This window comes from Dicentrarchus labrax, unplaced genomic scaffold, assembly GCF_905237075.1.
Source record: "Dicentrarchus labrax unplaced genomic scaffold, dlabrax2021, whole genome shotgun sequence".
Lineage (NCBI taxonomy): Eukaryota > Metazoa > Chordata > Actinopteri > Moronidae > Dicentrarchus > Dicentrarchus labrax.
Window position 1 is genome coordinate 18,735,032 of NW_026136701.1, and position 144,179 is coordinate 18,879,210.

The 144,179-nt window shown below is 38.5% G+C and overlaps 8 protein-coding genes and 2 long non-coding RNA genes across 18 annotated transcripts in view; 4 read left to right on the forward strand and 6 right to left on the reverse strand.

The window, feature by feature from the left end:
• The first annotated feature begins 2,307 nt into the window (after positions 1-2,307).
• Positions 2,308-3,290, forward strand: LOC127363104 (uncharacterized). Its single transcript, XR_007884663.1, has 2 exons — positions 2,308-2,609; positions 2,989-3,290. It is a non-coding gene; the product is annotated as an uncharacterized LOC127363104 (long non-coding RNA).
• A 2,287-nt stretch (positions 3,291-5,577) lies between these two features.
• Positions 5,578-13,452, forward strand: ackr4a (atypical chemokine receptor 4a). Of its 4 annotated transcripts, none has more exons than XM_051399419.1 (2): positions 5,578-5,730; positions 10,862-13,452. In XM_051399419.1, the coding sequence occupies exon 2, from the start codon at positions 10,877-10,879 to the stop codon at positions 11,975-11,977; it is 1,101 nt and encodes a 366-aa protein (XP_051255379.1). In that variant the 5' UTR covers positions 5,578-5,730; positions 10,862-10,876; the 3' UTR covers positions 11,978-13,452. The 4 variants fall into 4 exon arrangements, with proteins under 4 accessions (XP_051255379.1, XP_051255392.1, XP_051255386.1 ...); XM_051399432.1 differs by lacking the exon at positions 5,578-5,730 and adding an exon at positions 5,769-5,910; XM_051399426.1 differs by lacking the exon at positions 5,578-5,730 and adding an exon at positions 7,610-7,707.
• Positions 13,453-15,139: 1,687 nt separating this feature from the next.
• Positions 15,140-26,299, reverse strand: LOC127363021 (transcription factor E2F5-like). The gene is made up of 8 exons (XM_051399439.1): positions 25,963-26,299; positions 23,464-23,573; positions 23,137-23,298; positions 22,496-22,604; positions 21,421-21,745; positions 17,595-17,732; positions 17,272-17,310; positions 15,140-16,697 (listed from the first exon to the last, which is right to left on the reverse strand). Exons 1-8 carry the CDS (start codon positions 26,089-26,091, stop codon positions 16,621-16,623), a joined length of 1,089 nt encoding a protein of 362 aa, XP_051255399.1. The 5' UTR covers positions 26,092-26,299; the 3' UTR covers positions 15,140-16,620.
• On the forward strand, positions 23,586-29,419 carry LOC127363112 (uncharacterized). Its single transcript, XR_007884664.1, has 5 exons — positions 23,586-23,952; positions 27,111-27,155; positions 27,501-27,599; positions 28,129-28,252; positions 29,341-29,419. It is a non-coding gene; the product is annotated as an uncharacterized LOC127363112 (long non-coding RNA).
• On the reverse strand, positions 27,286-41,190 carry lrrcc1 (leucine rich repeat and coiled-coil centrosomal protein 1). The gene is made up of 19 exons (XM_051399156.1): positions 40,909-41,190; positions 39,663-39,868; positions 39,436-39,501; positions 39,180-39,347; positions 37,974-38,140; positions 36,736-36,951; positions 36,313-36,512; positions 35,330-35,504; positions 34,451-34,599; positions 33,116-33,320; positions 32,642-32,781; positions 31,470-31,671; positions 30,678-30,863; positions 30,233-30,407; positions 29,678-29,841; positions 29,294-29,502; positions 28,984-29,121; positions 28,084-28,219; positions 27,286-27,549 (listed from the first exon to the last, which is right to left on the reverse strand). Exons 1-19 carry the CDS (start codon positions 40,980-40,982, stop codon positions 27,439-27,441), a joined length of 3,087 nt encoding a protein of 1,028 aa, XP_051255116.1. The 5' UTR covers positions 40,983-41,190; the 3' UTR covers positions 27,286-27,438.
• A 3,703-nt stretch (positions 41,191-44,893) lies between these two features.
• LOC127363045 (RNA-binding Raly-like protein) lies at positions 44,894-87,583 on the reverse strand. 6 transcript variants are annotated; one of them, XM_051399510.1, is made up of 10 exons: positions 87,311-87,583; positions 86,839-86,929; positions 73,065-73,339; positions 52,483-52,564; positions 51,708-51,755; positions 50,752-50,942; positions 49,499-49,612; positions 49,082-49,239; positions 46,463-46,500; positions 44,894-45,693 (listed from the first exon to the last, which is right to left on the reverse strand). In XM_051399510.1, exons 3-9 carry the CDS (start codon positions 73,318-73,320, stop codon positions 46,468-46,470), a joined length of 882 nt encoding a protein of 293 aa, XP_051255470.1. In that variant the 5' UTR covers positions 73,321-73,339; positions 86,839-86,929; positions 87,311-87,583; the 3' UTR covers positions 44,894-45,693; positions 46,463-46,467. The 6 variants fall into 6 exon arrangements, with proteins under 6 accessions (XP_051255470.1, XP_051255462.1, XP_051255444.1 ...); XM_051399502.1 differs by having other exon boundaries at positions 73,065-73,342; positions 87,311-87,582; XM_051399484.1 differs by lacking the exon at positions 86,839-86,929 and having other exon boundaries at positions 87,311-87,582.
• Positions 87,584-111,760: 24,177 nt separating this feature from the next.
• On the reverse strand, positions 111,761-118,061 carry and2 (actinodin2). Its single transcript, XM_051399371.1, has 7 exons — positions 118,048-118,061; positions 117,467-117,593; positions 116,820-116,911; positions 115,200-115,244; positions 114,501-114,664; positions 113,125-114,021; positions 111,761-112,916 (listed from the first exon to the last, which is right to left on the reverse strand). The coding sequence occupies exons 3-7, from the start codon at positions 116,890-116,892 to the stop codon at positions 112,506-112,508; spliced, it is 1,590 nt and encodes a 529-aa protein (XP_051255331.1). The 5' UTR covers positions 116,893-116,911; positions 117,467-117,593; positions 118,048-118,061; the 3' UTR covers positions 111,761-112,505.
• Positions 118,062-122,389: 4,328 nt separating this feature from the next.
• LOC127363096 (COP9 signalosome complex subunit 9) lies at positions 122,390-129,121 on the reverse strand. The gene is made up of 3 exons (XM_051399573.1): positions 128,911-129,121; positions 127,559-127,631; positions 122,390-123,014 (listed from the first exon to the last, which is right to left on the reverse strand). Exons 1-3 carry the CDS (start codon positions 129,004-129,006, stop codon positions 122,977-122,979), a joined length of 207 nt encoding a protein of 68 aa, XP_051255533.1. The 5' UTR covers positions 129,007-129,121; the 3' UTR covers positions 122,390-122,976.
• Positions 129,122-129,665: 544 nt separating this feature from the next.
• Positions 129,666-131,998, reverse strand: apoda.1 (apolipoprotein Da, duplicate 1). The gene is made up of 5 exons (XM_051399534.1): positions 131,863-131,998; positions 131,514-131,653; positions 130,719-130,840; positions 130,519-130,604; positions 129,666-130,377 (listed from the first exon to the last, which is right to left on the reverse strand). Exons 1-5 carry the CDS (start codon positions 131,972-131,974, stop codon positions 130,142-130,144), a joined length of 696 nt encoding a protein of 231 aa, XP_051255494.1. The 5' UTR covers positions 131,975-131,998; the 3' UTR covers positions 129,666-130,141.
• Positions 131,999-143,084: 11,086 nt separating this feature from the next.
• Positions 143,085-144,179, forward strand: part of LOC127363089 (apolipoprotein D-like) — a 1,938-nt gene continuing 843 nt past the window's right edge. The window contains exons 1-3 of the mRNA XM_051399560.1: positions 143,085-143,103; positions 143,235-143,368; positions 143,482-143,603. Coding sequence (XP_051255520.1) covers positions 143,249-143,368; positions 143,482-143,603 — 242 coding nt within the window. The 5' untranslated portion in view covers positions 143,085-143,103; positions 143,235-143,248. The remainder of the gene's footprint in view (positions 143,104-143,234; positions 143,369-143,481; positions 143,604-144,179) is intronic.

A 144,179-nucleotide genomic window follows, 5' to 3' on the forward strand; every position in this document is an offset into this window, starting at 1 on the left:
TGATTTTGTTCTGTTTGTATTTGCAGTTTGGAGTCATTGCACATATTAATACATGTGATTTTGAATACAACTGTAGAATGAGGTGGTTTTCTGCACAGAAAGGCTAATTTCTCCCGATGTTGTTACAGGTGGAGAGAATGAGTGAGCTCAGAGAAAATAAAAGACAAAAACAAAGATTTTTCAATTGTTCTTTGAGACCAGGTGGATGTTCGGTTATGGCCCTGGTGAGACTGAATGTAAATAAGTGAATTTGTTACAATCTATATCATGAAACAGTTGCTGAAGATACTCATCATTAAAAAAGACTGATACCAGTTTGTTTGTGTTAATCGCAGTGCTGATACCAAGTAATAGTAATCATTTGCATTTTTTCTGTCACAGGGACACCCTGTTGAGAAGAATACTGGAGACACAAAGGTATATTGAAAACTAAAGTATTTACAACAAATACATAATATACACACAAATCAGCAGGTCTAGTCTGTAATATCAGGGGTGTAGTGAGTGGATGAATGAGTACATGCTGCAAAAGAAAAGGTGAAACAACACAGCTCAACAGGCTCAGGTGTGTACAGTGCTGCTGATTGTGCTGCCTTCAGGTACAACTCAGACAGACAGCGAGCTCAGCAGACGGGCTGTCACTGTTTACGTTGACTCTGTTTTTCTCTCTGTTTACAGATTGCAAGTACAGCAATCCCTCCCGCTTTCTAAATCCTTCTCTGAAACGTAAATATGTTTCATATTTTGAGAATGAATATTAGCATAGAGAGATCATATATATATATATTGTGAACTTGTACATGTTTTGGAGATCCTGTAATAGATCCATTACACACATATTGAAATGTTTCTAACTGTTCTCTGTCTCATGACTTTATTTTTTCTTTTTTTTTTTTGTCGGTGTTCAGGAGAAAATGGAACAAGCGAAGAGAACTGAAGACATGAAAACCTGCAGTAACGACGTCTCCTCCTCAAGAAAGCTGTTATCTTTTGCCTTTCCATTTGCATTGTGAATATAAAGTCTTTATATTCATATTTTATGCTAATATTTTAAAGCAATAACATAGAACACATCCTCTCAATGCTAATATTATATTGCAATACACTGCATGTGCTCCCATTTTAATAACAAACAGCAATTTGTCATTTTTAAATAAAAGGCTCAACCATTCATCCTTTGAAATGCTGACTGTGTGCAGGTTCATCCGTCCATCGCTGCTATGAAATCATGTTGGAAGCTATTCAAACTTATTAGTAATCAAAGAAAGAACTGGAGAAGAAACATTAACATCTAAGATATGAAGTTTTGTTCAAATGTAGTTAAAGTAGTTTAGAAATAAGAATACATAAGGAGTGATCAGTTGTTAGGGTTCCATCATAGATTATATTCGCTATTACTTTCTAACAATCAACAAAACTGAGAACAGTTCAATCTAAATATTTATTCTGGTAAAGCTGGTTAAACATGTTAACTGCTTTCCCACAGTTGAACTGGGATGTGTGCAATAAAACCACGTAATAAAGTACAAATACTTTGTTACTCTACTTAAGTGGTTTAATTTCAGGTTTCTGTACTTTACTTGAGTATTTATCTTTCTGGCAAACTTTTACTTTTGCACAAATTACACAAATATATGCAGTTTCTTCTCCTTATAGTTTCAGAACAGGCTCATTACTTTAGTTTGAATGCATTTGAGTTGAAATATTATTATTATTATTATTATTATTATTATTATTGCCTTCATAACATCAAGATAATAAAGTGACAGATGTAACAAGATGAAACAGACTAGAGAGGGAGACTCGACCCTGTGTGAAGTTTCAGTTCAGAAGCAGCTGGTAAAATGTCTGAAATTGGTTCAGAGGAACCAACAGAGCTCTTCTTTATACTTTTGAGTAAATATCAAAATCTTACTTGAGTAAAGAAGTTGAATCAGTACGCCTTCTTTTACTCAAGTATCTGTACTTCTACTTGAGTACAGATTGTGTGTAGTTTAGACTCTTCTGATTACTGGTTAACACTGATTCCAGCTGTCTGCGGTGGTCTGCTGATTGTAAATACTCTACATTTCTGTACTCTGAAAATCAAAACAGAGGAGGTAATACTGCTCTAGAAGAAGAAGACATACTTTAGTTTATGTTATGTAAGATGATTTGCATCATTCAGTATAAACATCTTCAACCAAGTCTTTATTTCAGTGCAGTTTGGGTGCACAAACTTCAAGCATTTTTCCAGCAAGCAAGTTATCAGATCGAACTTTCTCTGTAAATTTGTCTGCATATTTTTACTGATATGATCAAGGAGGGACTGCAGGGGAAGGAAGCAGATAAAGAAAGAGAGTCTTGTTGTTAAATAAACCACCTCAGATAGCAGTGTGTATACACCATCTGCATACGCCCTCCTAAGTGCCTCCTATTACCACTTTGAACTAATTGTTAGGCAGTGAGTATATAAAAACGTGTGTGCAGCTCTATCAAACTGTTCATCAGCCATGGACAGAACTGTGCTTCTGGTCCTGTTGACTCTGCAGGTTTTCCTGCTCATCACAGCCTTCGCTTCTGCTGACACAGCTCTGGTGACAGATGATCAACAACAACCAAATGCTCTGGTAAGAAGGCCCGCTGCTGGTTCTTGATTTAAACTGCGTTTCCTGATGCAATGTTTAGGTCTGAGAAAGACAAAACACAATGCTTTTGTTCTGTTTGCAGTTTGAGGTCACATAGATCAGTGGTTCTCAAAACATGGGGGTCGCCAAAGCTTGACTAGGGGTCCGAGGCCTTCTTGATTTTAAGGGGTGTAAATAAATACAGTGGGCCTAGATCTCAGTATTTTGTTCCTTTCGTTTTGTGAAGGAAAACTAATAGTAATAATAATACTGATAGTATTTGCAGTATTTGTCAGTCAGTATAACTTCTCCTATCAAGATATATTTTGTATTATTATTATTGTTTAACTATATTGTCATTCATTATCTGTTTATACGACAGCCTCGCCTAATGGTGACCTGACTGCACCAGGTGGTTGTTGCACAGAACCATCTGGGAAGTCGCTGTTTGGAAGAGGACAGGCACTTAAAATACCACTATCTATCACGAGCGAACCAACCAGATCTACAAACCATATAATGTATAATGATTCTTATATATATATATATATATATATATTGACTATATATATATATATATATCTCACCTGATCTCTCAAGTCCATCTGGCTTTTGGGTGTTCACAGGAATTTCAGGAGTTATAGTTGCTGACAAATACATTAATAAACATTGCTTGCAACCACATTATATTGTGTTTTAATCCATTTAAAAAAATTATATACTGTGTGTAAATACTAAATAGGGGGACATTAAGTGTCACTGCATCAGTTGTCCTCATTTTGTAACAGGCCGAAGAAGGAACTGTTCACCACAGACAACTGAATGGACAAAAAGGACCAGACTGTAGTTGGAAACAAGGACGATGTAGACCAAATCGGCCGGTAAGACTAAATTCTGCTTTACTTTATTTAACCTACATTATGAAAAACAACTTTCACTAACAAAGACCACGCCAATGAATGTATGGAATTTAGAAAGGTTTATTGCACATAATGAATAGATGTAAACCGATGTGGCGTACTGTAGGAGGGATGAATGGAATGGGAAAGGGTTGAGGGATGAAGGGATGAGGTTCGAGGGTTGAGGGATGAAGGGATGAAGGGAAGAAGGGTTGAGGGTTCAGGGATGAAGGTTGAGGTATAAAGGGGTATCGGAAGGAAGGGTGGGGAGTCTCTGGGGAGTCGGTAGAAGACGGTGGCTGAAGACGGTGGGACTGAAGAAGCTGTGAAGGTGCATGTTGTGGTGGAATGGGATGGGGCACCGCAAATCCCATTAGGAACACAAGGAGGAGCCAGAGGAAAAAGATTTTTTTACAGATTACTTGTCTCATGTTCTACTGTCAAGATATAGTGAAAGTTTCAACAAATATAACAAAAAAGTTATTTTGATAAAAAGTTACCTACTGCAGCTTTAATGTGTACAGTAGCTGCGTCTGAGATTCTCTTTTTGTATTTTACAGTTGTCTAAGCACGAAAATAAACCAAATCCACAAAACCGTCGTCCCAAGTAAGAGCTTCTCTCTCATGTGAACACAAATACAGGGTTTTTTCAGGAAAGAAATTAATATACGATGAGTTCATATGTTGGATTTGTTTTTGTTCCACAGATATCGAGCAGGACACCAGGCTGTTATTTTTTTACCATGATAAAAATTTTAACTATTGTGTAAGTAAACCAATCGTGAACTCAAATACGAGACTCACCTGTGCACTCAAAGCCACAGGAGTTCGTTGCTTATTGCTATTTCATTTACAATAATTTAATATATTTTCCACTGCTGGATATAATTATTCCTGCCAAACTCTTCAGTGACTTTTCTGCTTTGTTTCTGTCAGCGATCAGAGGAAGAAGGATGAAGATCTGAGAACTGAGGACGACATGAAAACTTGCATATTTTATTCAAACAAACTGTTTATTGTAAAAGATTTATTTTGTTGACTGCATGAAGTTTGCATTGTATATATATGCATATGTGTATATATATATATATATATATATATATATATATGTATATATATATGTATATATATATATATATACACCGTGCTAAAATGCTAGTAGGGCCAGTAGTAAAGATCACTCTCTCCTGTGCTGTATAATAATAACAATGTATTTTTTCTTATGGTTAGTCTATTATATGAAACATTATGAGAGGTTAAAAATCAGTGGAACCAGTTTTTTGCCACAGTGTTCTGTTTTTACACATCAAATAAAAAAGCCACTGAAAAAATATTGAAACGTAAGCAGTTTCTATTTAAGTGTTCATCCATCATTTGTCTGAGGTTGTGACATGAAGAGGATCTCTTATTTCAAAATGTGGTGTTTCAGTTTTGTACTTACATGTTGCATATGACTAAAGCGTGATTAATTTCTTAAACATGTTTTTCTGTTATATGTAGAAACAGCATCCATAGCTTTGTTAATCATACATGTATGTTTCTTACACTGATGATGAAGCTCTTTCCAGTTGGTCTGAATTCAAACTAGTGACAAGAAGATTAACACAGATACTAATATAAACTTAAAAGTTCTGCTCTTTTCTGTACACATGCATCAGACTATCTCTGTTGATCAGAGGATGCAGCTCTTTTTTTAAAGAAACGTGTCTCTGCCAAATCTTGGTGGATTAAAACTGAAAGGTAATCTTTCACATTCCTCGTGGTTTTAGCTGCCAGAGGGTTTCTTAAGATGGGTGTGGATGAAAAAATTAAATTACAGTGAAGACAGCACAGGTCTGTGCAACAAATTCTTCACTACTGAGTAAAGACAGTAATATTTCATATTTATTATTAGCTTAACATCATCAGTGTCATCAAAGTTTGCCACAGTGCAGGTTGAACTTTAGGTAACTTGTCATGGGTGATGACTTATTGTTTGTGTCATCTGCTTTTGACTCATTGTTCAATGTTCGTGCATGTTTAAAAAACAACAAAAAAATCCACCTCAGACGGATGGTTTGCTTGTGACTTGGTTTCTGTCTGTTGTTACTTCTTTCTTTCTCTCTCTCTCTGAGTCATCCTTCTGAGAAGAGTGTTTATAGTGTGTGGAGCTATAAGACTCAGCTGGATTTCAAACTGGACTGATTCCCAACTCTCTGGCCAGGGAAACCAAGCGTTGACTGACAGTAAGTCTGGTTTCTGAACTGATTATTGGGCGTATTCACATTACAGACATGGGTCAAATCCTATAATCCTTTAATATTGTGACATTTAAATTTTTTTTAGGGCACCTGTCAATCTAGTATTCCCAGTATTTTTAAATTTAAACAAATAACAAGGGGAAAAGACTATTTGATCCTTATCAGGTGAGTACATTTCCAGAATAGGTTTTATTATGTGCTGTATGTACGCATCTGTTATGTTACAAATGATCAAAGCTTTAACTGGTATATTTTACTGGAGAAAAAAAAAAAGAAACTTTCCAGAAGAAAAAAGGAAAATGTTTTAAATTTCAAAGGCTCAGTCATCCTCCTTTTATTGTGTCAGGTTGATTTTCTTACTAAAGTGCATCTGTTCTCTTATTGCGCTGCTACCAGTCCAGATGAAAGAAGATCTAAGTTGATATAAATGCTGATATACACATCTGAGTGTTTGGTTATTACCTCAAAGCAATGAACTTAACTAGCAGTGAGTGCTTTCTCCTATTGATAACATTGTATGGTCTGTATAAGACCTGAAGGGAATACCTGCAGACGCAACTCAGGGCTGAAAAGTCAAAACCAGTCCAGCAGTGGTGGAAGAATAGATATTTTACTTAAGAATAAGTAGCAATGTTACAGTGTAGAAATACTATAAAATGTTAATTAAAGCAGCAACAAGGAACTTTCATTTTGTGTTGAATCTGGCGGTCCCTGTGGACAAAGGGGTTTCTACTGCCTTGTTTCATTGATTTCAAGACAGGCATTAAATTAACTCCATAGAAACAGCCAATCTTCTCTCTGATGGTCTTGTGTGTTTACGTTGGTCATTTAGAGGCATCAGTAATAAACTGAGACTGTTTCATAACCAAAATTCCTTGTAGTAGCTTTAAGTAAAAGTAAAAAAGTGTTGTGCATCAAAATCAACATAAAATTCAAACAAAAGAAGTTATAACGCAGTGTGGCATAAAGTCTTGTCTTTATAATAATACACAATTATTTATTTATTGACTATGTTTTGTTTTATTAATATGAACCTGTGGTAATTCTTTGTGGTAATGACACAAATACACGTTAGACTTCAGGAAGGAAAATTAAGATGTTTTCAGGGTAAGTGCGTTATACAGATATTTTACATTTCACCATTTTTTTCCTTCATTGTGTCCAGTGGTGGAAGGTAGTTCAAATATTGTATTTAAGTAAAAGTTTGAGGTACTTTACTTGAGTCTTTATTCTTCACTACATTTGAGACAGAAATATGTTACTTTCTACTTAACTAGACATATCTGACAGCTTCTACTGCTTTACAAATAAAGACTTTTACACACAAACCTTATGAAGAGCTAATAAAATGTGTTGTTGGACACTGTGAAGGTGTCACTTTGGAGTAATTATAACATAATTTCTCTCTATTTTCTGCAGTTTTACAAACCAAACAATCAATCAATTAATGGAGAAAACAATCAGCAAATGTATCCATAATGAAAATAATCATTAGTTGCAGTTCTATACAATAAGAGAGCAACATCTCAACCAACTACAACAGTAAAAACCTGGTTTTACATGAATGCATGAGCAATTATAATCAATTTATATAAGCTTTAACACTCATAGGTGTCCTTTTTAAGCATTAAATGTTACTTTTTTAGAAACAAATCTTTGTACTTCCTTGCTGCAGAGTCAGAATAACCTCTCAGTAAAATGTCTTAATCAGAAGGAAATGTTCCCTTGAGGCGTTTATAGTTTTTCCGTGATATTTAGGCTCTCTCTCTTTTTTTTTTTGCAAAGACAGTCTAACAGTATCTCCGCACTGAGCACAGTCTGATAAAGCATGTTGGGGGTTTTCTTTTACTGTCCACCCACTTGTGCTGCGCTGGGTGTAAAATCAAACGCACCCTCTCAGCCCGACCCTACACACACACAGCACGTAGTCAGGAGCTTCTGTGGCGCCACTAACCGGGACAGGTAGGTGGATAAAACACCCTCAGTGTCGATCAAACATTGCGCAGATACAGAGTAACCTTTAATCTGTCTTTTTTAGTAGCGTACAGTGAGATACTTCACAATGTTACAGCCACTGTGCGCTAACTTTGTGTCAGTGCAGGATCTAACCCGCTGACATGTAGGCAGGGAACCAGATGTGAAGGTGAGGAATGATGTGGGAATAATGTGGGAATAATGTGGGAATTTTAGAAGAATTTATACTGTTGGTATTTCCGTATGTATTCTGTTATTAGAGAATATGATCATTAGTGGTGGAGGAAGTATTCAGATACTAATACGGTTAATGTAGGGCAGTAACTCATTACTACTAATAATATTACAGTAATTAAATTACTGTTCCAGTAACTAGTGGTGTAACTCATTACTAATACATTTAAAGAATAATATTACAGTTATCCCCCAAAAAACCTAGTAAAACATTACTTTTGTTGCCCCTCTACTATTTTTTATTATATATTATCATAACTATTTAATATCCTGCAATCACATCTTTGGATTAACGTTTGTAATCATGGAGGAAACTAGTTTGGAAGAAGCAAATACTGACGTTCAGCAGCTGGAAATATTCCCATTACTTTAATTTTAACAAACAAACCTGGAAGTAAGTCTGAGTTTTGGGGAGAAGGGACACAGTTACCAATTTTGATGGGGGGAGTAGCAGAAAAGTAAAATAACTTGTAGTGTAACTAATAACTGTTGGCATGGAGTATTAAGTAAAGTAATAACATTACATTTGAAAAGAGTACCACGTTGTGAAAATGTTACTTAAGTAAAAGTATTTTTATTATCAGAAAAGTGTAGTTATGTTATAGTATTAAAAGTATTAAGTGTATAAAAATGTCCCATGTGACTGTTATACTATTATATATCACTTCAATAGATTATCATTGCTCATTCATTAAAGGTCCAGTGTTTAACATTTAGGAGGAAATATTGTCAGAAATGGAATATAATATAAATAGGTTTGTTTACAGTCGTGTATAATCATCTGAATACAGGAATCGTTGTGTTTTTGTTACCTTAGAATGAGCTGTTTATTCTCATTGACAGTATATTTAATGGACAGTGAAACCAGCGTGGAATTGTCTTAAACCTGCATTCTGTGTAAAGGCCAGCAGGGGGCGCTCCCCTGGCTGCATTAACACACAGATACCATGCATTCTTATGGGGAAATTACCTGACTTCTCACTTGATTCATGAGCTCAGTAAAGCTCAGTAGCGGTCTCAATCTCTAGTTTCAAGTCTTCTTCCATACAGCATGATGTTCATTTAGTAAATGATGGTCCAATTTAAAGTAAAATAGCCAATAATGCCGTGTATGCTTTAGAGCGTGGCTACCTTATGATTGACAGGTCATTCTCAGTGAGTTTGTCCAGCTCAGACACTGTCAAACTAGGCAGTGCTGATCAAATATAAATCAAGATTCTGTTACTGTGTTGACCTATATCTCACCTAAAATAGTTTCAGAAACATATTTTAGTATACTGCTTACCATCACTGTTTACATTTATGATGTCCTATTTATTCTCCGGTACAGCACTTTGGTCAACTTTGGTTGTTTTTAAAGTGCTTAACAAATAAAGTTGGATTGGATTGGATTAGCTCTAATATGAGATCATGCAAGCCGCCACTGTTTCCTGCCACGGACGAGTTGAAACTGCGCAGCCATTGAGAGCAGCTCAACTCGCAGTACGTCACCTTCGCCGGCTCCAACAAACTGTCATGGCAACAATCAAACTTTAGGCTTCAGAGCCGTACTCCACAAACCAATGAGTGACGTCACGATAGGTTAACATTTGCTTTATATCTACAGACGCTGTTGTAGTTGTTGAACAGCCAGAACACACAAACCAAACACTGGCTGTAGGATCCTTTGCCTTTTTTGGGAGTTTGGCAGCCACCGTAGTTTCTCCTACACACTTCACAGCCCGTTCTCATTCCCAGGTCGTCAAATACAGACTAAAACTAAATGCTACACTCTAAAAGGTCTTAGCAGGTGGTTCTCACTACTTTAAAAATAAATTATTCCGTATGTGGGAGGTGTCCTTGTTTAAAATACAACTCTTCATCCTCAGAGTGTTTATTTATACAGAGGAGGAATTTCAGCAGGGCAATCTTCAGGGAACTTTGATTGTTTATACTATATGCACTTGGAAACTATCTTTCTCTGCCCTTTGTACTTATCACACAGCAGGGAGGCAGAATAAACGTATTTATCTCAGTGAAGGTACAACAGAGAGCAACAGTTCAGGTTAGGACACTGTCCAGATGTCAACACGGGATGTTGACATTGATGTTATCGCAGCACAGTAATAAGCCTACGATCACAAAATCACTTGCAGACGTAATTCTTTAAATGTTTTTGCCCAAACTAGAGGTTTATTTTTTCCCCACAAAGAGCATTTTCTTGTTTTCGTGCACGTCTAGTTACAGTGCAGCTGTAAATCTAAAGACAGCTCATATCTGAAAGCTTTGTAATGAGAGCATTAAATCCAGACACTGACCACAGCTGCTCATGATATCTGGTAATTTTACATTTGTTGTTCCTCTTTGATTAAAGATATTTTCTCTGCCAACAAAATCTAAATGTGAACATATTGTTGCTCCAACTGAATTTGTAATGATTAAAGACACAGTGAGATGGAAAATAAATTTTCCAGGTTCTGTGTTTGGGTTCATTCTTCATCTCTTACATGTTAAATATGTGTACTTTTGATGACTCTTATTAAACATAAATTTGTCTAATCAAATGTGATTTGGTGGTGAGAAGGCGTTATGTTACTGTGTCAGGAATTAGTTGACTCCGTCTTTATCCTTCTGGTGGGTGCAAAGTAAATCCTTGGAGCCGCAGGTTATTTTTTTGACTGTCTGCTCCAGCAAAGTCAAAACCGCCTGTTCCCAAGAGATTTGTGTTGGGTCCTGCAGGATCCCAATCCCAATGCAGTCCTCTAGTGTGTAGCTCGGTATTGTCAGTTTTTTCACAATCCAATCACAGATACCGTATCTCATTTACTGTCACATTACAGAAGCTAAATATGCCATTTCACTGTGACTTTTAAGTGCAGTACCTGAGTAAATGTACTTTCCATGACTATGTCGATGTCCTCCTTCACAGCTTCATCTGATAATCATGGATGTCTCAGGGGAGGACTACTTTTACCATGAAAACATCAGCTTCAACTTCAGCTATGAGGACTACCCTGTCCTCTGTGAGAAAGGTGACGTCCGTTCCTTCGCAGCCGGCTTCCTCCCTATCATGTATTCTGTGTGTCTGGTGGTGGGACTGGCAGGAAACGCCTTAGTCGTGGCTGTCTACGCCTACCTCAAACGCCTCAAGACCATGACGGACACCTTCCTGACCCACCTGGCTGTGGCCGACCTGCTCCTGCTCTTCACGCTGCCTTTCTGGGCTGCCGATGCGGCGAGGGGCTGGCAGCTGGGGGAGGTCGTCTGTAAGATTGTGTCAGCCTGCTACACGGTCAACTTCACCTGCTGCATGCTGCTGCTGGCCTGCATCAGCCTGGATCGTTACTTAGCATTAGCCAGGGCCCAAGGTAGAGACCAGACAGGGTGGCTGCAGAGGATATTCACCAGGAGACACTGTTGGAAGATGTGTTTAGTTGTTTGGGCAACAGCGTTCATCCTCGGTCTTCCTGATTTGATACTCTCACAGGTGAGATGGGGGTCTAACAGGAGCGTCTGTCTGGCTATCTACCCTCCATCAATGGCTGGAGGGGGGAAAGCTGTGCTGGAGATGGCAGAGGTGCTGCTGGGGTTCCTGCTTCCTCTCCTGGTTATGGTGATCTGTTACTGGAGTGTGGGTCGGGCGCTGAGTGGCCTCCCTGTTGAGAGCAGAGGCAAGAAGTGGAAAGCTCTACGAGTTCTCCTGATAGTAGTGGGGGTGTTTGTGGTCACTCAGCTGCCTTATAACATACTGAAGGTCTATCGAGCGATGGACTCGGTCTACGTCTTAGTGACCCACTGTGGGACGAGTAAAGTGTTGGATCAGGCGGCTCAGGTGACTGAGAGCTTGGCCCTCACTCACTGCTGCCTCAACCCTATCCTCTACGCTTTCATGGGGTCCTCCTTCAAGCAGCACATGATGAAAGTGGCCAAGAAGTTTGGCGAGAAGAGAAGACAAAGAAGGGAAAATCCTGCCGAGGAGGAAGGGGTGGACATGTCATTTAACTCCCACAGCGTATCCCAAGACACAAACACATTCTCAGTGTGAGCGATCGCCAGTGCGTCATAGTAACAAGCTGTACAAATCCTAGTCACTTATTTAGTAGTATTTAGTAGAAAGAGCTGATAAAAGTACTATGTGATGTCTGTTTTTGAGAACACAGCAGCTGTAGGAGCGTGTGTGGAAATCATTAAGTTGAATTTGACAGATGTTTTAACACTTAATTCCCTGCACGCTAAAAACAGGAGGTTGTATTTTCCCTCCTCCAGTTAATTAAAAAACTTGTTTAATCAAAATATACTCTTTCATATGTCTCTGCATATACTGTCAATCAAAAACAAAACTGTGTTTTATCAGGTTTTATACCCTGGTCTGGAAGAAGTAATATTTCATTATAACAGTAGAGTATAGTAGACATGACAGTAAACCCTTTGAACTTGAAATGAAAAAACACTAAGAGTGTACAGCCGTGCCAGCAGCTCTGGGAGACAGCTGCTGTGCTTTGAGCTAAATGCTAATGCTCACAGTGTATAATGTTTACAGTGTTTACCACCATCTTAGGTTTGTGTGTGAGCATGGTAGCATTTATTAATTAGCACTAAACACAAAGTAGAGCAGAGGCTGATGGGAATGTTGTTTTGCAGGTTATAAGTGGACCGACTGACTGTAACTCATCCTGTGGGAGACATGAATGTGAACCACAGCAGCCATTTTGACATGAAATAAGGTAAACACAGATGTTACCAGGGTTACTAATCAGGGTTTCATTCCATTTAGTGTAGCAGGGTCTTTCCAGTAAGCCAACCTGTATATATATATATATAACAGCAGCACTCTGACTCATTGGTCCAACATCTGTTTACCCTACTAAGTGATGTCAAACTGGCTGCTGTGAAAAAAGGTCTATTTCATGGCAAATATATCCCTGTGTTGAACTATTTCAGTCAAGACAAAAGTGATGTACTGACAAATACTGCTAATGTGGCTGAAAGGTCATTCTTTTTCTATGTTTTATGACTTTTGATTTAAACGTTTTACACACAAAAAGAAGTTCTGAATCAAAAACACCCTTCGCAGGACAGCTTACAAGCCTAAATGTTGTTTACATATGAGGGAACAGATTTTTCTTCTGAATTTCACAGGAAAACATTCAACAGCAGCTGCCCACACAGTACAAAGTACAAATAAGATTAATGCTTGAACTTGATACTCCTCATTATACATCAAACAGTGAAATAGAAGTGAAACTATAAAGGAGCTGGAACGTCTGGAGAACAATGAACTGCTTGTTTGAAATAACGCTTGCTTAAAGTGTACTGTACTCAAAGTAAATACTAATTACTAAAGGTGTGTAGGAATGTGTAGTTCATCTGCTATAAACTAGGTGCACAACACATGCCGGCACCGCTCTTTTAATATTGTTCTAGTTGAACTATGTACTTTCTGATCATGTATTTTATTTCTTTATTGCTCAAGATACCCCTTTATTTCTTGAAAATAAAAAGATAACACATATCAAACCATCCAGCGAAGAGCTTTCTTGCACTTGTAATGTGTTGCTTGCAGAGTCTTGTGCCAAGTCTTTAGCCAGTGGGATTTAACTCCCTTTTATCAGGAAAAGCTATGGCTTTGTTGTTTCCTGAATTCCTCAAAACATCTGAGACACATTTACTGCACAACATTTTATTTCTTAGCAGGCAGCAACGTCTGCACAACAGATCGAAAAGCAACTTCTTGTAGCCCTTTTAAGAGGTGATGATCAATCTCTTGATAGTTGCAAATCTGATTTATTTTATTTTATTATGATGAGTTTTCATCAACATGTGTCACTGCAGAGAGAGGGAGGATTTCACACAGTCAAACATTAAGTCGTACACAGTATTAGGACACTCTAACTATTTAGATAAACACAAGTCAGTATTATTTGTGCTTTCCCTTTGTAAAGTTACGTTAAGTTTGTGTAGTTACGCCACCTTATTCAAAAGGCTATTTGTACAGCACCATTTAATGTCAGGGCAGATCAAAGTGCTTTAGAGAAGAGGGAAATTATAAGATATGCAGAACAGAAATAGGTTTCTGTTTTATTTTTGTTCAACTGGAGGACATTTTGTGCTTGTATGGGACCATAGTCATCTGGTGATATTGTTACATAAATCTGTGTGTCATCTGAATATATTTTGTTGTTATATAATGAAATAATGTAGTGGTAACATGTAGATGTTGAACGTAAGAGGCCCAAGAATGGAGACTTGAGGAACTCCACGTCAGTTTTGTACGCTCAGATGTGTAATTACCGATCACAACAAAGTAGTCTCTGTCCTTCAAATAGGATTCACACCAATTTAACAGAGTCAAACACAGTTTTTCAGTCTGTTGAGTAATATTTTGTGGTCGACCATGATGAATGCAGCACAGATTTAATAATACCAAGACTGAAACGTTTCCACTGAGTTTAAGTCTAAATCCTGACTGAAAAAAAATCTAAATGATTGTTTAAAGCTGTTGAAAAACAATGATTTTACTTAAAAATGGAGGTCTTACATATAGGGCTGGTTCTTTTTAAGAGAGTAGATTAGTATTATTTGCAGAAGCTCCAATGCCATGCAGTTAAAAACATTTTTGAAAAAGCCTGTATGTAGAATATCAAGGCAGAGGAGAATTTGGGATATTTCACAATTACTGCCAATGTTTTATAGCTGTGAAGAATGAGTCAAATTCCTTGCATGACTTTGTGGATAAAAGTTCAAGGGCTACTACCCTGGAGAGCTTCGACAGAGTGTCAACAGTATCGAATAAAAACATTGTCTCCAATTGTAAATAAGAAACACAGCACTACATAGTTTAAATGTTTCTTCACTTGTCTTGCTGCGTGCCAGCTGGTACAAATCAAGTGGTTTATTAAGTGATGCTGCAGGTCATGCTCTGGACCGTGTGCTGTCTCATGAGGAAACCATTTGAGGTTTGCCATCTGTTAAATGGAGCAAAACATTTTACTAAGCCAAAAAATAAAAAATAAAAAGCCTTAAACCTGGGAGAAGCGGTTAGATAATGTGTGATTAACAAAGCCTTCTCTGTTGTTTTAGACAACCTTGACAACTCTCAAACAAACAAGTCTTACGTAACGTGAGTTGAAGTAATCTGTGATTGTTTTTCCTTTTGTATTTTCACATTAAACTATGGTCATTACTTGTCAGAAATGAAGTGTGTAAATCCAGATTAAATCCATTTATTGAAAAACTTTCAGAAATGTGCAAATAAACAACAAAATGTAACAAAAACATGACTTCTCGTAATCAAAGAAAACTATAAATATACAAAAATGCCATTTAAGGCTCTCAACAGCTGATATTACCAATCAGAAATATGACTAATTCACTTTTTAAATTACGATAAAGGCAGTCAACCAGCTTCAGTTTCAACAAACTTGAACCAAGATTTTTTTTTTCTAAAAATTAAGTAAAAAATATGAATTATTCAAATATATAACTGTAAGACTTTTTAAAAAGAAAACAATAACTCAAGAGGCCTAAAACGGCAGTGTCACAATAATTTAGAAAAGAAAACATTCTGGCATTTTCACATGAGAACGAGGTTACAAAACGCAACCAAACCATTCACTCATTAAATACAATATGCCATTTTATGAAATATAACTATGGAATTTGTTATGTTTTTACACAATATTCTTTCCATGTGAAGAAAGTTACTTTCTTACATACCCTGAACTAATTATCAACCCTGTATCAAATGTTAGAAAGAAGCCAATACTGAATTATTACTGAGTTACTGTGAATCAGCTCAAGCACACTGTCACAGTCCCAACTGTTCACATAGAAAGTAAAGCAGTTTTTTCAAGTCTCATGCTTTCCACTGGACATGGAAAAATACAAAAGATACATACATGCAAAAGTGCAGTAGGAGGCTGAAGGATTTGTTCCAGCTTACTTCCCTTCAGGTCCCTAATTTCTCTGAAATGTTGTAGTATTTACCCAGTAAACCACTAAAAACCTGATGGACACATAAATATCTTACTGTAAAGTAATTCAGGCACTCTTTGTTTTGTGTTGGCTGAGAGCATAGGCTGTATATAAAGGTGGACTACGTGACATCTTGATCGCCCCCTGGAGGCTGGCTGCAGTACAGGCCATAAACCCTGCCCTCTCTATGTTAGCAGATGTTATCAGAACAAAAACATCAAAAGTAGACGCAAGATAGTTTCTGTCACTGAAGGTTGTTCTCATGGCGCTGATGTGTGTTCAGGTGTTCTTTTTTTTCCTGTTTGGTTTTAATTATCATTCTTATTATTTAATTCGATGAAAAGGGACGATTGAGTCGGCCGAGTGGGACCTTGATTTGTGCAGATCCAACCCCGATCTCTACTGCACAGACCATCTCCCAGTGACTTCAGCAGAGCAAGACGGCAGCGCCCATTATCTGGGATATTTTTAGTAGTAGTGGAGACACACCATCCATCTTTATACATGTCAAAAGGCTAAGATCAAAAGGCCAGTATAATACAGTGAAGTTGTCTGGCAGACATCTGTGAAGTCTAATGTGTGTAAAGGTTTTTTTTTAAAGATGAAAATGGGATGTTTAAGTATCAGCTGTGCAATTGTAACAAAAATGGGAAATCGTATGTTTGAAGCGTCTTAAGAGTTTGTATAAGCGTTCAGCAGAGGCGCTGTTAGCCGTCAGTAATTGAGGATCTGCACATCAAACAGGTCACACACTCCCTCGTTGTCGTCCAGGTTGAAGCTGTAGTCTATGCCTGCATGAGGAGAGAGGAACATTAAGGAGAAAAAAACAGTAAAACATGAACAAGACAGAGACATAGAAAGACTAGGTATAGATCTTTAGCCGTGTTGGCAGCAGAGCACTAGATCTGGCAACATCAGTCAGGTCAACTACTTTTTAAAAAATATCGAATGGATTGCCATGAAATTTTGTACAGGAATCTGGTACTCAGAGGACGGACTGAGTTTTCTTGTAGCAACACCTGAAGTTTTCCTTTACCCTGGGAAATATCTCAGCATCTTTTAAATGGATGACCATAATTTCTTTTCAGTACATTTTATGGTTCCCAGACCTTGAAAGTTACTGAATTTAGTGATACTTTTTCTCTACCACCACCGTGAAGTCAAAACTTAACTTACAAAACTTTCCTTTATGAACAATTACCTGCAAAAATAAGCCTCAGCTTTACTTTGTGTTTAGTGCTAATTGGCAAATGGATGTAGGATGTTGTCATTGTACCTGCTAAAGATCAGCGCATGTTAGCATCATATTTTTGGACAGAGGTTTTCATTTATAAAGTTAGTTAAGCAAGGTGTTGAGATGCTTACCATCAGTAGACATTAGCTCATCAATCAGGTCAACAGCTCCTACAAGAGAATTAAATATGTTTCTCTTACACACAGTATAGTGAACCATTCACTGTTATAGAGATCATGTAACCTCAATGCATAACCACCAAAACTGAATAAAATAGTATATTAAAAATATCAGTCAGCTGTTTTCTCTCATAAAAGTACTGAAAAAAGATCTTAAAACCTTCACAGAACCATAACTGAAACTAATGTGACGCCAACCAGCAAGCTTTACTGCTAGATGTAATTACACAATAAACTGTGTTCAGTGCGACTCTGTTCACATCCCTGTGTCTTACCCTCTCTGTCGTCCTTCATGCCGTCTCCAGCAGCGTTGAGCTTCAGCAAGCTGCTCACGTCCAGCACAGACTGGAACTCTGGGCCCGCCAGGTCCATCTGCTGCTGCTCCAACACTGCTGCTGACTGACAGTGACACTCTGCAGGGAGCGTGGGACAGACATGACTCTAAAATTAAACCGGCAACATGACAGGATGCAAGTATCTGGACCAAGGAAGGGGAAGAACACAGCAGAGTTTTTAAAAGATGAGCTGAATCCCATTGTGCACCCTCTAGACTGAGCTGTCGCAGTCATGCTGTCATGCCTGCTACACTGTGATGAGAGTGCTGGGCAGCAAGGGGAGCTCAGCAGTGCCCATGAGTTGAACTGGTACCTCTCCAGTCTATTCTCTTTTACTGTGGTCCGTGTTTGACTTGAACCGGCCACCCTCCTGTTCCCAAGCCAAGTCCCCACAGACTAAGCTGCTGCTGCCCCACTTGAGCCCTCAAGCGTTTCCATGGAATTGAGATGCCTGTCACTGCAACTCAATTCAAAGTGGGTTTTTTTTTCTGAACAGATGGTATACTAGTGGCAGCTAATGAAGGATGTGTGCAAACCAAGTTTTGCAGAATATAACAAACCCATGTTATTCAGCCGGTCCATATTCTGTATGTTCAGTATCAAACCTTATTCCAACAATAAAGTTATACAATAAATACAATATTTTTTATTTTACATCGTCACATCCATATCACTATGGTTTATGTGGAATTTCCAGTTTCCAGTAGCTAGTTATCCTAGCTTAGCATAAAGATTCCAGAAAGAAACTGTTTCCATTATTGTGCCATTTAGTAATATGTGTGCTGCTGTTGTGTTAGTTCCTCTTTTTTTTTCTGGAAGGAAGGTCAGACTGGATTTAACTTTAACAATGTGAAAGCATATTATCCAGTTTTATTTCACACTTAAAGCTGGAAATGACTCATTGATGTCTTACAAAACCTAGATCCCGATAAGGAAGTTGTTTTTCACACATCCTGGCAATCTCCCACACAAGAAAATTTGAGGTTTAGTCTGTTCTCTGCGAAACTGGGCAATGTAGGGTTGTCGTGAGAGATATGCTGCACATACAAGATGTCTCTTCCACATCATCTATTACAGTGGGACAAATCTGACAGTTTCTTTTATTGTCTATGCGAGTAAATGACAGTTCTCTTGTTCTGGGATCACATTTCAAACCACAATTGTTTTCTTTACAATTAATTGTTGCAAAACCATGTTCAGATCAAACCACGGATTTGAATGCTTCAAATTCTGGGTCTCCTGCAACTGGCTTAACTAGGCTCAAGTACTCCACATAAATATAAACAAGAACCTTGTGGTCTGTCGAAACACAACGATTAACACTAGAGCTGTTTCTACAAATCTTACTTGTTCCCACGCTGCCAAATTATTCTTAGTATTCAATAAAGGAGAAATAAAACCGTACATTTACAAGTTAAGGTTGATGAAGGAGAATTCTTATGAAAAGAGAGGTTTTTACCGTTCGTCATTCAGTTCTTCTGAGGGGAAGATCTGGGTTTACAAAGTAAAATGTCTTGGAATTGGTCACAGGATTGGTTGCTTTTGTTTCCATATAATTTCTTGTCTTATGTTAGTAATGAAAATAGTCACTCAATCGTCTGCTCTTGCATATTTTAGATAATGTCTTACAACTGACTACTTTTAGATTTTTTTCTTATGGGCCTACAAGCATTGGTTGTGGTTTATTATAAGTGCACAATGAGATAGGTAAACCATTATAAGTGACATAGTACACATGCTGTGATTATATGGTATTATAGATGTAAGCAGTAACTTTTTTTAAAAAGACGTTTCCTGTCTTTGCATGTCATGTGCTGACATCTGAGTCAGCTGACGGACAGCAAACCTTTTGAAGCAATGATTAACTTCTCACTGTTTGATTTCCTGAAAAGACAGAACAATACTTTCGATTCTTTCTTGGACATGAAAGTATCTTGAAGAAGTCTCTGCTTGCAAGTGTATTACCAAACAGACACACACACACACACACACACACACACACACACACACACACACACACACACACACTTTAAGTGTGTGTGTGTGTGTGTTAGATTCATGGTCATTTTAGGGGTTCCTCTTTGTGGTGTGGTGAATTATATCTTTGCTCGAGTGTCCCTTTCCCTCTTAAGACTGAGGGGTAATGGTCATCTAGACCTCCAAACGAAGCTTTTTCAGATTCAGACTCCAAATGAAGTGATAGAAAGAAAATTCTCAGAATGCTTTTCAAACTGAGACATAAAACATGGCTACTGATGCAGGGTAAGTAAACATCTTCACAAATAATCTTGCAAAAATGTTAAAATCCATCTGAATATCTTTCCCGCACTGCCCCACTCACTAATATCAGTGCAGGCTTTCAGATAAAACCTATATATTATATAGTATCAACTATAAATGACATTAACAAGTGGTTTCTTATTTCCTAGGTAAAGACTTTAAGCCCTCCCCCTTGTTGCTCCGTTCTAAAGGGCCACTACCGTTTAGAGGGGACTCCAAAAATAGGGGTACGGCCAACAGGGGGGAACTGGGATTCGGCCAAACACTGAAAAAGGACAGTGGCGTAAAATGTTTTTTAAGAAGCTGTATAATTTACAACTTTGTGGACTGCTGTTGTTATTAGTTATTAGTTGTTATCATTAGCCATGCTAGCTCCTGCAGGTAATGTTTACAACCCTGCCTACACCATTTCCTCTCCTTCTTACTTTTGTCCAGAACACACAAGTACCTTTCACCAAATTTCGATTTAACAGCAGCCTAACACCTCTATCAGCTCCTGGAGATGGTTTTAAAAACAGCCCTGCACACCCACCCAGGTGTTCTCACTAATTCTGCCTTATTAACCCACTGCTTCGACTGAAGTCAAGTGAAACCATTCTCTAAATTACAAGACATCAGTGAGTCATGAGAAATGCCCTTATCAGGTAAAATCAGTGAAAAGGAACCTGTAGTAGTGTCCTACTTATTCTTTAAGGTAAAAACGAAAGACCACCATAAACTACAGACTCTATAATGAATAAAAATGTTAATCAATACCTCAGTTTTAATGAACATTAAAACATTATGACTTAGAATTTATTGCAGGGCTGTCTCATTAGACTCCTGCATTAGTTTTAACTAGGTAGATTAAAAGTGTAACTGAGTCTAGAAGCACTTGGTTAATGAGTCTACAGCGCTGTGATTTTCTCTATAATCTCTGCTCTCTTTAAGTGAGTAAGATCCAATGCATTCAGACAGATACTGTGATACTGTGGACATCCAACACCATTTATGATCTGGCACAAAACAAAAGCGATAACCGTCAGCTCCATGTGGGAGTAACATGTTCTGACTCATTGGGAGGAGGGTGTTATTTCAGATAGATAATGATGGGAAGATTTGAGTAAGAAAAATAAAAACTGCCCAAGCATGACAGAACATTGAGGTTATTTTACAGCTGGTTTCTCTGCATAGGCGTTAATTCAACGTGTAAGGGATTTTTTTCCCGTGACGCCTGTTTTTACTACTGTTAGACATTCTGTGTGGACTGAAAAGATAAACTCTTTATAAGCTACTGAATTTGCAGCTGGCTTTATTTGTTTAATCCTCTCTCTCTTTCATTATGTTTAAAGCTTCTATATATATATATATATATATATATATATATATATATATATATATAAATAAAAGTAAGTGTAAAGCCAAGCTTTTGTCTTTTTTAAGCCATTAAAAGTCAGTAAAAACTGCATTTGGTTTTCTAGAGGAACTTAAAGGTCCCTGTCCTTACCCATCTGTACATCAGGAGGGGTGGACGATGGTGTCAGCACTTCATCCTGCTCTGGCAGCACCATCTGGTGGTCTGAGCAGAGAGAGTCCTGGCTGCAGTAGGAGGAGGTTATGTTGGAGGTGGAGTACATGGACGTTAAGAGAGGGAACCTCTGCAGGCTGGCAGGGGTGCTGGGTGGAGTTGGCATTGGACAGATGTCGTCAGTGGGTGGAACGGGGAAGACCACAGGTATTCTGGAGTCTGAATCCCTGTTGATGAGCATGACCTGGATGGGAGCAGAGTGGCTGCGAAGGTTCACCTGGTATTTCTTCTGCCCACTCTGGCCCTAAGGAGCAGCAGTGTAGAGATATATTTATTGTCATTACAGCAGGCATAATTGATATATTTTTACAGTTTTGGTTCATTTTCAGCACTCTAATGGCCGAATTTAAATTGCAGCAGGCATTTCCAGTGAAACTACAGAACACTACCTGCCCTGAGCCAAATGGGAGATACACACAGTTAGAAACTAGCTAGTGAACATAGTGGAGCTAAACAAGTTGGTCCAGTATCTGCTGGATGTTTAAAAGGGAAACTTTTTGCTAAGAAGTTCACCTTATGAACTGCAAAGGTGAAAAAGCTTGTTTCTGCTGCCGCAAGTGGCCACAGGTTTCATTTCTTCACAGATAAGGAGAGTAGTCATTTACACTAGACTCACTCACAAAATCTTAAGTAGGTGTCAGATGAAGCTGAACATGGCACTTAAGTTTGAAAATGTGCTCCCTAATGATGATTAGATTGCACTGCTACACAAGGTTTAAGTTAACAACAATATGTTGATCAATGTTACAGAAAATACACGCCAGCATGTAGAGAGTAAGCAGCCAAATGTGCCGAGAACCCTTATTAGGAAGATTGACTTCACATGCCACAAGAAACATTATTTCATCAGCCTTCTTTTATAAACGGCCTACATGTGGTTTAAAATGAAGAACAAGCAATAATGAAGGTGAATTCTGTCTTTCTGCTGACTATTATCATTAACATAGTGCAGAACTAAATTTCATTTACCCAAATCAATTAAAAAAAGACCAACCATTTCAGGTAGCGGTACCTCCAGCTGAGTCCCAGCAGGAGCCACTACTGCAAGCAGAGTGTCTCCGCTGAAGGCATTGCAGATGTCTTCATGTGTCACAAATTTATAAGTGGAGTGGTGTTAAGGAAACAGGAACATGATTACTTATGGGAGGAAAATGGAGACAGTAAACTGGAAAAACAAGACTGTGAGCATTGTGTAAGTCAGGATTAGCCTGGCTGTGATTTCACAAGAGACTGACAATGGCAATTATATTTATAATCCCTTTATAGCATTTCTCTGTTCAATAAGCAAACAATGTTAAAAGAATCAAGGAGGGATTTTTGTTTCCCCTGACATGAATAAATGGGGCCCCAAGAGGACTAGAATTACAAGCTGTAGAGAAAGACAGACTCAAGCATACAAATCCACACATTTCACTGGAATGACATCAGACGTAAAGACTCAGTAGAAAATATTTGCAACACTTAATATGTTCAGTCCAACAATAAGTTGCTTTTTCACCACATTTAACTTGCTTCAGTCTTTCAGTATTATAGAAACTGATGAGTGAAGGAAAGAGATGCACAAAAACACTGACCTGACTTGGATTTTAAAGTAGACACACAAAATATTTAATTCCAGATGGCATTAAAGGATATGAGCTAGTGATGGGATCGTGGTTCAGGTGTTTGATGTTCTCCTCTAGCCATGCTTTCTGGTTGTCCAGCTCTTTCTCTTGGGCCTCCAGCTCAGAGATTTGGGCCTTCAAAACCTTCAGCTGCTCCACCACCTCCTGAGTTTGGCTTCCTGAGTTCTCTCCTCTGTAAATAAGGGGAGATAACAGGTGAGAGGACAAAGTGTGAGGTGTGAACACAAGTCATGAACTGGTACTGTTTTGAGACTACTAGATATTGAAGGGAATTAAAAGCATCAGTGAGAAAGTCATGATTTCACCGATTGTACATGTAAAAACAGATTTTCCAAACCTCCACTGGATTATGTTCTTATTTTTCTTCTCTATCAACCCCACTCCTTCCAGTACGTTGGTGATGTCGTATATCCTCCTCTTCTGCTTCACTGCCAAGCTGTCTGCAGCCTGTTAATTCAGACAGACATTTCCATTAAGGGTCATACTCTGTGGCAGCTTAATATGAACCCTTATTGACAAGATACATCACAGGCACTTTTAACACACATTTAAACAGGAAACCCGATATTTCTGTGGCAAACAGTTCTTGGGGAGAAAACAGAGACGCTAGCAAAGCCAACAAATGAAGGATTTGGCAAATTAAGCTGCACAAACAGAAAATAAAACCCCTTGGCAGAGGAGGACAGTTATACAATAGCAGAGGAGGAAGGAGGAGGGAAAGGGTCTAAAGGAGCCTGCTGTGTAAACATTACCCAGCTTTGGCGCGCAAGAAGAGAGGGAAAATTACTTATCACTGTGATGTAAAAGGAGGAGGACGACACTTCAGGTATGTCTGGCAAAGATGCATCCACAAGTCAAAAACACTAAGTGTAGCAAGGCAGGTGGTACAACAGAAGTCAGAACCTTTATGTTTGAGGGAAGGGATTCAAAAATGTCACCATTCACTCTTAATTTCTAGAGTTTAGTGGTAGCCGATAGCAGACAGCCATAAGAAGAATCATTTGAAGGATTACAGGAAGGAAAGTTTCAAAGGATACTACAACTAACAGATATTTTAATTTATCAATTCATCTGCCGATCATCTTCTCGATTACAGTCTATAAAACATGAGAAAAACTGACTCAAAACAATTAATCAACTATCAAAAGACTAATTGTTGCAGCTCTCACTGGCATGATGACTTAAAGGAGATGGTGCCAGACTGCTGCTTTATAGGGGACAGGACATCCCAGAAGGTCACGATAGGAAAGCAGAATTTTATTTCGCTTATCACTCTTTACATTAATGAAATAAGTCTGAGAACCACTGTGCTAGACAGCCAGACTGGTGTCACAATGTTAACTAAGATAGTGTAATGTAGTGGTTCCCCAAATGTGTAATTTAATTACCTCCACAGGTCATTAACAAGGGGTTTCGAGGGAGTCTGAATTAAAATTAGCAATTAAATTTCACTCTGATTTGATTAGGCTAATTCTGCTTGGGTTATTTCAAGAGGGTCCATAATATAGGAGGTCCGACACTCAGTTATAATTAACATTGTCTTAAATGTGACTGACTCACAACTTTAGGTTTGTTTTGTTTGCCTACTTTACATCTATATGGGGGGGGGGAATCAATAACCCCAGAAATTAAATTTTTGGGACCTGTAGCCTCACTTTTAATGTAGCGTTACAAAGGCTTGGGGAGTAACGGATGACATGTGACTGAATTATGTAATGAGGATACAAAAAAAAAGGTAACTGTAATCCATTAAAGTTACAGAAAAAAAAGACATTAGATTACAGTTACATTTAGTAGTAATGGGGATTATTTACCAGGCTTAGATTTATTAAATACATCAGTTTTTATTTAAAAATACACAAGCAGGAGACAAACTGTTGATGCTGAAAATCTTTAAATTTTTTCCGTTTCTATTTTCTTTTCTAATGTTACGTTCTGTTGTCTTATAGAATAAGCTTCAATATCTCTTATTGACTTTTCTCTTGTCTTTATTTGCATATGTGGTGTTGAAAGTAATCAAGTTACTTTAACATTGTGATACTTGGATAAGGTTTGGCTACATTTTTTAACAGGTAATTGTATCAGACACTGTTGGCCAATAATAACTCTTATTTTCCCCAGTGCCTTGTAGTGCAACTAATTACGAATACATTACAGTAATCATGTAATTAGTTACATTACTTTTGTTGCCAATCCCCCTACTAACATCACATCCCTGGATTAAAATTATAAACAGATGAAACGAGCTTGAAATATGGAAACGTTTACATTCAGCAGCTGGAAATATTCCCATTACTTTGATTTCTGCTAACAAAACTGGATTTTAAAAAGTCTGAATCTTATGAGAAAAGTAACAAAACAAATAGAGTAACTTATTCCTGTTGTTAGCCAGTAATAAGTAAAGTAACGAGTAATACAGTACATTTTTAAACCCTCCCAACCCTGGCGTTATAGTATTTCCATTCATTTCACAACAATGACTGCAACCTGCTGTCTACACACACACACACACACACACACACACACACACACACACACACACACACACACACACACACACACACACATTATTACAGCTTTTTACAGCTTTTTACAGCTTGTGAGTTCATGTTATTGAACCCACAAACGAGGAGGGTGTAATGGCGGCCAGCTCGTCCACCTGTTAAGTAAATCAATGCACCTGACTGGCTCCATTGGCGACTGACAGCCCTTTGTTCACAACTGCTGCCTGGAAGGTGGCACTAAAACCCGAGTCTCCCCCTCAAACCCTCACCCCAACCCTCCCTCCCCTACCCCCCAACAAACAACGGAGCCTGCCCCTCGCCGATTCACTGACCACTTTCAAATCAAGGACGCCATCCTTAGCTTCTTGAAGCAGGCTGACAAACTTCATGGTGAGGAGCCCCAAACTTTTCTCGTGGCGACTCGGCGTCGAGCGTACAGTCCCCGTCGTCTCAAACTCCATCTTCTTTCTAGAAACTGAGAGAGTCCTGCTTATTTTATTTATTTATTTATTTATTTTAAGTCAGCCGCCCGGGTTTAACTACAAATAACGAGCATTTCTTTCCGTACACATAACGTCTCTGTTAGCTCGACGGGGCGACGGCGGTGCCTATAGAGGGTTTTAAATCAACGGACGTTACGTTAGGTTACAGTTACCACGGCAACCCTTGTCCCGCTCCTTGACCCCGCCCTCCCCTTCTCAACCGGACAGACAGGTATTGATAAATCAGTGATCGTTCTGTAGGTGTATGGAAGCCGAAAAGGGCAAAAAAAAAAGAAGAGAAGAGAGAACTACATGTAAAGTAAAGTTAAATACAAAATACTACTCTCATTCTGTCAAAAGTAAAATTTGGCTAAATAATTTAAAAAGAAATTAAGTCCGATTTTCCCAGTAATTATCTTGTAATTTGGAAAAGTAACAAGATATATTTTTTTTATTTAATTAGGTCTAATAATTTTTGACTTAAATAAAGCAGATCGTACGTTACGTTAGTTAGAACTAAAAACTACTTGAACATATAACTTTACATTTTAGTTTAGTTAGTTTTAAAGGTTGTTGTGTAAGATTGTCCATGTAAACAGTTAATGTATTTTTTTATTTTACCAATCAAGACATTACGAACAATTTCTTATTTACAAGTGCCAGAAGACAGTTGTAGAGGGGGAAGGAGAGAAGGGGACAGAATGTTGTCATGTCATCAATTATGTTTGTTTATCCTAATGTCACTGTTGAAGATCTTTATCTTTGTAGGTTCATTGTATACATTTATGTAATTAAGAAAACATAAACTGAGGTAAATCTGTCCATTGTCTGTGCTCAATATTTAATTTCTTCATAACGGAAACAATAAAAAACAATTCATTTATATATATATATTTATTTTTTTTCTCTCTCTTTTTATCATATTACTTGAATCTGTCTTGTTTTTTCCATGTTTTGTGATGTATATTGTATTGCATATTTTTTTCAATGACATGCAGCAAAAAAAAAACCCAGGCTGGAATTGGACTATCGGTGCACCCCAGGTATATTTTTCAATGAAATGTACAATATAAATAAAGTTGTACCATTATTTCCCACTGAACCTTACATTGTAAACTTGAATGTGTGTTAATACAGCTTTCCTACCTATAATTAAAAATAAAAAGACAAATATGCTCAAGAGAGGTTTTATTAGATAAATCATCATCAATCACTAAAATGCAACAATAACTTAACTTAAAAAAATAAAAATAGAAATAATTTGATTTATTAAAAGAAAATACTATAGTGTTTAAATTCATACATTGTCACAGCTGCAAAAAGTGCTTAAAAGTCTTTTAATACACTTGTGAGACGTTTCATTTTCTCTTCCATGATTCTCTTGTTAGCTTCGGCCTCCTCCAGGAGTTGACGCATCTCCGTCTCCACTTCAAATACCTGAAGAAGACACACAGACGGCCTCAACTATAACTGTTGTTCAATATAAGGTTCTCTAACTTGTTTGGTCATCACATTTTAGCCTTTTTAGAGACTTTCAAAGCCTTGTTGGGTGAAATGCAAATAATCAACATGTACATTTAAACGTAAGTCAAACTGTATCACAGGATTTGTCCTACTCATCCAAAATGTCTTTCTCAGAAAAGATAATGTCTGCTGTTTTAAAATGTAACATTTCAGTGACAAATTCCAAAATGAAAAAAAAAAAGAAGAAAGAAAATAAATTAACTCAATTGAAGTGTATTAAGCAATAGAGGCCTGTACCCATTTTTCATCACGGTGAAGCAAACAGAAAATCATACTAGTGTAAATATAAAATATTAAGATTTTTTTAAACATAATTGTCTACTACACTCACCACACACAGACTTATCCACACTAGAGTGAGGGCTAGACTCTTCATGTGTCTGAATACACTGCTCTGCCTCCCAACTTGGAGGAAAACCATTTCTGTGAAAAGTGTCAAAATGTTACCTTCTGATTTGCTTGTTCAATCTGTTTCTGCTTTTCATTCGCCAGGCGAAGCAGCTCAGCCTGATGGGAAGCCTGGCCAGACTCTAGTTGACGGCGAAAGGCATCATCCACACAGTGTAACTTGTCTACTGCAGCTCTACAGGACAACAACAACACAATGTTACATAAGGTAAACTCTGAGGATTCTGTCTTTTGTCTTGGGTACAATTAGCATGTGTATTTTTTAGGGTGGGCGGCCACAGAAATGAAGCACTGACAAAAACAAATATTTTACTTAACCTGACACCTCATGACTACTCACCTGCTCCTGTCTCAGAGGCGACATTACTAATAAACCCTGATTATGATTTGACCCCAGACTCCATTAATAATATAATATTAATATGAGGAGTTGTCAGAGTTCTCTAGTTTCTGGGTTTGGTAGAGATGGAAGAGACAGAGACGAATAGTCCTTACTGCTCAAAACATTTCAGAGTGAAACATACTATACTATACTATACTTCCTGTCCTAACCTGTTCTGAGCAGGTGAACAATGATAGGACAAATATGTGTGCACATTCTGGTAGATATGGAAATAAAAAATCTTCTAAGATTTTGACTGCATCAAACATTCTTGTGAGTGATTTTATCCAGGATAATCACTCAATCTACAAACCTTGCCTACTCTGTAAAAAAAAAAAAAAAAATCTATTACAGTATACATCATATGGGATATAAGAACTGCTTTAACTGCAACTCAAAGCTACAATACTACTCAAATTCCATAACTTTCCTACTTTACTACTATACATCCTGATATGTATTTTGTTTATGTAAGCAATATAAGCATGATCTTTGTGGTGATTTTGTGGCCAAATTTTCAAAAGACATTTTTGCTCTCATATGATATTGTATCATACTTGTGTGCTTCTGTCGCTTTATCTCTTTCTTCCAGCAGCAAACGTTCCTTGGCATCAAAGTTCTCCTTCATGCGCTTCACCTGGCTCTCCAGCCGAGTGAGCAGGTCTGCCTTCTCCTGCCACTTCTTACTAGAATCACTGATACAAAGAAAAGATACAGAGAAAAAGAAAAAAAACAGAAGGCACATGTTAGGGGGTCTTAGGCCCCTTTAAACATGCATACTGAGGATTTTGGTTGAGTTTGGGCATACTATAAATATGTCCAAATTAGTATCTCTATGTGTTTGTATGTTTATGATGGGACACTTGCCTGTAAACTCTTTTGACCTCCTCGAGTTCTACCTCCTTGTCCTCCAGCTGCTGTTTCAGCTCCTCCTTGCGCAGGCTCAGATGCTCCAGGCGCTCCCTCAGCTCAGCCTGCCGAGCTGTTTCCTCCTCCAGCTGCTGCTGGTTCCTCTTCTGGGTCTGGACCGCCTCCTCACGCAGCCTACGGATCTGATCGTCACGCTCCTGCAAGGCCTTGGACAGCAGGAAGGCAGAGGAGACACACAAAATGCACATAAACATACTTCAACTCACATATAATGCCCATGGTTAAATGCACAATATGAATGTTGAAGCAGTGGCAGGTTCTTGTATGTTGTTTTGCTTTTAGAATAACACACTGATTTCAGCAATCAGAGTATCCTACTACCTCTTTGAGTTTGCGGATGGTCTCTGTCTGGTCATCAATGATTTTGGCTTTGATTTTTAGGGCATCGTAGTCCCTCTCATTCTGTTTCTTCTGAGTCTCCAGCTCAGTGCCCAGCACCTCTATCCGGGCCTCCAGTCGTCCACGATCCTGAGCCAAGGACACTCCTATCAAAGCGAAATACATCATTGTACATTTGATTATGTCTCTCATGACAGCACTCAATGTTAAACGTTACTATTTTAATGCCTATTTTTATCTATTTTATCCATTATTCATTTATTACTCCCAAATAACCACTAGATGGCAGACTTTACTTGATACAGATGAAATATGCCAAACAGCTAATGCTCCTTCATACTGACTCAGTAGAATCTCCAAAATGTTAAGAGCGACTCACTTTGCCCATGGCCAATATGGAGCATCTACCAGGCTAATGCATTATGGAGTAAGATGAAATAAAGGGAAGCCCTGTACTAGTGTTAGTAGTAGTAAAACAGGTTGTCAGTGTATCATGCACTATGAGGCTTATTCAAAGTTGTCCTGGATTTCTCCCACCTTGCTGAGCGAGCTCCTGGCCCCAGATCCTCCTCTCTGCTCTGAGGCCATCTATCACCGACTCCTGGGCTGTGAGCTGGGACAACAGTCGCCCCTTGTCTTTCTTGAGCAACTCGAGCTGCAGGCCGAGACGCCGGTCCTGCTCTACCTCTGCTTCCAAGGAATGCAGACGGGTCTGGGAGAGGGACAGACAGTATTAATGATCAATGGCCATCTGTCATGGCTGACAGATGGAAAGGCAGCTGGATCATTCAATATTATGACGTCTCAAAGTAGACGGTCTCCTCCAGGCTCAGGCTGAACTATTTTTGAAAAGGCAATGACTGATGCCCAGAACTGGTCATCTCTTTTGTCTTGTATATAAATAGTGATTTTTCGAAACCTGAACAGACAATTGATGCTTAATAAGTGTCAAAGAAAACATTATTGTACTTAAGTGCTTTACCTTTAGATCAGTAACAGCGTCTCTCTTGGCCTTTATGAGTCCAGAGATGCGGCTCTTCTGTTCTTTGACCATGGCTGTGAGTTCCTGCACCAGAGAGCCTGATTTCTTCTCCCTCTGCCGGGACTCGGCGAGGGTTGCCTTGAGCCCCAGCAGCTCTGCAGTCATCTGGTCGCAAGCCTCCTTCACCTACAGAGGCAGAGCAAGGAAGCAGAATGTGAATGAGACGTGTAGGAGATGGAACAGACCTTTGGTTCAAAGTTTACATGACTTGACAAGTTTTAATTGTTGTCAAATTCAAAGACTGACAGAAAAGGCTTCAGTGTTGGGAATTTAAAGAAAGCAATCTTTCAAAGGCTTCCACGAGTTAGTGTGAAGTCTGTATCTTATTCAGACTTTTCCAATGGTCAAATGTTTGAGACTTAAAGTAGAAAACTGTGCGAGCAGTAGCAATCAAGTCTAGATTACATTTTGTGCAGTGGCTGAATGGAATCTGTAACCATAACGAGAAAGTACAGATTGATTCAAATCCAATCCTTTTGTATAGCTTTCTTCCTGTGGCAATCACAGACTACTTGTCCAGAGTGATGATCCTACTTCCATCTCAGCTTTCACCACCAGGCTGAAAAAAAGTCCATCCAGATTGGGTTCAATTCCAGTTCAATCATTCCACTTTTTACTGGACACAGTGATCATTTATCAGCTGGACTGTACAGAAAGTGTGGAGTAAAATTTAGGCCAACTCTTGAGTGATTACAGGCCATCTGTGTGGCAGGTGTCCATGTTTTAACAGACCTCAGAGAAGCGAGCAGCCTCGATGGTTAGTGCCATGCGGAACTCGTCCTCCAGAGCAGCGTACTGTTTCCTGCTGTCTGCCAGTTTCTCCTGCAGCTCCACCTCCCTGTGGGCGTGTCTCTGCTCCACTGATGCAACTTCTTTCGCCACTGCCTCATGGAAATCTGCCCCACCAGGCTGCAACCGCATCTCTAGCTGTTTTCTGTAAAACAATGCAAACAAGAATTAGAATCAGAATCACTTTTATGAGCCAGGTATGTGCACACATACAAGGAATTTGACTTCGGTTTTACGTTGCTCTGAATGTACAAACACAGACTAACAGCATAAATAAACAGGACTCAAAACAACAGCTCACAAAATAGACATGTACACATGTACATGTACAGTTGTACATTGATATAAACAAACAAAAAAACTTAACATTTGTAGACAGTAGACAATAGACAGTAGACAATAGTGCAATGGTGCAGAGAGCAAAGGATGCTGAAATAAATGTTTTACGTGTAGGTTTCTTTATGTGCATGAGGTAGTATATACAGTATATGCTGTATGCACAGCATAGGTAGATGTATTAGAATGATAGTATTTCTGTTTTCTGTTTTTTTTTTTAAAAAACAGAATTTCAACAATGGAAAAATAAATAATGAATACGTTCCAGGTTCAGTGGATATTGGAGTTCTAGGCTTATTGTACAGGGAAGTTAACTGCATGTATGTAGAATGTAAGTGATGGAGGACAAAAACAGTCCTTGCTTTGTACAAAGGAAACTATGAAACTTCAGTCAGAATTAATAAAACCAAGTGGATATCTTCCAGAGTTCTAGCCTTTATGTTATGACATTTCCTCTTTGTGTTTCCTTGGACAGTGTTTTCTTCTTGTGCTGCAGTGGAGGGATTGTAACAAAAAAGGAATTTTATACCAAAAGGTTGTAACTTTGGAGATACCACTATAATTTTTCTCTAACTCAGACTCCTGAAGCCTCTTAAATGCTTAAATTCTTCAAATATTTCTCTATAACAATGGATACTCATGACCACAAGTAAACATATATTCATAAGTATTCTCAACCAAAAGCCAAAGACTACAACAAAATATAAAGAACCTCTTACCAACCAAAACAATTCTAATTTTGGCAGATGTAGGAGCCCATCACTCATATGAAGGTGTACCTGTGCTCTTGTTCCCTGGTTGCCAGCAGTTCATGCAGCTGCTGCAGTTTGTCTTTATGCTGACGCACCGAGGCTCTCTGGATGTCCAGCTCTCTCTTTAGAGCTCCTGCCTTGTTCTCCAGCTCCTGGTGCCGCTTCATCTGAGGAAGGTGAGCACATTTTATACCAGCCTGTCACATAGTGTCGAAGCCGAATGACCCTGCTGAATCCTTTCATCTTCAGGATAGTATATGGTATATTTATTTATCTTTTATGTCTGTACATTTAGAGCAATGTGAAATCAGTCAAATTCCTTGTACGTATATGCATGCCTGGCCAATAGAAGTGATTCTGATAATTACAAATTATGATGATAGATAACAATATGTACTCTAATATGATATGATTTTGATGCTAAGAATTAACTGAATGTACACTAACTGTATGAAAATGGTAATACAGGTGTTCTCAGTTATACTAAACCAACCACTGTACCTCCTCAGCCTGCTGACGAGCCCTGAGTGCTTCTCCATGGGAGATGCTTTCCTCCAGTCTGTGCAGTGCAGTCTTGTGTTGTTCTTCACTGCTGCGAGCCTGCTCCACTTGCTGGGTTAGGGACTGACACCTCCCCTCCAGCTCTGCAACACGAGTCTGCAGGTCTGAGCGCCCTGATCGCTCTTTTAGTAACAACTCTTTCAGTCTGGGTGGGGAGAAAGTGTGAAACAGTGTGCAAGAGCAGCAAGAGTAATACCCCGAATGTCTATTTTTACTGTGTATGAAAACTGGTAAAGGCAACCACTACCAATTAAGTGATAACTTTGGTTGTCCTCTGTGTTTTATCTCTTGCTGTTAAAATGTGATAGTCTGTGAAATTGAAGTAATCTGACATTATAGAATAGTCAAAATCTAATCTTGAGGGAGAGAAAATGGAAATATTGTAAAAATGCAAATAGGAAAAAAAAAGCAGATACAGAAAAGGGCAGTGAGGTGAAAAGAAAAAACAACTGAAAAAATAAGCACGTTGAATTCAGGACAAAGCGTACAGCTGCAAACCTAAAACTGTACAAACACCTAGAGTCTTTAACTTGCCATGATGACTCATTTCTCTGTAATTTGTGTCCTGATGAGCAAGCGAGTCAACAGTAGCAGCCGTGTTCAGTGTCATTAGAAAGTGACAGCAAAGATTGATTCATGTAATACTGCTGACATATGCTTGTCACCAGGCTTCTAATTACACCCATAATGCAGATTTATCTAAGCAGGGTGTGATGCAAGCGAGAACAGTGCAGAAAATAGTTAAACCTGGCCCTATCTGTGCAGCGCAGGTGGAAGCATGCTCACTGCCAAATGGTCTCATATGTGTGTAGGGACAGAAATACTTAGGAATATTTAACTGTAGATAATTATAGCCTCTGGAATTTAAATATAAGGCATATGAGCAGGATGGGTGTGTATTCTAAACAGCTTTATTATCACAGACAACTGAAGGCATACTTTAAGGTTTTGGGGTAATGAAGCCAAAGTGTGTGCTTGATTTCATGAGAGGCTATGGGACACTGATAGAGAGGGATTTTAATGGTGGGATGGATACTCATTGTTCAAGGATGAGACAGGCAGCAGGTCCTGGTCTCAGGAGAGCCAATACAAAAGAAGAAGAGGATAGAAATGGATGAGAATCCATTATGCAGTTGACAACTAAAATCCACAGAGACGAGTTCAATTATCCTTTTACATCACGATATCTGCTTTAGAGCTATTGCAGCGATTCATGTGGAAGTGCGCATAGTGCATACGTGTGCATTTGTGTATTCAACCACTTTTCCCTCTTACCTGTCAGTGGTGTGCAGGGCCATACTCTGAAGGTCCTTTCCCTCGCTGACCTTTGTCTGCAGGCACTTTAGATCCTCTGATAGTTTCCTCGCAGCCTGCTCAGCCTTCCAACGCCTCTCCCTTTCCTGGTCACGCTCTTCCACAATAGTCTGAGTGCGCATACACCAAAAAACAAATACTGAGGCATGAACCATTAAACAACAAATTAATGTTTCAAAAGGTTTTTTGAAAGATCAGTAAGTTCCTGTACAGAAAAAAGGGGAACGCCTCGGACTTTACACATCAGAGTCTGTTTACCGGTCTTGTGGAGTTCTATTGCATATGTGAAATAAGTTGTAAGAAGCCGTTTAAGGCTCCAGCGGGCCCTGCGTGAAATCTGATAAATTGCCTCAAGTGATTTGCCACAACTTGAGTCAGTGTCAGCTGAACCCTACAAGTCTGCAAAATGAAAAAAGATTGGCAGTGTGGAGAAAGAAGTGACCTTACTAGAACTCTGTAGCCTGCTCCTCATCTCTGCTTGAAGCTAGTGGCTCGAGGTGGCTACATTAGCCACTGCTAGCAAAACACACTCAAATATCTGAATTAACTGTTGGCAGTCAAAGTGCTTTGTGGGTAGTGTACATGTCAATGTTGTATGAAAGCAATGCGAAACTGGTGCATTATCAGAATTATTTTTTTTGCAAGAATGGGACAGTGTAAGCCAGGGTGAGTTATATAAAAGGAAATACAAACAAAAGTGTGCTTTCACAGTGATATGGGTAAAAACACAGAGCATGTCTACTCCCTTCTTGTGCGAGGACATAACCTTTTTCATATTACATTCACTCGATAAAAATAGAAGCTGCCATTCAGTCAGCAGGTGACCTATCCATGTTGTACCCTGTAGGTTTCCTCTTCCTCAGCGGATTTGGTTTTCATGTCGCCTGAGGCCTTAGCAGCTCTCAAAGGTACCCTCCTTGTTGGCCCCGCTGTGTCTGTACCCCCTGCGCCGCCAGCCTTCTTCCTTGGCCCCACAGCAGACTTTGAACTCCTCTGTGTATGATTCTCCTGATCGCTGCACATAAAACAAATCATAGGTATTGAACCGGCTGTAAAATTGATTATAAACAGCCCTCTAGCTAATGTCTGGCTCTAGAAAGGTCAACGCAGATGACTTGCTCACTTTTATAGGCTGGTGAAGTTTGAACAACTTTGAATTGGATTTGGAGCTAATATTTTAAAATCACCTTGTTTCTGATGAGGACAGTTGGGAGCTTCCTCAAGTTAAATTACTGAATCCTAAGCGCATGTCATCAGTGGCTGATGAAGTAAGATGAGGGGGTAGACCATAGAAGCACGGTCGTTAATCATGGGAGCGAGATGACAGTTGTAATTTCTAACAGAGAGCAGGAAAGTTTACCACATCGCCCAGAGAAGAAAATGTAGCACCCACTTTCAGCCGAGAGGTAAAAGAATTTCCTCTATCATCAAGAGACCGGATGATATTAGGTTGATGCATGCTGAACAAAATGGAAATATTCAGTGCTGCATATTGTGTATTATTATGACTGCAGACTTTGTAAATTACTACATTGTAAACACGTCTCTATCAAACTTTGGCAAGTGTGTGAATGTAATTATAGTAACTCGAAGGTACTCTCCCTGATTTTGTTATAGTTTCCAACAGCTTCACACTGTTTAATTTCAAAACATTAAAAGTGAGTTCTGAGGAAATTGGGGCTTTGCGGGGGTGGCAGTTAGCTTCTATAACAAAATCAGGGAGTAACCATACAAACATGATGGCAAAACAAATTATTTTCACTACATAAAAGTTAACAGCTAAAACATCTTTTTTGTGCGGAGATATGGAGGCACAGAATCACCTGTCTGATCTCCGGCCCTTGGTCTCCTTCGGAGTCATCCTCGATTTTATGCTGTTATGATGTTTGGGGATCCTGGTGCGCCTCCTGTTTTCCTTCCCGCTGTCACACTCACTCTCTGACGTGCGATCTGTGTCCCTCTTGGCTTTCTGTACCGTCACCACAGAATGAGTAGAGCTACTGGGTCTGTCACCTGCAGGGGTCTGAGTAAATATTGCAGAAATACTTATAATATGTTACAGGATAAAATGAATATTCAACAGTCAACATAGTTGGATAAATAAAAAACTAAATAATAAATGAATAAAACATAGGGTACATTTGATAGACATAGCAGCAACATGACCTGGAACACTGTTTACCATACCTCACACAAATCCTTCTTAATAACTGAATTATTGGCTGTCAGCGCTGCTAAATAGGCACCTTCTGGATGAGTTGGGACACCTGGTGCTCCAGTTTCCTGATGCGTTCTTCATTAACCGGGTCTGCTGGATCAGCCACAGTGGAACGAACCGGCTGAAAGCTCTGGCAATCCGGCTGCGCGACTGGATCTGTGATTGCTTCGGAGGCAATTCGCTTACGAAACTGGGTCAGGGCCTCATCGATGCGGGGTGTTGTGAGAGTGACATCCCCTCTAACCTGCAATGGAAACTTAAATTAGCTTTTTTTCCCATTTCACTGGAATACTTTCTTATATCAGGGTACCCACTGTGGCTGTGTTACACTCCACTGCAGTTGGTATTGCTAATGAGAAAAACAGATGGATATTATCATCTGGTGCAATGAATGTGTAATAAGTATCTTATTGGTAAAGAGATCACATTCTCAACTTTTACTATCCTGGTATAAAATCCAGAAATTCAGTGACCGCTGGAAATTAAGTCTTCCAAACACGTTCTGAAATATAACACTGTCATTTTCTGTTAGCACTTTTGGAAAGTGAGAGGACAGGCTCTACAGTGAAAAACACACCTTTTACCCTGTATGTGTGTATGAATCTTCCAAATCCATATATAAAGATGTGTTTTGTTGGATTCTGTTTTGAGTAAATTCTTTCGGATGACAAAATGCCACATCCACGAGACATTTCCTTTTTTACCTATCTGAGGTCTTCTCAATACAAAATGTGGATATTTGATTAATAATTTTGTGGAGCTTCATATGTGTTAAAAAATGTTACTGTGTATTTATGATATTTACCATAAGTCTATGTATAGACACTATGTACTCATTCTATGAGATAAAACAGGTAGTCCAGTGTGTAACATTTAGGAGGATCTACTGGCAGATATGGAATATAATATGCATAACTATGTTTTGATTAGTTTATAATCACCTGAAAATAAGAACTGTTATGTTTTTGTTAAAATAGAGGTCACTAAATCCTACACACTGGACTCTCATGCCTTGTATGATCTATTTTATCATGCTTTATATGAATGTTGTAAATGAAATGTGTGTGTTCTTCTGTGACTATGTGTTAACACTTGTATGCTGCCATGTTGGCCAGTGTCTCTTGCAAAAAAAGACTTCCCTCAAGACACCTCCTGGTTAAATAAATGCTGAATAAATAAAAAAAATAACTGAAATATGGTCATTATAATGAAATAGAATGGTATAAATATAAGGCTCGTGTATGGTAGTGCGGCATCAAAAATTACCGCTTCATTGTGACTAGTATCTGAGGACAGCAAGAGGTCTGCATAGTCCTCCAGACCAGGGATATCACAGGGATTCCCTAAACCTAGATGTGATGGATTTCCCAGCCGGTCCAGGCCATCCAGAACAGAGATCTGTGGCAAGGACTGCATGACAATCTCCGTGTAACCTGCAGCAACACAGACAAACACACACACAAAACCTGACCCAGGGCTAGAGCTGTGTGACTGTACACAAACACAATAATTCAGTCTTGTCAGTGGTTTATGGTCTGGCTAAAACATCAGGTGTTACGGTTACGTTGCCTAAAATCGAATAATCTATACCTAAATGAATAACCCCTCTTCTGTGCATGCTGTCCTCATATGCACTGTTGATGTGGCTCACCTAATGAGAACTGAACAGTGCAAATATAAGTGTATCTATGCATATTGACAGCAAGGGGTAATAGAATGCTTTAAGTATGCTCTTATGGATTTAAACACATGCTTTAAACAGCTACTGTTGTGAATTCATTATAAACAGGATGTCATGGACATTTGGTGCACAGCAAATATTTAAAGAAAACAGGGGAAAGCATTTTACATTCATATAACTGCTGTTAATGCAATCATTAAAAGATAACGGACACAGGCTGCATAGAGTAATAAATAGACCACAGAAATTTCTTTAAGTGGCTGTCAATCTGACTACAACTGATTTTCATTGTCCTTTTATTCGGGACAATATAGGGGAGGGTTATGTGTAACCATTATCCTCTGGATTAGCGAGCAAGCGATCAAAAACAACGATGAGAAAAGAAAGAAGTCTGCTGTTAACATACTAATGTCTATTATTCCACTTTTTAAATGTCCAACATGTAAAATCCGTCTTTTGCACTGTAGTTTATTTGGTACACATAAAACTAATGCACACTTGCAATAAATCCTACTTTCATAGTGGTTACAGTGCTCAAACTGTTTTAGAGAGTGTTGAATTTGGAGGCTGTGCTTTGTGATGCTGTTGAATTGCATTACATTGTACTGAGAGTGGTTTCAAATATTTTATCTACCCTCTTTTATTTAGATGTGGTGGATAGAATAATAAAGTATAAATCCTCCAAAGGGTCAAAAGTTTAATCAATACCTGAATTTACCTTCATAAAAAGGTGCGGTTTTGTGCAGGGTTGTTCTATCACATACATCCAAAATAACTGTTACATGCCCTACCTGGTGACCTGCACACAGGGTTGTCTCTGCCATCCTGGCTCAAAATGATCTCTTTTAAACTTTGCAATCCCAGCAGGCACTGCAGGAGGTGATCAATGCTGTCCAGGTGGTTGCTATGGAGACTGATGTGCTTCAGTTTGTATTCCAGGCCATGAAGATACAACAAGCCTAATCAACAGCATTGACATGTCAATCACTTGTTAGTGTTTTCATCCGAGTGTAGAAAAAGAAACTGTTCAGTCAGTATCCAACTCACCAGTGAGGTTGTTTATCTGATTGTAGGACAAGTTTAATCTTGTTAGGTTCACAAGGCCATTAAGTCCTGAGGTAAAGGGATGGTACATGAACAACTGAGTGACTTTACAGCTCATGAAGCAGTAACAATAACATCAGGGTAAACACAAGACTCTGTAATTAATAATTATTACTTGAAGAACACATACAAAACTGAAATATGTATTTAAATAATGACTAAAAACTCACCTTCAACCTTGGTGATTAAGTTACAGGATAAATTTAAAGTCCTCAGGGAGGTGAGGGAACTTAGACCCTCAATCTTACAAATGCAGTTGGAGGAAAGGTCTAAGTGCCGCAGGTGCCAAGCTGAGGTCAGGCCCTCGATCCTTGGGATGTGATTGCAGTGCAGATTGAGTGAGGTTACAATGGGACTCAGGGGGACATCCAGCAAACTAGACAGAAAGCAATAAGGTGAAACAACAGAATAAACCATGGAAGAAAAAACTTTTGTGCCCAGAACCATTTGCTCTGTAGGAGAAGTGTCTTATTATCCTTTAATTATTTAGTCTATTTAAAGTCCCAAAAACTAGTCACAAGTTTCGAGAGCTAAAAAGGTTTCAAATGTGCTGTTGTGTCCAAAATACTAAAGAAAAGCAGCTTATCCTCATATTTAACTGGAAACTACTAAAATTTAATGTTTGAAATGATTAATCAATTATCAGTATTGTGTGCAATTAACTTCATTCAGAAAGTGGTTCCTAACCTTTCGGGATGGTGGCCCCTTAACATGAAGCAAGATCTACAAGTGATCTCTCGTCACAGGTTGGGGCCATAATGTAGACATGAATGATTGATTTCTCTTTTTCCATTCGGCTATTTTGATAATCAATCAATACCATCTTGGGTGATGTTATAGTGGACTGAATTTTCTTCTTTTTTTACTGTTAGTCAAAACAGGCAATATAAAGACATCATTTAACCCCTTACAGTGCAGTACAGTGATATTACCTATCACTGTCTATGTTCCTCACCGTGGTCTTCATCATCACCATCACTGTTTACATTTATGATGTCTTATTTATTCTCCTGTACCGCACTTTGGTCAACTTTGGTTGTCTTTAAAGTGCTTAACAAATAAAGCTGGATTGAATACATGATTAATTAACTGTTACACTACTTTAAAAGTGTCCTACCTTTTACTGTATTATATATATCTGACAGCTATAACTACTCACAAAATACAAACGTGGTGATCTGATAAAAATGTGATTAAGTGCTACTGATTAAGCTTCAGTTTATAAAACTTCTGTTTAACTGTTAAAATGAACTTATCCTTGGTTGTTTACACATTAATGCATCAGTAATAATAATCCAATAAGTTAGCTAACTACTTAATGACATTGACAGGAGCCATTCTGCTGCACGGTGAGCACTTTACATATAGTAAGTGCATTTTTAATAAAACAAATCGTATAAGTTAACATTAACTTACCTTGTTATGTTCTTGTCAATAAGACTCAGCTCCTTGTCTCCCATAACGACGACACGCAGCTCCTTGTCTCCCATAACGACGACACGCAGCCGTTAACCGTTGAAAGTGCAGAAAACCAGAGATCGAGCTACGGGCACAAACTATTACTGCCGTTCACCAAGCAAAAGTGTAGTGTTACATTATTTATTTTTTACAACCAAGGCAACATTTGTGAGTCCGTTAAAATGTGTGTTATTGTTTTTAAGCTTCTCCTCCGTCGAGTTGAACTAGCCGCTTCTGGCTTCCGACTTCCTGTTTTTTATGACGTTGCTAACGGCAACATCCGGGAAACCTTCCCCTCCTCCAATCAGATTATCCACGTGAACACAGATTATAAAAAAGTGTATTAAATTACATTTAATAGATAATAAATAAATAAATAAATAAATAAATAAATAAATAAATAAACAGGGTATTGAATAATTTACTGTGCTGAAACCACACTGTTCTAGTGGTTATAGGTTTTTACAGAGTAGCCTACATTCCCTGGCTGAATAGTTTTAAATTATTAATATCTTCTGTACAAGGTGATCTAGCCTCTTCACTGAGGTCCAGTAGATCTCCACCATATATAAAACTATATTAACAACATCATAATGTCCTGATTTTCAGTTCACGGTACAGTGCTACACTTCCAAAAATGCAATATAATTTTCTTTGGACCCTGTCCACTTCTTTGAAACTCAACACCTCTAGTTCATGGCCAGATTATGTGCTAATAACATAAAGTTTCAAGGTAATATAACTGTAAATGTTCAAATTTCTACTACTACTCAAAGTTCAGTTATAGAAAGTTATAGAGAGCAAAACAATGTCAGTTCAATTAATGACTTTAAATCAAGTAACTTGGTCTTCGTAAGCAGAAGAAGCTACTAAATGTACCTTGAGATCAGCTTGTTTTTTTTGCTTTTTTCAGCTGAATATTTCAAGGTAAAGAGTGAATTTCATAACTCCCTGATGTTATTATAAACCAAAAACATGTTGCATACTGACAAAATTCACGTAATGGTGTTGATCACTCACACATCGTTATTGTGTGTGTGTGTGTGTGTGTGTGTGTGTGGTGCGTGCTTCGTGTTTAACTGACAGTGTTTGAGTGTTGACGCTTAGCCAAAATGGGTGAAAAACTACTTCAAACTAAGTCCCGTATTGGTTAGCTTTGTCACATCTGCTTCCATCAGAACTTGCAGTAACTTCACAAGAAAAAAAAAGACCCCAACAAGCGTGTTTATGCCTGCGAAAACAGAGAAGTTTTGGTGTATAATGGCTGGATGGATAAATGGCTCTTTGCTTAGGAATGTAACCTCTGTATTATGTTTTTAGCTATTTTCATCTGTTGATTAAGACCAAGAAGGAATGTCAAACCCTTCTAACTCATCAAAAACAGAATATAATCTCGCTGTTGATGAGTTGAAATTACTGTGTATATCTCGAGGATACCTCAGGCGCACACTATAATCTTTAAGGTTACTTTTATTATACTTATTTTATCAGGCATCTCCAAACCTGAGTTTAAACATTGATTTATTACCAATAGAGCTAGTAAATCATTAATATTGGCATTTGGCCTCTTCTACAAAGTTAGAAAACCGGCTGCACGAACCACAGAAGAACAATGAGATAAATCCACCAGCTTAAAAAATATGTTTAAATGCTTGAAAGTGTTATGCACATTAGCAAATATGTGACAAACTATCTAGTAAAAAAGTTTGTGGATGGGGGGGGGTAAGAGTCAAAAGAGTCGTAAGTGAAATATATTAATTTGGACCGTGGAGAACAAAGAGCTAGAAGAACATAAAGCTGATGAAACTTTGCAATCTTGGAATTATTCATAGAGCAATATATAAATATATAAATGGGCTCTTTTTATGCTTGCCTAACATATAATTCATAAAACTTCCTACATTAGCTCAGTCTTTGACTTATAGGCCTGTGATACAAAGCTTGGTACATTTTTTGCATCTTCGCCAAACTATGGCTAATCACAGATGTATTATAAAGATCCTGACCCCTATTATACTCATAATTCCTCCAGCAGCTACAGACTGGTGATTGATTCAGTTCATCACACACTGAACATTGTCCATATTAGAGGAGCTGCATGACTTATCATTGTACTCACTGGCTGCTAGCCAGCGATGATAGAACCAATTATACCTGCAACCCAGCCAGTGGCCCTCCTTAACCTGAGAAAATGATGATCTGGTGCTAATGAAGTGAGTGAATTAGAAATGCCATCTGCCTCACCACCACTTATCTCTCAGAGGCTGTAGTTTTCAAGGGCACTGTGTTTAAAAACTTAGATGAATATTCTCATTGCCAATTAGAGAACAGGGCAGAACGTATAGGAATGCTATAATTAAAATTGAGTAGGGAATTTGTACATTTAGCATCATCCTCTGCCTTTATTTTCACCTTGCTTGCTGCATCTGCTTTGAAAAATGGCTTGAGAGTGGAGGGAGAAGTTACACAGGAGTATAACTTTAGTTAGAGTCAGGCAGTTCATTTGCAATGTTATTTCTGACGTTATTCAGTGTTAATAAAGAGTCTACAGTTGTGCTAGTGTGCTATAGCGTATTGAGCTAAATCAGCATGCTAACATATTGAGGTTAAGATTGTTTACGTTTACCATGTTTACCATCTTAGTTCAGTGCATTGGCTGATGGGAATGTTTTTAATTTTATATAAACCTTAAAGTATTGGACGATCTAAACTTTTGACTTGATGATGGCTGAGATAAAAAGAGGGATCGTGCTCTGATGAAGGCCATGAGGCTGAAACATATTTTTCTGATATGGCCAAAATACATTGGTGTGATTGAAATTAGTCCACTTTTTCCTTCAATATCTGCGTGTGCTACTTTTTATGCCTTTGGGTGTTCATCCTGGGTTCAAAGCTGGAACTTAAGAACTTGGTTTAGCATCACAAACAAAATACTGGGACGGTGCATCATCTCTGAGATCTAAATAAAAACAGGGGGGTTACTACAGTTCATCACTGCTGTGGTGAAATATCCAGATCCATTACTGAGGTTTAAAACCATTCAGTAAAAATACTCTATTACATGTTAAAGTCCTGCATTGAAATGTATCAATAGTAAAAGTACTCAATGCTAAGAAATGTTATATTAACATAAGATTGTTATTACTCATGCAAAGCAGCATTTTACTGTTGGTTAGAACTAATATACTTTAATTAATCTGCTTATCATTTTCTCAGTCACTGAAATTGTTTGGTTTGTAAAACAATAGTGAGCAACACTGTTACAATTAGTTCAAAGTGACACCTTCACACTGTTTGTTTGACAAAATCATTAAAGTAATCACAATGAAAAAGCAGCAAATCATCACATTTGAGTGGTGGTAGTTTTAAATCAATGTTCAACAAATCAGTTCATCTCTAATTATATATATTGTTTGTACTCCACATTTATTTTACAGGGCTACTTAATTACTACCAAAGTGCAATATGTCCCTCTGTTAGAAGTACAAAGTAAGTATTAGAACTTAGTTATATTTCACCACTGAATGTGTTTACAAAATGTAATGTAATCTAATCGTTTTTGAGATATTTGGTCAAACCCACGAATACGTTGGCACTAAATGAAAAGTCAGAGAAGCACCAAATAGTTTATCCTCTGAGGATCACGAACGTTGTTAGGATATTAAAGTCTGGAGCAAATCGACAGACTGACGTCGCTAAAAATCCTTTGATACATTTAAGTTTCAGCAGTTAGCAACTTCCCAGTGTTACTTTTCCCACCATAGGAGGTAAATAAAAAAAGATTGTTCCAGTTGTTCTGCAAGTCTTAAGAGAAAATAAAGTTTTTTGTACTGACAGAAGCCCCCCCCCCCACACACACACACACAGAAACACAGTGTGCATTTCTTTTTGTTTGTGAAAATAAAAGCCACAACACTCAGCCAGGTTTTTCTTTCTTTCTTATTTTTTTTGGGAGGAACGGGTTTATTTCAAAAACTGATATCATCCATAGCTGTACAACAGATGCAATGAATACAAATGATCCATAATAGCCACTTTTTTTTTTTTTAAACATGCTGATAGTAAAAAATAGTAATCTTTTGTTTCCCATAAACAGAATGTAAACAGAATTCAAAATCTTATCATGTATGACAAATGAGAAACATGATATGCATACAATACTGTGTGGAGGCATTGTGAATAAATAACATACTGTACATTTCAGCTAAATGTACGAACAAAGCAAATCACATCATAATCAAGTGTCAAAGTAAATGTGTTCCTCTTACATTCATATTTAGCTCCCTGCCAGCATCGCGGCTCATCACAGTTTTCAACGCGCACAAACAGAACACACACACATCTGCGGTACAACAAAAGAGGAGGACATTTCATGGTTCATCTGATTGGTCACATAACTGTATTTTTATGCACAATACAGACCATAACATATTAAGCACACAATATATTGTCCTTTATTTTTCAGAGAGGCAATCAAATTGAAGGGAAATTATTGATTGCTATTTGCAGTTGATCTTGCAGTAAGTCTGGAGATTATTCATAACCAGCCTTTTGATGAAGTACACATCAGGAGTGTCGTTTTCTAATGAGGCAAACAAGCAACAAACTAGTCTGAAAAACTCTCCTGCTGTCAGTCACTCCCGTCATTTCCTTTCATTTCAAATACACCTCCTTGATCAAGAAGGTTTTGCTGGTATCTGTTCTCTCAACTTCTTGTACCGAAGGCTTCCTTTTTCCCCCAAACTTGAAAAACAAAAAGATAAAAAAACAGACATACTGCAGTGAAAATTCATTACATTTATATTATATGTTTCACAGTGAACCTATGTAGAAAAGGTGACTACAGCTTCATGTGTTTTATCTGCAAAGATTGTCCAGTGAGATGGGTGGAAAAACAGAGGAGGCATTGGGAGGCGTGACTAACATTAATGTCCCTCATATTACCTGCAAACCACTGAGATATCCACCTGAGGACAAACAGTTCATTAGGCTATCATCTTAACGATCTGTCATGTTCAGAGTGGATGAAAGGGATTTTTGGTTGTCGGGCACTTGAGGACAGCGGGGGAGCAGGGATTTACCAAGAGGCAAATTAAATCTCATAGCTATTTGTTCATACAAAGAAAATCAGGGGATTTAAATGTCGTCTGATGGAAAGCGCGGATGAGACAGAGGCCTATCTCTGCGGCTGTTCAGACAGTCAGCAGTGATAACTGCATAGAAGCTGCCTTTCGTCACGCTCCCAGACGGAGAGAATGACAGGCCATTTAGAAGAGCAGTGTTTCTCAGTCTCACTCTGCTTAAAAGTGGAAAAACAAGCCTCAGATGTTTTGAGTCGCTGCTGCTGCTGCTGACTACAAGTTGTTGGGCACAGAAAAGTGGTACTGTGCATATGTTATCCAGACACTGTTCGATTTCTATTCACAATAAAATGAACAATTCCAGATGGTATATTTGACAACGGTCCATATAAATAAAGAATTATGGCGTTTCAAGGAGAATAAATACTGACCTTACTCAGTTGTCAATGTCTGATATGTGGTTCTCTATCTGCAATTAGAAGAAAACAATAAATCACTGTCATGACATTAGTGAGATAACTGGCCAGCAAGATAGAGTCTTTTTTCAATTCCTATTGATTTTAAATAATACATTTTAAATTAACTTGTGTTTTTATTAACTTGTAAGTTTGTTTCATGAATCAAATCATTTGTTATTGAAAACTACTTCTAAGGCCACTAAAATCTTTGCTACATGTTTTTGGTTGATAATACCATCAGTTTTAGGTAATTCTGGTTCACCGGTTTTTTATATTTTTCCACAATAAATAGGATACAAAAGTGATTTAGAGATACCGATATACCGATACACACAATGAGACAATAAAATAAATATAAATATAAAACACATACTGTACAGTTTATCAGTTAATTATTCTGTCATGAGCTACATTTATTCATCAGAAAGTACAGAGGTGGTTGGGTAACTTTCAGGTGGTGCATAATCACCATATTTTGTGGGACTTTTTGTGCCATGGCCAGACAGCTTGAGATGCCATTCAGCCATTGATTAACAATTGGTGCTTCAGATTTTTCCATTGAAGAGCAAAACAGTATTTTGCCTGTAAGATACAAAGACTGACCAGTTTCACATTAGATTTTGATAATTTCACTTCATCAGGAAAGAGGCTTCCCTAAGTTATACATTATTATAAATTATATTATATACTAATACACATAATAATAGGGTAATAATTCTGTATTTAAAAACAATTTTGTTTTAGCATTTTCCATCATCTTCCCTTAAATCATTTGAGCCCCCAGTTTGGAAAACACTGGACTAATGTTGGTTTGGAATTCATAGGATTTGCTCATTATAAGAAGAATAAAGCCTTATTTTTATTCAACACCACTGAAATGATCACTTTTTGTTAACTGTGAAGAAGGTTTAAACTTTTTCTAAAAAATTAAAATAAAATAAAAATGGTTTTTGTATCAGTATAAAAATGATGATGATGCTTTTCATAATTGCCTACTTATATTTTAAGTGGCTTCATCATTTTGCAGAAGTTACAGGGAAAACAGCAATTTCCTTGAAATAATTGTTCCATGTAAACCAAAGTACATAATGCATTCACATACAATTAATTCATCATTTCATTCATCAACTTTACTCTTCATGTTGAATTGCGTGCTTGTTAGTACAAACTCTTAATTTTCTCCATGTTCAGCCGGCCTGTGTGCACCGAATAAAAGACTCAGGGTTGTTAATTATTTGACTGGAAATGTACCAACTGAACTCTCTCTGTTTTCCCTACGATATGTACCAAATTAAACAGTTCCAGGAAACACACACAATTATTAGAAAAGGTTACAGACGTAGTTAGCCCTGAAGGCATTGTATTGGCCAGCCTTAGTAATACGAGACACGTAATTGTTGATTGTCTATCTAGTCTATTGAAATGAGAAGAGAAATGTAGTCCATGCTAGGGCACAACTTATCCTTTAAAAAGGAGCAGTTAGACATTTTTGGCAACACATTTACTCACTTTCTTGAGGAGGGTTAGACGAAAAAATTAATTAATACCAGTTTCATATTTGTAGGGTAAATATGAAGCTAGTGCAAGGTTATCTTAGCCTAGCATAAAGACTGTAAACAGGGGGAAACAGCCTGGCTTGAAATGTAACAAGATCTGCTTACCAGCCCCTCTACAGATCACTAATTACCACAATATATCTTCTTTGTGTAAATACTACAATTTCCCATTTTACCTGTGTGTATATATACACAACCGTTTCTTGGCTGGGACCAGTAATTTCCTGGTTGCCTGGCAACTGCAACAGCTCAGAGCCAAGAATTAGTTGGATTGAAAAAATAAAGGTAATATATAACATGTTCATTAGTGAGCATTGGAGGTGCTGGTAGACAGGGCCAGGCTAGCTGTTTCCAGTCTTTATGCTAAGCTAAGATAACTGGGTCCTGGCTAAAGCTTCTTTTTTACCGAATGCAAATAAGATTGGTGTCTCATGAAACTCATGAAAAGCAAATAAGTGTATTTCACAAAATGTCAAGCTATTACTTCAACGCCAGGGATTCTGACTGTCACCGTGTAAAATATACACAGACCTTAAATGTACAGCTAATGCTAAACACACACACAGCAAAGTGACAGAAACATCCACTTCACACTCAGAAGTGCATTAAAAAAGGTCCAGTATGTAACATTTGGGACATTCACTTACAGATGTTTTCATTTCAAGAATCGTTTTCTTTTCGCTACCGTAGAATGAGCTGTTCTAAAGACGCTGTCGTGTTGAACCGCCATGTTTCTAAAGTAGTCCAGAAAGGACAAATCAAACACTGGTGTAGTGGTCTGTTGTGTTTGGCCACTGTGTTTCCTTGCTTTGAGGGTGAGGTTGTGCGGGGGAACTGCAACAAAACCACTAGAGGCCACTAAATCCTGCAGACTGGACCTTGAAGACCGGCTTGTATTGTAGACTCATACAAACTCTCTCTTTCTCACACAGAGAAAGATCCCAGGGAACGACATTATCCCCTCGTTCACTTTCAGAGACTCAGTTAGCCCACTCACTCCTTGTTGAGACAGTTAATGGCTACTTGGCCAGCTCACCATATCACTGGTTCCTTCATCTTCAAAGTCGTCTTCGCCGCCGTCCGTCATCTCCCCCGCCTCCACCTCGGCTGTCCCCTCCGCTTCCTCGCCACCAGAGTGGTCTGCTGCGTCTCCATGGAGACACTCACACACCTCCTCTTGTTTCCTCTGCATCTCTGGAAAAAGAGGGAGAGAGTGAGACAGAGAAAGACGGGCAGTTAACATCAGAGCACAACAGATTTATTGAATTGATTATTATTTCTACTAATAGAATAATATTTCTCCCAGACAAGGCACTCTATAAAGCTTTTATATTTACGTTATCACTTCGCCCTGTATGTGTCTTTCATTTCAATACCTCACAAGCACTCTGCCTCTTCCCCATATATATCTGCATGCAGACAGGTCCTCCCCCTCCCCTCTGTCAAATCTTACCACCATCAGAGCGATGTTGCCTCTCAATCTTCTCCAGCCTTCCCAGCAGTGAGTCAATCTTGGTCTTGATCTGTGACAGCTCCTTTTTGATTGTTAGGAGCTGGTCTGTCTTCACTGTGAGCATACATTAATAAAGTATCATTAATGTGATGTTTGACAAGGAGCTACTGCTCTGCTCTGACATGTCTCAACAGCAAAGTTCATCGCCAGAAATGTGGCAGCGGCAGATATAGTGAAAGGGTATATGAAGAGAAGCCCGAGTTTTTATTTCACTGCATTAAGGGAATACTGATTAGTAACTGTAAGAATACGAGCAGTGCAAAGTTTACTGTTGAATCTTATTTTTGTAGCTTTCACAAACGATGCATAGAGGTTGTGCACGTTCAGACAAACAACAGGGGGAGCTTGGCTCCTACTAATAAAACATGAGCTCCCCTGAAAACATAAAACTTTAATAATTTAAATAATCAATAAAATATTGAAACTATGCTATTTTTGCCATGCATTTCTAGTTAAATGTATCTTCATCATCATGGCTCAATTCACTTATAAAAGACTCTTGTCATCACCATCAAAGCGTGGTGGTGCACCATGCTAAACTTCAATCACTTTAACCCAAATCGTTAATCAAATCGCCATTATTCCCTAAAAATAGGGAGCACAGGAAGGTATAGTTTGCACACTGCATCTAGATACATTTAAGGCAGGCGCTGGACCAATAGAAGATTGAAAACATGGAATAAAATGGATCTGCACATTTTTGCAGTCTTAAACATCATTACTATCACTAATAATAACACTGTACTCACTAACTTAAGGAAATATTTTTTTGAATACGTGTACTGACTGTAGCTGTTGAACGAGAGAGTATAGGTGGATTTATTTACCTACAGATAGAGTCAGGCTAACTGTTTCCCCGTTTCCAGTCTTTGTGCTAAGCTAAGCTAACCATCTGCTGGCTGTAGCTTCACATTCAACAGACACATACGAGAATGATATCAATCTTCTCATCTATTTCCCAAAATGTCATTTAAACCTGCACTTTTTCAGGCCATTTGGGGGCAGAACAGTCAATTAACAGAGAGAATATGTTTTTTATTATTATTATTATTATTATTATTATTATTATAGTGATATTGCAATGTTTCCAGATTACTTTGTTGATAACTTAAAGACCCAAGTTGTAAAAAAACACAATTTCTTTAAAAGAGAGCACGAAGAAATGACTTAATAGAAACACAAAGAGAACATACGTTTAGGTGCTGTGACAGAAGAGCTGACGTTGAGCGCTCGGGAGGAGGAAGAGGAGGAGGAGGAGGAGGAACAGGCCCTGACTGGAAAAGAGGATTTGGCTCTGCGTGTGGAGGGGACGACTAGCCGCGAACGCTTGATGGGGATCACAGCCCGGGTCGGGGGCACGACACGGCCGTGGTACTCAAAGAGTCTGAAGACACACGAGAAACAGAGAAATTATACCAAAAAAAAAAAAGGTATTAAAGTGCAGGAAAACACATTTTTAAAAAGCAGAATATCTGGATTTATTATTGGCAGTGAACAGCAAAGTGTGACATCTAAGTTTTTCCCAGGAGTCACTGCTGCAGCCCCTAGATGCAGTTATTTGAACAACAGGAAGTGCTTACAAAGTGCCTAACAGAAATGCCGCAAAAATATGTTTGAATGATAGCGGTACATATTGAAGAACACCACAGCCATTCAATCAAATCCTGTTCCCCATTGCCTACAACATACCAAATTGCCAAAATAGCAATAATGACTCAAAGCTGAAGGATTCAACTCTCAGGGATATTGCAAAGTAGAGGAAGTAAACAAACCAATGAAAATGTCAGAAGGAAGATACATTCTCTGCCTCGGCAGCGCAAATGACCAGCCGGGGGACTATCTGACATTCAGTACTCGTCTATGCGGATAAAAGCATCATTAGTAAGCCCAACGGAGAGGAATAAAAACCTCCCCAATATGACATTCATTATGCCTATGATAATGTAGTTACTTTGCCTCAGATGGAAATGGGACTATTCTGCTCAAAACTCATCTTTATCTAAGTAGCTGACTCGGAAATAGGGAGAAAGGAGGGTGTACACAGAGGAGCAAAATATCAGGAGAGAGGGGGACTTATGGAATGACGGTATGGAAAGTAAAACAAAAAGACAGCCAGACTGCGCTATAGGATTATATTTCTTTTACATACCTGCTGTAGAAATCGTCTCTGTAGTAGTCATAGTCAAACTCGTAGCCACTGTAAAGATAAAAGACTTTGTTTTCTCTCTTTCTGTGTTAAATGCATGACAGGTACAGTACACACACATCTAAACTGAATAATCTATAATATAACTTCAGCCAGAAAGTAAATAAATGATTCAAAAGGCTGAAGTATTATTTTGAATATGAGGTTACAGCTAGCAGCTGGTTATCTTGTCTTTACCTGGGTCTGTGACTTTATTAATCTGACTGGTGCATAACTTTACATAAACAATAACATGTCATTTTTACATGTTTGTGTACATATTAACAAAACATACTGTAACAAGTCAGATTTTGTTACAGGCTAGTTGTTTTCCCCCTGTTTCGAGTCTTTCTAGCTTCATATTTAGTGTACAGACATGAGGGTGGTATTGATCATCTAACTCTCTGCAAGAAAGCAAATAAGCACAAATCCAAAAATGTCACACAAATCCTTTAAAAGCCCTATTTAACATGTGCTTTTGAATTTCTCGTAGCTTGTTAAGATGTCAGCCTCTAAAATGACTATAAAAATGAGTGAATATGTAATAGCAAAAGACAAAAAAAGAAAAATAAAAAAAAAAGGGGGAAAGCACAGGTAGAGAATTGACTGTTCCTCCAGAAGCACCGGGCCTGCCAGTGAGCATCATGAGCACATATTTTACAGACAGCGGAATGCAAGCGCGGCGGGAAAAGTAGGTCAGCAAAGCAATATCCAACTCATACAGTAAAATAAGACTCACACAGACCTGTAGAGGGATGAGAGAGGCCTCTTGGTGCCCATCTTAGGCCTGTATGGTTTTGGCTCTCCTGCCATGTTAATATCTGAAAAATTAAGATCAATGAGTAGCAGCTCTTATACATAAACATATGCATTGTTTTTGAGAACATATGACTGGATATGTTTATGTGCTTTAGACTTTAAGAGCTTTCAATCTGTTTAGTTATGACTGCAATGATAATACTGTGAAAATTGGGTTGACTTAGAACTTGGCAACTTGGCATTTCCACACATCACTGTTGTGAAATATTTGCAGACATGTAAACGTTCATACGTTCATTCATTCATTCATGTCATACCTCCAACATTTCAGCCTATAGATTGGAGAAATACTTGTACTGATTAAAGAGTGTGTCTCTTAAAAACTAATCTTGTTATTAGAGTCAGATGTTTTTTCTATTGTCTCGGATTTGGTATTTGCACGGACCTGGCCATTGATCTTGCCAAATATTATTTTTGGTCTCAATCCGAGTCCAACAATATCCTAAGTAACTTGCTCCTTCAGAGAAAAACTATTAATGAAGTGCGCTTGTTCATAAAACAAGTATTGGTTTAATTCAAAATCCACCAAGAACGGGCACTGACATTGGCAGTCGGAAAAAAATGTCAATAAATGTCACTTGCAATAGTATGCCAGGCTGCCAAAACCCATCTCACTGGAAATGGCAAAAGCATTTTTTTTTTTTCTATCTCAGTCCTTACTGTCTCTCTCAGTTAGACTCAGACTTGTCTTGGACTTAACAAAGGGGGTCTTGACTACAGCAATGTGAAATCAAGCAATATTGTCAAACGTTCTTTGATTCAAGCTTCTCACATGTCAGGATTTACTGCTTTTCCCTCTCTTATATGATTAAAAATGGAATATCTGTTGGTTTTGGACTATTGGTCGGACCAATATAACCAATAAAACCAGCCGTTTTCCAACAGCACAACTTAAAACACAACCAACTTACCATCACTGGAGTTACATGGTTTTTGAGACACAAGAGACATGAAAAAAAACACACAGAGTAACTTTCAGTATCCCAACTTTGGGTGACGAGTGACACCGCTAATTAGAGGATTTTCTTTTGAGGAGAGAAAGAGTGCAAGGTGAGATTAGAGGAAGAGCATCGCTGACAAAAGCTCGAGGGCTGATTCCCCTAAATCACTTCTCGGACACGGACACATCACACAGACTTTATTCTGTTCTAAATTTCACCTCTGGCAACCTCGCACATTTTTTATTTCCCCCCCAATCTTAGCGAAATGAATTTAATGAGGGGAAACTTTTCTCCAACATTCATTTACACATTAGGCTGAACCTCTGCAGTGAAACTCTGCAGATTTAATGTTTTAAGAAGATGAACAATTTTAAAAAATAAAATAGAAAAAAAAATATTCACAGGTATGTTTTAATTAGTGTATAATCAACTGAAAATAATAAATAATAATGTGTTTCTGTTACCTTTGAATGAGACATTTCTATCTACAGATGCTGCCATGTCTCTACAGTAGCCCAGAATGGACCAAACCAAAAACTCCACATAACCATTTGTATTTTTCAGGTATTTCAGGGCCACTGTAGTTTCTTACTCTCGCTTGGAAAGGGAGGGTGAAGCGAGTTGTAATCTGCAACTAACCTCTACACACTGGACCTTAGAATGTTCTTACTGTAAAGTTTTGGCAATGATGATTTCAGTTATCTAAGCATTCATGTACAGAAGCCATTCATGTCATACCAAATCCCTTTAAATGCTTGATAAAAGACATGAAGATTATGACATTCATCAAGTTATATAAAAAGACATCCAAGTCCATGACACAAAAAAACATTATAAAAGGAAACTTGTTCTGCAGCGACCAAACTGAAATACTGGACCTTTTTTATGCATTTTATGAAAATCATACATATTAACAGAGCTATGATGAGGTTCAATGTAATAATATGAATACTGCTCGTCTACAGTTCACAAAAAAATATTCAAGAAACTTACATTATGTTGCTATTTAGAAATCATGCATAATCAGTAGGTGCATTTCAAGTAGAAAAGTGATTTTTAAATGTTTTCCAGTGCTGTTAACTCAGACAGTGGTATTGTAATTAGCCGCTCGTCTGGCTCTTGGCTGTTAATACAGAAGTGTTAACTATCATCAGATACATGTGGCCTCTTGTGCACAAGAGGAGCAGTGTCTGGTCACATAACGCTCTCAGCTCCAAGAATTAATTTTTGTTAAAAATGACTGTCACATACAGGTCAAAGATATCACATCTGCTGTTAATAACAGAACAACTTTCAAAAAGCATATAAAGAAATATCTTGTATAATATCCATGTAACCAGTTAAGAACATACCAGGGATGCACGATAATTATCCAGGTAGAATTATTGAGATCATTAAATTACAGCCAATAAATTATCAATACATCATAATTTATTCGGAATTCGGAATTCTCTGCAAAACTGACTAAGTCAGAGCATCTCCAAAACTGCAGTTCTTGTGGGGTGTTCCCAGTCTGCAGTGGTCAGTACCTATCAAAAGTGGTCCAAGGAAGGAAAAGCAGTAAACTGGAGACAGGGTCATTAATGCACGTGGGGAACAAAGGCTGGCCAGTGTGGTCCAATCCAACGGACGAGCTCCTGTAGTGCTGAAATAGTTAATGCTGTTTCTGATAGAAAAAACAGTGCATCACAGTTTGTTGCATATGGGGGCTGCATAACATTATGGTGGTCATAATGTTACGGCTGATCGGTGTGTGTGCTTTTAATATGCATACAAAATTAAACAATAAACAATGAAAGTAAGGAAATATTGTAAGCACACAACAAAGGTGGCTGGTAGCCACTGAAAAGTAGAAAGCTAGAAAAGTTAAAGTCTACAGATTACTTTTTACTAAAAGTATTTGTTAAAGCTGGCAGGTTTGTGTTGTGTAAGCACAGACAGTATTGGGTTTGTGTGATGAGACTAACCAGGTGAATTAAGGTAGAAAGCATTGATTCATTTAGTGATTTCTCTTCAGTCCACTGAAGCACTCAAAGACGAGCAGAAGGGTGGAAAGCTTTGAGACAACTGAGAGACCGATTCTGCAAAAAAGGGGCTAAAAGTTTATGTTAGAACAGTGTACTTAACATCTTGTTTATTAATTAATTAAAGCCCCTTGAAATGCATTCGCGGACTACTGTGAGTCATCTGTACACACCACATGGCTCTTGCCATGACTGACAGCCTCTTCTACCTGCCAAGAATCACACTGCACTGAACCAGGCTGGTATCACTGCGTTTAGTCTGCCGGCTTGTCGTCACCGCCTCTGCTCAAACTCAGCTCAATCAGCCTAGAGTGCTGCTCAAGGTCATACACAAAAACACAAACAAATATCAAACACCCCCTTCCCCCCCACACACACACACACACACACACACACACACACACACACACACACACACACACACACACAGAGAGAGGAGAGATCCCCGTCTGATGGATGAGTCACCCTTGACAGGTTCAACAAGTTGCACAGATAAAACATCAGCTCTGCATCAACTGCCTTGGGGATCAAGCTGCAGCAAATGTCATGACAGGAGCTGAAGTCAAGTCGTCTTGCAGTCTTAAATCTTTTTTTTTCTTCTCCAACTGGTAGAGATGATAATGAAATCCCAGGCTGCAACGTTAATGCACTGAGCTTATGAATTAAAGAATGCAAGGTATCTCAGACTATACCGTATATAAGATCTTTGTTATTCTTTGTATCCGTTTTCCTCTCTCACACCTGTTTTCTCATATATTCACAAACACATTCACTCCAGCAGCTGCACCGATGTCTGGATCTTCCAACTCATTGTCTGCAGATTAACCACGGTGCCATGTTTGGAGTGCCTTCCTCTCTCTTTCTCCTTATTTCCTCATTTCCCTCCTCGCTCTCCCTAATGGACTAATGGATTTGGGATGTATTGGTGGCTCTCAGGTGCACGGGGACAGCTGTGTCATTATCATTAGGCTCCAGGAAGACGTGAGGAATGGTTCACATTGTAAAGTGTGCTCTCCTCTGGTCCCCTGCTGTGGTCATTAAAGAGAGAGCGAAGCACTAAAAAGCACTCTAAAACGAACGCCACCACCTCACAACACCGCGAACCCTCCACACCCCTGACAGACACACACTGAGCCTCTGATTAATTATAGTCATTATACTAATCATATACAAAAACATTGAGCGAATGTGTCTGTGTGTGTGTGTGTGTGTGTGTGTGTGTGTGTGTATGTGTGTGTGTGTGTGTGTGTGTGTGTGTGAGATTGACTTGTTTGTACATGTAGTCATAAAAAAGTTAAGGCAGAGATGGTGACTGTGTTGCTAAGCAATAGCCAGTTAGGACTTGATTGATACTGTAAACTGAATTCAGCATCACATGGAGGGGTGAAAATAAACTGTTTCTTTATGCTGAAGCCATTATCAGCATGTTGGGCGCAGTAGAATAACACAGATAAATTCACAGGCTACAAACAAAGTCAGACACAGGCACTGTAAAACCACTGGACACCATCTTGACTCGTGAGATGCTTCCCTTCTTCTTCTTAATTTATTACATATATCAAATATTCAATCAAAGTATCAAAAATTTTGTTTCATACAGTCCAATGCAAATCTTAAAGCTGCATTGCTTGATTGCTTTAGCCACTTGGGGGCAGCACAACAAGCTCTAAACATAGGATTGACATATAATCAACTTATTATCAAAGATATTATAGCAGTTTCTCATTTTCACATCCAGCAGACATGAAGCCAGTAATTCACTCTTTTAGCTCTGCGTTGGTCTCCTCAAATTATCCACTACATTTACCAGCTAGTTGCTAACTCTGGTTCTGAGCAAACAGTGTGTGTTTTTTAAGAGAGCTTTTTCACTGAGAACAGCTGCCAGGAATGGTGTGGACATATTGTTGGTGAGAGCAAAGTTTGTAGGTGTGAATAAAGACACTGAAACACTTCAAAGAGCTGAGGGGAACTGCACAGTCAGGTGATAATTATCTGTTGGTGACTGACCTCCTTCTCATTACACTTAAGACACTTGATCAGGGACCTGAATATCATATTCATAGGTATGTTTTCATTAGTGTCTAATCACCTGAAAATAAGAATATCTGTGTTTCTGCTACCTTTGAATGAGACATTTTTATCTACAGATGCTGCAGGTCACCCTTCGTGGCAACCACCATGTTGAAATGTCGTGTTACTACTGTAACTCAGAACGGACCAGAACAAAAACTTGTGTTGTGTTTTTGTTGCATAAAATGAGCTGTTTATCTACAGACGTCACAGGTCGCCTTCCATGGAGATGTTGAATCCCCATGTTTCTACAGTAGCCCAGAACGGACAAACCAAACACCAGCTCTAGATAGGGACGTTTGTGGGGTTTTTTTGTAGTTTCTCCTCCGAGCTTGGAAACTATACCGCTAGATGCCACTAAATCCTACACACTGGTCCTTTAACTGGTTATGAAACCAATTTCATACTGATTCCTCTTTATGAGCTACATAAACAAACGAGACCATTAGCGAGAAGATTGGCTGTTTAAATGTAGTTAGTATTAATGCCCGACTCTGGGTCGTATTCAGTTGGATTTCCCCTGAAATCAATTAAACAAGGTGCTGCAAACGCTACTGCTTTTGTCCACAGAGGCCGATACAATCAACAAAAAGTTCCTTGTTGCTACTTTAATATGAAAATATTGATTAGTGCAGCTTAAAAAGATGATAAGGATTCTAATGTGAAGGTTCTTCACGTAAGTGAGTAAGTTAGTAAAACTTTACTTATCTAGAACTTTTCAAAACCAGGGTTTCAAAGTGCTTTAGAGCTTCAACAAATATTCAAATCATAGCTCATAGGCAGGTCTTGAGATGAGATTTATAGACTGTACTTGTTATATCATGTTACAAATAGATATAAAAATATGTTGTATTAATGTTGTGATATTCATTTTAACATACACAATTAAACCTTTTCTAAACACATTCACAAGCAGTTTTATTCTGGCACAGTGTTGTCTGTGAGTGTCACACACTCTCGGGTCAAAGGGGTGTTTTCACACTATCTCCCCTCATCTGTGTACAAGATAAAACCATCAGTCTCAGGCATTTTAATTGCGCCTCTCCTACAGCAAGGATGTGGCTGAGTTCAGGAACAGTTTTATCCATCCACACTGGATCCTTCAAGAATACAATCATCACCACCCCGGGGTCCTCTGACATAGTTTGAGTTCATTCATATTAATGAAGCTAAATTACCTGTGAGTGTGTTGCTGTGTTACTGCATGTGTGTGTCTATTTTAGTTAGATATAGACCCCTCAGCTCGGCATGCCCTTGAGCTCTTTATCTCTGAAGGTGTGGACGATTCATTATAGCTGGACTGGTGCAGACAATGACCCATGGTGTACACACACACACACACACACACATACATTTGAATTAGTCCACTGGGATGAGCCTGGTTTAAAAAGGAAAAGCAGCTAAATAACTCTATAGCCCATGTGCCGCTTCCACTTAGCCAAGCACAAGCTGAATTATAGTGTAGTAGCAATTTTCCTCTCGACTGGGGTTATTCTCATAGGTAACGATACATTTGAAGAGAATTTAGAAAGCAACTCTGTCGTTCTTTCTTCGTGGCTCGTAGGAAATGTGTAATGGAAATAGTTAGGAAGTAAGTGCTTGTCCATGTTAGTGGTCTCTGTCCAATACAACAGAGGAGGTAAGTGGTAATATTGCCAGACTAAACTAAAGAAGAAGAACATTTATGCATCTGTTTTGGTACGAAAAGTTTCTGGAATTTGATTTAATTCCTTTAATAAATCAGTTTGAATGAATTTTAGAATTTGACTTAAACATTTGTTTCTATTTAATAAAAGTGTGTAGGATTTAGTGGCATCTTGTTACAGATTGCAACTCATTTGCTTCACCCTCCCTTTGCAAGCGCAACACTAAGGTGGCTGTGAAACGCACAAACAACACAAACAGCCCTGTTTAGATCCAGTTTTTGGTTCGTCCATTCTGTGCTACTGTGAAGATATAAACGGCTCATTCTGAGGTAACGAAAACATAACGACTCTGTTCAGGTGATTATATGCAAATGAAAACATATCTCTGAATTATATTCCATTTCTGCCAATAGATCCTCATAAATGTTACACACTGGAGTTTATATTAGAATATTTACCATTAAACATAAACGTGGATGTATAGTTCAAGACCTTTGGTTGCCGTTATTTTTTTTACTTGGAAAACGTTTCTAGCAGTGATCAATAATGGACTTATTTGAGCCTTTATGGATATAAGCACACCAGAAATATAAACATATTAAATGTTCATGTTACTGTTTTGTTGTTTTTGTTTATGTTTAAATACAACTAGACGTGTATACATGTCTAAAAAACATGATTTCTTATACTGAAATTATATTGTTTTATAAAAAGTGTGTTTAAAGGTTTATTTCTAGAACTATATATGTATATAAGAGATTTTCTTAGGGTATACTTGCAATGTATCGTTGGTTCATCTTTACATATGCAGTGTGGTGGTCACTGATGGTGTAATCTAAGTATACCCTTGAGATTGTTTACGAAATTTAAATTGTAATTCCGTACAATTATTAAAAAGTGTACTGTAGGTATAATTTTATTTATTATTAAATATTCAAGAACATCCTGAATACAACTTATTATATAAAACTTGAGTGGTTTCAGTTAAAAATTATATTATATGATGGCAAAGTGTAGTTAATAAAGTACAGTTCCAGAAATCAGAAAGTTTTGGTTGTTTTGCTTTGTTTCAATTTAATTTTCTTACTTTTTATGGGGGTGAAGGGACGGGATGGGGCATATGAGGACACTGTACTGTTATGCTTTTATGTCCACCCCTCGGTGCTTATTAATGTACACTCCTCAGAAATAAACAGATGTTGAAAAAAAAAAAAAAGAGGGCTATAACCTGAGAAAAGAAATGACAGAATACATTTTCTTCTTTGAACTAATGTCTCAACATAATCTTTGGCAGGCAAAGGATCACTCCTGGCACAGCGCAAACTCCATCTCTGCTGTAACACGCATCCTGATAGCAGGTGAGCAGTATTTGATTAAGAGATCATCCAGGCACCTGTCTGAATACAAATGTGCGACTAAGAGGCATCCTGCGTGACAGCTGTCGCAGATTCAATCTACGCTGTGTTCTCGCGCCCTGTAAATCTGACAGGGGGGACTTGAGTAATCTCCAATCTCGGCTCAAGGGCACAGGGAGCTTCAGCTTTTTATTACACCTGAGAGTGTGTTTCCTTAAGCAGAGCAGGATGAGGAAGCAGACACTGTGAATGTGTGTCTGAGTGTGTGAACACGTGTATGCATTGGTGTGTGTGTGTGTGTGTGTGTGTGTGTGTGTGTGTGTGTGTGTGTGTGTGTGTGTGTGTGTGTGTGTAGGTCAATCAATCAAGTTACGTTGCTTGATTTGGTTAGTGTTAAAGTAGAGTTAAAGTAACTCTCCCAACCCTGCTGGTCACTCTGTTCTTATAACTAACCATAGTGCATTTGTAGATATATTTAATCCAATTAACTTTTTGTCTGTCAGTTTCACAAAGACAGACTTTGACTATGGCACAGATCAAACTAATAGCCAGACTTAACATAGATGCCTAAATTCATCCATTGCCTAAATTCATCCATTGCACACTGTGTAGTTTTTGATTATCTTATGGTGACTTCACACATAACCTGTATGGTTCAATTAAAACCCTGGTGTATTTGTCCAGGTCAAACGGAATCCTACTCTGTGTACTTTGTCAGTCCATTAAAGTCCATTAAAAAGTGTGTGACAGCAAGTTAACGTCCACTGTGTAACATTTAGGAGGATCTATTGCCGAAAAGTGTAATATAATATTCATAGGTTTTCATTAGTGTATAATCACTTGGAAATAAGAATCGTTATGTTCTCGTTCCTTTAGAATGAGCCTCTGGATGCCACTAAATCCTACACAATGGACCTTTAAAGTTTTGAATAGTCTGAAATAAACTCTTTAATATGATCTTGTGTTAAAAGCGCTTTCAATACAGTATAGCCAACAAAAGGGGAAAAAAGACTATCACCCTGCAAGTTTCCAGACACCATTGACATCTATTCAAATTACTCTGTCAACTTTCTGTGAGCTACAAGCACTGACCGAGAGTCTATTATGTCCCCAGCTGATTCCAATCAGGATGAGAACCTCAAGGCTTTAACAGTTTCTGTTATGGTTGGAAGGGGACACCCGGATTAATTGCTCAACGGCCTGTCCTTGCTTAATGAATTCCTTGTACTTTGCTCTTTCGGCCTCTTAAGGAAAATGGTTACTTGGCAGCACATAGATTTGGCAGCTGGTCCCCAAGCTCCTGAGTATCTAATAAAATTATTTTCATTAGGCCTGCTGAGCTATGGTCCATTAAGAAGAACATGATGTGGCATTGCTAAATTTTCAGGTTGACTGTGCTCAACATATCACATTGGGAATACAATTAGTAGGTGAATGCTCTTATATCCAAAGACACAGACTAGCGGTACGGAAGGTAAATTTTTCACGCAGCTGCAGTAGCTCGGTATGTGTTGCATTAAGCCATAATGAGCATGTTGCCGCAGCCTGAGGTAAAGATAATTTAGTCTTTCATCTCTCCTGAGCTGTTAATGCACTTTTCCTCCTTTCCCCCCCCCACCGTTTTGGCATTTTTTCTTATGATGTAACTACGTGGCTCTTAAGTGCAACGCTTTGAAACATTTTAACCCCTCGAGCCGGTCCATCACTTCAACCTAACCACATGCTTGTGAATCTGTGCAAGCAGCTGGAAAACAAACCAGCAGCTGCCACCTGCTTGAAACTACTTGTACATCTGCTCTGAAACTTGCCTCCTCATTCAAGAGCTGACTGTGGAAACATTGAGCTGCATACATCTGTGATGATGATGATGATGATGATGATGATGATGATGATGATGATGAGCTGAAACGATTAGGTGATTAATCCATTAGTTGATCAACAGAAAATGAAGAATCAAATATTAAAATTTAAGCCAGCTGCTCCCAACCTATGGGTCAGTTGCGCATTAAATCTCACCAGAGGTAGGGATGCACTGGTTGTGAAATTCTGGGCTGATACCGATGTTTAAAATAACAATGCCAATGTTTTTTCGTTGTTATTTATTTGCCCTTTTGTGCAGGGAAACACAAGGTAATCTACAAAGATAAGAATCTCTACCTTGTAGCAGCTCAGTCTACTTCTATTCTCATCCCAGATGTGAGACGCGGAGCTGAACAGCCGCTCACCGTCCGTGCTGCTGCATGGAGCACATCGTTACTTGCATGCAATTTGTGCCAGTGCTGGAAAACAGAGGGGATCATTTCTCCGATATCCAATTTAGCCAGCGCAAAAGTGGGGACATAACAGACAAACATCAAGCGACTGATATCGGCAAATGCAAGCGTGTACCTGCCGATAGGCCAGTGTCAGTCAACAAGTGGGATATCAGCCGATATCGCTGTTTTGGCGATAAATCGGTACATCCCCAACCAGAGGATTATCACCATAAGAAGGAAAAACGTGTTCATGCTGCCCAAAGTTATGTTAAAAATAAACAAATCTGTGGTTGAACTGGTCAAAACTGGTAGTCATTCTTTAAGGAAATATATTAAACAATCGAGTTCAACTTCTCGACTGTGATAATACGGTGCATCTCTTTGTCTTACCTGGTAGTAAACTGGATTTTGAAAAGTTGGTTGGATAAAACAAGGAGTCCCCTTCAAAGTGAGACTGATTAATTAATCAATTATCTGGCATCAGCAGATTCCTGTGCCCATGAGACCAGACACATCTGCAGGTTGTCACTGGCTAGTGTTAAAGATATATTCAGTTATAAAAGTAAAGAATAATGCAGTTCAATGATGTCTCTTCTGACATACTGTACCACACTCTCGCTTAAATACCAGTCACATCTGAAATCTAAAAACCCAACGTACTTTTCCATTTCATTAATTTATTTAAAACATCAATCTACAATAACATTACTTTATAACATAACCAAGTATATTAGATTGTAATGTGCATGGAATGATGGAAATATACATTACTTTCCTTGTTTTGATATCGGCATCATATATCGGCCATCGGTCGCCCTGCTCCCTGCATCAGCCACTGAAAAACCCACATCGGTCGACCACTAGTCACTGGGAACTTCTAATGTATACTTCCAGTGTTCGCTCACTTTGTATTCACCAAATGATTCATCAAATAATTGAGGACATAATCATCAAACGTCACAGAAGGAAATACACGTAGCGGGTGCTGCTATTGTGCATGTTGGCTCACTGTCACAAAGCCATCGTTAATTTTATTAGTAACACCTGCGCGTTTTCCCTTCTGTGCCAAGTCAAAATGTCTGAATAACTATTGATTAGGACAATAATTGTTAGCAGAGCCCTAACTTAAATATATTCAAATAAAACCTATGATTTTAAATGCAAAACACACTGTGGATGCATAAATAATTCCAAGCATGAATCAGTACATAAGTGCTTATATGAGATTCATTAATATTATAAATTATTCATTTACCCATAAAAATATCTCCATCAGCAGGAAGCCACACAGGTGCACACACCTGGAGCCATCAGCAGAGACGCACTCCCCAACCTGAACATCACAAGACCAGCAAAAATAATCCCTTAGACTGCAGTCACCAAGTAGATTAAAATAAATGTTATGCCCTTTAGGCAGCAATTTCCTTCCTGTGATCAAGTCACCAAGCAAAAATGAGTCTCTCACAATTCCAATGAAAAGGCACAAAAGCAGGATGAAAATGGGTTTATGTTGCCTGATTTGGTAAATTATCATCATATTAGCCCGGGAATAAATAACTGATTATCCTGTGTGATTTACATGAGTACCCATAATTTAATTTGCATGCATGATTTTTTAAAAAAAAGGGTATATTTCACAGCGTAGATCAAGTAAGGATTTACTTTTCTTCCCTAGAAATTTAAGATTTACATGCAAATGCTGACACATACTGAGCAACAGAAGAAGCACAGTGCAGAGGACACAGATTTCAATCAACTGGCAAACAACAGAAAGAAAAAAAACCCCACTGCAAATGAGCCTGCAACACACTACATGCATTTTAACAGCAAGTTTCTCAAGAAATTATCACTCAGATGGGAGACATTTGTAGTTGTGCAAATTCAATGTGAGATAAGTCAAAGTGGCCACTAGAAACACACGAATTCACTTTTAGCGTGAAACTTCAGCGGACATGAACCGCTCCTGTCATCAGTGATTGACGCCTCATACTCACATCTCTGGTTGCGACGCCTGCCTTTGTACATGGTCATGACGAGCGGGGAAAACACAGGCGAGAACTCTGCTGTGGTCGAGCCGACTTTTCCTCCCCTTCTCTCTGCCCAAAAATAGACAGAGTGCCGGTGCACCCAGACGACTCCCAGCCTCTGCCGCTTCAGACCATACCATTTGTCAAACTATTCCAGGGGGAACTCAAATACTCCACTCTGCTCCAAATGCAGCAACACAGAGCTTAACTAAAAATCCCCTTTTTTATGCCTTTTCTCCACAGAAGTTTAATTATGATCCTTTATGGATGGTTTCAGACTTTTTTTTTACTGTTAAAAGGTATTTCTTTTCTCCCTTTAAATGAGAGAGATGTGATTATAAAACTTATTTACAGATTAAATTAAGATGGTTGTTAATGGAAACAGAGAGGAACTACTCTACACTGGTTTGTACAATATTAAGTAATTGTTACAAGACCATTGCCAGAATTTTAGCCCATAAGAACCCACCAACGCAGACAAATTAGATTTTTCATATTTCATTTGTTCAGCAATTTGCCTGAATGTGGTCTGAAGAAAAACTCTGTAAAACACCCTTCATGTGTACAGCTGCAGCTGACAGTTATTTACTTCATTTGTTCTTTGGTCTAAAATTTGACAAAACTTGGCAAAATCTCAAGTTACGCGTTCATGAAAACACTTTCAAATGTCTTGTATTGTTCGACCAACAGTCCAAAACCCAAAGATATTTATTTACTATCACACAAGACAACGAAAAAGCAATCACTTGTTTCAGTTTTAATCACGCATGTTTTAAATTGTAAAACGTAAAACTTCCCTTAGGTTGCTAAAAAAACAGGGACATAACCTCAGTGTCATCCATGGGTAGCTGGATGTGTAATGTTTGACAGGAAGTTGCATTATTATCGTAATACCTTACATAATACAGCACATGTATGAGTTCTGTATGTCCATCCATTATCTATTACCACTTATTCTTTGCAGGGCTGCTGTGGGGCTGGAGCCTATCACAGCTGACACTGGAGAGGTTGGGTTCAGTCTGGACAGGTCGCCACTTCACCACAGGGCGGACATATAGAGACCATTCACACTCACAATCACACATATTAACCTGCATGTCTACTATTATTCTTAAAACTACAAACTGCACGAAAAGGTTCCGTTGCCGGGCTCGAAACCCAGAACCTTATTGCTGTGAGGTGAAGTTCTGTATGTTAATATTCATATTATAACATCACAGACTAACTTACACTAACAATGACCTACTGACAACTGGCTGCAAACACTAAAATATTATCACCTTATAAAGTTGATATGGTGAAAGTGCTAGCAAACAGTTGCCTATTTGAAAAAAAAAGAACATTAGCACAAGTTTTCTCACATCTGTCCACCTGATAAATTATTATTATTAGTCCAAAATTGACTCCTTTTTAGCTTTTGGTCTCTACTAACTCTTGAGGGAATTAAATGCTCCACTATGTTCACCAGCTAGTCACTAACCTGGTGCTGGGCAGGTGATGTAAAGTGTGTTTATCAGAGCTTTTTCACTGATAATGATGAGAGCAGTGAGAGTGAAACAAAACATAACAAAACAAAACAAAACAAAACAATAAGCTGAAAGACACTAAAAAGCTCTACAGAGCCGAAAGGGAACTTGGCGAGTTGAGTGATGAATCTCTGTGGGTTTCGTCACTAAAAGCAACACTTTCACACTATACATTATATATTTATATACAGTCATTTGACCCATTGTTAATATTGTTCAGTGCAGCTTTAAACAACAACAAAGATCTGAATATTGAATGAGCTTTAATGGATTCACTGGTCACTTACATGTATGTGTACATATACACTTTCACACATACATTTTTGCACCTATACGTAAATATCAATGCATATCTAGTCATGTATAATAAAACATACACATTCACAGTCTTTGTCTGTTACCAGTATGTTGTTTTCATCCTGAGTCATTTGTTTTATTCAGTTGTTTAACATTACATATACTGCATTTCTGTCTGTTTCCTACATACAATATGTATGTATTGCCACTGTTAATCTATTTCAAGCTTTATTGGCATGATGTTTCAAATAAAAAAAACACATACATAAACAATAAAATGAGTAAATAAATACTTTAAAAATGTAGGAATTCATGGTACATGGAGTAAAATAAGTAATAACGTGAGAAATGCTCAGAATTATAAAGGAAAAAAGGGAAATTCTGTGTATCAATTAATTAGAAAAATGTCCCTGACTAAAGCATGTCTTGCTTTATGATTCTCTCTGTTAAACACAAACTCGCACACACAATTCAACACACATTTGTCGCAAATTTTAAAATAAAACCTTATCAAGAGAGCCATAAGTGAATGACGTGCACGCTTTCATCCGCTGGAATGGCAAATCAGCCTCCTTTTGCCACTGTCTCCCATTCATCTGTGTGTTTTGTAAAATTTAATTTAAAGTGGATGGGCTGTGGACTTAGAAGACAGATTGAAAAAGCCGAGCGCCCGGGGGGCGGGGGGGGAGGCTGCCTACTGATTCCCCAGCTGTTGCAGCATTTGGGCTGTGTGTGTTGTAGATGAAGCCTTGTAATTGTAATATCTAATTACACTGACATGGGGTTTGCAGCTGTCTCACATGCAGCCTGACGTCTTAATAGTGCCCCAGCCTCTTTGTTCTCGATAAGAAACGACAAGAAACTAAAAGCTCCATGAAAGACAGACTGAGACGGATTCATTGTTTCAAGGCGAGTCACTGGAATCAAATGCAATGTCCTCAACTATTGTCCCCCTTTGACATCTTTGGAGAAATATTAAAAATACATCTCTAATTATTTGATATGAGGATTGAAAACTAACTAAACCATGCCCTGTGTGCTTCTTCCCTTTCTTGGGTTTATTCCAGGCTAATTTTGAAACACATCTGACTCCTCAGCCTTATCTTAACCACCCCCACAAGTGCTAACACAGCAACACTAAACAGTCCATGTGTCAACAGTGTTCAGTCTGCTTAACACTGTGGAAACAACAAAGAACAACCACTAAAAAATCTCCTTTTCATGGCATAAAAAGGGCTCATAAACAGTTAAAAATGTGTTTGAATATTCTGCACAGGATGCAGGCTATCCACGCACGAGTTAGACTACTGCAGGATACAAATTAATCATACATGCTGAGGGACAGAATAAGATGTCCCAGTTTTGGTGGCGTCGCCGTCACTGCTATTCTCTCAGCACCATCTAGTGTTCATGCAGATGGAAAATTCATGAATGCAGAAAAACTGCCTGACAGCACAAATCCACATTAACATCTAATGATTAATAAATAACAAGTTATTAACATTAACCATTCAGACACAGGAAACATCTTTTAATCATTTTTAAAGTCTGAATTTATTTTATAACCTTATTGTTATGTATATTGTAACTTCTTATTGTTTTAATTGTACTGTGCTCCCTTATTTTCATTCCTTTTTTAACAAAAACAAGTAATTAAAGGTTAAGATGGGACTATCTCTCTTTTTTATTCCCAGATTTTTAGATCTGCAAACAGATCAGCTTCACTGTTACATGAAATACAGACATCTTTCCTGAATGTCTCAATCTCCAAATTCCTTTAATTTCTCATGCTTTACCACCAATTTTCTAAGAATTCAACCCAGAGCAGATCAGCTTTATGTGACCTACAGTGCTGAAAATATAATGACTAAAAACCTTAGAATACACTGGGTTTATTACAGTGTTCTGCAGTATGCTTTTCCACCACAGAGAGACGCTCAAACACAACCAGACAGCAGCCACGAGTGAAAGCTCTCACGAGGGGGGAATCGGATATGATCACACTGAGCTCTGCTTAGAGCTCTGCTTATAAAAAATGATCCTTAAAATATCAATACATCTACGCCCCAGATTTCATCCACAAAAGCAGAATGTCGAAATGCTGAGTTGGTGAAACACGAATGAAACCTTCCCCTGCTCTTCATCACAAGCAGACATCTTCATCAGGATCTAAGTAGCTGCTGTCTGAGGGCCGACCACCGGTGTGATTAAATGTCACTTTTATTTGCATGAACTACTTAAAGTCATTGTGTCGGCAAGCCAGTCATGTCTGAAGGAATTAAACTGAGTAAAGCAATCGCTGGAGCTTCAGTATCTCGTGGCTATTAAATCTGTTCAAGCGTGGGACACCACTCAGCGGGCCGAGCTGCGTGCTGTGTACTCAGGACTTTACCGTTTTGATTCTGGCCCCCTCCCCGTCACGTGTCGTACCTTTACGCAACTGTCAATCATGTCGCCCCTTGCTGTGTGTAATTTAATAAAAAATGAATGCTTTCAAAAAGAAATATCAAGAATTCATATATCGTGCAGACTGTACCCACCTCTGGCAATATAGTTCCTAATCAAATATAGAGTTCATGTTTAAAAGATAAGGAGTGAGGGTTAGATTTCACAGGGGCAGCAGAATGAAGGCAGAGGGGATGATTTCCAAAGGAGACATTACTGCAGCCACCTTTGGTGTGCCTTTGACACTGATGGTGCATTGCTAATATACTGAATTTATTGTTTGGTGTGTGTGCATGTGTGCTCAAATACGTTCAGTTTACAAGGACAATATGAAGCGCAGCCGGTGGAGATGCAATATGCCACGCTATGCAAAGGTGTACTTCAGTTTAGTTGCAGTATGAAGCATGGAAGTAATTTTCTATGTGACAATCGCTGCCTTTGTTCAGGAGACACATGTTCATCTGAGACGTCCTTTCCTTTCTCTCAGGAAACCGCGTGGCTGCCGTGTTTCCCAGATAACATAACTGTTGTTGCTTATCAGTGTGCATTGCAATGAGAGGAGCCTCTTTAAGTGGATGCAACGATGCAGACCGGTCAAGACAGACAGGACATGTGAATTTGTGTTGACAGTAGTGTGAATATTTCTGTGGTGTGGCAACAAAAAAAAAAAAAAACTGTTTTTACAAATGTGTTCCATTTTTCTTGTCAGAAAACAGGTTCTATAAAATGAATCAAAGGTGCTATCATGACCCAAATTACTGCCTGTCATTTTATAGTTTTATTGACATTGGTGTGAAGACCTTCGAATGCCTCTTTAAAATGATGAAGCATGCTTTCTGCAAAGTGAAATAAAGGAGCTAAAGAGGTTTCCAGGATTACAAATTCTACCCTGTGACAAGAAAAAAGTCTCCCACTGAGCGTTAGATGAGAAGGTTGACACTCTCAATTAACTGGTGTGTTATTTCTAGCAGCTGTGATAACTGTACTGAACTCATCAGTCCAGTCTGGACTTGAAATGTTTTTCTATTGCCTCAGACTTGTCTCGGACTCGTTGGTATTTGCACTCAGACTTGTCTTGGCCATATATTCTACAAGTCCAGCATTATATATGTTTTTTTCTGAAGTAACCTCCTCCTTCAAAACAAAACCATTGAGCGTGCTTGTTCAGAAAACAAGTATTGTGTTCCATCTAGAACGGGCATTGACATTGGCCAACTGGTAACCATGATTACCAATATCATCTGCAATCCTGAACCCAAAGGGGGTCTTCACTACTGGCACCAAACAACAATTATAACAGCAACAATTATGACCAAATCTGACGGGAAGAAAAAAACGAGTGGTCAGATGTTGTGACAGGTTGTAAACAAAGGAGCTCAACTATTGTCTTACTTTGACATCTTTGGAGAAATATTAAAAATGCTACAACAGAAGATTTAAAACATTCTCTATCTGCTTGTGCTTTTGAGTTTTATTCAGGATGGTTAGGTACAGAAATTATGAGACAGATCTGGCTCCTCTTTTTCCTCATAGCCAACAGTTCAGTCAGAGTATCTAAACCACCTTATTTGGAAGTGATAATAATTCAATAATTTAATGATTGGCCTTAATTTTTTAATTTTTAATTTTTTGTATAAAACTTGTCTGACTGTATGAGAAGCTGTATTCAATTTAACTTTATTTCAGATGCAGGTCCAGAGGTTGTTTGCCTATTTTTATTAGTGTTGCCAGGGAGCCACATACAAGCCCAGGGACAGGTCATTAGTAATATGATTTCAATAATAGAAATCATTGCCAAAACTACCAAAATAACCCCCGAGTTGGCTCAGGCCAGTCACTTCATTAAAGCTAACTTCACTCAGGTGTGGAGAGGTGGTGGGTGGTGGTGGTGGTGGGGGGGGGGGCTTCTGAGCCTCCAGTGTTTTCTGAAAAGCCCAGATTCTTGTAGGCTTTTAAAAAAGCAGGAGTATATCAAATGAAGTTCTCTAAGATAATAATATATCCAAATGTTGTTTATCCTTCTGTTGGCTTAATATTCAAGTATTGAAGACCACATTTACATTGTTGGAGATCCTTGATTTACACATTATTATGGCTACAGTCACATGTAGCAGATTTTTCAGCTTAACATTAATTCTTTGAACTCCAGAATAGTAAATAGATTATAATAAAATATTATAACCTTGGATAATTTTTGCATTTTTTTAGGGGGCATGAGTGAAAATGAGTCGACATTTGTTGTGTTGTGGTTTCAGAATGATTAAGATTCTCATTCTGTTGTCTCAAATTACTTAAGAAATAGTGAATATAGCTACCTGGTTCCTCCCCTGGTTAAACTAAAGGAGACCAGAGTATCATGAAGAGTTCTACAATAATATAATGATAGTTATTGAGTCACATTATACAACATATCACTGTGAATACAGCTCAACCTTGTACTTTTACCACTCCCATATGTAATGTCACACACACAACAAGCATGAAACTTGGCAAACACAGGGTGGAATTACAGATGTGACCCTGCAGCGCTCTGATTCATATTTAATGAGAGAGCAGGACTTGAGCAGGACCTTTTATTTTCCATGGAGGAGGCTGTGAACTAATCAATAAGTAATATAAGGAAGATTTACAGGGATCCACTGAATGCCCCTGAGGGCTGAGCTCTGAATGTTTCCCCCGTGTTGCTGTCTCGTCTCGAGTGCCTCGTGTCCTCGCTGTAGCCTCGCATTATTTAACGCCTAAAAATAGATTCTGTATCTTCACACTGGCTATACTTTACTTACTACTTCATTTGAGAGTTATTTCTATGGTTTTACTGATCAAATTTCACTTTTTTCTATCAAGATATATTTTGAACTTTTGTCCAGAAACTAAGAACCAGAAGGGAGTTTGAGGTCTTCAGGCAATATTGATTACAAATAAGAGCTGATTATTTTTAGTCTGGAATAACAATCTTGAAGGTCTCTGACTGACTAAATCTGTATCACAGTTCTAATCTTAAATCTCACTTTTCTACAGATTTGCTTTAATGAAGTAAAAAGCTTTTATTGTATTGACCCCCTTTTATGACTCATGTCTTGCTTTTATCTGAACATCTTGATTACTGGGTACAAGTACTGGAACAAAAAGCACAAGGGAAGAGAGCTAACAGAGTTGATATTGCAATAAAATTTGTATCTTTAATTTAACTTTACCTTTTTAAATTATATTAGGGCTTAAAGTTATGCATATTTAAACATTCAGCCCAGTCAGGAGCTGGTGGAGTCAGGATGGTGACCACACTGAGCTTCACAACAGCTCTTCAGAAACCGGTGACGTCACAAGGACTATGTCCATTTTTAATTGTAGTCTATGGTTTTAACAGAGGACTTTTCCTGCTCTATATTAGCTGCTCCAGCAATAAATCTCCACCTAAGTATGTTCTGCTTGCCGGTTGAAGGGCATGTCAAGAAAGAACCAACCAGGGATCACTGACGACCATGTCATAAGCCTAGCCCTGCAGATCTCTTACTAGCTTGGCACTCTTTGATATCACTATTTGTAAATGTTCAGTTTAACTGTGTCACATTACATAAATCAGCCAAAAGATTAGTATGTGCATGTTTTGAAAATGATGATAAAATGCTTCAGAACAGTGATTTTGGTCCATCTAACAATCAAAATTGAGATAAAAATATTGTATGTCCTGTGAGATCATCATCATTCTTTGTCCAGGTGATTACCTGGACAAAGAATTGAAAATGTATAGATGGATAGCAAGTCCAGGGTGTGCAGGCTGTAAAAACAGCCGCTCCTTCCTTTTACACAGTATATAAGTATAATGTAGTTTCCAGTTTGGTGCCTCTTATATACAAAATATTCACTTTGTAATTGGTGAGCTGTAATCAGAATAAAATCCACATTTAACCAGCATTACCTAGTGATTGTCCGGCGATGACCCTGGTGTTCTCCCCCGCCACAGCCGCCCTGGCGTTCCTCTCGCTGGCGTACTGAACGAAGGCATAGCCCTTGTGCACCGAGCAGCCCACAATCTTGCCATATTTGGCAAAGATAGCCTCGATGTCGGCCTTGGTTACTACGGCCGTGTTGAGGTTGCCGATGAAGACGCGGGAATTGAGGGAGCGTGGGTCATTCTTGTTGGTAACGTTGCTGGTCTGGGTCTTCCCAGTCATCCTAGTCCTGCAGCACTGCCTGCTGGGAGACACAGTTGCACACTGCTCAGAAAGCCGGGAAGGTTAGACTGTGGCGGTTACACACAGAAAGCCAAACAGTTGAGCACCAGTGAGATGTAAACACCAGTCAGAGCGGAAAGCATGTGTTGTAGATAACTGCAGGCTTTTATTTGGGATGAGAAAATTCCATCTTTTTCATAAATCCATTGTAAAAGGTATGGTGCAATGTGCGCATCACAATTGTTTATAAGAGAGAACTAAAAACAAGAAAAACACAGTTTCATTGATGTAAAATGTTGATTTTCTTTTGTACCATAAAAGAGAAAAAGTGTCACAATTCCCCAAAGCTCAGCCTGATGTCTTCACATTAGAGCTGTAACTAATTAAAATGATTTTCTTTATTGACTCATCGGTTGATTAATTTGTAGATATTCGTTTAATCTAGAAAACATTAGAAAATATTCCATGCAGTTTGTCACAAGGTGACGTCTTGTTTTGTCCAACAGACCAAAACCTGAAGATTTTAAGGAAATAATTATAATATAAAACAGAGCAAAAAACAAACAATCAATTTTCAAAATAGTGACCACTAATTTCCTGTCAACTGATTTATTAACCGACCATTCATTGCAGCTCTACTTCAAATTGCTCGTTTTGTCCAACCAACAATATAAAACCCAATGAAAGACAATTTACAATCATTGAGAACTAACAAAGGCAACAAACATTTGAGAAGAGAATTTTTCACATTTTTGCTTCCAAAATCACAAAATTCAGGTTTGATTAATTAATTGATTCTTTCTCAACTTATTAATTCACCCACAAGTCATTTCAGCTCTAGAATCGTTACACACCTTATTGTCTGCACCTGTACTCTACTACTATTCTGAGCCCATCCATAATGAACACATAGGCTCAGACAGATTGGCCTCTGCAGGAGGTGAGAGAACCCTGACAGGTCAGCCGTGATTCAGATGTGTGAATATGACAAAACTCAGTCTATATGAGAACTCTGTTCCCATGTTTGAAAATAGCACATCACACTGAATCACATGAATCTTCACTCACTGTTTCACCTATTTTTTTATGACGTCTCTCCAAGTGGAATGTCTTCAAGCATCTTCCAGCTATTCAAAGAATAAACCTGACAGTTAAAAGCTATTGATGTATCAATATTAACAATCGATTAATGTCATATATAATAGACATGGGGTCTATTTCACTGCAGAATGAGTACTTTTATTTTTACTTATGGGGTTTTGAATGCAGGTTTTTTACGTTGATGAACTGGTACGTTTACTTAAATAAACAGTCCCTCCAGGAAGTTGCGATATTGCAATAATTAATGGAAATATGAACAATCCCCATGAGTTCTATGCTGCCTTGCAGTTCTGTCCAATCGCTGCAACTTTTCCACAAATTTGACCAATCATTGTAGTTTTCCGTGCATAGACATAGACCATGCAGACATGTGTGACACAAACACCCTACAACTTGAGCCTTTTTGGTAAGGTTACTTGAAACACTCCAAACAATGCAATTTTATTCTCAGTAGGACAAACTGCCTTTGATTTTTAATGAATTATACAAAAATATATATATATTTTCACTTTCTCCTGCAATTTCTTAGCAAGAAAAGCCTAAAAACACCAATATATGCACATCTATACGCAATATGAATCAAAGAGCTGCTGTGAAATCAGGCATTTTGGCTGCAACAATCCCAAAAGAAAAGCCTGCGAAATCCTGGAGGGACTGAATAAAAAGGTCTGAATACATCTTTCACCACTGCTATTAACAACACAGGCTGTGCATGCACTTGTGAGGAAAGAGAGCAAGAAAAAGAAAAAAAGGGATTTAGCTGGACACTTCAAATCAATTACAAACCCCAGGCAGCCTGCACTGTTTGCTCCCATAATGCTACAGTCCTCTGGGGGGATCAGGAAGTGTCACCATGGCAATACATCCCCTCATAGATGAAGGAAGTATCTCTCATGTTGTTGCTTGTTCGAATTCCCTGTGTGTGTTTATGTGTGTGTACCAAAATGAGGCTTCTTAACCCAGATTCCATAAACTGTACACACATCATTTACCAGGAGAAGCTCTTATTAGTCTGCAAGAGCAGAAAACTGTCAAAATGTTAGACAGGAGTGAGTCTCGGTGGTTAGCGCTGTCACCTCATAGAAATAAGATTGTGGTTTACTTAAGAGCTGGAACAATTTGTCATATTGTTTTTAAAGCAAAATATTGCAGGTTCCAGATTCTCACTTATGAGCATTTGCTGCTTTTTTTTGTTTTATGTCATTGTAAACTGGATATTTGGGGGTTTTGACTCTTAATCAGACAAAACAAGCCATTTATAAACATCACATCACCATATTTTTTACATTTAATTGACATATTGTTGTTGTTTTTACGTTTTCTTCTAAGGTTTTCTCCGGCATTCTAGATTAAGGCTGCAGTTAATGATTAGTTTCCTTATCAGTTAACCTGCAGATTATTTTCTTGATTAATCAAGTAATTGTTCTGCTCATGAAATGTCAGAAAATAATGAAAAAGGCTGGTTTTAATTTGCCCAAGGTAACAACGTATTCTCATATCGTCTTTCAGAGAATCCGGGTTACGCAAGTAACCTAAATCTTTGTCCGACCAATCATCCAATACCAAAAATAGTCAGTCTACAATCATTTAAAACAAGAAAGACTGAATGTTTGTAGTTGTTTGTAGATGACTGGAACTCTAAATATTATTATACTGTATATAATAATATTTAGCAGTTTCCAATTGATTTTCTGTTTATTTGACAAATAATTTCAGGTTCTGTTATAGTTCGATGGTCCAAAGACATACAGCTCTGGTGAACAGGAGACTCCACTTGTGAATGTATTTTAATCTATGAATGTTTTATGGCTGCAGCCCAAACCCGTCAGGGGCCTGAATAGCAACGGGTAATATAAATATAGGGAAAGAAGGGAAAGATGTAATAATATGTACAGGTATTTTCTAAAAATATGTCTCACACATTCTCACACATTCTCACACACACAAATACACACATACACTAGTACTCTCTGTAGTCGATCTCCTCCCGGGCACTCTTCCCGTCACAATTTTCCCCTTCCTACCTGTTCTTCACTCCCATCCTTCGCCTCTACCCACACATAATCCACTCTAAATCTCCTCTGCTGCTTTTTAAAAATCTTCTTTTGCACCTTGCAGAATGGAAGATAATTTAACACTGCTGCGAGTCTCATAATGTGGCAATGCCGTCATTGAGTTTTCTGGAGTTGATTAACTTAATTATCAACAGAGCGGGGGACTAAAAAGCCCACCAGTCAATCCAATCCAATCAAATCCCATTCACTTCGTCTCTTTGAACAGCTTCACAGCTCCGGCGCCTAACCCAACCAACTAAGTGACTGATGGATGTGAAGCACATTGAATGGCCTCTTTAAGGCAAATGCACAGAGGTGAGGCCATTAGACAGTTGATTAAGCAAGCAAGAGCACATTTTAAAGCAGATTTAATAGAAGAAAATGGGAGTTCCATATTTAAACTCAAGCAGAGCTAAATGAAAGCACTGATTGGTCTTTGCTCCTGAAATGCTTAAGACTGCGGCAGCTAGTCGGGGTGAAGTGAACAAAAGAAAAAAATTGGGGGTTATTTTACATGTATAGTCATTCTTAGTGGCAAAGAGTTAAAAGCAGATAAATGTATCCCACATGCACAGTAGAGTCACTGGTTTCTTTAACAGCTCATTGCATGTTACCAACCAGGAATTAAATCTTAGATACCCTGAAAATCTTCATTATTTCTCTCTAACATAAACACCAAATTAATCTTTATGTGTTATTTATTAAAGTGTTAGAGCTCAAAACCTTAGCTAACCAAACAACCCACCAACTCTCTTACGGTAGAAATGAAGCTGGAGGGTTATGTGCTGGATCATTTATTTGGGTTTGAGCTTCAGAAAGAACCAGGCTAGCTGTTTCCCCCTGTTTCCAGTCTTTGTGCTAAGCTAAGCTAACTGTCTCATGGCTGCAGTCTCATAAAAAAAGGTCCAGAGTGTAACATTTAGGAGGATCTATTGGCAATAATGGAATATAATATTCAAAGGTATGTTTTCATTAATGTATAATCATCTGAAAGTAAGAATATCTGTGTTTAGAGGTCGTCTTCCATGGAGGCCACCATGTTTCTACAGTAGCCCAGAATGGACAAACCAAACACTGGCTCTAGATACAGCCATTCATGAGTTTCTGTGATAGTTTCTGCAACACACTTAGAACATGAGGGTGAGGCTAGGGTGTTGTAACCAGCAACTAAACCACTAGAATGCCACTAAATCGTACACACTGGTCCATTAAGTCCCAAATTTCACATATTTTTTTTCCAAATTCTCACTTTTAACAGTAATGTTAAAAGCTACAAAATGTTCTTGATGTAAACAACCGTCTCCAAAGCCTGAGGGCACAGTATCATAACGAGCAAAAGCAGCTATTGACCAGAACGAAACAGTAAACTGCTTTTTAAGTGTCTGTATCTGTTTTGAATTTCAAGGCTAATGCAAACCTGCTCATAGACACAAGACATTAGATTGAGCAATGGTTTGTACTCTTTTCTAAAGTCTGTAAACTTGACAAACTTCTATTAGCGGCTGACAGCATCGAATGGTCCCTGAGCAACCACTGGACTCACGCTTTAAATAACCACAGGCTGCAGCTGGTAGTAAACACAACTACAGGCAATCTTTGGCCTTAAGCCTTAAGGCATTCAAACTGTGAGCTTTCAGTCTCTCTTTCTCCACATGCATCACTCTAGATTACCACCCCCGAGATGCTCAACCCTTATTTTGTCAATTACCCTCAATTACATGTCTTTAATGAAAATGGTCACAAGAAAAAAGTGCTTTACATTATTCCTCTAACCCATTCAAAATGGGGGAAAAAAAGAAGACTTCAAAGATGATTCTTTTACAATATTCATGAGTCTCTAAGATCCTCAAAGCCTTTTAAGGAGAACATGTGGCATAACTGCTGGCAAACGCTGGTGGAAACGTCCCAGGCCAGAAAACACACTCACACTGAATTCAAAGCAGTCTGATAGGCAAGACAGGAGGAGAGAGAGAAGGGGGGGGGGGTTGGATTCATCCTGGCATGCTTAATGCTCCAGAAATTAATGCTAAATAACATCTTCATGCATCAGTGAAGCTGTGAATGCATCTCAACTCATCACTTGCATGTTTTTTCACACAAGGACGTTTTGTTTGTCTCTTGAAATTCTTTCCTATAACAGAGAAGTGAGTGCTTGACAGTGATGTTTTTTTTCTTCTACAGCATCCTTCTGTGTTGCAGAGGTTCCAAGTGTAAGTATTTCACGGATCCTCTTTGGTCCTTTCACACCGACTGTCAGGGGCCTCAGAGTCTGAATTCTCCCGAGATAAAGAAGCGAGGAACTGGTGAAAGTAATCATTTTAGCACTTCCTCTTTGCCTGATCTCTCCTCACTGACTCACGCTCTGAGTCTGAGAAGAAAAATATGAAAACTCTTCATCCAATATGACAAATACATATGAGATGTGAAGGATGCATTCAGGCCACACTCACTCTCCGCTGCTTGAATGTTGCATTGCAGTATTTTATCTTTAGCGAGTTGACAGTGTACAACCCGAAAGCATCTAACCTCAACTGTCGTCAACACTGGAAAAGTGTAAATTGTAGATGTCTTCATAGCCTGAGACATCGACACGTCACCTATTGCCTTACCACCTCCTGCTCAGGAGACAGACATCTCTAGAACTAAGTCTCAACTTTTAGTGCTTCCCTGGAAAAAATATGGCTGCATAAGAGAATGAAATATGTGTCTATAATAAGCCATTTTTTTCTCTTTTGCCTCATTCTTTTGAATGACAGCCAAACACATTACAAGGGAATAAATGTGGACTGAAATCTAATTACATTTTTATACAGTCTAAATTTACGAACTACGCTGCAGTGCAGGTATGGGTTATTTTCTCTCTTTCTGCTGCTTTGTGAGAACACATGCAGCATAACATTTATCAAAATGCTGCTGTGAATAATATAAAAGCTGAAAATAGTGCCTAAAATCACTCAATGACAGAGCCATTGGGAGATTTTGTAGTAAGAATAATGATTATAGCTGACCTAACAGCTACAGTTTTTCCAATTGTCTGTTGTAGACAAAGAAACGTCATTATTACAAATATAGAACTTACAAAAAAACAATATATGCTTAATCAAAAAATATAAATAATATTGCATCAGGAGTCACTGCATTATTTAGACATATGGTATGGTATAGTGTTAACGTAAGGTTGCTGTGTTGCTATCTTGCAGAAAGATGAGAAGATTGACTCTGATGTCTGTGCACTGAATATGAATGAAGTACAGATTTGAAGCCTCGAGTTTGGTGTTGTGGCTGTCGCCATGACAGTTCGTCAGAGCCAGCGGAGGTGACATACTACGAGTTAAGCTCTCAGGCTCTGCACAGTTTCCACTCCTACGAATCAGGAAACAGTGGCGTCTCTCCTGGTGACACGCGATCTCGTATTACAGCTAAACAGTACACTAAAATATGTCTCTGAAACGATTTTAGGTGAGAAATAGACAACACAGTAACAGCACTGCCTAGTTTGACAGTTGATCTGTGTTTCGTACGGTGTGCTGGATGGACTCACTAAGACCTGACCTGTCAATAATAAGGTAGCCACGTCCAAAAGCTTTATCATCTATTTTACACTAAAATTGACAATAATTTACTAAATGAACATCATAATGTATTGAAGAAGACTTGAAACTAGCGATTGAGACCATAAAGTCATTAGGAAACAGTTTACTGTGCTCATAAATCAAGTGAGAAGTCGGGTCGTTTCTCGGTATAATTTTTAAAATAAAAAAATATATATATCTTTTATCTTATTTGTTAATAAAAACAAGTTTTGGGGACAGAGTCATGCTAACTGCTAGCTGTTTCGCTCTTCTTCCAGTACTAATGCTAACGCAATGCTGAGCTTATTTGCTTCTTGCCTCATTCTTTTGAATAACAGCCAAACACATTACAAGGGAATAAATGTGGACTGAAATCTAATTACATTTTTATACAGTCTAAATTTACGAAGCACGCTGCAGTTTAAGTCGGCCTATTTCATCTCTTTCTGCTGTTGAGAACATACATAGCATAAAATGTGAAGATTTATCAAAATGCTGCGCTGAATAACATAAAATCTAAAAAAAATAGTGATAAAAAGACTAACTGGGAGATTTTACAGTAAGAATAATTATAGCTGACCTTACTGCTACAATATTTCCCTCTGTCTGCTGTGGACAAAGACAGAACCATTATTATTACAAATGTAGAACTTCCACTAAGACAAAATAATATATGCTTAATCAAAAATATGAAATAAAATATGCATGAGGAGTGGTGAGTCACACTGCATTAAGGCTAAATGGTATTTAATCACAGGAAATAATGAATTAAACTCAGACAAATGGTAAAAATCAGCCATAAAATGGAGCATTGTACAGATTTTTGAGAGTTAACATGAGGTGGTTGTGTAATAAAAATGCTGTGCGGGCACCAATGTCCTTTTTAATAACACTTTCTTGCCCTTGTTCATTTTTTCACTGCTTCTTCGGAGCCATAAATTACTCAGCTAATGCCCCAACAGCAGCAGCTATTGCTGAATCATTCAAAGACCTCAATTAGCAATTAAGAGCTTAATGAATAGAGGTCCTTGCTGGGCCATTCTGCTCCCAGCCCAGAGGAGCCCAGTGGAATCTAATCTCTCCTGCAGGACTTGTACAGTAAATACTGGCTAACTGCGCAGAAAAGATAGAGAATACCCTGTTACTGCCCACATATAATGAGCAACTTGCAGTGCAGTTTTGAAGTCTGTGTTCTCCGGTACCAGGATTTTATTTGAAACTGTTTTTCTGTGGATCGTAACAAGGAAGGATGACTGTCAAGCAGTATTCTTTTTTTTTTTTTCCTCCGTTCCTACACGCCATTACCTTCTGCATAATACCTGTCTTGAGTTTGAACTGAAGAAGGGCGAAATGGCAACAAAAGGAGAAAGATAGAGAAGCAGGGAGGGGAGGTAAAAAAAAAAGGGGGTGAGGGAAGGAGAGTACCTTAAAAAAAATAAAAAGGGGGTAAAAAGACATTAGCAATGCCAGTCATCTTCAAGGAGCTTAGAAATGGGCCTTGGACCAAAATATCAAAGATGGAAAAAGCATGCATACATCATGCGGTAGGTATGTAGAGCTAGCTTATAAATTATTTCTTTGACTCTATCCTCTTATATTACCATTCTATCAACCTTTTATCATTTATATATTTATTCTGCCTTTAACGAACTGAACTCTTTGAACTGCAAGGTCTCTCTGGGTATATATATATGGTTATACTGAGATCCTGTAAAGAAAATACGTTCCAATTTCCATCAGCTTTATCTCTCCTCTCTCCAACCCTTATGTGAATTTATGGAGGCTCTCTGAAGCATAGCGACTGAAGGCAAACCATCAAGCACCTAAAATGAGTTGTACCATAATCTGATTTGGGCAACCTATAGCCTGGACCAGCGATGACAGCTGGGAGATAAAAGCACAATGTGACCTATACGGTGAGATGAGATGAAGCCGTATCTCTGGAAGACGCTTTATCTTGCATCTTAAAATAATAGCAGGGCTGATTATCTCTGTAATCAGGGCGCTTGTGCGTTCTTTTTATTACACATCACAAACCGGATCTTTGAGGTCAGCTTGTAACATTTGGACAACTTACAACTGTTTGCACTGTTAGCATTTGTGAAGAGTTACAGAAGGGATACACAGAGACACAGTGACTTTGATGGCAAACAGATCCTCAGATGTTGCTTCCTCTGGGACTTTTATTGTTTAAAGGGAACGTTTTTAACCCTGTTTTTACGAGCAGCCTTTGCCAGCTATTTTGCCTCAGAAAATTCTCTGTTGCTTCACCGTGTATCACGCTGCTGCCTTCTTAAAAGTTTCTTTTATTTGGAGACTTTCCCATTCTCACGCTGTGGAAAACACGAAGGATTACCCTGGCATAAATATGTGTATTTGAAGGAAGAAAAAGACTCCACCTGCTGTTGTAGCAGGGGACTCCACAGCTTCGCTCGAGGGCATATGAACATATGCCATGCTTTCCCATATCTCTTGGCACTAACATATTTCTCCATTTCCTTAATTCTCCTCTTGTGTGACTGCCAAATATAGCATCCGCTCCACTGGGCTAAAGTAACTGGGTCACTAGAGCTGTGAGTAATTAGCTGATTTTTGCTTTATGGCACCAGAAAGCTGTAGAGTGAGGTAATGATTTGACTAACAAAAGGTCAAAGGTCACATACGTGTGGAGGAGCATTCACACAATCTGAAGGTTTGATGAAATTAATTAAATATATGCAGGAAGCCGAGCTGGATATGTTTGACGTGGAGTTTCCTCGCTGTGAATACTAAAAAAACACCACCACTAAGAACTGATTATCATTTAATTTCAGGAACAATTTGCAATTTAAATGGAAAAATGGTCTCTGCCATTAAACGCTACAATCTGGCAATGTTTTCAGTTTAGTGTATAGTGGATAAGAAACAGATTGTGTGGACAGTGTCAGTAGAGTGAATACATACTACTTTAAAAATATGCTCATTTGAATGCAAATAAACATCCAAAGTGATAGGACCAGGACAGATCCAGAAAAAAAACATGAAGGCAGGCGCCTGTTTTCTGTCTGATGATCCATTGGTCGCCTAGTTTCTATATTTATTCACAAGCACAGGAACACCAACAATATAATGCAATCCAATACAATATTCATACAATAAATGCCACATTTGTAAAGCTTGTGGCTATTTTTTAAAGACATATTCCAGTACTGGTTTAAAAAAGATTCAATTTAAGGAGCTGGCTGCCAAAATACACTATTTGTCATTGTCAATAAATCCAAAAGACCAAAACCAACAATGTTTATGTCTCTCAATATTTTCCCCCCATATCCATTCATTCCTACTAATACATTTTTTTTTTTACAAACGGGGTCATTAGTGCACAGCGATACACTGGATGAATCGATGTACCAATTTTAATTTCCCCTATGATATGAATTTTCCATATACTGACATGCTGGTGCAATCAACTGCAGCATCTCATTTGATTCTTGTGCAATAGAACATTTGAGAAATATCTCTTTGAATTCTTAAATACATTGACTATTTTATGTCAATTTAAAGAACTATTATTATTATAATTATATATTATATTTATTACGTGTACTTTTTGATTCCTTCATCGTCTTGTGGGGCCAAGAAATCCCTGTAGTTAGCAAAGCCTTCAGTATATACATCCCATTAAAATGTTATTAGATTCTATATACTCCTGACAGTAGAATAAGCCACTATAAACCTATATAAAGGCCCAGTAAGGCAGAAAAAACAAACAAACATTGAGCTTAGACCTTCAGAATATTAAAAAAATACCATGATGCTAATTGTTGGTAGCACTACAGCTAATAAATATGTAGTTTATTTAACTGCTGGCCACTGTAGTTTTTAGCAAACGTAACTTAAACAGGAAGTGCATTTGTTTGGGACTATTTTCAGCTGTGAATTAATACATAATTGGCGTTCTAGTGAGTATTTACAGCAGCAGCAACAGTGTATGTGGGAAAATAAATGTGGCATTGACTCATGGTCATGAAGGCACATGTTACCCAGTGCAACAGTGTGGTTTTAATGATGTGTTTCCAACTGTTAGAGGATAAACAAATCACCCATCATATTCTAAATGTGTTTTAAATTGGATGTTATTTAAGTGGATAATGTTACAATGTTTTTTTTAATGATTCTTAGGCTTAATCTCTTTTTTGCTCACTTGTCAACTAGTTTTCATGATATCAATGCGTGCAGGTGGTGTCCAGGTGACTAAAGATCATCAACACAGCAATCTGTTATCCTATTTGTGTGTTTATCTGCACCGTATGTGTGGACTTTTTCTAAAATCTTAACTTCCATGTATTCTGTGACAACTGCAGCAGTATCCCCTGGAGTATGTGACCCCTGGTTGTGGGTCACAGGTCTATGAGCCATGACCAGGCTTTGGCTACTTGCTCAATCTCAAGGATCAATTCTGACAAATCAATTTGTTGTCAGTAAGAAAAATATAACTCTAAATCTCTTGCTTGGTCTGTTGACCATTTCATAACCTGACAATATATCACCGTCTAATCCAATATTTGTGTAATAATACCTTCATTCAAAGAGCTTACAGTGATTCATTTTGGGGGGAGATGATCTTGCGAGGTTAGTGTCAGATGTGTGTTCATTTAGTGGTAAACATGGCTTTTGTACATAGTTTGTTCCTGTTATTTTACTGAATAACAACACAAATACCTATTGTACGCCTACATATCTATCCCTACAACATAATGTGTATTCCAGTTTTGGTTTAAATGTTGTTTTTCCAACAAGTTTAAAAATACACAGGAACTCATTCTGAGAAAGTGTTATCATTCTGCTTCTTATCTAGGGTGCAACCTCTTTTTTAGCCTTTTGAATGTGGGGGTACGGAGCTTGAAATAGCTCAGAATAAGACGTGTGCTGTGGAGAGGGCAGGGGTTAGTGAGGAGAGACACTTCAGACTTCCAGGCAAGAATCAGCTCGCTCCAGCTGCCAGAGTAATAAAGCGTTGGCAGCTGTCCATGGTGCTGAAATCAACCGCTATCTCTTTGAATGGAGAATAAAAGGAGCTGGCCGTGGTGCTGAGATACTGATGCTGCTAGGCTAATGGCACGTCTCACAGCAGAACTAAGCATCAGGTGCATGCGTATACTTTGGCTGTTGTTTATCCAAACTGCTGCTTTCCAATGGCTGAAAAGACCACATTGAAAAATGAGTTGAATTATGAGTAATGCAGCCGTGGAACACTGCGTACAGATCCAGGAATAGGAGATGGGGAGCAGTGGGTATATGCATAATGTAACATAGAGCTGTGCTATGTAAAGTGGGTATCATACGTGTGTTTTTGTGAGTTTTGATGCATTTTGGCACAGAGACACACAAGCATGCGATCATCTCTCTTTTTTGTTTGTCTGACTCACTCATCTGTTTTTCTCTTCGGTTATCTTTCACATGCAGGGATATAAAAAGAGACAGAGAGAAGCGGCTCCCCTAATCTGTTCTTTGACCTATAGTCTGAAAGCTAGAGCAGCTCTGAAATGTTTTTCATCCATATCTCACAGATGATGGACTCTGTGGTGCGTGGCTTTTGAGGCAGCCCACATCGTACACCTGCTAAGGGTCAATGATCATCCCGGCCCACGAGTGCAGAAACGTAAAGACAGGCCCTGACTGAACAGACTGATTACTGACCAGTCCAGAAATGCCTGGCTAAACTTTATTCCTTCCTTCTTTCCTTCCTCTCTGGGCTCATAGTCATTCAGTGCATGCGTATATAGGCTGGCTATTCCAGAGTCAGCCTCCCACTTCATCCCTAGTGAGAGATAAGTATTGTTTGCGTAGCAGCACATTTCATGCTCGGCTTCCCCCACCTGTTCCCTGACCTGCAAAGTCTGAAGGCTGGAATAACTGTCAAATGCCTTCACCAGTATCGTTTGAGGATGATTGAACGGAGGGTTTTGTCTTGAGCAGTTTTGAAAGCATTTCTTTTTCACAGAGCTCAAAAACAAACTTTGGTCAAGGGATTTTAAAGAGGCGGTGCCAGCGGTCATTTAAATGGGTAATATCACCTTTTGTTGTAAGTGTGTTTTTTGATTTGACGCCTGCAGGTTTGTGGGTGAGTTCTGGCTGCAAGTCAAGGTCAAACTATTAATGAAATCTGATCAGCCTGATTTGCATAATGAACTGCTGCCTGGGACTTAAAGACCCCCCCCCTCTCTCTCTCTCTCTCTCTCTCTCTCTCTCTCTTCCCTCCTCCTGACTCATTCAGACAGTTTAAGTTTCCAAGCTGCTCTCTGTGTTTGTGATCGTGTCCGCCAGTTTATCGCTCCCAAACGCAACGAGGTTTGTGTGTTCAGCAGGAGAAACAGGGCGGAGGAGCACAGCTGTGTCTGGTTCAATTGGCAGGAATCTTGTTGTTGCTTGTTTTGCACAGCAGAGATTTGCATTCATTAGACTTGTTTAAATTGTTGTCACTGAAAGGCAACTCTGAAGGGCAAAAAAAAAAAAATCCTGAATTCTGTGACATTTATCACTTTTAATTTGCCCTCCAAAGAAACAGGAATATGGATTTAAGATGGATCACGTCTTTAATTGTGACATGCTGTTTGATGTGTGTTTCTGCTGAGTTTTGCTACTATATTAAAAAATCTACAACTATTTAACAATTCAATACAAATCCAGCTCTGTCCGAGACATTCGGTTTTGAAAAGACAAAAAAAGTTCCCATTTTTCTCGTAAAGGCTGCATAAAGAAGTACAAAGAAAACGACAAAACAAACTCCAGCCAAAGTTTAAATTCCTCACCTATTAGAAAAGCAAAATCCTCAGAGATGAAAATCAAAACTGTTATTTTTTGCGCCCTCGGAGACGTGCAGCCTCCAACACCAGAGACACACTGCAAGATCAGAGAAAAGCACCAAAACCACACCAAAACAAGCCATGATAAAGGGGAAAAAGCCTGAAAATAAGCAAAAGGTGGGGGATTATAACAAGTGGGCTCGTAAAAGAAGCTGCTTCGGGTAAGAGAAGAGGAAGAGAGAGAGGAGGGAAGAAGAAGAAGAAAAAAAAAAAAAAAAAAAAAACATCAAGAGCGTCCGCAAGCACGTAGGGATATTTCTCAGTGGATGTCGCCGCCGGTGCAACAACACTCAGCCTCCAAGATTTTAAATCATTGCATGCAGAAAACATGTTCCCCATGTCGCAACACCAAGACAAGAAAGGAAGAAAAAGAGGATAAAAATATGCTTAAGAAAATGGCAGTGGAAAATGTACTCACCGAGCGGGAGTAAAAGGTTTCAATTAAAAAGAAATTGGGCGTATAGCGGTGGTGGATTGGTGGTGGTGGTGTGCAGGCTTGTATATACCGAGGCTCTGCGTCCCTTTTGCGCTCTCTACCGCTGCCGGTGGGTGAGTCATGTGACTCGGGATTGGCCAGAGTTTTTGAATCAGTCCGAAGCTTTTTTCTCTCGTAGCTACACACGGAGGCATTCGGTGCAATAGATAGGAGCTTAATGTCATTGATTTTTCTGCCCGGCGGTGTTCAAGTTTCTCAAAATAGGGTCCAGGGATCTAACCGGTGTCACTGACAGTGTCCCAGGAGGGTCTCTACCAGGGGCGGATCTAGAGAAATGTTAGTGGTGAAGAGGGTGGCAAGGAGACTTTTAAAGGGTGGGAGAGATATGTGCTGATTTAATCGCAAATTATCACATCAATCTTTGTTTGGAAAGTGTAGATATTTAAACTCAGATAATTAAATGAATTTATGTCCTTTAACATTTTATTTTTAAGAATTTATTTAAATTAACGCCTTCATTTTGACACTAAACTGTGGTGGCCAGGTATTTCTTATGCCTCGCTCATCTAGATCCACCCCCTGGTCCCTGATAGCAAAGTGAATAAATGCATACAATCATACAATCATCACCTGTTTGAACTAATATATGGCTGCTCAGATGACTCCTATATGCACATTTATCAGATTTATGATTTAATATTAATTTATTTGGGTCCTTGGTATGAAAGACTTTTTGTGCTGTATTTGGTCAGTGAATTGTTTAACTTGAATTGGCCCAAGGCAGGGTAGCAGGTAGGCCATCTGTTATCCCTGAAGTCACAACTGTAGACTAAAAGCTCGCCAGAAAAATTAATAGGATAACAAAACAGAAAAAACATATTTTCTCCAACACAAAATGGTGTTTAATATATCAGACTTTCCCTTCATCTTTCTGCTGGTGTTAAAGTTTTTATTTTGTTTTGTCAATTGGTCGAACGTTACCTGTTATTACTTTATACTCTAAATTCACTTAATGTCACTTTTTGGTTAAACTGATCATATTTATTCTTCCAAAACTGTAAGTTTCTTCCATAAAGGAGTAAAAAAGTACAATATCTGCCTCTAAGATGTACAGTAGTAAAAGTTTAAAGTAGCATAAAAGGTAAATTAACTTATATGAGATTTAAAATATTAATATAGCAGCCAACAACAACGTAAAGCAGAGTTATGGTGTCCTGAGAATGGCGTCAACCTCAGCCTGTGTTGCTATCGCAGCCTGTCTGTGGTTTGTTTACAAAGCCGGTCTGCTCCACATGCAGCTGAGTAGACTGAGGAACATTTGGTAATATTATTTGATTTTCTGTCCACTTTGAATAAAGATATGATGTTACGATGCTGCTGAAGTCATCTTACGGCTCGTGTTTCTTCATCATATTACAGTTAGCAAAACTACACATTAAACCCAAGTTATAAGTATAATAAACCAGAATTATCTCTTATGCCACCACCACATTTACAGTATAAAAGGGAAAATCTTGACACAATTAAGTCCAACAGCATTTTTCACTTTATTGCCTTGTAGCTCATTATATTATTTACATAAATTTAGTCCCCTTCTCTAATTATCATCATTGCTGAGGGCGGTTATCGTCCACTGAATGACTGTAGGTTTCCATAAATCACCCGTTTCTCATTAAAAACTACTTAAGGATTAATCAAGTCGAGTTTCTATTGAGACTTATAAGAATATCGATCATCAATGAGGATGTCAACACTCTGGGCAGCTCTTAACAGAGTTTAAAAGCCCAGTTAATATCAGGTAAGAAGCATTATTGATTGAGCATCTTCCACAAGCAAAAGGTGCAGTGTATTTTTAGTCTGTAAAACTTAGACTCCAGCCCGGCTTGTCATCATGTTTCATTTGATCCCGCGCTGTAAGGTTGACAGCTCCAGGGTTCCTGCCCATTCTTGACGGAAACACGAGTGGTCATGCTGTCAAGGAGGAACAGAAGCCTTTGCTGTTGCTGCAGCGTCTGCCGGGCATATGAGCAAAGGGTCTGTATGGATCAATGACTTCTCAAGGAGCTGATAGGCACAGACAGACAGAGTGACGCAAGGACAGCGCGCTTCCTTCCATGCCCCTTTTGTTTTCATTTTACAAGTATTGATAGATTTTGGCAAACATCACGACAGTGGCGTCTATCAGACATGTTCTTGTGCTCTCGTGAGTTTTATGAGGTGTAATTTGAGATAAAAACTCACCATGTGTTGAAATGTTCTTTATTGCTGTTACAGACCAACTTGCTGCTTCAATTACCAGGAGCTGGTTGCACTTGCTATAAGTTCAAACAAAGTGTTGGCAAAGCAAGAGGAAATATATTTATATATATATATATATATATACTGTAACAATTATGTCTCATTGCAGTTGTCTGAGGCCCAGTTCAGAAAAAACTGTTTGTGAACAGTTGCAGCAGTGTGAAGTTACCTGTCTCAGCTCAAAGTCGGATTTTTGGACGGAGGAAAGAGAAGATATTCTAAGCTCTTTGTTTGAAGAACAGCCGTGTCTGTATAACACCAGCGCTCAAAGTTTCTCAAACACGATCAACAAACTGCTAAAAAAAAATTGGAACATAAAGGAAGATTAAGAAGTTCAGAATACATTACGCTAACCTAACTTACGCTGTTTTAGTCATTTAGTCTGATGTTTTAAGCATGTTTTCTATTGTGTTTATAATACAGTATTTTATGTTTTATTGTAATTGTAGATAATTGTACATTTTAAATTTGGATCTACCTAAAACTCTTAGTTTATTTTAAATAGTTTTGTCTATTTAGTATTTAAACTAACATTAAGTAAATTCTGCCACTAGGGGCCTCACTTGAGGCCATTGCGGTCAGATTCTCTTCCTTCAGTGTTCTTCGTTCAAACAAACAGACTGGTGAATAAAAATGATAAAAACACAAAATAAAGCAGTTTCATCTTATAAATCGGTGTTTCTTCGATGCTGTTCGGTGGACAAACAGAATCCCGGAGGTGCTGCCAGCTGAGCTTATACCAACGTTACCTCAAGTTGTTTCTCAGATAACTTTAGATCCAGACGTCCAATGACTAAAATCCTTCATCTGGTTCAAATATAGAGTTAAAAACCAACAAGATCTAAAAAGTGTATCATAAAAATGTGGCTTAAAAGTGAATAAAAAGTAAATTTATTAAAGATTCTGGCAGACAACCACAACAAAGGAGATATAACACTATTTACAGGCAACGGTTAAAAGCACCATTACCTGAATGTTCTGGGTTTGAACATTGTTAGAAACATTTGGGATAATAAGTAAACAACTCAACAAAATAAATAACATAGATCTGTTTATGGACATTTTAATGCGTAATGTCACATTTTATAGCTTTAAATTCTGTGGTCTGTTTAGTATTGGTTGTCTTCTTCTAACAGCAAAATAATTCTGTGTTTTTAATGACAATTGTCTTCATGAACCTGTGATAATACTGAAAGGTCAATAAACTAATTGAGCTAACATTAGTTTTCTCATTTAGCTCTGTGAGCTACGTAGCAGTTACACCCAGCAGTTGTGTAAATATTCAGCAACAACTCATTTCTATGTAAGAACTAATTTGTTTTAATTTTGTCAGCCCTGTTGTGGGAATATATTGTTTACTATTCCTGCAGCAAAACATCAGTCTGGGACTTCAGCTAAAACATAAAAAAGACCCACCCCACTCCTCTCCGCTCACTGTTACAAACAAGTCTCTGAGCTGAAGCCATTCCAGCACAGTGTGACCAAGGATTTCTGTATCTATTCATCTCCATCCACCTTCCTCCATCCACCAGTACACATGGCAATTCTCTGGCTGGGATCCCGAGCTCTGTGTGGATAGCCCAACAGTATCTGGCATGCGGCTCGTCTTAGCTGATACTCTGGCTGACGCTCCGACCCATGCGTCTGCAGGCGAAGGAGGCGATATGAGGTTAACGTGTGTGTGTGGGGTTTGCAGGCCAAGTCTCTTCCCCATAACACCTGATAGTCTGGATTTATTCTGTGCTTCAGGTCGAATCATGAGTGTGCACTCTGGCAGAGCAAGAGCTGTAATTATAATGGGGAGAAGGACATGTAATGCAACGTTAATAGCAAAGGGACTGATGCTCCGTGCACAATGTCCCCTTTTCAAACACGAATAGTGCATTAGCAGCAGGGATTCACTATATCCGCACTGATTGGAGCTATTATATACAATTTAGGATATGTAGAAAGGGAGAGTGAGTGGCTGAGTGGTGTATATATGCAAACCAAATAAGCTTTGTCCTGGTATAATGGTGCCAGTATTATTCAAGGTCCGCTGGAAAAGAAACACAGCATTTTAATGGTGTCTCAGCTCTGAGGAAATTTCTAGTGCTTCTCCTCTCTTTTTTTTTTGTTCTGTTCAGCTCTGCCCCATTTTTCAGGCATTTCTTTGCTGTCATTCCTCACAGATATTACGCAAAGAAAAGTAATTTGAGTGTCTGCGAGATTCATGAAAACACCATTTGTGCTGCTTACTCAAAAATAATGATTAGACAAAAGGTCATTTACTGATGCAATCGGTGTGTGTGTGTGTGTGTGTGTGTGTGTGTGTGTGTGTGTGTGTTTGTTTGTGTGGGTATTTCTGTCTTTTTTTAGAGAGAGAGAGAGCGCCCGTGCATGTGCAGATCATGTGTCTGTTCGTGCAGCTGCCAGCGTGCATGCGACTGATGAAGAATAACCTTTTATAGTAATGTGTTTACACATTGACATTTCCCAGGATCTGTTGTGTTCCTCTGTGAAACTAAAACCCCTGACATTCTTTAGGCTCACATTTCCCTGAGCTGCTGGCCCTGTCAGCTCTCATATCATGCAAAGCCGGTATCAACAACATAATTACATCAGCTTCATTACCTCATCTGCAACCTGTCAAATGTGAATTCAAGTTAATGTTTTTGCTTTAAAACAAAGTGTTCCACCCGCTGTCTGTGTGTGATTTGGACATGTCGTGATCGTGCCCCGTCCACATGGCTGGAATATTTCATTTTTGATTTCTCCCTGTAGATTTCACAACGTTTGAAGTATTTCTAAACAAACCTGATGATTTATTCTCTCTGTGTCCATCAAACTTCACCAAATGCATTTTCCTTTAATTAAAAAGCACACATCCAGCCTGTGATACTGACTCTTAAATGAGCCCTGACACCTAATGGATATGTGGTTTTTTTTTTCAGTCCATCTGTTCATTTGGTTTCTCAATATGGCCGCCCATATGTTGTGGGTGTCTGTATCATACTGTGAATTAACCTGGAAGACTCTGTGATTCACCTCATGATATCATTCTGTGTAAATATAAAACCAAAAGTTTTTAACTGTTTATGTAAAAATAAAAATCTAACTCAAACTTTGAAGCACATAACAAAGTGCTACCGCTGACATTAATGTACTGTATAAATTTCCAATATTTGTATATTAACAATGGACTAAATCGCTGCATGTAACAGCTGTTTTCAGGAGAAATAAAAACCCCCCAAAACTCAGCTGTACACAACCTGCTCGGCATCAAACAACAGACAGACAGTTAAGGACAAGCTGGTGAATGTAGTGAAGCATTTAGCAGCTAAAGAGACAGATATTTTGGTTGGTGGAGACCAAAACAGAGCTAAAAAATGAAAAAATATAGGACTTGTACATGTTAAAAAGGCTGCTAACATCTTAGCCATAAAGACTTATAAAGGTGATCATTTGTCAGTGTTGTGTTTACCAGAGGTGTGACTCTTGACTTCACTTGGATTTGACTTTGCCCAAGTCCAAAGTTTAAATTAATTAACTTCATTTCCCCAAACAACCAACCTGAACTCTGCTCATTCCCAGCTAGTCAACACTTAATTCTCCAGATCCACTTTGTTTGAACCAATCCGACAGCATCCAATCAAGTTGAAGGAGAAAACCATAAAGAACTTGTGTTTCTCCCCCAATTGGTCAAAATTTGTGTATTTTGTATGTTTATGTTTTTAAAAATGTATTAATTATTATTGTACATTTCATTTCAAACCTCTGTGCCTCATTAACCAAAGAGATTTCAGTTTCACTTTAATGACCTTAAAATCAAAGTCAGTGGAAGTTGTTTTGTTCACAGCACTAGCAACATCATATTTTACAATACAGGAGAAAAAAAAACCTTTCAGTATCATCCTCATTGCTTTACCTAAATAAAACACACCTTAAATGCTTCTTGAATGAGAATTATTTAAAGTGCCTCTCAAGGAATGAGCCAGAAAAGTAGCCTCGTCAGCCCTTTTGCACAGCGTTCAATCCAAACATCAGCGTTTACCTTCCCAGCTGTCTGTTTGCGGAGCAACGTGTCCCTTGTGTTTCCAATTTGGAAAACATGCTTACTTTCATTTGGGCCACAATGCTGTTGTCAATGTAAATCAGGTAGGACTCTCGGGCCGATCGATACAGACGTGAGAAAGGATTCACTCTGTACACCCCAGGGACTCATCAATGACAGGAGTCTATTACTCCAGAGAGTGAGCAGACGTGTGGGGGGGGAGCTGCTATGAATTGCAAATGTGAAACCACTGACTTGCCTGCTGTGCAAACTCCATGATGTTTTATAGCACACTTGGGGATATGTGTCTATTGCACAAAGCAAGGTCTTACTGCTCGATGAGTCTCTGAAAATGCCCATTCAGTAAGAATAGACTCAAATTACGGCATCTGCTCTAAAATAACAGAGACCCTGAGGATTCGCCATTCCAGTGGAAATCTGTGTTTGCACCTTAAACCCCAGAGGGAACTCATATCTCTGTATCCCACCGAGAATTCAGCCTGAACTTTCACTCTGCTATGTAAAGAGTAATTGGTACACAGTGTTATTTTTGTCCCCTCGCTCTTTGTCTTTCTCAAGTGTTTAAAGTTCAATTAGGGACACACTGTGCTCCGACTTGGAGTCATTAGACGGGATGCTAGCCTGCACTAGTACTCCCAGGCTCCTGATTTATTCAGTGGATGGAGAAGTTTGATGCTCTCGCTCATTTCCCTCCTCTCTTGGTTTAAGCTCAAGGGGTGATTATTAAGCATCCTGTGGGGATTTAAAATGTTCAGAAGTTGTCAAAACCTCTCAGTGCATCCTTGTGCTCACTTGTAGTAACCGCTGCCAGTAAGGGTTCTGGCTTCATGTGTTAAGTGATTCCTCAGCAGTAATTGAAGGGAACTTACAATGACACTCGCACATTTTATTTTCTGTAAATGCTAGACCAGTAAACAGCAGCTGAATTAAAGGAATAGTGTTGACATTTTGGGAAATATTGTTATTCACCTTCCTACAGCATTACATTGAGGACACACCACCAAGATACCACTCTCAGGTCTGCAGAAATATAAAGCTGCAACCAGCAGCCAGTTAGCTTAGCACAAAGACTGAAAACGGGGAAACAGCTCCACCTACCAGCACAACTAAAGCTCACTAATTAACATGTTATATATTGCTTGTTTACCAAAGTGTAAAAACAACAATTAACAATTTTATTTGCTGGTGTCAGGCCAAAAAATATTCTGGCACATACCCCCCCCCATAACACTGTGACAGGCTAGCACTTTACCCGTTTCCAGTGTTTGTGCTAAGCTAAGCGAACTGCCTGCTTATGGTAGTGTCTGCTCACCAAAGACACTGTTTACACAACAACAGTTTTTGTAGAGAACTATAAACACCGTTTGGGGGTCTTTTTGAAACCAGGTTCCAGAGTGCAGTCTTTTGGAAACGCCACCTGGTGAAGACACGGCCACACTTTACACATGACTATTTCATTTTCAGCTAAACAGAGACATTTAGATTCTTTATAGTCCAGACTCACTCTGACTAACAAACCCACTTCAAAATGATCTGTTTTCGAGCTTCGTCTCACCTCTTTATGCTCACCACGCTGTAGCGGAAAGCATTTGTACGCAGGCACATGTTTTTCTTCTGTGGTGTTGAGTTTCAAAGTTACACCACCACCTACTGGCCTGGCATGCAGACTACAACATTCTCGAATGTTGAACGTGAAACTTTATTAAATTGTTTTTTTAGCAAAACCGTTTGTTTGTCGCCTAACAGGGACTAATTCTCAGAAAGGAAACGATCTCCAATTTCCACAATGTCGATCTTTTCCTTTAAACGATGAAGCCTTCTGCAAACATTAAGGACAAAGGTGGTGTCTTAATAGAAATCCTCTGTGCATGCTCTCTGGTTCCGCCGTACCTAATTTATCTCTCTCTGCTCATGTCAGGTCATTTAGGTTCATTACCCGTCGGCGGCTGATGATGAGCTGTGAGCGCCTGGCTGGAGTTTAGTGTCGTGTGCTTCCTCATTGTGTGTGACATGTGGGTCCCAGCCCTGCAGTCCAGTGCTTGAATTATTGAACAGGTTCTGTTGGACTGACCTGATGATGACCTGGAGCAGTGGCACAGTGTGAGAGGTGGACTGAATCTTTCTCCCTGCGGGCTGTACGGTACAGGGCGCGGATTTGAGGGTATCAGTGAGAACATATTAATAAATCATCAGTTACAAATAGTAGCAGAGCGGGGTTGGCTGAGGATAAGAATTGAATGTAATTTGCAAGTGTATTTACTGCATGCATTGTGCACTCAAGGAGCACACGTTTCTATGGCTGCTTGTTTCCTATTCTGATTGTTGCTGCAGCTGATTATCAAATAGTGAAAGAGCAAAGCAATTCCCTGTGTGCGTGGCGTGTACTGCAAGCATCAGGTGGGTAATTTCGCAGTATCATGCCCACTCCTGCCTCTCCATAACAAAGACACAGGCTCGTTAATTTTCAGAAAGTCAGTGTGTGTTTATGCGAGTATCAATGTCAAGCAACACAACAACAAAAGAAGCAAAAAATAAATAAATAAAAGCTAAAACTAGTCAACCTACATAAAGACATGAGGTGGGAACATAAACAGAAATGCAAGGCTGCAGAGCTCACTCTCCTCCAAATGAGCTCCGAAGACCAGTTTGTGCATGTAAGGATAGCTGAGAGGTAATGGTAGTCCTTGAGCTAATGGGAGGGCTGTTCTGCTGAGAAGTTGTTACTGTCAAAGATGAAAAAGTAGCTGAAGCCTCTCTTCAGTCTCCATGGTGCCATAAATCTCAAAACATCACTCACAGCGTCCTCAAAGAGATGGGATGAAATTGTTTCCTTATGATTACACAGAATAATGCTCGGCCCCCTTTTGTTGTACCTCTATTTTAAATAAAAGTGACAAAAATCTGTAAATGTATGCAAATATGTTCTAGGTGTGTCAACATATTGGAACGAAGCAGCAGGAAAAGTTCTGCTTCCCTGAAGTAAGCCCACATGGTTTTCACGTAGCACTGACAGCTTCACACAAGAAATCTACCTTTTTCTTCATTCCCTGTTGGTGCTTCTCTCCCACATGTTGCCCGTGAAGAGACGAGTCCTGGTCTTTTATAAGTTTTAAAAGGCAGCAGAGATCCATCTTAAGTTGAATCTTAAAAAAACGATCGTCTTCATGGCTGGCAGCTACCTTCAATTTAAGCACGAGAGAGCAGCAAGTTCATGAATTCATGACTGTGTGTACTTTGTCACCGTTCCCTCGAGACCTGGATTTTACTTTTCCTTTCCAACCTCAAAATCCAAAGAAAAATGTAGAGCTTTGATTGCAAACACATACATAGAAAGGTTTAGAATGCCATATACCATCTTAGATGTGTACTCATTCCCAAAATAAAAACACACATACACCCTGCCTAACACACACCGATAGGCTACAGCTGAAAGGCATGTTCTCAACAGCCCGTTAAACAGAAAGTGAATTCCTCCAAGCACGTTTTAACCTTGACATCTGCCAAGCATCTGTTTTGTAACGTCCGTCTCCGAACTGCAGCCTGGTCAGCTCTGTGCTTCAGAGACAGACCAAATTAAAAGCACATAAACTCGAAGATAAAAAGCCCTACTACTGTGATAATGATCAGTTCTGCAGTTTTCCAGGGTTTTTCACATCGCCGTATACCCCAAGACGCCGTAGTGCATTGATTTTTTAAAAAGTAATGGTAAGCAACCAAGAAATAGATAAAAATGAGTTTGCGAGAGAAAAGAAAGTGTACAGCTGGCAGCACAGAGTACATCAGGAAAACTGTCAACAAGGTGTTTCTCTGAAGGAGAGAGTGAGAGTAAAGGGTTTCATATCATCTTCTGTGTTGTTGCCATTCCCAATGGATTATTAAAGGAGTAGTTTGACATTTTGGGAAATGCTCTAATTCGCTTTCTTGACAAAAGTTAGATGAGAGGATCGATACCACTCTAATAGATACTGCGGATGTCTACTATTTCTTGGCTGGCACCAGTAATCAGCCAATGGCACATAACCCCCTTCAAATGTCAAGTTATTGTTTTTACATTTCTGCAAACAAGCAAGATTTATCTTTCGTTTTATCAGCACAAAAATCAAAGAGTAAAAAATGCCATTTGTGGTTTTATTGGTGTAATGAGCAGAAATACATCTTGCCCGGACGCTGTTGTTTTTTTTTTTTTTTGTGCTAAGCTAACCTGCTGCTGGCTATTATTTCATATTTTAAACTATGAGTTTATGAAACAGTCTCAATTTGATACTAATGCCTCTATATGACCCACATAAACAAAACATTAGCAAGAAGATTGGCTGTTTCTAAATAGTTATTCTTAATTACTGGATTATCTTTGGAATCAATGGAATAAGGTGGTGGAAACACTGCTGCTTTTGTCCACAGAGGACGGCATAGTCAACAAAAAAAGTTCAAATGTTCCTAACCCTGGCTAGGGGTTGCCAAAGCTTCACAGGGGGTTGCAAGGCCTATATATAAATATATATATTTATATATACAGTAGGCCATATCTCAGCGTTCATTTATGTGAAGAAATCTAAATGAAACTGTTAAGTTTAGATTATTATTATGATTTAAACTTTAAAACAATCACACAGAATCAGGGCAAAGTGAAGACCTGAACATAAGATACATTCAGGGAGACTTCATTCTCTGATAAACAGCCTCGTCCTGCATTAGAAAAGTTCTAAAACAATCAAAGAGCTGATAGAATAATGGCCAAGAGTCATGGAGAATAAACCACTGAATTTGGCACAAAAATGTAGATTATTAATACATAATTCTGACAGAGAATTTTATAAAAAGTTCATAAAGATATCAGGGAAACTCATCTCTGATGTAATATTGAAAGGAAACAATCCAGTCAAAATGAATCTAAATCGCTTGTCTTACACAAACTTCCTGCAATTGTGTCCTCTATTCGGGCTAATTGTACAATTTATTAGTTGTACTGTACTGTTATAAAAATAATATGAAATATTCATAAAATATGTCCTTTGGGGGGGAAAGGTTGGGAACCACTTATTTAACTGACAAATATGAGAAAGGAATGAACTCTCATCAAGAAAGCAAACAAGTATTTCTCACACAGTGTCGAACTATTCGTTTAAGACCCAGACACACTCGCTATTAACTAAAAAATAGTTGCATCAGAAATATATTTGATGAAGTCCCACGTCAGAAAAAAAAGAAAAGCTAATCCTGCATTTGTGCACAGTTGGAACAAAAAGCAAGATACATGATCGGGAGTTACCTCAGGGGTATTGAATAAGTCGTCCAGCTGTGAGTGAAACTGAAAGAGAGTCTATTCTTACAGGAGAAATGAAAACAAGATGGCTTTGCCAGTTATCTTTGTCCCACAGAGACAATGTTTCTTTCATAGACAAAGGATATGTCATCTTGCCTCTGCTCTCCTTTCTCTTCACTCTGCTGCAGCAAACTGTTGACCTTCAGTGTTGTGAATTTCAAAAGACAGGAGAGAGGGACAGAGGACTACAGTATGCGAGTGATGTACTTTCTGCTTGTGTCCTGGCCGTAATGCTGCAGTGGAAACACGACATTTCTTTTTTATTTCCTCACACAAAACCAACAAACAAAGCCAAAAGCCACCATGTTTTTCTTCTCTTCATATACGTAGAATCAGCAACACCTGAGATTATGAGCGGTAAATGCTGCCTCCAGTTGAAGATGGTTGAGTACACTAGTCTGTGTTCAGCATAAGTGTGTGGCGTGTTTGACAGCAATCTGAGAGTATTTGGGTCAAACAGATGTCGGCAGTCTGACCTGTGAAGTCTGCTTCCATCCAACATCAAGAGCACAAGAGTTAAAGATGTAGCAACTATGAGAAATTCATACTGAGAGGAATATTCTGGGCAGCAGATGCTTCAAAGCAAATGTTCTGTGCTGGGTGAGTGTGTGTGTGTGTGTGTGAGAGAGAGAGAGAGAGAGAGAGAGAGAAAGAGAGAGAGAGAGTACTTTTCCATCCATAATACGGTCAATACCATTGAACTCCAAGGGGCTCCAAGGCATCCTCACATGCTTTTAAAACTGCTTCATGCACGAAAAAGGAAAAAGGGAGAAGTGGTCTTAAAACAAGCTTTAAAAGGCCCCCAAAAAAGCAGCATTAACCCCAAACACTGAGGTGAGATACAGCTGAACATGTTTAGCATATTTACTCCGATCCTCTTCAAATTATGTTTTTTTTTATTGAAAGCCTCTCTGAGTCTTTAGATATGTGGATTTTGTTAAAGTAGCATTGAAATGGTTGTGGTGAGGCCCATTCTTTAGTAAAAAAAATAGGAAATTTTTAAATTATAAATAAACCCTGAGGCAGAGAAGCACTTTGACAGCATCACTGCCTTTGAACACAAAAAACATTTGTATCCAAAGGATGGGAGGAAGTCTACACATTTGAAAGAAGTGTGCCATATTTCCATTAAATGTTTCAAAGATGCCATCTATTTCTCTTTACTTTGTTTTACATTTTAAAAGATTGTTTTTGTGCTGCTAAAGGGAATATTTCCATCAGGACAACCCCAGAAAAATATTTTGACAACATCCCTCCTGAGGCTAGAAACATGTCTGACTCGTGGCTCCTTGTCGCACTTTGAATTACGTGAATTTAGCTGCATGCGATAAGAGCAACTTTATGAATTTACAAGCACCAGAACATCTACTTTTTCAATTCAAGTCTGCCAGCAAACAAGCTCTCTGTTGTTGACTGTGGCTCACTCAACAAGCAGCACATCAAATGCAACAGTAATACACTGCAAAGTCTGTGTTTGCCGTCTTTGGTGAATGTCTTTATTTCATATTTGCAGATTTCTTCTGTTGGGATCCTCGAACAAACAGTGTAAAACGCAGCCAATTCTCTCAAGTTTCACACAGACAGTTAATATTTGAAAACTTTACTTTGAAACAGCAGCGCTCACACTCAAGCGTTTCATTTTAAACTTTTGATGAACCGACTGTCTCCGTGTGCTGAATCTAAAATACAGTACAGTCTCGGGCAGTGCAACTGTGTGGCGCCGCTGCAACCGAGGTGTAATGAATGTACAGAGGAGCTAATTTCAGGTAGCTTATTCACCGGCTCTGTTTTTTTTTCTCCCCTCATTGCCATTCATAGACTGTAGGTTTGATTGGAGGTAATGATATTCCCCCGCTCTCTGGAGGAGTCGGGTGCGGAGGCCTAGCAGAGCCGCAGTCAGCACAAACCTCACCCTGTGCTGACTCAAGCAGCGGCTAAAACTCCCACAGCGCCCGGGTCTCCCTCGCAGCCTCCGAGGCCAAGACTTAGCGAGGAGCTGTGTTTGTAGCAAGTCAGCTAAAATCGTTGTCCACAAGACCCGGAGGAATGCCAGCTGAATAACAATAATGGAGTTCAGTGTTTTTTTGATCATTGCTTTTCCACCAGCATCCCAGGGCTGTCTCTGACTCCATCACCCCCTACTCCCACAGTTTGTCTGTACATCTGTCAATTTCCTTCCTTCATTTTCTCCTTTACTCCCCCTGTCAGTCTCTCTCTAAGTCTCCATCTGTCCATGTGTGTTTGTCTGTCTCTGTTCTGCCCACTGTATCTCCCTGCAAACATCCAACATAAACCACAGCTTTTCCCTCATTCCCACTCCGTCTCCTTCGCCCTCCACCTCTGTGCTCATTCATCTTGGTGTGAGTCAACGCTGACGGCAGGCGTCTCCAGGTTTACCCACGGGTCTGATCTCTGCTGGCAGAGCCGCCGAGCTGCGACAGATCGATGACAAAGCCTGTCAGGGAAGCTCACTGTTATTCAAGGCTAGATTGCATCTGAAAGACCATGCGCCATGCGGTTAATGAATTAAAAAAGTGGCCAGCCAACATTGATCAGATCAGCTGACAACCATCAATATCTTCCTTTTTATGGAGGTTTATGGGAGGAAAGAGTGATTGTTGAGAGATGTAACTAATGCCTGTTTTGTAATTCTGCTGGTCTGGCTCACTGTTTATTTATTTAATTGCAGTCAGCTCTAGAGCAAAGGAACAGGAAATTAGTTCTAAGAGAGACTTTCTTCCTTTTCAGCTGGAAAGTTCATTCTTGATCTTTCAACCACATCTTGTAGCCTTCCTCTGCAGATTGGTGTTGCTCAGTGGTTGTAAAGAATGACGACTTTTGAAGCCTTGAGTTCAGCATTATGGTCGTTCGCCATATTGGTTTTTTTGCAGCCATCAGCGGTGACGTACTGCGAGTTGAGCTGCTCTCATTGGCTGTGCAGTTTCGACTCTTACGAAAAAGGAAACAATGGCGTCTCGCCTGGTCCCACACGATCTTGTATTACAGTTGAACGGTTCACTAAAATATGTTTCTGAAACGATTTTAGGTAAGAAATAGGTCAACACAGTGACAGAATCTTCCTTCATATTTGATCAGCACTGCCTAGTTTGACAGTTTTATCTGAGTTTGGTGCACTGAGCTGGACGGACTCACTGAGAATGACCTGTCAATCACAAGGTAGCCACGCCCAAAAGCACACGCGTCTTTATCGTCTATTTTACTCTAAATTGGAACCAAAACGTACAAAATAAACATCATAATGTTTGGAAGAAGACATTAAACTAGCGATTGAGACCATAAACTCGTTAGGAAACTGTTTACTGAGCTAATTAATCAAGTATGAAGTCGGGTAATTTCTCTGTAAGAGTGCACGTTTTTGGTCTTTTTGCAGCCAATGGAGCTCCCCCTGCTGGATTTTACACAGAATGCAGGTTTAACAGACTTCTATGTTGGCTTCATTTCACAGACCTGGAAGCTTTAATTTCCATTAAATATGATGTCAATGAGAATTTGATTGTCAAGCTATCAGTTAACTTTTGTACAGCTACAGTGTAAAGGACAGGATAACAGCACATTTTACTGAGTTTCTCTTTACTTTCCAAAATCCAGCAGTGAAATAAATCACTAAGGTTTTACAGTTAAACTTTGACTGTCAGATTGGTCACCTTCAAAGTGCTCTGACAAGGTTTACCTTGAGGCGGTTTTAGATGTCCTATCCTTTGCAGGAGAATCATTTGTTCCAGACAGTTGTTGGTTTGCAGTTGTGAGAAAGGAATAAATGGTAAAAATATGTCCTTGTGTTCAGTTCTTGTCTAGTTAGTGATGAATCTGGCTCACTGGCCAGTTGGGGTAAAACTGAAAGTAAAACAAGTTTAGTAAAAACCAGAATCTATTGATCTTTAGGAGTCATTTGTATGCAAATTTGAGCTTTCAATCACAGTAACATAAGTTACGTTTGTTTTTACCATCAGACAAATATAAGATCAGAAGGTTTTGATCGCAGTCTGGATCTAAAAGATGTGTGGATATCTTTGTTATGAGCAGGTGGAGAGGCTGGATAATGGAAAATTCCTCCACTGCCAGGCCTCATAACTACAGTTTCAATTAGCCATGTCATAGATCAGTGGTTTTTTAAACATTTTGTTCCCAAGAAACACCAAAGACCAGGCAAAATCAGTGAAAAATAGCCTCTATAAAACATGCTATCACTCTGTAAACATACATTTTTATGTACTAATGCCAAATCAAATAAGACAAACAAGACAAACATCACTCATAAAACATTCATAAAATATTAAGAATATAATAATTTAAGAATGAATTTGAAACTGCCTCAAAGCAACAACACACCCATTGAAACAAGTCAGGTCACAAAAGTTAAAATGAGGTAATGGGACTGAAAAGTGCGCACAAACTACTGAGATAGAAAATAAAAATGAATTCAAAACTTTCCGTATAGTTGTATTGTAATAATAATTTGTAGTTGTCACAAAATCCCACAGCACACCAGCATGTATCAGCACACCGTTTGGGATATAAAAATACAAGTTATAAATGTCATAAAAATACACCGGTATCAGCACAATCACTGTAATAAGGCTGTAGCAGCAAAACCCCTGTGTATGTTGAACTGAGTAACAGTGCGTTTTATTGCTAATGAATGCAACATTTCATTTGTAAGAGGGAGATTTTATTCTTTCCTATAAGTTATGTGTGAAGTCTCATATCAACAGGCTAAAACTGTAGATTTTGGCCAAGTTTAGATGTAGAGTAGACATTAAAACACAATACAGTAGCTGAAAACAGTTTCTATTGATTACCTTTAATCCCTGAAACATGGCAAACCAAAGCAGCAACAGCATAAAGAGTAATAAACTAAAATTAATTTGATGAAACAACAAAATTACCTCTGTTGTATAATTTAGAAAATAAAACAGGCTCATACAGCCTTGACAGACAAAAAAAGCTCTTAAAATGTCTTGGTGCAATTACTCCCCTACAAAGCTGCAGGCTTTTCTTATTTATTTTTTTCTGGTTAAAAATATAGAAGGCTAAATTTATTAGGTGGGAATTTTTATGCAGGAAAATAGATTTCAGGAACAGAAGCAGCTCTGTTTGACGGCTGAGAATCTCTGTGGGGTTCCTCTACATGTTTGCGGTCTTGCTGCGACCTACCGCTGACTTGAAACACAATGAATGTTGATAGGACAACAAGGTGATAACACACGTTCAGCTGCTATTTGGTTCACTTCCACGTTCATTAACAAGCACTGCAGCTAAAGAACGCCACTTAAAATGATCAATTAAAAAGCATAAACAGCTTTATTTCACCAAAATAAATGTGGAAATGTTGCTAAATTAAGCAAGCTAGGCTATTCAAGAATTAGAGCAATTACCTCACACAAACCAAAAGTAGCACAAAGACACTTATGTTACAGCTGAAAACACGCATATATATGCAAAAAGTATCATTAGGTTACTTAATTCAAAAACACAGTGAGCGCTTATACAGTGCTGACCTTTCAAATGACTCACTCTCTCAGCCTGTCACACTCACTTTATCACACAACTTTTAGTCTCCCACTCTGCTAATCATTTGCATTTTTCCATCATCTCTTTGAAATAGTAAAATGAAATAATAATGCGGAGAGCAGAGACCGGCCCACAGAACAAAATTATCATGTGTAGCACAAGTGCAGGGGGTCCCTACAGACTGCCAGATACACAAGCCCCTGTTAGTTTATGGATACCTTTTTTCACTATATTGCCTCACTCATATAAAAAGAAAGCAATTCAGAGAACAAGGCAAAAAAAAATGAAATATTATTATATTGCAACTTATGACTCACTGGTGGTGAAATACAAGTTTTACTCGACTCTAAAGGCCCCCAACCTCGACCAGCTGGCAGCGCAAACCCCCCTCGGCTTCGACTTCCATTCTGGTCAACTGTAAACTGAAATACTTAGTGAGTTATTAATACATGTTGCATCAGCTCTGTACGCCTGCTTCTACATAAAGGATGGATTGAGGATATAAATGGCTGTGACTCAGGACAAACTGTGCTTGTTTATGACAAAAAAAACTCAAGTTTGAGTTTTTTTTTTTTTTTATCAAACTGATGTCCCCAAAAAAGCAGAAGCTGACCATGGACTCTTCATGCATAATGTATACATGTAGGTCTGTTGCACACAGATATGAATGTTCGGATGTGAATAATTCAGGCATAAATTCTCAGGGAAATATAGGTGCACTTGGTTGAGATAAAGTATAAAGTAAAACCCATCTATCTATCTATCTATCTATCTATGGTCCGTGTATGTTTTGGTCATTGGATTTTCCTTTCAGAAACGGGTATTAAAAAACAGAAAACGAGTGGTTATTTGATTTTCGTTTTAAAATACAAAAATTAAAATTGAAATACAAGGCGATTTTCTTTTTCATGGTCAAAAAGGGATGAGCGAAATTAAAAAAATTATTCGGTTTTCATTTTCTATTTCATATAACAAAAAATAAAATCACTAGAAAACAGAAACAGAAAAAAAGCCTGTTTTTTCATATTCTGAGACCGGATGTTGTCATTTACAGGACCGTGCTGTGGAGAAGAAACAGTAGGCTAGTAGACTGCGGTCAATCCAGCCGTGAGTCCGATCTCCGTGGTCAAATCAGCCGCACTTAAATTTAGAGTGTACAAGTATTCTCAGCATTATGGTAAATGCGGAGAAACGCCGTATTTACTTCCGGTTTTCAAAATAAAGGTATTTAGAACAGTAAGCTATAATTAAAATGTTACATTAAAGTGTTGTGCCCCTGATGAATAAAAAAAAAACTTTATATCAAGTATCTTTACTGCACCAGTGTGGAGAAATGCCAAAATAAAAGTCTAATATTTATGCCTCCAGAGATTGCATATTTGACCATATTTGAGGTACTGTAAAAACATATTGCTCAGTGTTTCCTGGCTACCGATGGTATATTTGACTTTTACACATATGAGACTACAAACATACTTAATATCAAGCATTTTTACTGTACCAATTTGGAGAAATTAAACAATAAAAGTCCATATTTGTACCTCCAAGTGGTATTTTCATATATTTGAGCTACTGTAAAAACACTTTGCTCAATAATTCCTGGCTATGGATGGTATATTTGACTTCTACACATCTAAGACTACAAGTATACTTAATATCAAGCATTTTTACTGTACCAATTTGGAGAAATTGAAGAATAAAAGTCCCATATTTATACTTCCAGATTCCATACTTTCTTATATTTGAACTACTGTAAAAACATATTGCTCAATATTTCCAGGCTATGGGTGAAGCATTTTCATTATACTTCAATAATGCTGCAGTAATCATGACAAAATTTCACACAAATGTTTAATAACATCTTGAGAATATAAACACTAAACACAAAATCCTACACAATTCTAATTTGTTTACTTTTCACACAAAATGCAATGCCAGTCCACATTCTTCTTATTTTGCTGCTCTGCTGTGTCCATTTGTAGGTAAAAGGGAAAAATAATTAGTTTTAACTTCAAAACACCATTGTACCTACTGTCTCTTCCTCGCATATTATTTTTTATATTATTCAGTGTGACAGCTGTTGCAGGTGGTTCCACATACAGTTTACATTTTTACAGTAGCTCAAATATAAGAAAATATGGAATCTGGAAGTATAAATATGGGACTTTTATTCTTCAATTTCTCCACATTGGTACAGTAAAAATGCTTGATATTAAGTATGTTTGTAGTCTCATATGTGTGAAAGTCAAATATACCATCGGTAGCCAGGAAACACTGAGCAATATGTTTTTACAGTACCTCAAATAGGGTCAAATATGCAATCTCTGGAGGCATAAATATGAGACTTTTATTTTGGCATTTCTCCACACTGGTGCAGTAAAGATACTTGATATAAAGTTTTTTTTTTATTCATCAGGGGCGCATGAAACACTTTAATGTAACATATTGTAATTATAGCTTACGGCTCTAAATACCTTTTATTTTGAAAACCGGAAGTAAATACGCTATTTCTCCGCATTTACCATAATGCTGAGAATACTTGTACACTCTAAATTTAAGTGCGGCTGATTTGACCACGGAGATCGGACTCACGGCTGGATTGATCGCAGTCTACTAGCCTACTGTTTCTTCTCCACAGCACGGTCCTGTAAATGACAACATCCGGTCTCAGAATATGAAAAAACAGGCTTTTTTTCCGTTTCTGTTTTCTAGTGATTTTATTTTTTGTTATGAAATAGAAAATGAAAATCGAATAATTTTTAAAATTTCGCTCATCCCTTTTTGACCATGAAAAAGAAAAACGCCTTGTATTTCAATTTGAATTTTTGTATTTTAAAACGAAAATCAAATAACCACTCGTTTTCTATTTTTTTAATACCCGTTTCTGAAAGGAAAATCCAATGACCAAAACATACACGGACCATCTATCTATCTATCTATCTATCTATCTATCACTGTAAAAGCTTGCTTTAAATCATTTAAATGTACAAATGTACAATTTCACACAAGTAACTTAAGCATTCATCGTTCAAGTTTGGTTCTTCAGTAATTAAGTTACATTACGCTCATATGCAGCATTTTTTCAAACCTTTTTAAAATGTGTTTACAGAATTTATCTGAGTAAAGAAATACTAACTTAAATCATCTACATATATAAAGAGGGACGACATGGCAGCTCTCCAAAAGTGAAGTCAGAACATCGTTATCGCCCCCTGGTGGCTGACGGCAGTATAGGTCATAAAACCTGCTGCCTCCATGTTAACAGATGGGCCAAACAAAAATATAAAAGTACACACCAAATACATTTTTCACAAAGATTGTTTCTGGCATTTAAGGTTGTTTTTATCACGCTGATGTATGTTCAAGTGTCAATGTTCAGTTTTAATACGTTTTTTTGAAGCTCTTTGGGTAGGAAACCACCAATCAATACTGCGCAGACTCCGGCTCCAAATTATTATATTATCTGTGAAAACATCCAATAAAAACTGTTTACATTAATAATCAAGATGGCAGCCAATAAATCTTCTGTGGATCAACTAATCTAATTACTACTGCCGTAATTAAGTTGCTAACAGTAGCCTACTTATTATCATGTGACTATTAACATCAAATCCTTACACTTTATTTACTTTATTTACTTTATCTATCTGTCTGTCTATCTATCTGTCCGTCTGTCTGTCTGTCTGTCTGTCTGTCTGTGAAGTACAATCTCAGACAGGAGCAGGAGGAAAAAGGTTTTTCACAGCAGATAAATTCATCAGTTATTTAGTAATTAACACAAAACGGGCGTGTGTGATAAACCAGTAGACTAAAAGCGTTCCGCTGTGACAAGCTGAAAAGGCGCTTATCTTAATATCATAATGTTTAAAATCCACAGCAATTATTCTTCACGGAGGCATGAAATTGATTCCAAACATTTTCTTTTTCTCCTCTGCACACTGTTTGATCTCTGCTCCCCAGAGACAACCTTTGATGAAATTCAGTTTTGAACAACAACACTTTATGCAGCTTTTACATATCTCACCTAAAGATATCAAACTTTCATCTGTGATCAATTGTTCTGTATAGTTTGGATTCCAAAAAATTATATTTGTATATACTTGTATCAGAGAGCAGGAAATCCAAATGAAAAATCTGGAAACATCTCTGCAGTGATGAACTTTATCTTGTTTCCAGTGGATGTTTTTACTTGGTTAAAGACATTTTCAAGAAATACATTTATTGGATCGAGGCAGAGAAGCAGATAAAAAAAAAAAAACCTTTGACTTGATTAGAAAGTTTCCTTTAAAGATTTTATATTATTTGCTTCGGGATAAATAGGATTTTCAGTCCCACAGCAAATACTGTGTGTTTTTCATTTTCCAAGTTTCTTATCAGCTTCAAATATGATTTGTGGCACTTTTTTTCAGGATTATTTGAAAATGAGGATCTTTTTAATGTGATAAGTTGCATTCAAGATATATATGATGGCGAGAACCGGAGCTGGGTGAGCGGGCGATGTGACCGGGCTCAGCAGCCTAATGGCAAAGGCACCGAAGAGGATGTTGACTGAGGAAGCTAAGAAGAGAATAAAAGAGACAAGAGTAAATCTCAGACTGGATTTTAGTCGTTAAAATAAATAGATAAATAAATTAAAGGCTGCAGACAGACACCGAGCCTTCTTGCTGTTGGACTAGTCTGAATATATTAGCTGGCTTGCTTTGTCTTGTTTCGTTGCACTTTCTTGATTTTTGGCTGCGTAAGCAAAGTTGTAAATATAATTCTTCTTCTCCATCGTCCAGCTTCTTGGTGCATTACCGCCACCAAATATAATCATAACTATCAACAAATAAAAGATGGAGGAAGAGCTCGACAGCTTCCCAAATGTGAAGCCAAAACATTTTGATCGCCCCCTGGTGGCCAACTCATGTTAACAGATGTAAGTCAAAGAATTTTTCGCAAAGATGGTTTCTGTCATTTTAGGTAGTTTTTATAACACGTATGTAAGTTCAAGTGTTCAGTATTCTTGGTTTAGTTATTTGAAGCTATAAAAAGGGGGTTTCACATCATGATTGACAGCTGAGCCAAAGACTAACCCATGCATAATTTCAGTACAGTGGGACGAGGAGGAGACATAACGTCAATCTTTTATATGTCGGTGATCATAACAAATGCATGTGTACTGTACAGTCATGTGTATTTACAACAGCAGTGTTTACTGTAAGTGAATTGAACTCTGTAGAAGCACCAAATAAATAAATAAAAAGGCCAATTCTTCCATAATGTTGCTTTAAACAGTTTGATTGCTGGTGGTCTGCTGGGACTGATGGGGTTAAAAGACCTAATATGAATAATACTGATATTTTATTAAGTGAAGGACTCACAAAAACAAAATGATAAAAGCCTCTTGTGCTCAATTCTGACACTAAATGTCACAGCACATCACCGTCAGTGTAAAAAGCACAGAACAGCTTTTCATCCCGACTGAACTTGAATTAAACTTTTGTCTTTTGACAGTTTTAATTCCAGTATGACAGGAGAACTCAGCACAAGTCCAAACTTTACAGGACAACAGCTACAATTAGGAACATACCTGCATGGGGCTTTCTTGAGTGCATGTTGTGTTCAGGTAGTCATTACTGGGCTCGGCTGTGTGTTATCTGCCTTTAAAACTGTCAGCAGCAGCAGCAGCAGCAGCAGCAGCGGTGTTTGTCTCCTTGAGGCGACTGCTGTGCGCTGGAGCTGCTGAGAGGTTAGTTACTGAAAAGCAGACTGCAGTTCTTGTAGCCCACGGCTGCAGTTCATTTCTAAAATATAAAGTTTCAGCTTCAGGAGAGAAAATCATCATTCAGTGTTTCTTGAAGTGGTTCACATTGTAAAAATATTCATCAGCCAAAGACTGAATCTGTGGTTCCATTTTTGTTCAAATCAGCTGGTAAACTAAGATTCGGTACTTACAGGAACATAGTATAGCACTTGTATCTGTTGTTATACTGATGTGTGACATGCAAATATTAATCCTCCGAAACATCAACCTCTCTAATTTTGTGCATGAGTGTGTTTGAGACTGTATCATGGGGACATATACCCGTTCACACAGACACACTGAAGGAACTCCCCTCCCATCTAAGGACTTAAATTTGAATTACCAGATTATTCTACGGATAACACTTTGGTTTCCAGACACTTTAGTTTCTTCCAGGAATTCAATATGAATCAATACATCCTCACAACTAACCAAAGCAAGTGTCTTTGTGTCTTTGTGGTACGGCGTAGGTCGGGGTCGGAGGGGGCAGCACTGTTCAGGACATCGTGTTGCTCGAGTGAGCTCTTGTTACGGAATCCCACTTTACACCTTTACGGTAATAACCCTACCAACCCATGTAATATTTCATTATGAGATCCAAAAATATTTGTCCAACTAATGGAGCGACGCCTGCGAGCTAGTTTAGTCAGTCAACTCGAGCCGTACTGCTGTACACAAGACAAACCTCATCACAAACCAAGCACACCAGTCTAATTTGGCGGCCTATTTAAACGGCAAAAATGTCCGAGCTCTCCCTCTGCTCTGTCAATGCCACTGCAGCTGCCTCAGTATTGCTGCCTGTTGTTCTGTACGCAGCACCACCACCCAAACATCCTCATCGCTCCACAATGTCTCTCTGTAAACACATGAGTCAGAGCCTAGACTCCAAAATGGTATACTGCTAGAATAAACATTTCAAACGTGAGTTGTCTGACTGAACTTTAGTTGTTTCAGAGACAATCACAACTATGCAACAAGAGGCAGCTCAACAGATTTTATTTGTTTTACAGTTAGGAGAGATTCGAGAAAAAATCATTTTTCATCAAGTGGCAACCTCTGTGGTTGAAGTAACAAAAACTGCAGTTCCTTGAACGGCCTCTTGAGGCTGGCTACAGTAGTGAATCAGGCTCTACAAGGCCCAGTATTAAAATCAACAGCAGAAATAAACATGTTTACAGTTTGGAGCAAAAGAACGTTTGTGGTCTTTATAGCTAAAGTGCATGGAGGGGGTGAACTTTTATATAACTGACCTGTTTAAATTATATTAAAGCTCAAAGTTATTCATAACTTCAGCCTCAGCTCCCTATTTTTAGATCTGACCTCTCTGATGAAATACATATATGTGAGGGACTGTAGGTGTTATATGTGTAATGACACATTTCAGTCGCCTTGTGTACACTCACAATAAAGTATTAACTTATAATTCTTTGCTTCAAAAACTTTAATTATTGCAGTGTGATGTACTATCATGCAAAACACATATTTTTGTTGATTATGTGTAGCTATAAAATGTACAGATGTAGAAACAATAAGCTATTTTCATAACAACGGAGCATAAACTGGTGAAGACATGCCAGCTGGCACATTGTTAGTTGCAACAGCTGGGGACTGACAGGCTGAAAAGGCTATGTGCATTTAGCCAGCTTCCTCTAACTACTATCATTATGTGGTTTTATACTTGCAGATTTAACCTCAAGAAAGAAAATTCCAGTTTTTTTTAATGTTCTTTATTTAGAACTTTATCAAAACTAAACAGGTGAAGCATTAGGAGGTTTAGAGTTACAGAAAAAAAAGTGAAAAACAACATTAAATACATTTTGGGTAACGCAAATGGAAACTGAGAATGTACAACAGAGAGAGATTCTTGCCCGCTGACACAAATTCAAACTACCCCTAATCTATCACACATCTATACATACAACGCTTTTCTACAAACATACATACATGAAGTGTTTAATCCACAAATTTCACTGTTGAATATAAAAACAGACCTTCCGATTCTCTGGGAAAACCAGATGGACTGTAAAAGCTACAATATTTTCTGTTTGGTTTTAAAGTTTTTGTATAATGTTCTTGATGATATTGTGGAAGTTTGTTGTCCATGAAGTCCACAGAGATTAGGGACTACAGATTGAGCTCCATTCCTGCAAGGTGGATTATCTAGCAGGTGTTTTTTTTATGAAATCTACTTATACTGGCCCATGAAGCCCCTGAGGAAGTCTTCAAAGCGCGGGGGGGCAGCCTCCATGGCGGGCTCATCAGCAGCTTTCTCCTCAGCAGCAGCGGTGGCAGGTTCGTCAGCTGCAGCGGCAGCAGGCTCAGCACGTCGCAGGCGGCAGTTGTAGTCAAACTCAGGGTCGCAGTCGGGGTCGGGCAGGATTATGCCATCCTTGCCAGGTTTCGGGGCCTCAACGCTGGAGGGTGAAGCAAACTTGCCACAGCTGGGGTCGAATGGATGGCAGGCGGGCTTGGCTGGAGCCTTGATGTCGGCCTTGGCCTCAGGGCCAGACTTCACCGGGATGCAGTCTTTGTCATAGTGCACATAGCAGTCGTAGCCCTCCTTGGTCTTTCCGTGGACACCGAGCTTGTAGCGGACCTGGTTGATTGATTGATTTGTGTTTTTGTTCAAAACAGATGCAAAGCAGATCGAAGACAGCAAGTGAAAGCATTATGCAACACCCATTTCATTTCACTACATCATTTAATAAACCAAATGAAAAGACATAGAAGATCAACAAGCAAGATTACAAGAGATTAGTCAAAACACTGAATTATATCCCAGTAGCAGGACTTCAAATTCAGACCTGGTGTTCGGGGATCTGCGGAGCGGGCTTGCGCAGGGCAGCAGCGGCTGCCAGTATGCAGTATGGGTCATAGCGAGGATCGCAGGCCAGAGGAGCAGCAGGAGGTGCAGGCTCGTCCCTGGGGGTGTACTCCAGCACGGGCTTGGTGAGGCTGGACAGCTTGGTGGCAGTCAGGGGGTTGCAGCCGGCGTCAAAGAGAGGGTTGCATTGTTGCTCTTTTGGGGCCTCCTCTCCAGCGAGGGGAGCAGGAGCAGCAACGTTGGTCACACACAGAGGATCGACTGCTGGGTCACAGCTGGGGTAGAGCAGGTGGTAGAAGCCGGTGGGGGCTTTGTGGACCAGTGGGGGCATGCAGTAGGGGTCCTTGGGGTCACATTTGAGGGCGGCATAGGATGGAGCTGGGCCAGGGGCTGGGCGGTAGCCATAAGCTGCTCTCAGGTGATACTGCAGACAGTCCACATCTTCAGAGTTGCAGATCCTCAGCAACTCAGTCCTCTGCTCAGCAGTCAGGAAGGGCTCCAGGACTGGGGCGTAGTAGTAGAAGCCAGTGGGGCTCTTCAGGGGCATGGGTAGGAAGGGGGTGAGGATAGGGGATGGCACCTTGACTGGAGCTGGAGCTGGCTCTGGGGCAGCAGCCTTGGGGAGGAGGGGGAAGAGACAGTAGGGGTCGAGGTAAGGGTTGCACATCCTGACAGCAGCAGACTTGATGGGTTCTGGCATCACCAGTGCAGCTTTTGGCTTGCTGGTGGACTCGTGGATGCACTCTGGATCGTCAGAATTGGCACAAGTCTTGTAGATTTCACTGAGGTGCTTGAGGTAGTGGTTGAAGTTTGGGCCCTCCTCTGACCTGTGCTTGTTCTGCAGGTAGGCCATGTACAGACGATCCAGATCCTCAACCTGAAATACACGGTGGAGAGGGGACAAAAATGAATAAGCCTCCTCTGAATCCATATGCTTTACAAAGAGAAACTAAGAATAAAACTGCAAGAGCTTAAATGAAGCCCGTGATAGATGAACAGTTTCACACAAATCCTCTGAGGAGAAATGCTTGTACTTTTTCAGCTCACTGTCTTGTTACTCAAACCACACAGCCTGATTCTTAAACCACAGTTCCTCTTACTGGAACATGACCTGCACTGAAGGGTTACTTAGTATATTTAGAGAGTAATATAATATTAATACAATTATATAATCTTGGTCTGAGCAATAAAGAATTTATTGCTGTGGAGAAAAAAATAAGGAATCTTTTAAAACTACATCAAAAAGCTGTTTAAATCAAACTTTTTTTGGCATATAAATTCGAATTCAAAAAAGCTCTGTTTCGTAATCCCGACAAGGAGAAACTGAATAATGAATGTAAAACAAACTCCACTCACTCCTTCCTGGTTGTGGCTGTCCATGAAGTACTTGTACCATCCCCAGAAGTCCGGCAGGCGTTTAAACTGTGGCACCGCGTAGACAGGGACGTTCCTTCTGTTGCGAACCAGCTTCCTCAGGCTCACCATGGCCTCGGCTTTCACATCATCAGACATTGCGGGCACTGAGGGGAGGAACAAAGTGAACTAAATTAAATGATGTAGTGAGACTGAATAGATTTGTTTTTATTTGAAGGTATATATTTGTATGGGATCAGACAGACTTTTATTTATGTATTGCATTACATGTATTTTAGACATAACGTTGTCTGGATCTAATGTTTTTATTCAATCATGTAAAATTATTTAGTATACCCACAAGTCTCCGCTTTACAGACGTGTCCACTTTAGGCTAATCCCATACAGTTTTAGGCAAATCCCTGCAGTTCCTTGCATGTGGTATATATGTGTTATTTCCGCCTGGTGTATTTGAATATTTCTACATTCTGGGATACTAAACAGTCTTTGAACTAAACACATACTTCATGCCAGCCCAGCATAAGTCAGTGCCCCACTAAAACATACTTCAGAATACTAAAGAATAGTTGAATGATCCCTTACAAATGTCTGTAATTTAAGTTTTTAAACTCCATTTCCTCAGTTTATTTTTGACCTCAGGGACTAAAAACATCAACACATGCCACGTCCTCAGGTCCTCACCTTCCTCCTCCTTGTGCTGCTCCACTGGAACGGCCCCCAGAAACTCTGTAAAACACAAGCAGCAGCCACATTAGAAGCAGCGGGGACATTAGCTGACGAGGACCAGATGTTGAGCTTTCCCTCAACAGGGAAAACGCTGCCCTGCTAACAAGCCCCTGGGTGAAACACGGCAGGTGCTGGGGCTCTGGCGCCCCGGCACAGGCAGCATCCTGCAGATTAAACACCCCTCCCTCCTCCTTAAGACCCCCACCCAGCCCCATGTGTGCTCATTTAGGCTTTGAATCAGACCCGTGGAGTTTGTGCAACTACTGGGGGCTTCCTTAACCTGTAAAACTACAAAAGAGTGGGCCCTCAAACAAACCAATTACCAATACACTGTAAAAGTGGAAGGTGGGAGGGAGGGGACATGTCTGTGTACATCCCTGTTTCCACACACGGACTGTCTTCTGCTCCACCAGGGGTTTTCTTCAGAAGTTTACGACTACGAGCAAACAGCCAAGTCAGCTGATTATGGCAGAAACTTCCAGTGCTTCTCATTTATTAACGTGGAAAATCTCCCAGAGGAGCAGGGATGGATGTCTTTTTATGACTCTGGAAAGATTTCACTAACAGGCTGCCTTGCACATCAACATGTCGTGATATTTTACTGGTAAAGAGAGAAGGGTAATGGTGCCTCTATAATTCTGTACCATAGATTAATGTGCATATTCCCCAGGAAATACTCTCCCAATACGTTTTCGACCCAAAAACAGGGAAGAAAGAAGTACTCAGATCTTTTACTTATAGTAGCAGTACAGTAGTGTAAAAATACTACATGAGAAATACAAGTCCTGTATTCAAAATCCTACTTAAGTAAAAACACATAGCAACCAAATGTACAACAGGTATCACAGCAGAACTAGTAGCTATATAAGATAAATGTTGTGGAGTAAAAAGTACACTTTCCCAATGAAGTACAGTACAAAACTGTTGTTTCCAGAATTTAGAAGACCATCTTCTACTATTAAGGTAAAAGGATATTGTTGATTTTAAGTAATTGGAGTTTTATTCCATAATTTACTATACAAATAGAAGAAGGAATTTGACTAACAGGATTAAAAAGAAAGTAAAGATATGAGTTTGTTTTTTTCAATTTTCCATCTTTTTTTCAGTTTTTTGTTAAATATTTGGTACTTTCATCTCGTCAAGCTTCTGAAAATCCTTCAATTGAAACAAGAAGGAAACACATAAGGAGCCGTAAGTCAGAGAAGTTGGGAGCCACAGGTCTAAATGGTGTTTCACACATATTATTGTGGAGAAACACTAAATTTAACACATATCACTGTTATTTTACTCTATTTTCAGCTGAGAACAGTTCATCTTAAAGATACTTATTTTACTTATTGTAAAGAGGAAGAATTCAAAAACCTTCCAAGTATAATTTGTGTGTAATTGTAGGATGTGAACTCCTCCTCAGGTCATTAAATCCTCCAAATTCCCCATAAAATCTCATTATCTTCAGTGGTATGGCTACATCCCTGAATGCTAACACTACATTATCCATCTGTCTGCAAACTAATTGGTTGTGACAAAGACCAGAAAAAGAGAGATATTTAAAAATAGTTGTAAATCAAGCCTCACCTGGTAATAAAACAATAGCTAACAGGAATCCTGTGTGGATCAGGGAAAGCGATGGTCGTCCAACACGTGCCATTTTCTGTTTTATCTGCTTCCTGAGGACCAACAGAAACAATATTCACTGATAATGTTGTAACAGAACTGTATTTGAGGATGGTTAACACAGCATGAACTTCTGGCATTGTACTGTATAACAATGCAACAAGACTTGGATTGATGACTGCGTCTTGTTTTGTGGTGGAGAGTTGTTCAGCAAACTGTCAGATATGGAAATGAGAAGACAATGCTGGAACAAAGGCAGAGCTTCTATTTAAATGGCTGATGCCAAGACAATAGAGAGGATTGGGGACATGCTGTAATAGAACTTTTCGGGGATTACTGAGAAAAATAAGATTCTAGTTATGAATATCAGAATATCAAATAAAGCGACTGAACTGAACAATCAAACAACCGAAAGCTTGAAATGTTCTCCTCCGTTACTGCACAGATGGATGTTGAATTACAGCTCAAAACGAGAGAGACTGTCTTCTACAGTTTCAATACAGATGAGTTAATCTAAGGATTTTCTCACATTGCATCCAAAGACAATGAACCTGCGGGAAGTTGAACTGGAAAACTTTAGCACATGCAACATTCACATCAGGACTTACCTGCAAAGGTGTTGAAGTTCTGGCCTCCTGTGATCAGGAGTGGCACTCTCTGGATTGAACTTCTTGAGTGAGGGGGAGGGCTTGCTGCACTGTAGTTGTCCCAGCTGTCCTCTTCCTCTCTGCTCCCCTGTATGGGATGGACAGGCAGGGAAACATTTTTAAGGAGCCCACTTGATCATTAAAAACAAAAAGGTATGTCGTACAGCTCCGGCGTGCTGGTAGGAGCTCCAGGATTGGCTCCTGCAACGCCATCCATCCAACCAATAGGGGTCCTGTAATTAGGAGAGGTGAGCAGCACGACCGCTCTCAGTGGAGGAACATTAACAAGGTGCCACTTAACGCCGGGTTTCTTTCCTCACAGGTTTGGAATTTGGGGTCAACATGCGAGGCGACATTGTATCTATCCCGCTAGCTGATTTTGAGATTTGAGATTTAAACAACTCAGTGGGCGTGAACTTAGAATCTGTAAGCTGTCAAATCCACACAGCTTGAGGCCTCTGTTACAGAAGAGCAGATTTATAAAGAAGTGCCTGCGGCTATCACAGAGGTGGCGCTCATAAAACTTTAAGTGGAAACCGTACAGCAAGAGCCAGTCCTGGAGTTCGTGGTGCTTTTCCTGATGAGACACAAAAGAAAAAAGCCATGTAAAACAGAATCTATTGGTAAATATCAAGCATATCAACTCTAGGAATACTAAAGGAATCAGTCAGATAAATCTTCTGTTTTTATTCCAATGCTTCGGTCTCTCTGCAGAAATTGACTGAAAAGAATAAAAACTATTTCTGAAATAACTACTGTGTTGCATCAGTGTATTGATAAATGTGTGAGCAATATCGTCCAGGATGACAAGAACGTGACTCTTTTCATTTCAGTGGTGCAATTACATCCAAGCAGCAGTTGCACCAGCCTTTTTGAAAATTGTTTCCAAACTTTGTTTCAACCTTTAAACATCAGTCTGCAGCCATTTTTTCTTTGATTACTCACCTGTTTTAGGAGTCGAAGAGAATGATTCACAACAGGTGTTGTTGTTTGGTTACTCAGATTAGAGATTTTGTTTTCATTCTTAATGACCAACCCGATAAACCTTAATAATAAAAAAGATAGTTTCATGTTTTCTGAAATGTCTTTTGCTCACTCCTAAAAAAGTTTGTACCCAACAGCATGCAGGAGGCAGGAGTCATTAGGGGAGGTCGGCCTCATACACAGGCCCACTAATGAAGCTGCTGCTGTAGAAGTGCAGAAGCATTAGGACCAGCATGCCAACGCCACTGTTTGTTTGGATTCCTGGTGCCTGGATTGTGCCACGTAGCCTGTACAGCCTCTAGCCCGTGTCAGTGGAATATATACTGAATATGGCAGCTACAAAGACTAGAAAACAACATACCAGGAAATCTTTGAAGGTATATTGGTCCTAAAAAAAACCACATAAACTCGAAGCTCTGTTACAAATGTGTTCTTTGGATATTATTTAACCTTAAATACATAAAAGTGGATAATATATGTTTTCATGCAAACCAATTCAAGTATTAGTTTGGTCTACTAGTGGCAGAAGTTATGTTTAAACCATTTATCCTTTATTTCAGGTAACTATTTCAACCAGTTATCAGTAACTCTTGTTGAACGTTAACTATTTGAACTACTACTATCCATAACTTTTATCTGACTGTTTCAGACATTAATCTGTAACCTTTTGGTTAACTTATCTGTAACAGTTAGATATTTCAACCATTAACTCTTAGCTAATGTGTACTGTTTCAACCACTTCATTACTTTTATTCATTAGAATACATATATACATGTACATTTCAAATATTTATTATTACCTATTACTTCTAGCTACCATTTGCACCGTTTGGTCATTATTTTAAGCTTTACTTCAAACCTTACTAGCTAACTGTGTAGACCTCTTGCTAACTATGTTTCGCACTTAACAGTAACCCCTGTGCTGACTGTACTTATGTGCAGATATGTTTTTATTGATATTAGAAATTATTTTTTTTAGTTTAGGTACTTATACAATATTTGACCATACCTCCTGGTAACTGCAGGAGTACTCCCGGGCTTCTGCATCACTGAAGTAGCAAACAAAATGGCAAAGCAGCTTCAGCTACCATTAGATCTTAACATATTTTGATTCCTATTATCTTAACTACGTTAAAAACAAAAATGAAATCAAATTATTCTGCCTCGAGCATAATCTTCTACTCAGTTCCTAAATGCTGGTTTTCTGCGGTCATACAGTGTGTCCCCTGGGATTGTGTCCCTCTTGCATGACCAATGATGACTCAGCCTTGGCTATGATCCCTGCAATTTACACATTTCAGAATAACCGGGGCTGTCACAGAAGGAGACAAATAGTTGTCTTCTTCAGCTTAAAGCAGAACAGCCATCAGGAGAGATGTCTGTCTCATTCTGTGTATGGAAAATTCAAGGCAGTTTAACAAAAAAACTGGGCTAAGAACCCCTTAAAGCGTCTCATGCTACTTGTGAAAGAAAAGCTCATTAAAAACACAGACCCTTGTAAAAATGACGATGCCTGTCAAATGCTTTTATGTTAGCACTTAAATTTTGGTTCAGGTTTCACATCACATACAAATAAATCAGCAACAGATCAGTCTGTGACTATTAATCATTAAAAGTAGTCGTCAAGTTAGACGGGAAAGAAAAGAAGAACTTTAAAACATAAATTATTAGTATTTCTCAATGCAAGAAAATGCTGACAGGTTGTCACAGTAACTCATTTCAGGCTTACATCAAATAAAGCTTTAAATGGTCCAAAACATTTCCTGATTTCAGATTTTACATTCATTGTAAATAGACCAGTGTTCACAGCCTGAAGACTTACATTAATTCTCTGGTTTGTAGCTTTGGGTGAATAATTATGTTCACAAACATTGACTGAACTGTCAGAATAAGAGACAGATAATGTTTCTTTGCAGGAGTATTTTGGCAGTGCTCTATGGACGCCAATGTTGGTTGGTGCGACACTTTGCTCCACATGTCAACAACTATTGGAGCCATGAAATTCTGTGCAGACATTCGTGGTCCCCAGGTGATGAATCCCGATGACTCTTGTGATCCTCTGACTTTAACTCTGTCGCCACCATGAGGTTGACGTTTGTGGTTCAAAGTGAAATATTAACCCTTGTTTGTATTGACATGAAATTTGCCTTCTTCTATTGGGGATACATTTTATATCTATATTTTATCTATGTAAATATATAAACAACAAAATAAAGGGCATTTCCATCAGGCTCAACTGTTTAATTAGATAGTACTTTGTGTGCACTGCTGGTTTGTGAGTGTAATTAATACCATTGTCTTGTACACAAATGTTGGACATTTCTGTGCTGACGGCACAATTCTCTGTTTTGCTGATTCTGTTCAGGCGAGCTGTTAAAAAACCTGCAGTTTGCATTTTGTGCTCTTCAGAAGTCCTCTTATCAGTCTCCAACTTGTGCTGAATAGTAATAAAACTCCAATATGCTGTTTCCCAAACTGGAAATATTATTGACCTTCGGATCAGCATTCTCATTGTTGCTGATATTGAGGCAAACTCTCATTATACAGTAAATTCTTAGGTTTCAGAAACGATACAATCTACGTTCCTGACAGCCTGAGAATGAAAAACGCTATATGTCGCAGTGCAGAAACTACGCCAGTTTCTTATATTCTGTACACATTTTTGAAGGCGGCTTTTTTTTGTTTGTTTTGTTTGACACACAGCTGTCTGCGTGCTGTTTATCTGTAGGCTGATAGCTGCAGATGCCCACAGAACTCAACATTTTATTGCAAAAGCTGTCCTGGCTCTTTCATATTCGAGGTGAGTATTGGTTTTTTTGTTGTTCATAAAGCTCTTCTCCAACACTTACCGTGTCTTATTTTGTATATTAGGTTGCAGTATTGGAGTAGATCACACTCGCTCTGACCGCTGGCTGATCCTCTATTACATTCTGCACTTTATTTTCCTGCAATAAACTGCAGTTCATCCCGTAGTTGTAAGATTTGGCCATGAAAGGACAATTCAGTAAGCTTATAGTAACTATCTACTTGGTAAAGGGCGGGGCCAGTATAAATATAATAATAAATATCACAATGAAGAATTTTCCTATATGATGAGGTTCAAAATCTATATTTCACCATGTAAAGAAAACACTAACTTTGCCGGAACTTTCAATAAAGACCAATTATTTTCATTATTAATTAAACTCTTATTAACTTTTATTTTTTTTATTAATCCATTTGTTTGGTCAAATGTCAGCAAAAACATATCTTAACAACCCAACGATCAGTGCATAAGATCTTCACATTTAAGAAGCTGGAACAGAGTATTGTTTGGTATTTTTAATAATCGATTATCAAAGCAGGTGTAGATCAATCAATTTATCGTTCCAGCTCTATTTTCCACGACACATGATCATCATCAGCGGAAAATTCCACTTCTAAGCACTTCAAGGACTTCTGAAGAAAGAAAAACGTTAAGGTCCATTTTATAGCAGTGCTTTAAAGGTCCAGTGTGCAGGATTTAGTGGAATCTAGTGGAGTAGTTGTAGATTGCAACTCCCTCGCTTCACCCTCCCCTTCCAAGTGCAAAGGAGAAACTACAGTGGCTGCAAAATCTATCTAGAAATCCTATCTAGAGCCAGTGTTTAGTTTGTCCCTCCTGAGCTACTGTAGAAACATGGCGGTTCAACATGGTGGACTCCATAGAAGACGACCCGCAGTGTCACATATAACCAGATGTTATATTATTTAATTATCACACTGCTCTAACTTTGTGTAATTTGCAAGGTAAATAAAAACATGTTAGCAATGTTCACAATTTCCCCTCTTGAAAATCTTGTGAAACTTATCTAGTTTATGAAATTGCTCTATGAACAACAAATATTATTAAAAGGGAAATAAATCACACACACTTCCTGCTTTTATATCTACAAAACACTATTTATTGATTTTTGTCACATAGAATCAATCACAAAAACTGTGGATGTGTATGTGTACACATATGTACAAATCCATGACGTAACTTGACTCACTGCAGATATAAAACACACAGAACGTATGTGGCTATCGCACACTGACATACAAACAATTCAAGACATCTTAGCAGACCATCATTTATCATATGCCATCTGCAGCATGTTTAAGGGCGACAGCATATGGAGCCTCTGCCCATCATATGTATAATTACACTCCTAACAGGTGTTCTCCGGCACACTGAAACCTGCAATCCAGTTTAGAAGCAGTCGAAGACGCGAGCGCGATGCAGGCTCATAATTCTAACATACCGTATATAAAGGAATCCTTGGGATGTTAAGAATTTCCCAACATCTGGAACCCGTGAAGACTTTTTTAAGGATGTTTTAAACAGCCTGAAACTAGGATAACTATGAAAGGAAATTGTATGTCATTAGACAGTAAATGGTTGGTTTGCTTTCCACCAAAAAACAAAGAAAAAAAGGTGCAGACTGATGTGAATATCATCCATCATTACTCCGAAGACTTCTCTGTCACTGGATGTCATCATCGTCAAACAAATCCTCAAAATCTGTGGAAAGGAAAACAAAAAAACAAACAAACAATTACACCAAAGTTACATAACAGCTGGACAATGAAACTGGCTGCATTTCAAAAAGGTTTCTGCAAGCCAGACACTTTCTCATAAAGCAGCGGAGGTTGGAGGGGTGCAGGGTGATAAAAGTAAAAGGATCTGCTGAGTACCTTTCCTGTGGGTCTGATAGTTTGTGGGGTCAGAGGTCAGCAGGAGAACTGTATGAACATGCATAAGAACATGTGCCACATCCTCTGGTTCTGCAGGTAGCTTAAAGAAAAATAAGCTTTCATTTTCTTTAGTGAATGTTAAAACATTCAGTATATATTAGATAATACCTCCTATAAAGCCACTCCCTGCTCTATCGGGGGATATATGTGTCAGTTTGTACTGTTTGCAGCTGCAGTTCATTGACACTGCCTCTTTAGATATGAAAATGAATTGCCAACCAGCCAAATATTTGCTGGTTTCAGCTGCACAAATGAGAGAATTTGATGCTTATCTTCAACATGAATGATAGTGAACAGAGTATCTTTTTAACTGTTGGTCAAATAAAATGTGAAAACATCAGATTCTCTACATTGGGTACAGTCAGTTATACACTGTTTAAAACAGTGTTGCACGCCTTATTCCTTACTGCATACTGCATATAGTGTATATATTTTCATTATAGTCTTTATATTTTCTATTATATCTTTATAGTATTTTTATTCTTTATTGTATTTTTACACTGTGCTGCTGTGTCGAACTTGAATTTCTCCCACGGGGATCAATAAAGAAACATCTTAGCTTATATTATCACTTTGATCTGTGGGAAGGTTTTACCAGCAATTTTCACTATTTTCTGCTTTATTTTAGGTACAAAAAGGAATAAATTAATCAAGGAAATAAATCGACAGATTAACTTAGTTGCTGTAAGTTTTATTATTTCTTTTATTTGAGCAGGGACAGTGCACAATAAAACATTAACCCTGCATATAACAAGGAGAGATGCATTGCACCGGGTTTTAGCAAGTTGCTATTTTCCACCCATAGTCCCTGAGCAGGTAGATGGAACATAAATTAAAAACAGTTACTAAATTCAACAAATGTCTACAAGTTTGCTGTGACAGCATCCAACGTTTTGTGTGACATGAAAATGTTTTAAAATCCGCACATGTAATCAGCTCTGTTGGAAGTGTGTTCCATTGATTTGTGGCAACAAAAGAAAAAGATGATTTACCAAATGAAGTCCTACGTTTAGGAATACTGCACTCTCCCCTGGTAACTGATCGGGTAGCTCTTGTTGTTTTTTCTGAGCAGAGTGTAACCATTTTTTTCCAAAGTGTTTGTCTGCAACTGATGATTATTTTCAGTGTCAATTAATCTGCACTTTTTTTCAATGAACTGATCTATTAAAAGGCAGAAACCATCAAAAAACCTTCACAACTGAGAGGCTAGAAGAGTCTCTACTTGTTTTCTTTATAGCAAATCTCTTTAACTCTTTTAGACCTCAGATATTTACATGTAAGTATATAATATAATCACACATGCACACAGAGGAAGGCAGAACCTAAAACATATGTATGTAAATAGTCTGTTGCTGAAGGTTCAGTGAAAAGACATTTTGAGTGATCATCCTACATTTTTAAACTTTAACTAGTGTTCTATTCTGCTTTATAAATAAAGTTTGCTCTCTTGCTATTGTCTGTATTCAGCCTACATACAGTACACTGGGAGCAGACTGCACACAGGAGCTTGTTATGCAGTCCTCCTCGTGCACAGACTGCTGTTTAAAAAGGAGTCATCAAACACACAGAACATAGAAATCAGACAGCAACACGACAGAAAAACAACATGTTGGATGTAATTAAAGCCTTCACGAATAACAAAACACATTACCTACAATGAAAGACAGGTACACTCAGGCGACAAAATTCCTTCTGTCCTGTTCTAACGGCTGCTCATATGGCCAAAAATATGTGGACGCCCAAACGTGATTGTTGAACATCTCATCCCAAAACCCTCAGAAATAATATGCTGCTGTAACAGCTTTATTTAGGAGATTGGTACCAATATCAGAATCTAGGTTTTTAATATTTTAGCCTCTATTTTTCCATAAGGATCCCTTAAATTCTACCATCTGATACAATTGGTGTCACAATTCATCTCAAAAGGTGTTGGACCTGTCAAGTTCTTCCACACCAAACTCAGAAAACAAATTCTTTATGTATCTGACTTTGTGCACGTTTTCCTGCTGAAACCACAAAGTTGGAAGCACTCTATTGTCTAAGATATCCCTGCATGCATTGTAGCATTTAGATTTCCTTTAATTGGAAGCTAAGGGACCCAACCACCAGATCAAAAGGTTCACAGAAGTATGTGGACATCTAAAGAGATTAATGCGTGTGTTATTTAAAGTTTAATATCAGACTGGTAAATAAAAGGCTTTGTAAAACATTAGACCTAAACAATTAAAACACGCTAAAGTTCATTTTCCACAGAGCCGCTGTAGCCTGAATGTTCTTGAGCGGTGTGAAATAAATTAGCACGCTCTTTCACTGCAGTTTCACTTCTGTTGCTGTGAAAGAATTGAGCCAGTGTGTCACTGATTGTTTAAATGAACGCACATTAAAATCCCTTTAAAATGTAGGCCAGGGGGATTGAGAGCTGCATTCAATAGGCCTAGAGACAGTTAAGTGGTACACATCTCTATTGGGAGGGAATAAAGCCTTCCAGCCTAAATGAGCCTCGTACAAAGCACATCCACAGAGCTCCCGCTGACACGACTCTGTGTCGCACATGGTGAGAAGTCACGGCCGTTTGATGTTGCTGCGCCTCGGGACAAAGATCACACTACATTATAAAACACAGTTTGTAAAAAGGGGGGGCGGGCGTACGAGGAATGTTTTGGGGCCAGTAAAGAGATTTCCTGCTGTGGAACCAGCAGCACTCTGACGCCCAGGGGTGTAGTAACATCGTGTGTTAATTGATTCAATCTGCCCTGACTGACAATTTCCTATTTGAAGAGGACTGAATCCTCCTCAGTTCTCTTCAGATTATCTGAGTAGGAAAATTAATTTGCACTGATACATCTGCTGTCAGTCCCTCCTGGATTTCATCAGCTTGTTTGCGGCCTAAAACGGCCACAAATTTCACAGCAGCTTTTCTAAGACATTACAATGCACGTTGCAGTGTTTTTAGGCATTTTATTGCAATTAAATTGAAGGAGAAAGTGAAAATTGCAAAGAAAGTTTAGATTTTTTAAAATTTTTCATTAAAAATCAAAGGCAACTTGTTCCAGTGAGAATAAAATTGCAGTTCATCGTGTGTTAATCGATTCAATCTCCCCTGACTGACAAGTTACCTTGAAGAAAAAGACCCAAGATAAATCTGTGTAGCTTTTATGTTCACAATTTCACAGCAGCTTTTCTAAGACATTACAATGCGTTGCAGTGTTTTTAGGCATTTCATTGCAATTAAATTGAAGGAGAAAGTGAAAATTGCAAAGAAATTTGTTTTTAAATTTTTCATTAAAAATCAAAGGTGGTTCCAGGAGAAAAAATTTAAGAAAAAAATGAGCGTGGGGATGTTTTGCAAAGGAAAGTTGCAGTGATTAAACATTTCGAGGTTGTGCAGAATTCACAAGGATTGGTTGGAGAGGGACTGACTTGTGAAATCCTTTAAGAGGATCATTACAGCACAAATGTGTTGTGAGGTTCTACCTAGAGGTGAAAAGATTAATTGTGTCAATACAAACGTCAGAGACTGCGTGTTGAGACACACATCTCTCCCTCCAATCAAATACCTTCAAGACACTTCCTGAGAGGTGTTTTCCATCCAAAAGGAAAATCTCAGACTCTATTGTATACAATCTGCTGAGCAGCCTGGAGTCTAAAGTTTGTAAGAACACTAATTTTGCAGAACAAGACAACTTGACAGAGTAATTCTAGTATCCAGAACATCCAACGGTGCTATAAAATAACCAATGGCCCCAACCTTGCTACTTATTGGACTAAAGCAGTGACTGGAATTTCAAGTCAGAGCGAGGAAATGAGTGACAACAGCATTAGCATTAACTTCTGCAACTTCTGGCCCCTAACTCCTCCCAGATGAACGCAATAACTGGAGTAACAAGCTGTTTCATCTCCAGGCAAATAAGGGTATTGTTGAAATACTCGATACGCACCCAGTTGCCAGCTCCAAATGTTGCTCTGTTTACACATTATTTAGTTAGTGTAGTCTTTTGGGGCATTTAGCTCACAATACTTTAAATAACTGGCTTGTGGAAATATTCTTTTACTTTTATTTTACATAAAATAACAAATAAATGTATAAACTGATGTGAAACCTGACTGGATTCTAACTTAATCTTTGCTGAAATGGACTCAAGTTAGTAAACAGTAACTCAGTCCTATTAAAAAGTGGTATAGTTTCTTTTAAATAGATCATCGGATAGCGAGGCCTGCTGTGTTTACAATGTCTGGAGTTTTGCTGTTGAGAATCTCGGGGGAAACAGGCGCAAAGGTAAGACGTGGCTATGTTTATGAAGACATCTTTACCATTGAAGAAGTCCAAGTGAACGGCCTTTTCATTGGCAGCCAGGTCCATCAGCAGTCCTGTGCTTCCCCCAGCCTGCCAGAGAACAAACATGCAGCTCAGAGACACAAATTTAACACAAGACTGTCAGCAGCTCAGTGGCTGGACAGGAAAACAAGCACGTTACGAACAAGCTGTTCGGATAAACATGTCAACAATTCAGTTGAGCTCAAAGATAAATCTGCACGGTATTTGTGATGGTCTACAATGTAGAAAATGCTAAACCATATTTTCTGAACAAGCACGTCCTCCTGTATTCATCCCAATCAGCAGACAGCTTCTCAATGCAAAAGACAGGTTTTTGTTTACTTTATTTATTCATTTAATGATGCTGCTCATTAATATTTGAGAATTGTTGGACTGCTACTTTTTAAAATGAACTAATATCAGATTCAAGAAGATTGTGACCGTCTATTGTCTGGGTTGGTTCACATAATACCAACTTACAGACAGTATGTCGCTCACTTACATTGATTTATAAGTCGGGCTGCACAATTAATCAAAATATTATCAAAATTGCAAGACGACCAGGTGCAACATGCAAATCACAAGAGCTGTAATGTTTTGATAAAAGCTCATAAAACCAACATAATGAACTACTGTAGTGCTGCAGAGATGAGCTGGTCAATAGATCTTGTTCATCAGATTCACAAAAACATGTTTGTTTGGTTCAGACCACAAACAATTTCACATCATTTTAACAGATTTTACAGTGAAAATTAAATTTGTGATGAAAAAAAGAATCGTTGCCACACTAATCGTGAATCATATCACATATTTTTTCTGCAGCTATACTTACTTAGTATCTAAATAAACGTTACTAATTAACTTTCGTAAAACAAATACCTTTTAAAAATGCCTTTTATTTATTCTAGCACGCTGCTTAATGCCTCGTATTTTATTGCTATTATGGTTTTTAATCATATATTAGCTAATGGGTATTTTACTCTTTAATTTGTATATTATTAACTGTTTATTTGCTCCAGTGCGATAATATATTTTATCAGCTTTATTGCTGGTTTTTATTCGACTTTTATTTTAGTGCTGAGTTCATTTATATTATTATTATTATTATCATTTATATTATTTTTATTATTTTTATTATTATTATTATTTATATTATTATTTATTTATTTATTTATTTATTATTATTATTATTTATATTATTATTATTATATAAAGTCAACGATGCCAAGAGCCAGAAAAAGAGAAACAAGTGGTAAAACAACATCAGAGTTAATGTAATAATCAATAACTTTCAGTATAAAGTTAATCATTAATAACGGATGTTGCTACAGCAACAAAGCTAACCGACCTCGTCCAGATCAACGTACGGTCCCGCACCCTCCGGAAACATCTCGTCCACCGCAGGTTTCATGGCGGTGGAGTTGGACTGATCCTTTAGTGGCATTGATGAACGGAACCACGAGGTTTCACCGACAGAAGATCATTCAGTTGTTTGTTTGTTAAAGAGGATGAACGCTGCAGAGCTACCGCGGCGCCCGGTGAAAATAAGTCCGACGTGTAATTGGAGTCCAGCTCTCAAAGGTTCCGCTGAGGTAAGAATTCATGCTGCTGGTTGAAATCCTGCCGTCATTCATATTAAACACATTAATATTAATGTTCAACGTTGTGCTAATTTAGGATTTATTTTGATCTTTTCCTTCTCCAAGGAGGATTTGAGCTGTACAATAAATAGAATATGCCAATATAATGTGACAATGAATATACTTTATGAACCTTTAAAACTTTTTATTTTTTAAAAGTTTATGTCTGTCATACATAATTATGACTCTCCCATATAAGTTTCATACATTACACTACGACTGATAGGTCTTGCATACTGAACATTACTGACAAACTTTACCTCTAAAGCTATTTAAGGGTAATTTGTCACTTTAAAAGTATTATATGAAATGAATAGACTTATATCAAGTTGTAAACATATTAGCAGTTTTAATACATTAAATAGTGGTGGGATCTTTTCGACTCTATATACGGTATATGTGTGCATCCCAGGGCCTGTAGACAGAATGTTTTCATCAAAAAGAGGCAGACGATCACATGAAGTAAGTTTCATTGACTTTTATTGACTCTGATTAGATGCTTTATGTCACCAGTTTGTGGTATAAACATCAGATTTACGTAATATCAGATTTTTTTCTGTTTTATACTGCCCATGAAACAGCAAACATTGATCATTAAGACAAAAATGAACAGCTTTAACTGTGCAGAAATGTCTGTCTCGTAATATTACAAGCAGTGAGGATGTGTTAAATAAAAACATGTGTAAACTATGACTTCATTCACTTCTGCTATACTCAAAACACCCTCACATACAATTACTTAATGAACAATATATATATTTATTCTCATTAAACGGAAGGAAAACTCTGTTCCACACATAAACAATCTGAGTAAATGAGTTGAGTCTACCCTCCTGGACACAATCAAATATTAGTCAAAATCTTTCTGGAACAGAGGATGAATCATCTTCTCCCTCCTGCCAACAACAGCCCTATCTGGTGCTGTTCTTCTGTTGCTGCTCAGAGAGTTTTGTCGCAGCCTTGTTGCCTGCTGGCAATCATCCTGCTGACATCGATGTTGTTGTTGGCGAAGATCTCCTTGGCTTTCTCGACGGTGGAGTCCGGCAGGGTTCGTGTGCGGGCCAGGATCCAGGCGAAGTCGACGTGGAAGAGCCTTAGGACGTCTGTGCAGGAGTAAACCAGGGCCGTGTTCACGTAGTCGGTGGACAGGATCCAGTATGGGGAGTAGGGCAGGACTGTGGGGTTAAAGAGCACAAAAAAAGATCACCTACAATGTTTTTCTTGATCTGACAAAGGAGGAAAAAGTCTAATAGGAGTTATTAACTGACTCCCTAAACACCAAAAAATCCCAAAAATGACTCAAATGTCTTGCTCACCGTAGGAATAACTTATTCCCAGTTTGGCGGGATTCTTCATATCCTCTATGACTCCAGTCCCTTCGATTTTCCTCAGCTCTCCTTTTCTGTTTTATTCCAGACAGTTAAATTTCATGTTGGATTAAAGGGGGAATACAAACCATGCAAATATTACCTCCACACTCGGTAATTTGCACAAAGAAATTGCAGATAGGACTCACAGTATTTCAGAGCTGACCACTCGAATGGAGTTGTCCGTCTTCAGAGTGAAATTGGTTTCGATGCAGCGTCCCTTCTCAAACTGGGCCGGCAGTTTGGCAATTTCAAACCATCTCCCCATGAACTGAAAGGGCAAAAAAAAATGCACATGAGTTCAAAGACAATTCTGAACACCAGTCAGTAGAGGGTATGAATAAATCTACATGCTCTAGTGGATTCAGTACAATGTACCGCAGGTGTCCTGTCAAACCTAAAAGTCCATTTACTTACATTTAATATTTTACACTCCACTCCACTGCATTTATTCAACAGCTTTGTACTTTGCAGGTTCATTTGTATATAGAGTAGCCTATATAGAGTACATCTAACACCACCCGGACAGTAAAATGCTACTTGAACATTAATGCATCAGTAATAATAATCCAGTAACACTTTACCTTAACACTTCCAATGTATGAGCAATAGTTTAACGCTATAATGTAGGAATAAGCAGATATAAGGGCATTTTATGTGTTTATTAATGTATACCTGACTTCTCTATATATATATGTTTATACAGCAGCCTTCACTTATGGGTGCCCACAAAAGGAGTTTTACTTGTTGAAAAATAGATTACAACTTCATTATAGTGTGTAAAAAATAAACATTTATTACATGATTATATGCTAGTTATAAAGGCTATATGGTTTACCTTACTCTTAGATGATCATTAAACAATGTTAAGATTAGTAACTTAATTATTAGCGGCTGTTTTCTGGAGTAAAAACCTAGTTTATTCTGTACAAAGTAGCTTGTACCTGTTTAAGGGTGAAGGACGGTTGAACCGCTGGTTCTGGACAAGGTCCCCAGTGGGGCACCTGAGCCCTGATGAGCGGGAGGATGAATGCAAAAACCAGAACCAAAGAAAACTTCATGGTAGAGACGGGCCCTTTGTCACCTGCAAATCAACCAAAACATAAAAAGTAGATTAAGAACATTAAGTATGTGTAGATAAGGCAACAAGCAAGGCATGAAAACAAGATATAAGCAGAGATAACTGCTGAAAATACACCAGTTTAGGCAAATAATTTTTTTCCTCATAAAAAAATTTCTAAAAGTTATCAGTGAGTGTCATTTTATTATTTAACACTACATATATTTTCTTACCTCTGAGGCCTGGTGGTTCAGATATATGTTCTCTCCCTCTGACAAATTCTGGTATTTGAATGAGAGACGTTGCTCTCGGGGGAGATTTTGCAGCAGTGCGACTCTGTGTCATCAATGGGTGTCTTTGTGTGGAGCCAGCTTTATTTCAGACATGAAGTAAACTATTAGCAAAGTGGAGTCATGGGGGACATACCAGCAGAAATGTTATAAAACAATCTGGGTGTTTTCTTGCCTTAGATGGGTCAGAATTAGTTTTTTTTTATATTTATATATCTGATGATTTCTTTACTCTCAGGTTGCAAAGATGCACAATGTCTTAAAACACACACACACACACACACACACACACACACACACACACACACACACACACACACACACACACACACAGCTGCCAATAGATGCCAATTTTAATGTTATTTTCTAACCTAAGAAAGAAAAGGTCCAATTTAAATGCTGTTTGGGATTGACTAAATGAATTTGATGTTACCTAATTGAATAATATTTTTTCTTGTTCACATTACAGTAGCTTACTTCCACATTTGACTGTCAGGACTTTAACCTTTATAGTGATCATAGTTCTTGGTCTGTTGATCTGTTGGTCCCCCACTTTAATCCAGACTGAAATATCTCAACTTCAATAGATTGCAGTGACATTTTGTACAGATATTCTTTGTACCCAGACAATGAATATTAAAAATATACAGTATATATATAATATATAATACAAGACATGTATTAAAGCACCAGTATGTAGGATTCAGTGGCAACTAGCAACATGTAGAAACATGGCGGTTCAACATGGCAGTCTCCATACAAGGCGACACACAGCGTCTGTAGATAAAAACTGTTTATTCTAAGGTTACAAAAACACAACGATTCCTATATTCAGGTGATAATGAATTAATGAAAACATACCTATGAATATAATATCTCTGCCAATAGATCCTCCTGAATGTTACACTCTGGACCTTTAAGACATTCATTATATACAGTCTGCAAACAAAAGGATTTCCACATTTATATCCATAAAAAGTAATCTACTCCTTCGACCTCATTAAGAATGACAGAATCTATGAATATGCTAATTTTGTTCATTTCTGAAGTTGTCTCATACTTCTCTATAAAGTCCATTCTCACGTGTTTGAGCACTGGAGGCTTCAAGTTTCTACATCACACTTGTATACGTTTTTATACTGGACCAGGGTTGACCTCCAAACTATTTGGGATGTCACAAATCATCATAAGGTCCCGCCCCTTAAAATCTAATTTTCAATGAGTCAGAGAAACTTTCCACTTTCAGCAGATGAACGTGAAAACATCCTTCTAGTGTCAAACTCTGCACATACATCATTCTGCACAGTGAAGGTCAAACATCCAACTGTAGGAACAAAAAACATATTTCTGAGTTGAGGTATGATTTTAATGGCCTCAGTGATCCTCTGTCTTCTCATGTAGCGCCACCATGAGGTTCACATTTGTGGTTTGAAGTGAAACAACAACAACATGTGTTGGATGTTTTTGGTGATCCCCAGAATTCCCATGTAGCACCATTATCAGGTAAGGCTGGAAGGGGGCTTGTGCCCGTTATTGTTATTTCTTTTGCAGAGATGCATTGCACCAGGTTTTAGCAAATTGCTATTTTCCACCCGTATCCTCAGACGTGCTTGGGGAAAATGAGAGAGCAGTGCTCAAACCTTCCTTATTACCACCACTTGGCTGAGGTAAATAAACAACAACTGGGGAGCTGCACTGTCGCCAGCAGATCAGACTGTGGTTGTACTGCGGAGCTGCAAAATATGAAAGTGCAACAGAACAACATCATTAAAGAAAATGAGGAAACTTGAGATTTTAAGCAGATTAAATGTGTCATTTCAGTGTGTTTTTAAGGAAATTTTCTTTTCATGAAGCAAATTCAGGCAGTAACCTATAGAACATTTCCACAGCTGAAACTCAAAACTTGTTGATTGTGTAGTGTTTCCTTGTCTTCCTTCCAGCTGTGAAAACAATGGATTACATCTCTTTTTTTGTATCCTGGTTACATAACTCCATTACATGTAATCAGTTACTCCCCAAACCTGATTAAACAGCATTGGTCTCTGTATATGTTTACATGCACTCATGATTCCAGTGCCCACATATTTCAACCCTTGTCAGTCATTTTTTTCACAATATGCTGTGAGCATCATCTGGCCGGTCTGACTGGCAGCTCTCATCCTGTCAGTCATCGTGCTGCTCGAGACAGAGGAAACAGGCCAAATCCACTTGGAACAAACTGCAAACGCTCGTCCAGGAGCGTAATTTTCACACAATGAAGCGTTCAGTGAGTGTTGATTTGTTAGTGGCATGTTTCTAGAGAGAGATGGGTTTTTGTAAACACTAATGTTACTGGTTATGTGTGTAAGTCTTTATTCTTTTGATGTTAAATTACCACACAGGCCTCCTTTAATGTGGTGCTAGGTGAAAAAATCATTAGTACTCAGCATCAGTGATATCTGTGAGGTGACTGGATAGAGCCCAAAGGATCCTAAAAGACAGCAGCCCCAGCCTGTTGAGGAGGTACAAAAGCCCCCCACGGACCTAAAGACAGCTGCTTTCCTCAGGCTGTGAGATTGTTTAATTCTTCCTCAACACTTCATCATACTCATTAATCTTGTTTTTAAGTAGCATAAAGGGAATAACCTTGAATCCTTGAATGAGAAGGGGGAAAAAAAAAAAAAAAGGGCATTTTTGCTATTTATCATTCTTTATCAAACAAACATTTGTTCTTTTTACCTTTAAAAGTAAACTTTCACCCTGGCAAGGTCCTGAGATATACCTCTACAGCGGTAGATCACTGAGTTTTCTCTTCTGTTTTATTTACTTTATTAATACACGACACACACACACACACACACACACACACACACACACACACACACACACACACACACACACACACACACACACACACACACACACACACACACTACTGCTTATACGTGACTGCTGCTGTTGTTGATCTTGAAGATGATTGATTACATGCTCATGTAGTTTAAGTTGGCACATGATCAGTAATATCTAAACAGGTGCCAAGCTAATCAATTAATTCCAAACAGTCATGATCATCCATTTGAAAATGTGTCAGTGATTCTGTATTCACGAGGAGTTGAAGACACAAAATACACACCAAACCAGATTTCAGTTCTCTGAGGCATAAAAAATATGAACTGCAGGTATTAAATATCAGTGTCTTAGTAAACCAAAGTTGTTTAACACTCAAAACTGTTTAAATCAAACACTGTCAATGAAATGCAAATACCATTAAATGCTGTCTGCTTTCAGACAAAGCCCCACAGCTACAAACAAGGTTAAATTAAAGAAGGGAAAGATCAAAAGGCTCAATTTCCAGCTAATACACTTCAGAGAGGAATGACTTGTTAGCTGCTCCCGGATACATCAAAGCCCGGTTAAAGCAGAGGCTCCCGGTTTTTCCCTGGATGGAGGCAATGAGCCTGACTGGTCAGTAGATGATCAAGGAAAGAACCAACCACACTCACATAAGACGGAGAAAAAATATCAAAAGGGGGAAGGAATATTAAAGAAGCAGAGGCAAATGGAGACTGTTAGCTTGTAGTTAAAATGTGGTCAGTACTTGTTTCTGTCACAGGGGCTCAAAAAAGGCCTTTTGTTTTTGTCTCATTCAGCCATTAGAGTTCAGTAGTCCAGTACTCTGATGTTCCTGTAGACGGCGCTGTTTTCTTTTTCTTCTCAGCCACTTAAACCAGCCAATCAGTGGGAACGCCTCCTCACATACATGTTTCTGTGGACACGCCTACCACCTCTGAGAAAAGACTGGCCTCCACCTGCACCTCCATGTTTTCCATCTGAACAGCCCTTTACTCCAGCAGCCTTGTGAGGCTATGATGCTCATTGCACCCCAGAAGAGAACTGAATGTTGGATAAAAAAAATATAATTACAGTAATACTAATCTTAAATCTGCTTTAATTAAGTTTTTGTTTGGCCACTTGGGGGCAGAACAACAACCTATTACCACAACAATGACGTAATCTCGCCTAATAAAGTGGATGGCCTACAACTTAGAAAATAGTTGCTTATTCACACATCCTATAGATGCAGAGCAATATTAGCATTTATTTTATGATAATGTTTATTATTAATATTATTAAAGCTCTGTTTGGGTCTTTGCCCAATCTTGTAGAAAATATCAGGCTCTTTAGCTCCTAACGGCTCCAATATGTTCACTAGCAAGTCACTAACTGTCTGATTGTTCGGAGTGTACAGGGTTTATCAGACATCTGCATGCTTAAACTCAGCTGTTTGTTGTAATTATTATATTTGGTATATAGACCTACCTTATGGCAGACATTCAGACTTGTTAAACACAGGTGTAACTAATAATATTACTAATTTAGGTGTTCAGTTCGAGGTGCTACTGTTCATGCAAGCTTACTTAAAAAGGACCACTGTGTTGGATTTAGTGGCATTGCAGATTGCCACTCCCTCAGTTCACCCTGCCCTTTCCAAGTACAACCCCAATTCCACTGAAGTTGGGACGTTGTGTAAAACATAAATAAAAACAGAATACAATGATTTGCAAATCCTATTCAACCTATATTCAATTGAATACACTACAAAGACGAGATATTTAATGTTCAAACTGATAAACTTTTTTTTTTGCAAATGTTCACTCACTTTGAATTTGATGCCTGCAACACGTTCCTAGAAAGCTGGAACAGGGGCATGTTTACCACTGTGTTACATAACCTTTCCTTTTAACAACACTCAATAAGCATTTGGGAACTGAGGACACTAACAAAGCTTTGTAGGTGGAATTCTTTCCCATTCTTGCTTGATGTACAACTTCAGTTGCTCAACAGTCCGGGGTCTCCGTTGTCGTATTTTGGGCTTCATATTGCGCCACACATTTTCAATGGGAGACAGGTCTGGACTGCAGGCAGGCCAGTCTAGTACCCGCACTCTTTTACTATGAAGCCATGCTGTTGTAACACGTGCAGAATGTGGCTTGGTATTGTCTTGCTGAAATAAGCAGGGACGTCCCTGAAAAAGGCGTTGCTTGGATGGCAGGATATGTTGCTCCAAAACCTATATGTACCTTTCAGCATTGATGTTGCCTTCACAGATGTGCAAGTTACCTATGCCATGGTCACTAACACACCCCCATACCATCATAGATGCTGGCTTTTGAACTTTGAGCTGATAACAATCCAGATGGTCCTTTTCCTCTTTGGCCCGGAGGACAAGACGTCCATAATTTCCAAAAACAATTTGAAATGTGGACTCGTCAGACCACAGCACACTTTTCCACTTTGCGTCAGTCCATCTCAGATGAGCTCGGGCCCAGAGAAGCCGGCAGCGTTTCTGGGTGTTGTTGATATATGGCTTTCTCTTTGCATTGTAGATTTTTAAATTGCACTTGTAGATGTAGCGACGAACTGTGTCAACTGACAATGGTTTTCTGAAGCGTTCCTGAGCCCATGTGGTAATATCCTTCACACATTGATGTCGGTTTTTAATACAGTGCCGCCTGAGGGATCGAAGGTCACGGGCATTCAATGTTGGTTTTCGGCCTTGCCGCTTACGTGCAGAGATTTCTCCAGATTCTCTGAATCTTTTGATGATATTATGGACCGTAGATGATGAAATCCCTAAATTCCTTGCAATTGTACATTGAGAAACATTGTTCTTAATCTGTTGGGCTATTTGCTCACGCAGTTGTTAACATAGTGGTGAACCTCGCCCTATCCTTGCTTGTGAATGACTGAGCCTTTCGGGGATGCTCCTTTTATACCCAATCATGACACTCCCCTGTTTCCAATTAACCTGTTCACCTGTGGAATGTTCCAAACAGGTGTTTTTTGAGCATTCCTCAACTTTCCCAGTCTTTTGTTGCCCCATCCCAGCTTTTTGGAACATGTTGCAGGCATCAAATTCAAAATGAGTGAATATTTGAAAAAAAAAAAAATAAAGTTCATCAGTTTGAACATTAAATATCTTGTCTTTGTAGTGTATTCAATTGAATATAGGTTGAAAAGGATTTGTAAATCATTGTATTCTGTTTTTATTTACGTTTTACACAACGTCCCAACTTCATTAGAAATGGGGTTGTACAAAGGAGAAAATATGGTGGCTGCAAATTAGTAGAAAAAGGTGACCAGCCCTATCTAGAGCCATGGTTTGGTTTGTCCGACTCCATGGAAGGTGACCTGTGGCATCTGTAGATAAAAACAGCTCATTCTAAGGTAACGAAAACATAACAAGTCTGATTTTCTGGTGATTATTCACTAACTAAACATACCCATGAATATTATATTCAATTTCTGACAATAGATCCTCCTAAATGTTACAAACTGGACCTTTTAAATAAACCCTTGCTAACGTTATGATGAAAGGCTCAGCAATAGAGAAATGTCTAATTGGATGTTTAATTAGATTAACATACGTTTACAGGGTTACGTAACAGCTTCAGTAAAGACTCACATGGGGTCACGTTGGGGCTCCTGGCACCTGTGTACACACACACACACACACACACACACACACACTTACATTGAAGGTTAAACATGCGGAAGTGAAAATGCCATAACATATGCCGTAACACATATACAGAGAGCTTGAGAATATTTCCTGCTGCTGAGGGACAATAGAGTTCACAACACCATCTGTGACTTTTCACCTACATTAAATTGATGGCTTTTCACAGAACCGCTGTCAAGTGCTGCACACTGCTGTGTTTTTTAAAAGGTGTTGTTTGAAAGGGGTTCAGAGAGTCAGAAAGATTGTTTGTCACTGAAAAAAGAATTTAATAAACCGTTACACAAGCTACAAAGAAATTAGAGCAAGGCTGAAACCAATTCAGTAAAGAATCAGATAATAAGGTGGGTTTAAAGGATGTTATTAAAACATTCAAACTAAAATTTGTATTCAATAGAGCTATGAGAGATTTTAAAAAGTTTATAAAATAAAATTAAAACTAATTGTAATCCAATGTCCCACTGAGTAACCTAGTGTGTGAGGTGTCAGTACAATAATGTTATAATGATAACATAAAAGATGTTTTTTTTACTGCTTCCCTCGAAGGGAAAATTAAAATTGGCACAGCAGCACAGGGTAATGTAGTACAAATAATAAATAAAATACAACAAAATACAACAAAATATCATAAAATATATACTATATACAGTAAAACAGAAGCTTGTGATAAAGAACAATTCAACAAAACCACAAACAACAGTATCCCAAATTACAAGAAAAATCAATAACATTCGGACCTTCTGAACAGCAAATGTATTATCTTATTTCATTGATTTATACTGTACAACTGTTGCTGTTATTGTGTCCATCCCCTATAAGGACTTAAAAGAACAAACAAATGGCTGTTCTCTTTTAGGATGCTGTCATCCAAACAGCTAGAAGGCAACTCTGTTTTGTGGGACTCCAAATTTAAAATATAAACGCTACAATTTGAGGTCTTTATTAGACAGTCAACAGTAGAAAGATGACAGGAAATGAGGGGTTACAGAGATGGGAAAAAACAAAAAAAGACAAAAAAAGGTGAGCTTGAACCAGGATTATTACAGTCCCCAAACCAACATCCCCCCCGATAATAAATATCTATCTCAACATTTGTCTAGTTTTATTTTTAATTATTTAGACAAACAAGAATATATGATTAGTATCTGTTGGAGAAAATTACCTCTGAAATGTTCTTGAACGCTGTTATTTTTCCTTTAGAAAAAGATCCACAGAAACAACCAATGTCTGTGTACCTAATGTCCAAAACATTAAAAGAAGGTAGAAAAACTCATCAAGGCATTTTCCTGACCTTGCTTTGCTCACCAGGATGTGCAAATACAATTCCCTCTACAAGCTTATAGTGTGGCTTTGAGTCTGACACATATTTCATATTTTAAAGGAAGGTTCAGGTTGATTCATGTAAATAGATATTACATTTATTTAACCTTTTATGCAATCATGAGACAGAAAGTAAGTTTTTTATTATCCATTAACTGGTGAGTATTATCACCACATCGACTGCAGGTGAATGTGTGCTTAAGCTGATACAGTATGTGGTTATCCTTTAACAAAGATAAGAATCCCTTTGCCTTTATTTTCATGGCTTGGTCAAACATGCCTGAGAATGTGTCACATTGGAGGGTCAGAGGTCATTTATCAGGTGAAAAACCACAAGCGTGAGTGCAACAACATGATTAACCCAGGATCAATATGACCACTGAATGACATTTTTTCCAATTATCCAAAACAGTTCAGTTTATTTGCAGATTATGTTCTCAGATGAATGGATCTGGTTTTAAGTGTTAAATATCAAAGGAATGCAGCGACTCTAGATTCATGGCTACAGGGGTGGAAACGTCGGCTGGTTCACACTGAAATATCTCAACATTTATTGGATGGATTGCCATGACATTTGGTACAAACATTCACGGTCCCCACGGGATGAATCCATCTGACCTTGGTGAGCCCTTGACTTTTTCTTTAGTGCCACCATGAGGTGCACATTTGTGATTGCATGCAACTGCATGGCTGCCATGAAATCTCTCCCTCTCAGGATGAACTGTAATAAGGTTTGTGATCACTTAAAGGTCCAGTGTGTAACATTTAGGAGGATCTATTGGCAGAAATTGAAAATAATATTCATAGGTTTGTTTTCATTAGTGTATAATCACCCAAATATAAGAACTGTTGTGTTGTGATGATTTTGAACATCCAAACCAAACACTGGCTGTAGTTTTCTGTGCATTTCTCAACCACCATAGTTTTGGGGTTTTTTTGCACTTGGAAGATCAGGGTGAAGCGAGGGGGTTGCTCTCTGCAACTACACCGCCGGAGGCCACTAAATCGTGCACACTGGAGCTTCAACTTTAGATGAAGTTATTCCATCTTTCTGTTTCTGTTTAACTGGCAGTGATGTTGCACTTCCTATTAATATAAAGAGGTTAAGTATGTTGTTTTTCTGTAAACTAACTGACACTATAAGGCCGTAAGAATTAGTATGTAATATGTATTTGTGTTAGTGTTGTTATAAGTGATACTAGAAACCTAAAAAACCTAGAAAACTAAAACACTGGTTTTTGAATCAAAGGACGTATTTGCCTCCAAATGTTCAGGACTGAGCTTTAAAAAACTTTAAAACCTTTTAGGAGGTAACATATTTTGCTGTGAAACCATTTTATGAAAACAGACTTGGATCATCATTAGACAACTGTTTTATACTCTAATACATCACCAGAAGAAAACAAGTGAGGAAGCAGAGAAAGTAAAGTGCATTGAAAGTAATAATTAACTGATTAAAATTCAACCACTGAAGCAGTTGTTTATCATAATATACTGCAGTTCTGACCACATTGTCAATGGCTGTATTGCTGCTTCTAACGTTATGTAAATGTTTTTAATAAGCATTTTGTGGCCTGCAGCTTTTTGTCTGATTATTTTCTTTCCATCTCCTCTGTTGATTAACCACCAAAGACTGCTTCAGCTTCAGCCCATTTCCAGAGCAAGTGGTTTCCAGGGCCCTTAAAGTTCTCTGTGAAACCAGGGCAGAAATTAAAAGTGAAACCAGAGGCAGAGAGAGCTGCTGTGGGAGCAGTGGATCAAAAAAATCAGACGCACCTGTGCCAAATTAATCTTTCTTTACACCTGTGTGTGCTTTAGTAAAGTCTCCAGAGGAAAACCCCTGAAGTCTATAAAAGCAGGAAGATGCAGTAAATGTTCACTTGAGATAGTTTGAAGGTTGAAAGACACTAACGGTGAGGTGAAATCTGAATGTTGTTTGTTGTTTATAAGAACCAGAATGCCTTCTGTCAGTGTCTTTCTTGGTAAAAGGCAAACTCTACTGCTATCAGACACTGACTCTGGTTCTTTGCTGATCCTTTTATCCTTTCAATGTTTGACAAAATCCCAAAGACAAAATATTCTGGAGCTCTTTAATAACTTTTATTGTGACATTTGTGGTTTTACCTGTGGTTATGTGTTGGGCTGCTTCTTAGCCAGTGGCAGTAACTTCTTGGACTGTCTTTTTGTTTGTTCTTTTGTATGCATTAAATGTTTAGTGAGCTTTAAAGGTGCTGGTAGGTAGGTTAGTCTGACTAATAGTGCCTTCCAGACGCTGGAGGAGGTGGGCCGCCCGTTGTGACAAAGAGTCGCCCCAAACGGTGGACTATATCTCAGCATTCGTCTTAAAAATGTATAAGGAGACTTAAAAACAGTAGCGGATGCAGATTTTAATGCAACACCAGCATTATTATAATTCAGTTTACAGCTCAATAACCCGCTGTAGGATGTAGTACCTTATTAAATCAGTTGTAGCCGACACACTGCCCAAATTCTGACCAGGGACCCGTTTAAGCGTAATGCATTGTTAACAACTGGTGTTGCTAACTGTAGCGGATGGCTTAACCACCTAGAGCTTGGTTCGGTGTGATGACTTTCCCAGCTCCGACTTTGGACTTCGAGCTAAATGTAACTGAACACTTCCAGTCTTCATGCTGAGCTAAAGCTGAGCAAGCTGGCTGCTAGCTGTGGCTTCCCATACAGACATGAGAGTGGTATTGATCCTCTCATCTAACTCTCTGAAAGAAGCACATATTTCTTTAATAATTAAATTGAGATTAAAAGTCCGGGCAGATCATGCGGCTAGCTCTCTCACTAATGTGAATGTGTGTTGGAATGGGCATACTAATTATTTCTTTGATTGCGATTTTGGTGGGGGAGAAAATGTAAAATATTTAAGCTATGCAAATAAGCAGCTGCTAATTTAAACCTGAGCCAAACCAGAGAAGGGGAAAAATGAAACATGTATTTCTTTAGTTCTTTCTTCTCTTTCTTTAGTACCACTTTATTCTTTTAAAAGATGTTTGGATCTTGTTTGTGTTCATTATTCATCTTGTTTTTAATTTTCACATTTTATTTGTGTGTTTTTGGCTGAGATTCCTTTTTGAAAAAGAAGATACTAAAAAAAGTTAGAATCATTGCGATCAATGGACAGAAGAATGAATGAGCTACATAAACGTACAAAGATAAGGCCTGTTTGAACAGTGTTGTCATTTGAACAGGTGCCAACTTTCACACTCCTCTTCATCACACACTTTAACATGTAAACACAGAGGAGGGGCTAAAGAGTGATCAGTGATGAAGCTGCAGGTCCTTGTAGATATCTATAAAACTGGCCTGCACAGAGGTGGGACACTGATTGCATACAGGTGAGCATTTCTGTGCACGCCTCCTGTTCTTCCCTTTCTGTTGTTGACCCTTAGAAATTATCTCATGTTCAAGAACAAACTCCTGATGTAAAGTTTATTGTTTTTCTAATGTCTGTTGTCTTTCTCTGCAGGTTGAGGTGATAAGATGAAGACCATGCAGGTGATTTTCTTGACTCTGCTGTCTGTTCTCGCAGCCAGCGCTCAGGTCCTGAAGTTTGGCAGATGTCCCAAACCTGCTGTTCAGGCCAACTTTGATGCCACCAATGTGAATATTAAACCATTTTCTTGTTAAATTACTGTTAAAATGTAACTAATTCTCCTAATATTCAGTACCTGCTCAGTTTTCTTAGTGTATGTAACGATGTGTTTCCTCTGCAGTACATTGGTAAGTGGTATGAGATCCAGAAGCTGCCAACATTCTTCCAGAAAGGCGAGTGTGGCACTGCCACCTACAGCCTGAAGAGTCCTAGTGTCGTTGGTGTCCTGAACAGAGAGCTGCTGTAAGTAAATGCTATCTTAATGTCAAAAGTTTACATCTGAGGGTTTGAACATACTCCTATTGTTTAAATTAAAATGGTTCTTTCTAAACTACAATTTACTTATTGTCCTAGTCAGCTGCAAATTCTCCATTTGTTACCTTTTAATACATTGTTTTTCAAATGGGGGTATATGTACCCCTAGGGTAACTTTGTAGTACTGCAGTCGGTCATGCATAATTTCTACAATAATTATAATATAAGTTCAATAACAAAATGTAAGTTCAATAAACCACAATGCTGCTATAACTGCCGTAAAACCTCTGGAAAAAGAGTCTGATCACTGCAGTTTCCTGCCACAGATAATGATAAGATGATTTTCACTAAATTGTAAGTGCAAATTATCAATAAGACGCAGTTCAATGCAACTACAATACTGTTGTGTTATTGCAGAATGATAAAAAAATAATTGGTTTGCTATGAATTTAGAGATGGATTCAAACAAGTGTTTCTTCTTAATAAATCAGACACTGTATTGGACCTCTTTGTAGTCTTTTCAACCAAAAATGCTTTGTGCTGGTCAGGTGACACACAAAAAAA

Bases quoted from the DNA above. Each gene is read 5' to 3' on its own strand.
- ackr4a (XM_051399419.1), top strand. From the start codon at position 10,877: ATGGATGTCTCAGGGGAGGACTACTTTTACCATGAAAACATCAGCTTC.
- LOC127363021 (XM_051399439.1), bottom strand. From the start codon at position 26,091: ATGGAGTTTGAGACGACGGGGACTGTACGCTCGACGCCGAGTCGCCAC. The intron at 22,605-23,136 runs ATATCCTTTAAT...ACACCACTCCAC, and splicing joins CACGATCCCATCACTAGCTC to TTATAAATTTGTGACACATG. The intron at 17,733-21,420 runs GTAAGGACAGGG...CGCTCCCTGCAG, and splicing joins CCCTCCTGATGTACAGATGG to AGTGTCACTGTCAGTCAGCA.
- lrrcc1 (XM_051399156.1), bottom strand. From the start codon at position 40,982: ATGGGAGACAAGGAGCTGCGTGTCGTCGTTATGGGAGACAAGGAGCTG. The intron at 39,869-40,908 runs GTAAGTTAATGT...CTTTCTGTCTAG, and splicing joins ATTGACAAGAACATAACAAG to TTTGCTGGATGTCCCCCTGA. The intron at 30,864-31,469 runs GTCTGTTAAAAC...CTGCCTCTGTAG, and splicing joins AGGCTGCTCGCTTCTCTGAG to GTGAAGGAGGCTTGCGACCA.
- LOC127363045 (XM_051399510.1), bottom strand. From the start codon at position 73,320: ATGACTGGGAAGACCCAGACCAGCAACGTTACCAACAAGAATGACCCA. The intron at 50,943-51,707 runs GTATGTAAAAGA...GTGTGTCTTCAG, and splicing joins AGAGACGATTTCTACAGCAG to ACTCTTTGAGTACCACGGCC. The intron at 49,613-50,751 runs GTATGTTCTCTT...GTATGCTCACAG, and splicing joins TTCTGTCACAGCACCTAAAC to TGAAGACAGACCAGCTCCTA.
- and2 (XM_051399371.1), bottom strand. From the start codon at position 116,892: ATGGCACGTGTTGGACGACCATCGCTTTCCCTGATCCACACAGGATTC. The intron at 115,245-116,819 runs GTGAGGCTTGAT...TGTGTTTTACAG, and splicing joins AGCTATTGTTTTATTACCAG to AGTTTCTGGGGGCCGTTCCA. The intron at 114,022-114,500 runs GTGAGTGGAGTT...CGTGTATTTCAG, and splicing joins ACAGCCACAACCAGGAAGGA to GTTGAGGATCTGGATCGTCT.
- LOC127363096 (XM_051399573.1), bottom strand. From the start codon at position 129,006: ATGCCACTAAAGGATCAGTCCAACTCCACCGCCATGAAACCTGCGGTG. The intron at 127,632-128,910 runs GTCGGTTAGCTT...GTTCTCTGGCAG, and splicing joins CGTACGTTGATCTGGACGAG to GCTGGGGGAAGCACAGGACT. The intron at 123,015-127,558 runs GTAAAGATGTCT...TCCTTTCCACAG, and splicing joins TCACTTGGACTTCTTCAATG to ATTTTGAGGATTTGTTTGAC.
- apoda.1 (XM_051399534.1), bottom strand. From the start codon at position 131,974: ATGACACAGAGTCGCACTGCTGCAAAATCTCCCCCGAGAGCAACGTCT. The intron at 131,654-131,862 runs GTAAGAAAATAT...GTTGATTTGCAG, and splicing joins TGAACCACCAGGCCTCAGAG to GTGACAAAGGGCCCGTCTCT. The intron at 130,605-130,718 runs GTGAGTCCTATC...GGAATAAAACAG, and splicing joins GTGGTCAGCTCTGAAATACT to AAAAGGAGAGCTGAGGAAAA.